Here is a 144,179-nt window from a genome sequence, read left to right on the forward strand (position 1 = left end):
ATCTGGTTGGATGAAAGAAATAGAAGCTTTGGCTGAGATGTGGGAGGAATTCAGAATTCAAGTACAGAGGGGCAAACAGTTTCAGAAGAGAAAACCACTCTTCCCCCAGCCAGGGTGACCTGTGCCTCTGTGTGTGTTGGGGTGGTGGGGGCAAATTCTGAAGCAGGGAATGTCAGGAGATGACGGAAGAAGGAAAGAGCTGGTAGGTCGGGTCATAGAAAAATGGCCCGTGAGAGCTTGGCATTAGATGACAATGGGAGCAGACTATGTCCAGACAACTCAGAATTATCATGTGATTGAACATTACCTCAGTGGCCCAAACCTCTCCTTATACTTGCTAATAACCTGGCATGAGAACTCTAACTGGAAACATCTGTTAGAATGGAAGAGCATCACCCCAGTGTGTTTTTGTTGTTTTGCTGATAACACAGTTCCAAAAGGGGCTGTGATTGCTCTCCAAGTCCATGCACATGGGGGCTACGTCGAATGGAGGTATGCCTTGCTTTGCCTGGGGTCGACAGGCCACACTCTGCCAGGTCCTGGCTGCCAGCTCTGCTTTCTTTCTTTCCTCCTAAGGAGATACAGGCAGGCTGTGTCTTTCTCAGGCCTGGCTGGTTGGTCCACGACCAGGCCCCCCTGGAACTCAGTAATAGGGGCGACTGACACATGGGTAAGGGAATCCCACTGAGTGTATGGAACTTTGCTCAAACACCCAAGGTACTGAAGCTCGGTGAGAGTATTTAACCATGGCAGGAAGATGATGAAGTGTCGAAGAACCTGTGAAGCAGCTATGCAAAATGGGCAGCTCAGACACCCACACAGGCTCAGAAGCAGCTCGCAGTTGCCCCTTCTCACTGGGAACTCATGTCATGGCTCTTCAATCACGTCACCAGGGCCAGGGTGGGTGGCTGTGGGTCTCAGCCATCATGTGTTCATGGACAGCTCAGGTCTCTGGGTTCAGGGCTGGGGACTCCGAGACCAGGCTTCCCCAATTATTCTGGTCTAGGAAGATGGCTGGCCGGGTCTCAGAAAAAAGGAGATGGGTGGCATGCTTGATGCTCTCTGATGAGAAATGACAGCTGTCCCTGGTGATTTATCTACCAATAAAAATAATACCGCTTGTATTAAAAGCCAGGGTTGGCTTCCCCACTCATCAAATGTTTTATGATCTTGGAAAGAATAGAGGTGATTTGTGACTGGGGCAGACATAGAATTTCTCAGTTAAAAGCCCAGCTTTGGAGGTCTCTTTCCCTTCTAGGAATAAATCGAGAGACTCCAAGGTGAATCTGTTGGTCTTCCAGATAGAGAAGGGACTAGAAGACAGAAAGGGCTAAAGGGATGGAAGACGCCAGTACTGAGGGTCCAGCATTCTATTTGTGTGGTTCTCCTTGCATACGTTCTTGGATAAAGTAAGATTGTAACACCAAAAATTCACACCTCGAGGCACAGTTTTCTACACAGCAGATTTGTTCCTTAGGAAGTGCAAATGCAGACTCATGTCAATCTGAAAACGCCATGCGAGGCCAAGCTTATTTTATTACATACATTCTGCATTCTAAGAACTAGTAACTTCATATTGTAAACATTAAGCATTACAGAGTTAAAATTCAAGGCCACATTACATCATGGATTGTCTCTTTTTGTGTGGTATGTCTTTGGCTGGCCGAGATCAACTCGTAGTGTATAAATGCATAAGTTATATAATAATTATATAAAAAAGAAAACAAAAACAAAAAACCCCATTGACTTGTATACTTCATTCTGACAAACGCACAGCGTTTGCGACTCAAAGAGGAAAACTGGAGCCCGCCTACCCACAATGCCCGTGTAGATCCTTGATTATGGTGGCAACAGGGCCACCCCTTACCTGACCCTGTGGAGGGCGAAACCCCCGCTAGTGCTGAGGTCCTGAATGTTTCTTTTAAATATCAGACAATTCCAGTTACAAGGCTTCTTTGACAGTCAAAGAAAGAGATGTGTACTTTGGGCTCTGAATTCTACTCCTTTCCACTCTCCATGACACATGCTGCTTCTGCTCCCCCAGCTCTGGGCTGGGTTGAACCCGGACCTCATTAGACCTTCACACTCCGTGATTCATGTCTGGCCATTATGTGTCTGAAATCCAGACTTCACTGCCTGGGAAGTTTCTTTCCCACTCCTCACCTCCTTCTCTTCCTCTGCACCCTCTCTCTCCTCTTCTACCCCTTTATCAACAATCACACACTCACTCTGTCCACATCCCCAGTCCACCATTTGGCGTGTGGTTCTTGTAATACTGTCTAGGAGATGGACACTTCGGGCCATCTTCACAGTTTAAGACAGCTAGTAGTCCTCCATCAACTGCCAAGTATCTGACTGAACCAAAACATCAAACCAACAAGTTTCATGGCCCATACCTGTTACGGTGCCCTTGTTGGTCAGTCTGTCTGTGTCTCTCTCTCTCTCCTGCCCCCTCATCCTCTTTCCTTCCATCCCTTTCTCTCATCCTGTTGTTTGACTTTGGCTTTGATATGTTTCTATCATGAAGTACAGGTAGTTTTCCTTGGGTATATTAGGCCAAGACTGTGTTATGTCTATTGCTTTCATTTAAGCACAATTTGTAGGAGTAGGGTCCCAAACTCTACTGCTTATACACTACTTAAGGCTACTTTTTTTTTGGTACTTGTCCTTAGGACTTCATGCTTCTACATACAATGTCTTTGACAAGATTGGGCCACACATCATATGTCCATATAGATAATACTTTGAGAATCCTTTTTCTTTTCTGTAGTAATTCTTAAGTCACTGTCTCCTACAACTGTAAGTCTTTGGGTCTCTTCCTGGCTTCCATCCTCAGCCCCAGGCACACTTTTGTTCATGTCTCTTGAGGCACTTTTGATTCGTGTTCTCTGGCCGAGTTCGTGGCAATGTACGGGTGACTGCAGGTCGCTGGGTTCGGCCTCCACGGGGCCTTTAGTAGTAAGAGCCCAGATGAGAGGGCATATGGCTGGCGGGAAGCCTAGTGTTTGGGTAGATTCCACCAGTCGGTGAATTCCAGTACGGGTTTGGGGCAGCAAAGAAACTGGAAGAGGTGACGGGGAGAGCTGGAGGATGGGGAGCCACGAAGTTCATCTTCTGGGGGTGGGCGTGGTAGGAGCCCATGTACGGGAGGTCAGAGGGGTACTTGTACAGAGATGATTCTGGAGGATGGGGCTGGAGGGCCTGGGCGATCCCGTGGAAGTCAAACTTATAGGCGTAGCGTTTCCCGTGGACTTTGGTCATGATGTTCTTGTCGTAGTAGTAGCGCAGGGCACGGCTGAGTTTATCATAGTTCATGTTGGGCTTGCTCTTGCGTTCGCCCCAGCGCCGGGCCACCTCGTCGGGGTCGGTCATCTTGAATTCCCCATTGGTGCCTTCCCAGGTGATGCAGTTGGAGTTGGAGCTGTCCGACAGGAGTTCCAGGAGAAACTGCCACAGCTGGATCTGGCCGCTCCCTGGCAGGAAGGCAGGGGGCAGAAAGCACAGTGAGCAGGGGATCTGCGGCCAGGCCCTTCCATCCAAGGCAGAAGCGACTGCACCCATGTGCCCTGGGATTCCTGGGCCCGGGCTGCCCCTTGCCTCTCTGCTGCTGGGATACTACTGCTCCCGTCCCAAAGGGCAGACCGTGACTGGACAGGAGCTACCTTGTCACCCCCAGATATCCTGGAGCCCAAGCAGCACAAGGATCTTTGGCCAGCCCCAGGCTTCAGGGAGTAAGCATGTGTGTCTGTGGATGCTGCCCAGGGCTCGCCGTGGAGCTGCTGGAGAAAGAGCACCGTGTCGGTGGCATTGGGAAGGCCAGAAGCTTCCCTAATTTCCCCTGCCCTGGGTGGCTTCCTCATGCCTTCCTCCCCATGGTCACAAAGGAAGCACTGACTCCAGTCCTCTGGCTCAGCATCTGGGAGCTGGGACAGGAGGCAGTCAGTGGTTGAGGCCCAGGTACAACTAACAGATAGTGCTCCACGACAATGAGGCCACGGTCGGCTACTCCGGGTAGGACTTCATTCAAGGGACAGCCAGCTCAGTGGTGTTCGGGGGACAGAGGGCTCATTTTCCCTTCAGAATGACAGGCCGGAAAGACCATTATGGGGATGGCAACAGTGACTTAACACCATTTGTATTGGCTAGGATGAGTAAAATGACATGTGTGGTGGAGGAAATGAATATCTAAAAGTCTGTGGAAAGTAACAGAGGAAAGTCAACACGGTTCTTTCCAACATAACCTTTTGTTGGCACTCAGAGAACAATTCAGCCAAAACTTTTCCTAACAGAATCAACTCATTCAAAATGAGGAAGCTTAGAAAGAAGCAGGCTCCATTTCAAACCAAATCACCCATTTCCAGTCCTGAAGCAAAGATCTCCACAGAAGTCCCTTGTTCATCCCTGCACCTCCAGCCTGTTCTCAAGGGAGACCCCAACAACCAGCCATATCTAAGTCAGAATGGCCCTCGGTCCCACGGCTCAGAGATGACTTCTGTGCGTTCTCTCCCCCCTGCCTTTCTCTCCTTCTAGTCACTGTCACCTTGCTCTTGGTTGACTTAGGGCTCCCTGAAGAAGACAGTATGGAGAGATGAATGGTAATAATACTAAAAGTTAAGCTATGTGGTCCTAGTTTGGGGAAGTTTACAGGAGGAAAAAGGCAGGTCTGTCCTTAACTCCATGAAAGTACTGCCTTGGGCTTGATAGCAAAATCAATCACCTTTTATGACACATTAAGGAATATCAATCCATGTGAGCAGGATGATTAGAGTCATTTTCGGGGGAGCAGATGTAAGGTAAAATTCAATTACAAGTCTGTTCTCTGCCGATTGGTCCCACAAACTCCCTGTATAAATTTTCCAAGTCATAAACTCTTGTTTCCAGGATAGAAGGGGATGTTTGTGAATTCACCCATACCCCAGCCTCGTGAGAAAGGTCACCCTGGTCTGGGTATGTTCTGGAAATGGTTCATTTTCCATCTAGCAACACATTTGAAATGGATTAACAGCTTGTAGCTCATCATGATGGAAGCCTCAGCTTTGGGGGAACCCCGTATAGGAACTGTTCTCAATCAAGTCCTGTTGCTCCCACACTGCACTAATATATACTTAGGAATACGAAGAGTGACATGACAGCACCATATGGTTTTCGTAGATATGTTGTAACCAAAGAATTAAAACCTGAGGAAAAAAATTCCATGGATGACCTGGGAATAGGGAGAAACGTGGGTTTTTTTTTTCACTTCACAGTCTAACATCTGCTTCGCTGTAAACATGTACAGTTGTTTGAAAATAAATATTCAGTGTCAACTTCCTCCCATGCAGAGAGCAATTCCACAGATCTTGTGTGAATGCACAGACCCGCCTAAGCAGCCAGAATCAAGCCTGGAAATCTGCCCCAACATTGGCATTACTTCCTCGGAATCTGGCCCTCTAGCATCTCTCCTGTCAATGCATGGAGGGGATCAGCAGAGGAGAAAGTGCTTTTGTACCTCTTGTGCTTCAGCATGAAAGACTTAAATCCATGGCCCCAAACTTACAACTCACTGGAGAGATGAGCTGACTCTTCCCTATCCCTATAATCTCCATTAGCCAAGAAGAGCCAGGGTTTAGAGCTGGGCCCATTCCAGCAGTATGGAAGTGACGGACCTGTAAACAAGTTCATCAGCTCCCCAAACCGGGGCCAAGGCTGAGGCAACCAATGCAAACACTCAGCGACTGCCTGGCCAACCTGCTCTAAAAGGCAGTGGTCACTGTGATGGTCCTGACTGCATCTCCTGTGAAAGCAGTGCATGCAGCTGCCTTCTCACAGCACAGGGGCTCAGGGAGACACGAGCACGATGAGAAACCGTTATCCACAGCAAATGAAGCCAGTTATTCTTGGCCACAAAATTCAACAATGATTTACTGAGCTTTTGCTGTACTTCTCACACAGTAACATGTAATGTGCGGTGAGATACATTCTACGATATAGAATAGGATTCTAAAAAACAATCTAACCAGCCCAGAGAAACTCAATAAGCAAAGACAGCCTGAGCTGCCTTGTCACAGAGTGGACAGGAGTGGCTGTGCTTAGAACTGACCAATGCTATCAGAATAAGGGATAGGTTTTTCTCAGCGGGAGAAAAGGAGCCCCACATACCCGTCATGTGAGTGTTTGGGTAGGGATGTTGACGTGCTCACAGGCGGATAAACCTGGGACGTTCATATAATGGGACAAGAGCTTTCCATTAAGATGATGCAAGAGATGTCTCTGGATGAAGAATAAACAGCAATTTGTAAGAGAGGCAGCACTGACAGAACAGAGAGTACAAGAAAGAAATCTGATGGAAAAGCACCTTCCCTCCTGAAGGAAAAGGTTGCTTAGTGGAAGTGCAGGCATAGGGGTCTCTTTCCTTGTAATCTTTCCCTTACAGCCACTGGACCAAAGGTTCAGTCTGCCAGCTGCCCAGGTCCCCTGTGAATGGTCCCAGTGGTATGGCATGTCCTCTGCTCAGGATGCAGGGGTGGCAGCCCTGCTGTGCTCTGACACGGTTGTGAGCCTCCCTATCCCTCCAGGGAGCACCAGGAGGCCTGCTGTGCCCGCCTGGCTGACGGCCAGTGGCTCCCTCTGGCCCCACATCTCCACACCAGCCACATAGGAACTCTGTGTTTGAACCACCATGGCCCCACCAGCATGGCAGCCCCACGTCATGTGGAAGACAGTGTGTGTGAGCTAAAAGGCCCATGTGGTCTTGTGTAGCACAGCTTGGCTTTTCTTTCCTCTTCTCTTTGAACTCCAAAAGTTGTTTATTTAAATGGAATCCATCCCCCACTTTTTTTTTGTCTTGTCGGTCATGGGTAGCTCAAGGCTACCACACCCTACCCCTTGAGCCACAGCCCCACTTCTGGTTTATTAATGGTTCATTGGAGATAAGACTCTATGGACTTTAGTGTCTGGGCTGGCTTTGAACCACGATCGTCGGACCTCAGCCTCCTGAGTAGCTAGGATTACAGGCATGAGCTACCATGCCTGGCTTCCCCTTCCCCCCCAAATTTTTTCCTCAGGTACCCCATTTCCCAAAGCGTCCCTTCAAACTTAGCTGGTGCATTCTGGAGTCAGGTTTCCAACTGGCTCTCCCTAATTTGGAGCCATGTGACTCACAGGAAAGTTATTTGACTTCTCTGGGCCTCTGATTCCTTTTCTAGGTGATGGAGATCTCATGTAGAGGGGACCGCAGGTGTGGGAACACATTTTATAGGGGAAGAGTGCATGGGAGAGAGTTGTCAGATTATTACTCCCTATCACGGTATTACTAGTCTAATCACTGAGGCTTCAGGCTTCTCTTCCTTCCAAGTTATCCCCATCCAGTGGGTCAGTCTTACTGAGGGAGGGCTGATTATAATAATCACAAAACATTATCATTCTACTTATCAGAATGGTGATGAGACAGCTGGGCACTGGTGGCTCACGCCTGTAACTAACTACTGAGGAGGCTGAGATCTGAGGATTGAGGTTCGAAGCCTCCTGGGCAGGGAAGCCCATGAGACTCTTATCTGCAACGAACTACCTGAAAATTGGAAGTGGAGCTGTAGCTTAAAATAATAGAGCATTAGTCATGGATGAAAAAGTTCAGGGATAGCACCCAGGGCCTGAGTTCAAGCCCCGTGACTAACAACAATAACAAGAATGGCTGTGAGACAATTGGCAAATGGTAGCTCCTGGAGGCTTGGCCACCAATCAGATGCCACCCAACAGGCAAAAGCCTGGGGCTCTGTAGATTGACAGTGTTCAACTACCGGAGAAGGTGATTATACCTCAGGCCCCTGCCCTTCCCCGGTGAATAAATGCCATGCACCTATATTCTGCCCTGGGTTAATGGAATGTAAGGGAAAACAATTCTCTCTCCTTATTCTGCAGCTTTCAAAACTATTCCTTGAATTACCACATCAACTTTTCATGTCAAAGACAAAGTCACTCCGCAATGATTTTTTGTGTTCTCGAGGTATGGTTCCTTTTGTGGGATGTCTGCCGACTGTATCTGATGTTTTTTTCTCTTGGTTTCCCACCCCTGATTTGGCCTGGTGTGAGGGAAGCACACATTCCAGCTTGTACTCGCAATGCAGCTGCAACATTTTGGCCCTGGATGTGCAGTCCAGAGCGTGTAGCATAGACTCGAGGTTTCTGCAGGCCGTGCCAGCACAGCTGCTTCTGATTTGAATACAAATAGGACAGTGTGGCTGGCACAGCCACGTGAGGACAGGTGATGGATGGTCCTTGGCCAGGAACTGGTTACAAATGGAGTAATTAAGACCTGCACTTTCTTCCAGCATCTCAGGCCAAACACAGACCATCAAAGATGAGCCTAACATGAAGTCTTAAGATTTCTAAGATTTTTCCTTTCCAAAAGAATGTTTATTTTACCTGTGTGCGTGTCCCCCTGGGTTCATGCACTGAAGGTCTAACCTGGATCAGGTTCTTTGCAGGAGTAAAGAGCTAAAGCTGGAAGCCGGTGGCTCATGCCTGTCATCCGAAGCTGGACTGTGATTCTGAGGATCACAGTTCAAAGCCAGCCCAGGAAAGAAAAACCTCTTCTCTTCAATTTATCACTAAAACAGCTAGAAGCAGAGCTGTGGTTCAAATGGGAGAGCACTAGCCTTGAGCAAAAGAGCTCAAGGACAGTGCATAGGCCCCAAGTTCAAGCGTCAGGACGAGAGGGGGAACAAAAAACTAAGAAGCTGAAGTGATGTCACTGGGCCAGGGACTTACTGGACTCTATTCTGATGCGACTGGCGTCTGTGCAGAGAGAAGGTATTTGGATACAGACACCTGTACATACAGAGACCAGAGATGGAAAGAGACCCAAGGAAATGCTGGTGATCTGGAAGTCAGAGAGAGTGCGAGAGAAGTGGGGGGCCTGAGACGGGACCCATCCCTCACCTGTCAGGTCCGCTGCCCTTCCGTCTTCACTTTGGACTTCTGGCTGTGAGGCATGGGTATCTGTCCCACAGGTACCCAGACAGAATCCCTGGAAACCCATTTAGGAACACTGTCCCCTGAAGATAAAATCTTAATGGATCATCTGATCCTCTCCTTTGTTGTTTTTAGCTTTTTTGACTATGACAACCCAGTGAGACCTAAAACTAACTTAAATGGTTCCCTTGAAGGATGTGTAGACCAAGACAAATTGACCTTTCCAAAAGCCACTAGCGCTGCCTTACCTGGATTAGCAAGGCGGCTACTGGTGGGTCCCAGAATCTGGTAAGGATCTACAAGCAGAAAGAAAAGAAGTTAGCCGCTGAAGACAGAGGTGGGGGCTCAGCATGAGGTGACTTCAGATTTCTTAGCTGGAGTCCCCCGCACTGGACAACCTCCACCTTCCCATAGTCTCTCAGGGCAGTTCTTGCTCAGAGTCTCCCATCAGAGGCGAGGCTTTGATTTCCCCCAATTGCTGGCACCTAGGCCAGAGCTCCTTCTAAGCCAGGACATCAGCAGGGCAGCCATATGCCTAGTCTGCAGGTGGCCCCAGGACCACGCCGGATACATTGTCCAGAATATGGCAGCATCACCCATCCATTACATAGAGTCCTCAGGACTCTGCAGCAGCTGGCACAGGAATACATAGCATAGGAGACATGGCCAGGACTACATGGCATGAAAGCCTCATGGAACGATTGCATAGGTCATGAAGGCACAGCCTCCACGTGGAAATGCTCCCCACCCCGCTTCAGTCATTTCTGTGAGATTCAAGTCGGCCTCGCCGAGTGGACTAACATGCATTGTCACAGAGAAGAAAACGTAACGCTCAGTTCATCTGACAAATCCCCCACCCAGCCTGTCTTCTCTCACGGCTGTCCACGCTGCTTACAGAAACCCACCTAGCTGGGGACGCTGGTCTTCTGTTTTGGGCACTGTGGAAGGAGATGGCTGAGCAGCTGAAAACCCAAACATAATAAGACAATTAGCTGTGACTTCCATCTGCTCACTGGCTTTCGCTCTTGTTGACGATATACTCTAATCATTCCAGAAGTGATTTTAATTGCTCATGTAAGAGTCTTATGCTAACAACAGAGGCACTCGAGGGTAGGGAAAAGTGTTCTCTTCCAATGAATTTAGATCTAAATATCATAGCAAAAAGGAGAATGTGTTCTGCTATTTTTTAAGAAAATATTTTTAAGAAAATATTTATACTCTACAACTTCTAAAAATAATTTTTAAGAGAAGAAATTGAGATGGCTTATGAAACAGAATAAAAATGAACCATAGCATAAAAATAAATTAAGAGAAACCACCAGGAAAATAAAATGTAACCAAATAAAAGAAAGCAAAGTCCAAATTAAGGGACTCATGAATCATTCATTCTGTACTCAAGTAACCCATGAAACATGTTCAGCTGTGGTGAACCTCACATATTCATCCCTTAGGGGATTTGAACTCAGGGCCCTGTACTTCCCTGGGGACACTCTACTGCTTGAGCCACAGCTCCTACTCACTTTCAAGGCAAGGTCTTACTTACTTTATGCCTGGCCTGGGTGGTATTCCTCCTACTTACCATTGCCTGTGTCATTGGGGATGGTAGGCATTTGCGTTTGGACCCAGCATGCCATATGCATGCAACCCTGCCCAGCCATTTGGTTGATCTGAGATGGAGTCTCAAAACTATTTTTTTTTGGCCTGGGTTGGCCTCTAACCCCAGTACCCCAATCTCTGCCTCTCATTTCATTCTTTTTGTTATGAAAGTGAGAACCATCAGTGGTGCTTTGCTGACGAGATCACAGATTAGCTACACAAACGGTTCACCACTCCGTCCCCCTCTGTGTGGCCCGGATCAGTGGGTCTGATTCCATACCTTTGGACTGAGGGTTGGGGTGGCAGTGGCTGGTCCAGGCTGATCTCCTGGGAGGCTCATAAGGTAAATCTGTAAAGACAAATGAATTGACCAAAAACAAACCGGTGACGGTAGTTCTTCTAGTAGATGTTTCAGTTTTGTTTTAACTTTGTGTTTGTTAGGATGAATATCTGACATGAGAGTCTAGCATTCCAAAGAAATATTCAAACACCAATTTGCTACCTTTGAATTCCAATTTATAGATGATCATTTGGCATATTCTGTTGGTGTAAAGTTCTCTCTTTCATTTCTCTAGAAATTTAGGTTTAGGTTACAAGATATGATTTGGTATATTTTGTTCTGATGGACTTCTTTCTTTCTGACAAAGGGTAGTATCTTAAGTGGTAGGAGATTTATTTAGCCAGCACAAGGACCTGAGTTCAAGCTGTAGTACCATGAAAACCAATGGATCAACCAGTTCTCTCTTCTATTACTCTAAAAACTCCATGAGCAGAATGTTCCAGAGTTTGCTCTTGTAACGCATTTCCCTGCATTTACATGTCAAAACCATATTAAAATATGATATACATATTTTACAATTGAGACAGACCTAAACCTACCCTTTTATCATTGTCATGAATCAGAAAACAAAAACCTCCAAAACAGAGTCCCCAACTTAGACACGTCAGCCAATTTCTGCTTAAGGTCAGTTCCATACCCACCCTGTCACCAGACTCCTGTCCTCTTCTTTCTCCCTTAGAAATGAACACTGCCTCCTTCTCCTGTCCGTGGGCTCCCGCTCTTATCTTCCCTTCATTTCCCTTTATAAGCTCATCCACTTCTGCTGTCAGTCTTGAATGCCCCACTTATGTGTTCTAGGCAAACATTTACTCTTTCTCCTTTTGTAAATGTAATCAGAATTTCTCTGAAATGAATTGCATGGAACAAATCCCAGGACTGCACTCAGGAACAATGACCTTCAAGGATGAAGTAAGCACCCAGGGTTACTTCTGGATCTATTACCTGATATTGCTTATCCTGCAAATCTCCATCGCACTTTGTATATGAAAAATCTACTAAACATGTGAAGTCTGAGTCCCATTCATGATGACCATGGCTGTGTTCTGGATTCTTTCAAAATCATAAACCAGGAATATTACTATGCCAGTTCTTACCATGCACATGTAAATCTGGGTCTACATGCAAGCTTAATACATTTCAAAACAATCTTTTCTTGAATGGAGGGGTCTCAGTTCAATGTCAGTGTCATTCTGGGCCAAGAAAGCCAGCATCAGGTAGTTTGCAGGTGGCCAGATGCCAGATAGCAAGAAATGCACACACACAAAATCTCACGTGAAGAGCAGGGCAAAGTAATTTAAAAAAGCCTGTCTTTGAGGAAGTCATCTGACATAGCGACTTGGTGGGACAGTTTGCAGAGATCCTGACTATGTTCTAGGACATGCGTCTCTTCCTATGCTCATATCCCAAGGAGAATAGAAATGATACGCAATGTGAAATTCAACACAGGATGGCCTTAATTTATTTGGTCTGTTTGGCTGTGAGCACAGCGACTCGGGTGGTCTTTGAAATCCCACCCTCCCTGGCCTCGAAAGGTTTAGAGAATTCTAGAGAATTCCAGTTCCGATAGAGCTCTTTCTTCCTCTCTGCTGCCTCTCCACACCCAGCCTCTCAGAGTTCTGCTTTTCTGCGGTTGAGATCCCACGTGGGAATTAAATCTGCCATTACTATCCATTTACAATTAAATTTCTACTCAAGTCTCTGGGAGAACGTTACACATGAATTCTTCGCCAGTTGTTCCTACCCACCCACTCCCCCTTCCTGGCTAAGGGGAAAAATTGTTAAGCAGAATTTCAATATGAAGATTGTCTTAGAAATAAGAATCTACTGGCAAGGCTCTTCTAACAACATCTACCCTAATTCAGGAGCAGACAGACACACTGACAGAGGCTTCGCCTCATCCCCTGGGAAAGCAGAATGCTGCAGAAAGATGTTACCAGGCATCCTCATTAACATTTAGGAGTCTGCTAGAAATGTGAATTTTTATCCTGTACCTGGAGAGTTAGTCAGTTAAAAGAATAAATCTGAGGTGTTGGGTCTTCTCTGAAGTTTGGGAAACCCGGCTCTGACAATCATTCTTCTTACAGGCTACATTCTTTTTTTTTTTTTTTTTTTGCCAGTCCTGGGCTTGAGCTCGAGGCTTGAGCACTGTCCTTGGACTTTCTCAAGGCTAGAGCACTACCACTTGAGCCTCAGCACCACTTCTGGCTTTTTCTATGTATATGGGGTACCGAGGAATCAAACCCGGGTCTTCATGCATGCTAGGCAAGCACTCTACCACTAGGCCAAACTCCCAGCCCCCACAATCTACATTCTTATGGATAATGATTTCAGATGTGCCATCTAGACTGTGCCCATACAAATTTTCAACATGCCTAAGCATTCTAGAGTATTCCTACCTGAGATCTCAGGACACAAATGGAACTACCATAGATTTGCTAGAGTCTGTCTTGAAGAGGAACACCTATCATGAGGTAAATAGGACTGGGGAAAAAAATATCCAACACCCAAATCAGGCCACTAAAATATTTTAAGACTATTCAGAAAATCTGTCCTAGGATGAATAACCATGTTCATTCTCCTTCGGAAATGTCAGGACCTAAGCAACCCCAAATAGGAGTCTTGCAGCCAAGTATTGGAGATGTTGCGTGAACAATGACGGTCGTGTTCATAAACACACTGCCGTGGAAGATAAGCAGGCTTTTGTTTTCCTTTATGGCATTCTCTGCCAATGTTTCTTTATCAGCTACTGATCCTGTGCAGGGGGCACCCAGCCCCTCCTGCAGGACGTGACCTTGGGAAGTGCTGCTGACCTTGGAGTTGAGGGCTGGACAAACATCCAGGGCAACCCTGGAAGCAGCCAGGCCACCTTCTAACCAGCCAGGTCTGAGCCGTTCTACTCCCAGCTGTTGGAAAAATGACTCCCCTCCAGTCTCTCCTACTGCCTCTTTATTGAGACGGAGCACAGTGCTTCAAATAAGAAGGCATTTTACAGCGAGTTTTGACCATCCTTTCCACACACTCTTCAAGGGTATTCACTCGTACACTCAGCAGAATTTCAGGTGCCTGGAAGGGCTGCTTTTTGGAATGCTCTCAACTGTTTGCTCTGCAGAAACCCAACTTCTAAAACTGAACTTTAGAAAGCCAATTTCTCCGGCAGCAATCAGGTGGCAGACGTGTGTGGTACATGCCACCAGGCAGACCAGAAGCTGCCGTGGAGACGGATTGTGGGGAAGGGGGCCTGGCTGGTACTGCGGCCACCCCCGCCCCTCTGTGGGCTCCTGTGGAGCTGGGACTGGGTGGGTTTCTGCTCTGGGTAAAGCTCCTTCCACCACTCCCACCAACCAGACTCAGAATAATGTCCTGCCTGTCTGTCCCAGGAGGAGGACGTTCCACCAAGCTTTACGTTCTTTCCTGGCCTCCCTAGAGCTGGGGCTATGCTAGCACAGAACAGGGTAGATTTGCTCAGGTGAGCATTGAGGGGGCACGGGGTGTTAAGAACCTCAGCAGAGAAAAAGGAAAAGGTAGTTAGGGTGTCAACCCAGCAAGGGACGATCAAGGCAGGGTGTACTGAGGAGAGCAGGAGGCCCTGGGAAGGGGTGCTGGAACCTTCAGTGAGCTCTCATGTGGCAGAGGGGAGCAGGGTCTTGGGCGAGGCCCATTCATAGGCCTCTCGGGTGCACAGAAGCCAGTCTTCCCACCTTGGCTTAGAGAAAAGAAAAGTGGCAGCTAGAAGTCAGGGCAGGAGCGATAGTGGGGGAGGAAGGAAGGTCCCTGAGGAAACTTATGATCCCCGTTATCAACTCTGGGCTCCCAACTTCCTCAGGGCTAAGAAGCAGCTGCAAAGCCTGGAGTCCTGGACTAGCTCATTTGCGACTCATGTGGCCCAGACAGGTGACAGAGTTCAAGGAGGGTCAAGCAGGGGAAGACTCAGGCAGTGGTCAGAGAAGCCGTCTTCCTACCCAGCTAAGAGCCTGGCATGTGGAGACCTGGTCCGTGGTGGTCGTCAGTGAGACGCAGGGTCTGAAATGTCCTCCGTGAGACACCGTACCTCTGGCAGCTGTCCACTTCTCCTCTGAGATACAGTCTCACTTGGGGAAGCTCCCAGTTCCCTTCCTTGGGCTGAGTTCCCTCCCCTCCTGCATCCTATGGCCTCTAGGCGGCCCTTGACTCCAGCCATTTGGCTTCATGTTCGCCTCTGGCCCTGGGCAGCTCCACTGCATTGTCCAGAACCTGAGGTGATTATGGCTTCCTCAGCATGGCCAGACCAGAGGGGTCACAGAGCTAAGGTACCTGCTGAGCAGCACAAAGGAACACCCAGCTTCCTAAAGCCAAGTCCTCGGAGACTGGTGTATTTGTCTTTATATCTCCAGAGCCTAACAGGGGTGGTGTTTGGTACTTCCGGGCACAGCATGAACACTTACTTGTGCATGAATGACATGTCTAAAGCATGACTCAAAACTAATTCTATGAGACGCTGGTGCTCTGAAACCTTGCCTTCTTGTGACAAACTAGGAACTGGTCATGACTGGTTCTTTTGCTTTGGGTCATTGTTGGGAGAAACGACTGACTGGACCTTAGCCTTGCCAAGAGCTTAGAAGGGGATGGGTTTCCTATCTCAGGCCTCCCTTTCCCATCTGTCCACCGGAGTGGCTAGTGACGGCTAACGCACTTTGCATTCACAAGCTTGGACTCTTTGTGTGGTCTCTGAATGAAGCACTTGGGCTGAATTTGCTTTCTGAGCCAACAGAGACAGCAAGAACACTGGGACCCAATGTGGAGCTGGGGCCCGCTCTTTCGTATCACAGGACTTAGGTCCCGGATCGGTCCCCAGGTGAAGGTTCACGCAGGGGTCTCGCATACCTGGCCTAGTTGTAACTCTTTGCGTAGCTTCAGGATATACTGAAGTATTGGGGAAAATAAAGGCTGCACCCCCTGCAGACAAAAGGAAAGACAAAACAGGTGAGGGTCTTCTGGTTTTTTGGTTTTTTGTGTGGTTGTCAATCTCAGTATCTGTGCCATATCTACCCTACCCTAGAGCATGCCTGACCTTCACAAAGCCACTTGGGACCTCAGGGAAAACCCACAAACACCCTACTCACAGACAGCGGACAGGCAAACACTCCCCGTGCATTTGTTACAAAATATTTTGCATTGTTAATCTTACAGCTTCTTGCTAAAGTTCCATTGTATCTTCCCAGGGATCTTACTTTATTAAAATTTTTCTATGCTGTTTTTTTTTGCAATTGCCATAAAACAGTTTAAAGAACTCTTGGAAAGCAGTACCAAATAATTACAAATATTTTGCCGAGGATTATATGGATTTTATTAAAAAATTAATCCACATCTCTATTCAAATGCCTGGTTGCTTTCTCTCTTTTAACACTCGTGGTGGGAGAATCCCCTTTTGGCTGTCCCTTTGGACTTTGTTGTCCTGCTCTTTGGTATCTATATTGTGACGATAGTAAAGTTAATGCACTTTGACCCTTCTTGAAATAACCATGCATGTTAAATAATTTCTAATTCAGGGGGAAATTATCAGAAAATAGTGTCGCTCAAAGGTGTTTCCTTAGAGGTAGAAATTAAATTATCTGTTATTTCTGGCTATAAGATTGTTAATAAGGTGCAAGGAAAAGTTGAAAAGAGTAGCTACTGGCTCAAAGCAGTTTTTTTCATTACACAAAAGCACTGTGCTTTTTCATATAAGAGACCAAGGTAAATCAGCCATTTCATTGTAGTTTTCACCATGAAATTCAGTCCTATTGCACATTTAAGAAGAAGAAGTCAATGTCTAGAACACAGCTATCTCTGAGGCCACCCCATGGTTTGGCTTCGCTTGCTTGCAAGGATTGCAGTGGCAGAGCGGCTCTGGCTGGGTGCTCCTGGGGCCCCTGCAGGCTCCTGCAGAGGTGTCTGTGGCTCTGTGTCTTCCCCACTCCATCAGAAGTCCAGGGGAAGAGAATACGGATGCAAACCAAGAACATAGCCATCCACAGAGCACCCACCGCCACCAGAACCACAGAGAAAAGGGGGGGGGCTCAGGCATGAAACAGACAAAAATAAAGACGGGCAATCACAGATCAGAAGGTGGGCACTGGGTTAGAAACAAATTTCATAGTCTCCAAAATTAGAGAAGAATTTCTCTAAGGAGAAAAGCTCACGAAAGCAGTCACCCCCTTCCAGCACCCGAGGCGGTACTCCAAGTTTGTGCCAGATTAAATGAAATCCCAGGGCCTAAAATAGCATCCAAAAAGAAAAAAAAATTCGATCTAGCTTGTTCTAGTCAACATTCCTTTAGGAATAAAAATGGAAATAAAAACAAACAAAAATGGAGGTTGCCCAGGCCCCTTTCTTTATTCTAGACTTGTTTTAAGTTTCTAAAGCCATTGTATTGGGATTAACAGTAATAGCAAGAGATTGAAATCCAGCCAAGGTGAGCAGAAGTGGTCTTCTGGTTAAAGGAAATCCTTTGATGGAGGGGGGAGGACGCGGGGTGGGAGCTGTATACGTGTGACAGGAAATGCTCAGATATGAAAGGGCTTCACTTCCTTGAGTCTAAACGACCCATCAGCTTCCTTTTCACCTCTGCCTTCAGCTGCACAACTTGTCCCGAGTTTTGCCTTAAAACATGCACCTGTAGACAGAACCCTACACTGGTCCCAGGGCAGGGCGGGCTGGCATTACCTGTGTTTCTAGCATGCATTAACCGTGGAGAGTTTTGTAAGGCTTTGTCGACATCATCAGAAGTCAGATGTGGAAGAGGAGCTACAAAACAAAACAAAAGGCAACATTAAAATGAAAAGGAGAGGATTACCTTGCTTAAAAATAAGAAACGGGGAGAAAGGAAAATACCCCAACCCAACCTAACATCACAGGCTCCTGATAAAACCCACACTACCGCCCTGGGTGCTGCCACGTTAAAACCCTAAGGACATCGATCACCTTCCTCCATGGAGCACCAGCTGGGGTGCTAGGTATAGTGATGGAGGGGATATACCCCACCCCACTGGCATGTGTCCTGTCCCATGGCTGTGTGGATTCAGGTCAGAATCAGAGCATGCAGTATATTCTCTGGTTTATGCCTCCAATCACCAGAATGCCATTCCTATCCTGCCAGGTTAGAAACTCTTCTGGAGGTGAAGCGAAAATCCTCCCTCTTTTCAAGCTCAGTTGGCCATGAGAGGGGGTGCAGGGGCTGGTTCAGCTCGAGGGATGATTGAAGCCAGTGAGTCTCATCGGGTGGGTAGGAATCTCCTGTTCTATTTTTGTGTGGACCAGACAAAGCTTCCTTTCTCTACACCTTCCTCCCCCGCCCCCATCCTAGAGGCACTGCGGGAGTCCTCCCCCGCCCTGCCCCACCCAGCACGCCCATGTCTGGGCAAGGTTGCATGGTTGTCCCGTGACATCCCAGCGTGGCATTGTCCCTCAGGTCCTCGCAGACACTGGGCAAGGGTGGGATGATGAGGAAGACCACGTGGTCTGAAGCCATGACAACCAGAACCCTAGCAACCAGCAGAGCTGGGTGTGGGAGGGCAGCTTACTCTCTCTGAGGTAGTGGAGATGGGAGAGAAGGATGTCAGCGTTGTAGCTGGGCGTGAGCCTCTGGAAGTCGTCTTTGGTCATCTTGCACAGCTCCTTGCCGTCGATGTTCTGGAACAGTAAGACATCCACGTCTGGAAGGCCATACTCTTTCACGGCCCACTCCAGCCACTGCCGGACGTGGTCTGTGCTCCACAGGGTAGGATCTGAAAGGGAGGGAAAACACTGAGCCAAGGCTCCCTGAGCCTCCCCGCTCACCTTCTCCAAGCGCATACCAGGGGGCCTAAGACGCTGCATTCAATGTGACTTTATCCTGGGGTGGTGCAGAAAAGAGCTCCACCCCCAGGCCAGACCCTGCTTCCCAGCCACCCAGGCTATCCCTGTAAGGGTCCACGCCCTCCCCGGGGTCTTGCTTTGCTTCTGACAACACAGGAAGGCTATGTAGGATTCTTTTTATGGTTGTTTTGGCTTGTTTTATGTGTGGAATTTTAAATCTGTAAAACTATTTCATAGGACTTTTTTTTCTTAGGGTCAAAAGTCTCTCTCTCTCTCTCTCTCTCTCTCTCTCTCTCTCTCTCTCTCTCTCTCTCTCTCTCTATCTCTCTCTCTCTCTTTCTCGCACTCGCTCGCTCTCTCTCAGGCTGAGTCTCTCCCTTTTACTCAGTGTGGCTTCGAATCTCCACTCACCCACCTCTACTTCCTGCATATAGGAATTTTCTTCTCTTACGGGTGGAACAAGATAATCTCATAATTAGCAATAAACATCCTGCCTGAAAGTCACTAACTCCACGATAAATGGAGACACTGGGTTGGAAAGACTGCCTGAGAGAGAAGTGTGGTCTCTAGAATATCCCCCTTGGCCGTGTGACTCACTGACCTTTCCTTTAAGCAGGGTCCCAGTGACCCGTTCCCTGCAGTTCTCACCTATGGCTGCTCAGAGTATTCATCAGTACAACCTCAGCCAAACATCTCAGACACTCAGAAAGTGTGCACAGTTAGCTGGGAGTGATGGTTGCAGCTACCAAGAAGGCAGAGGCAGAAGATCTAGTAACAGGAATTAGAGGTCAGTCCAGATAACGCGGTCACACTTAGACTCAAGCAACAGCAACAACAAACAATGCATGTTGGTGAAAATTCCACGTCTAAACTAGCTCAAGCCTGTGATCCTGGCTTCTTGAGAAGCTGAGACCAGAAGATCACAGTTTATAGGCAAAAAGAAAAAAAATATTATAAGGCTCCATCTCAACCAATGGCCAGATATGGTGTGACATACTGTCCTCTCTAGTGATATGGAGAAAGACAAAAAGGAGGGTCAGCCCAGACCAATCACAGCATAAAGTAAGAGCCTACCTTGAAAACAACCAACAACACAGAGGAACTGAAAGCCCAGCTCAGGTGGAACAGCCCCTGCCCATGAGCACAAGGCCCTGAGTTCAACCCCCAGACCACCAACATACAAAATAAATCAACCAATAATCCATACCTAGGCATTCTTCCTAAGGAACTACTACAGGATGTGCACTGTGATGTGTTTTCAAAAATGTTCTCTGCACTATTGTTTATAAAAGCAAGACACTGGAAACACCCTAAATAGCCAGCAAAAAGAAAGCCAGTGAAGTGTGGTACAAGTACTTAGTAATACTGTTACAGTTAGAAACTGTTGCATAGCCAAAATATATTTATTAGTATGAAAAGGGGTCTAATGTAGATTAAACTTAAAAGCTTCAAAGTATTCCTGCAATGTAATATATTATGCAGTATGTATAAATATCTACACAGAGAGAAGTTTGGGGGACAGGACACACACCAAAACCCCAATTGCTACCTCAGGAAATGTAGAAAAGAGCTTTTCTTTTAGTTTCTAAAGGACAAAATTTTATTTGTCACAGTTCTGCAGGCTAAGAAATGAAGATGAAGGCTCAGCCATTGGTCTGGTAAGAGCCTTCTTGCTGTGTGCTCTCATGGCAGAACACAGAAGCTTGCCAGCCAGCACAACCCGAAGCCACTTTTTTAAGAGCCTGGGCTAGAAGCAAGGATCATGCCCACTGTGGAGAAGCCTGGAGTTGAGTGATTACTCTCTCTTATGGAAGCTGTTACTGCCAGGGAGATTTTCTGCCAGTGAGGAATTTAAAGTGGTGGTGGCAGCGGAGGGTTTCCACAGAGGCCTAGTCACGAGGGGGTGGGGTGGGAGGAGGGAGAAGGGAGGAGGGAGGAGGATGACAGAGATGAGCGACATGAAAGCTGGTGTCAGGTCAAGGAGGGTCTTGAGTGCCTTGCTAAATATTAATAAAAAACAATGCCTTTGTGAAAGGGTATCAATGTATGTGAATTAATGCACCTTCTATCTGGCAAATATCATGTAACCCTTTTACTAATTACAATAAAAAAAAACAATGCCTTGCTGGGTGCCAATGGCTCATATCTATAATCCTGGCTACTCGGGAGGCTAAGGTCTGAATAGAAGTAAAATTCTAAGCTTGCTTGGGCAAATCAATGGAAGAGCTTCTTATTTTCATTTAACCAGGAAGAAGTCAGAAGTGGAGCTATGGCTCAAGTGGTAGAGCATCCACCTTGCATTAAAATGCTAAGGGAGAGTCCCAGGCCATGAGTTCAAGCCCCAGTACCTTCCTCACCCTCCAACACACAGACATATGTCTTAAACTAAGCACAGAAGACTCCATCCAAAAACTAGAAAGCCTTCTGAGGAGTTCGAATACACAGGGCCAGCTTCTGATTCTACCCTTTATTGGACCTAAAGACTCACTTCTTAAATTAGCTTTATTCGTTTTTCATGGGTAATTAGGGAGCTGTGGAGAATCACGGAGCCCGTGCGGGAATGTACACAGAAACCCTGACCAGCAACAACACTGCAGAAAACTAACCTGCCAGTGCTCTGGATGTTGTGCTGCAAACTCTGCTCTACTCGCCAACATCCCCTCCCTGTAAGCACAAAAGGGGGCTGCAGCACAGTTTTAGAGTCTCTTTCAGGAGCCTCTGTCAAACGAGTCACAGACTACCAAAGGGCAGCTGTGTGTTCAGCCCTCGGCCGAGACGTGGGAACAGCTGTGTCTTTACCTTCCACGTTTAGTGGACAGCACAATGGTGTTGCCCAGTGGTCCAGAAGGAAAGGAGGTCCTCTTACCAGTATGTTGGATTGATGTCCACAGCCTGGTTGATTGGTCTTTTTTAAAACAGAAATCAAAGCACCTCATCATCTAGAGTTCTAGAGTCACGCTTGTTCATTTATTTACATTATTTGGTAACACTGAGGTTTAAACTGAGGGCCTTGTGCTGTCTGGGCACTTAAGCCATGATCTCAGCCCCTTTTTTTCACTTTGTTTTTCAGACAGGGTCTCTCACTTTTGCTTAGGTTAGCATTGGACTTTGATCCACCTACCTATACCTTTCCATGCTAGAATTACAGGCATGAACCACCACACCCAGGCCCAAAGGTACACATTTTAACATCTGTGTGTGGGATGGGGAGAGGGTTCAAGCAGCAAGTGAGAAGGGGATTGAAAGATATTTTGTATTTCCATGAGTCAGGCTTGTGACATGACTGAGTTCCACTGCTGCCAGGAAAATATTAAGTAGATATTGAAATCCAGCAGGGTACAGCTCTGCCAGGCGCCCTGGGCCTTCCTGAACCACAGGCCTCACACAGGCCCCCTTCCAACCCCAAATCCCGATGAGAGAGAAGAACAAGAACAAGATAAAACAAGAGTCAAATGGGTGAGAAGACAAGCTCACTGTTCTTGAGTGGTATTAGCAGGAATAGCACTTTCCTGACAGAAAAACATCAAACATACAGTCAAACAACATAAAACCAAGGGCACTTCTCATTCACACCACTGAGGTCTTCCTAAAACACACTGGCTGCTCCGCACCAAGATTCTCTAGGCCTACTAAAGTAAGGCGTAACTTGAGTCCCCTAATGAGGACAGAATTCCTGTGTTTATAACAGGCCCCACAGAAAGAGCTGGCTAGGACTTTGCCAAAAGCTTTACCCTACAAATTAAAATTTAACTCCAAAGAAAATGCTGACTTCAAATCTGTTTCTGAACCTTTCAATGTTTCAATGGATGGGTGCTGCTGGTCTGCCACCTTGATTCTGTTTTATTGTTTAGTTTTGTTTTGTTTTGCCTTGCTTATTTTTTTTGTGGGTTTTTTTTTGTGTGTGTGTTGGTATGGTATGGGGGCTTAAACTCAGAGCCTGGGTATTGTCCCTTAGCCTTTTTACTCAAGGCTGGCATTGTACTACTGGAGCCACAGCTCCACTTTCAACTTTTTGGTGGCTAATTGCAGAGACTCTTATGCACTTTCCTGCCTGGGCTAGCTTTGAACTGCAGTCCTCAGATCTCAGTCTCATAAGTAGCTGGCATTACAAGTACTGTTTTGTTTTTGTCTTTTAATTTTTTGGCACTTAAAGAAAGGAACGAAGTTCGTAGGCATTGATCTTTTAAATTCTGGATTTGTTACTTTTGGAGGACATAGTCCATGATTAATTTTTGTAAATGTTCCTTGTGTGCTTAAAATAACTGAGTATTTCCTAATGGTTAGGTGCGGAGTTCTAGAAAATAATGATTGCATCAAAATCTGTACTATATTTGTAATTTTAATGTTGTTAATACACACCTTACTGACAAAAGGAAAGCAAAACTTTCCACAAAAAATGGATCTGTTTATGCCCCCTTGATGCTGTGGGTATTGTTCCAAGGCTATCTTATTAAGTGTACTTAAGTCTGTCATTATTATCTATTTTTTTCATGAGTTTTAGCCTTTGTCCTTATGCGGTGCCCTTGTTTTTCTCTGGTAATGTTTTCTGCATGAAAACTATTTTGCCTACTTATTTTCATTTTGTCAGCTTTATTTGGTTAGATTTTTAAAAATATGGTTCATTCCCACATTTGGTTGTCAGTCTCTTTCTGTGAGACTGTTTTATGAACAGTACATAAGTGATTTGGGTTGATTATTTTAGTCTGTCACTTACGCAGCAGATTTGCTCCATTCATGCCTATTGTCACTGGTCTGATGTCAAACTCCTGTGTATTTTCTGTTGCTGCCTTTTTCTTTTCTTTGTTATTTCTTTCCACTTGAATTGATTTTATTTCTTCTTCGTTCCCTCTTTTTCCCAATTAGTTACGATGTTTACCATCTTAGTCTCTTCCATCCTCCCATTTCTTCCTTCTTGTTGCTATTATCACTATTTACTCATTAATCTTTAAATGAAATCTAAATCAGTAAACTTTTCCTTTTCAAAGAAACACAAGGAGTTTATAAAACTTCAATTCTAATTATTCATCTTCACTCTTATATGATACAATGTCTAAAGCTTTCATACAGTGTTTTGGATTCTCCATTTAGGGGGGCTGTGCTGTCATTTTACAGCCATTTCTCTTTTGTGCTGTCCTTACTTTAACCAACTTCATTGTTCTAGCTTCCTTCTTACACCTCATTCCCTTCTTCTAGGGCATATTTCTTTTTGTTTAGTAAGTCTTGTGTTATTTCCAAAGTGAGGGTCAGTTAAGCAACAAACTTCTGCTTTGCTTGAACATATCATATTTTACCCACAGTTCACAGAATTAATTGAAATTATCACATAGTTTCTTTGTCTTCTGATGATCTTCTCTTATTCATTTGTAAGTATTGCTTTAAAGGACCTGCTAACTTCCAAGAATCACTGAAAGTTGTTGAATAATAGAGGGTGATGAGGAAAGCAAGAGTCAATGAGGGGTCACTCTGAAGAAAGTACATCATGAAGAGTCACAGTCCCCTTTATCCTGAGAATTGTTTCCTCTCATCAATAGGAAACCACAGCATTGAAGTAATGCACCAGTGCGTGCTCTGTCTGTCTATTCTCTAATGTAACTGTCTTACTCTTACACGTCATAAAAAGCAGGATGCTCCATTTGGAGTTAATTCTTGAAATTGGATAGGGAAGGGGGGAAAACAAGATGAGGGGTGGGGGTGGGGGGAGGGAAATGGGGACCAAGACAGGTGGAAGGATATCAATGTATGTGAATTAATACACCTTCTATCTGGAAAATATCATGTAACCCTTCTATTCATTACAATAAAAATATATGAAAAAAAAGCAGGATGCTGAAATCTAGGACTGTGATGTGGTAGGATCCTGGTCAGGTTTGTCCAGAAAGCCCAGGGGTCTTGCTGTTACAATTCTATTTTGAGAGCAACATCACCTTCCCTATAAAACTTGTTTTCTAATTATTTTCCCTGAACATTCTTTTCATCTTGGCTGGCAAGAAGCTTAAACCAGCACCATGGCTACACCTGTGGTCAGAATGACTTCATTCTTTCTTCACACGCCCTTGGTTTTCCATGTGTATTTTCAACTGCCTTCATGCTGATTCTAAATGTCTAGCTGATCTGCAGTTTGGGTTGCATGCATATCAGTAACTGAATTCACGGGCATCTTGAATTCTTTGGGAAATGAAATGGTGTATCTCTGCTTAATAAAACAGGTAAATGCTTTAGAAAACACAATCTGGAAATAAAGTATAAATAAAGAAATTGTAAGATGTCATGAGAAGTGATTACTTTGCCAGAGAATTAATTAAGCATGCTTTGTAGATCAGGTGCATCTTAAAGGTGTCTTGAAGAATGAGCAGAATTGTTGAGCAAGGAAGGAAGCAGGCACTTAGGCCTCAGGGACGCTATGATGAAGATGCCAGGCTGTGGACAGGCAGGACAGGAGCACAGCAAAGTGGTATGATGGGTCCGTAGGACAGGATACAACAGAGAAAACGAGGAGGGAGCCAAGAGACTTAGAAACCAGCTCGTGCCGGACATAAACAAAGCTCTCCATGAGCTCTCCTGTCTAGACTCATCACCTCCCTCAGATAGTCTCGAATATTTGTTTGAGTGTACAAGTGTCCAGTTTTCCTACTAATTTAGTCGGTCTTGTGGTGGATTTAATCTACCTCTGCTGGGTCTGGGATCTCCTAGGCGATGGACGTCCATAACTAGTATTCTGTGAACATTTCATGGATTGAGTAGATGGGACCCAGATTAGGGAAGCTGCGTAAGATCCAGTTCAAAAAGGTTCAGCCAGGAGAATTCGGAGGTAGAGAAAGCAAGTTTGCAGGTTAGAAGTGGTTTCATTTCTCATGATTGGGACATAGTATAAGAATTCAGCGAGTGATTAGAGCCAAAGCAAGTGGGGACAGGAATGGGGACCCTGTCAGTAGGACAATCACAAGGTGCTGTGTTCAGAGTGGGTTGTAGTAAAGATACAAAGTGTAGGCCAGGAGTGTGGTCTAGTGGTAGAGTGCTTGCCTAGCATACACGAAGCCCTGGGTTCAATTCCTCAGTACCACATATACAGAAATGACCAGAAGTGGTACTGTGGCTCAAGTGGCAGAGGGCCAGCCTTGAGCAAAAAGTGTCTAAGGACAGTGCCCAGGTGCAGAGTTCAAGCCCCAGGACTGGTAAAATAAATAAATAAATACATGTACAAAGAAAGAGCTATCTGAAAAGCTTGACACTTTCAGTATTCATTTTAAGGAATGAGACAGTAAAAAAGGAAGATCTTTCACAAAGGTACTTGCTAGCACCCAGGTCTGGTTACATTTGCTCAGCATTGTGTAACTTTTAAGAAAGGGAGATGGATTCTGCCTTCCTTTTTGTGAGCCTGCTTGGTGAACGTGAGCCCAGCACACTGGCAAGAGCTCAAAAGTAACAGGAGGTTCCAGAAGCTTCCAGAAAGCACAGAGGCACACCCATCACCAAGGACACTGTCGCGATGGCATATTTACGACACATTAAGGCCTTTAGGTCATTTAGAACATTCAACTACCATTGTGCAATGGGCTCCTGTTGTTTCTGCCCGCATTCCAGGCAGAGCTAGAAATGTAAAAGTTGGATTCCTGAGTGCCAAGGCAAAACGAGCTCTATACTTATTTATGTGTGTTGGTATAGACCCGTGAATACATACATACAGGTGAACACTGATACATTTATTCATTATATATAGTTCATGGGTCTCATATTGTTTTTAAATTTTATCTTTAAGAAGTTGTGCAAAGGAGTCACCATTCAACATGGCAGTTTATGAACGCAAGGCATCTTGAATCAAAGATGACAGTCCCAAAACCAAAGTTGAGGCAATCATGCTTTGAAACCAAAAGAGTTTCAAGAATTTCAACCCAGACAATGCCCTCCGTCCTCTGTTTCTTCCCTTCTTCATCTGTATACTCATCTTTACTGCATCTGGACCCTTCAAATGCCAATGGTATTATTAATGGATAGAGTACTAGAGCAACTGCTTAGGAATGCTTCATGGTTTGACTTAATTTCATTCAGCTGTTTTATGATCTGTGTCTAGTGAACAGGAGCTCTGGGAACACTCAGAGAATCGCGTAAGTGTGTGTGTGTACATGCACGTGTGCATGCATGAGTGTGCATGGTGGTCTACTCAAGTCTGCCTGGGTGAGGAGTGGGGAGGTTCATTCTAGAGCTGACGGGACGGACACAGCATCGGATGGCACCACCTGATTGTGTAATGAAGCCTCTGTGTGTGTGTGTGTGTGTGTGTGTGTGAACACACACCTGAAGCTTGGCCAATAACTGAAAAATGCACAACTTACAACATCAGCCACAACTAGCTCTCTTGGTGGCACCATCAACTGAATAACTGTCTGCCTGGCATGAAGCAACTGAAGCAGGACACAGAGAGACCTCGTGCCTGCCCAGCTGAGCCTTGTGCTAAGCCATCATCTGTCGGCCTTGCTACAGCCCGCGCAGGAGGCTCAGCCCCTGCCTGGACCCTGTGGGCTCTTTGCCTCATCCCTGGATAAATCTCAGTTTTTTTTTTTCTACGCACGTTATGTGGAAAGGCGCACACTTGGCCCTGTTGACAAAGGTCTCGGAAGACATCAAGTGTATGGACGGTACTACAGAAATAATCTCAGAGGAAGGGAAATTCCTCCAGAGAAAAGACACTGCTCATAGATAAATGTATGTATGTATAGTGTGTATGCATATGTGTACATGTGTGCACATGCATGACCATGCATGTAGGTGTTTACCTGAACATTTTCTGCCCCCCTCTCCATTTAATACTTATTTAATGTGTATTTATTCTGCTCCACCAAAATAGAGTTGACAGCCATACAGTGCTTTCCCAGATGTTCTGAAAATCCAGTGCACACATGTGTTCATTCTTGTTTTTCTCACTTCAGGGAGATGGGTGAATGCTCACTCCATACAGATGAACCTGTGGCCACCGCTCTGTCCCAGGGAGGGTAACCTGTTCTCAGGCAGGCTGAGCAGAGCTCGCTGGGGGCTTATGACCTGCGGCCACGCTCTGGGGACACTCTCTGGGACCTGGAGCAGAGCCCGCGCGCATCTGACCTGCTGGCACGATCACCCGGCGCTCGTTGGTGGTCATGTTGGGGGGTGCCATGTGCTTCTCCTCCAGGTAGCTGCCGTAGCTCATACCCACTGCGTCCGGGCTGCCCACCATCTTCCCGCCTTTGGCCACGCTGCATTCATCAGGGGAGTTCCTGGGGGGGACAACACCATTCCTCCATTACTGTGAGCATGGCCCCATGGTCTTGTGAGAACTAATGGAGGAGAGAGGGGAAGGAAGACGAGAGAGAGGGGCACAAGGGCATGGGTACAGCGCTTGTGGGATTTGTACATATGATTGAACTCCTAAGGGTAATGGGTGGTATTGGAAGGCACAGCTTTGAGAGGGAGACAGGGTTAGATGGTGAGGAGGGACTCCGTGATGGGGTTAGAACAGAGTTCTTGCTCCCCCCTCTCTTTCCCTCCCTCTACCCCCCCCATTTCATCTCATCTCTCAGCCATTTGTAATCTAAGTAGAGCCTCTCCCCAGACATCGATCTTGTTGGCTCCTTGATCTTAGACTTCCAGAGCCCCAAGAAATGAACCCCTGCTGCCCCCCCCCTGCCCCGCTCTCATCGACCTGTGCAGGCTCTGATGGTGCAGCCTGGAGCACTCAGATGCACCAAGCTCATACAGGAAGTTGGGGCTGAGGCGTTTGGGGGCTCAACTGTCAACATCTGGATTCTCTGTCATCACTGGTCAACCCATGGAGCCCCAGAGCTAGACTTGATCTTCAAGTCTGAGGAGGTTGAAGCCCCCGTGAGACAAGAAGACACTCTGAGCGAGACAGAGCTGAAGTGAGATGGAGGGGGCCAGGCAGAAGAGTCTGGTGGCCCGGAAAGGTCACTTGAGGACTTTGAAACACCAGCTCCTTCTCTGTATCATGTGCCAGTGGTCTGAGATGTGTGGAAGAAGCCGAATGCTGCACAGAACTGAGGCCCTGCTATGGGCCTGAGGACACAGAGCCCTAGCTGGTACACGCAGTGCCAGGATGAAGGACTTTTAGAAATAATAACTTCCCATGGAGTGGACCTTGTCTGTTTCCATTGCTGCCTGCCTGCACATGCATGTTTTCCTCCTAAAACTTTTTTTTCCTGGCTGCAAACACTTATCTCTAACAGGCCCATCCTTATATCAAAACACAGAATATCTTCACTTGAGACTTAGTTTCCAGTTCCTCTGGAAAATTCCACCAAGTAAATGGAAGTGTGAACCTTCTGGTGTTTTTGTGGCTTCCTAGGGGAGAGACTTGGGCTGGGTTCTTTAGGAAAGGATCTTAGAAGGATTAAGGGTACCCAAGTACTGGGAATAACATCTAATGATTAAATAACGTTCAATCACTCACCCAGCCAGGAAGTGCCCGCTGTCTACCAGGCAGGCGCCATTAGCTCTCTTCTCAAACAAGGCAATTCATCATCTGAACGTTAAAAGTCAGAGAGAATGCAGCCTGATGGAAGCTACAGATACTGGAGGTTCAGGAACCTTAGGGCAACTTTTTGTTTCATTTTTCTTTTTTCTTCTCATTGTTCTGAATCTTGAACTCAGGGCTTTGTGCTTCTTCTATGGCAGGTACTCTACCACTTAAGCTGGATCTATAGCCTTTGCACTTACATACTTTTTCAAATAGAGTCACCCATTATAGCTAGCCTGTCCTGGTCTGAGATCTTCTTATTTATACCCTGTACATAGCTGAGATGTGGTGTACACTACCTGCTTTTATTGATTGAGATGGGGAGTATCACAAACTTTTGCCCAAGCTGACCTCAAGTAGTGATCTTCCAAACCTCTATCTCCTAAACGGCTGGGATTACAGAGATGAGCTACTGGGCATGTGTGGGGACTTTAACATAGTTCATTCTCTGCTCCTCTCAAATGATGGGACATCCGAAATGGATTATGAAGTGCACATATAAAAATGATACCATGCATAACAGACTATAAATGCATGGAAAAAAGAGCAAGTACAAGGAAGGGATTAAAAAGTAGTCCACTAACTGGTCATTTCCATTCTCTAGACACGGATTTATGTGTGAGTGCCCACAGACTGATGTGAAGCGGGAAGCGATCTCTGTCACAATGTCAAAATGTTGCAAGGTTCAAGTCCACTTGTGCCAACAAAGTAAACACAAAGGAGCTTAGAGTCTGATACCAACTCTCGGTGGCTGAGACCTAACACATTTCATGGGGACAACTGGCGGGCACACTGAGTAAAATCCTCCACAGAACCGCCTCACAAATCTAGAAGATTCTGCTTGGTGACCAAGCTGGGAGGCTCTCTGCTGCCCTGTGTGTAGAAACCTGGCATGGGCACGTGTCAGCCCACCTTCCACACAGCTGCTTGTCAGCACTGCTTCTGGAAAAGAACTGACCGGTCACAGAAGTGAGACAAAATACATTTTTAAGGAAAGATTTAAAACACGAAAAAAAAAAGACCTAGAGGGATATAATATGAAATACTTCTCTAGCTTCCACAGTTCCCTAATTCTTAGATGATTACACTGAGATCTCCCCACATTAAATAATCCAATTTTACGTCTCTTCAGTATCTCAGGCATTAATTGGTGTTAGAAATGAGTGCTTGTTTTCATAGCCTACGGTGGACTCCAAACTCTCTTCAGATATTTATATTACAATAAATGCAAAGCCGTTAAAAGTGCCAAGCAATTTGGTAAATATGAACTGCTGTTATCATTTGGACTGGGCCACACAGCTCCAGGAAGGAAACAGAGTCACGCACTCCAACAGGACGCCTCTGACCGAGGCAGAGCCTCTCCAGTGGTGGCCCTGGAGTCCGTCATGTCACGAGACAGACAGACTGGACCTTAGAAGGACTGCACTGTGTTCACACATTCCTCGGCACTCAGCCTGCCGTGAAGTGAGCTGGCGCTACCCAAAGCCTCCCAGTGCTTTGGAGGAAGCTGAGCCATATCTCGCTGACTTGCCCATGGCTAGCAGCATGAGACTGAGGACTGGCAGTTGAGGCCTTCAACCTCCATCCTCTGTGACCTCACGTGGTGAAGACACAAGAGCAGTGTCGTCCACCTGAAACATGGCTGGTTGACCCTTCAATTACTATTAGGGATTTTCCATAAGATAAGGTCCCAAGCTCTGTGGCGAATCTGGGGACTGCTGCCACGGTGGGCAGCGCATCCCCACAGGCAGAGCTCTAGGAAAACTCTGAAGGTTGCAGTGTTGATCTGGACACAGGAATGAGTTGTGATGCTTGGTTAAAAAAAAAAAATCAATCACCTGGTGAGGTGCTGGTGGCTCATGTCTGAAATCTTAGCTACTGAAGAGGCTGAGATCTGAGGATCTTGGCTCAAAGCTAGCCCAGGAAGTGAAGTCAGTGACCTTCTCATCTCTAATTAAACACCAAAAAGTCAGAAGTGGAGGTATAATTCAAGTGATAAAGCAGCAGTAACTCTGAGCAAAAAAAAAAAAAAAAAGCTCAAAGGACAATACCCAGGATTGGCACAAAAACAAACAAGTCAGTCACCTGAATCTGCAGTTAAATGTTATGTTCTTCTTCCAACTCCCCAGAGGGCGCCTCAGTAAGGCATCTGTTCTAGATGGCTGCCCACTCAGGGTCTGGCAGGAAATCAGACAGGAAGCACTGGGCCTTGGGCTCCCAAAGAGAGAACCCGGAACCAGGATGAAAGACAGAACACAGCTCAAGACAGAAGGCTTATTTAGCTGTTTGCTTTTTTATCTCTTAAAAAAAAGCCTGTAGGGGCCGGGAGTTTGGCCTAGTGGTAGAATGTTTGCCTAGCATGCACGAAGACCCTGGATCGATTCCTCGGTACTACATGCATAGAAAAAAGCTGGAAGTGGTGCTGAGGCTCAAGTGGTAGAGCTCTAGCCTTGAGAAAATCCAAGGACAGTGCTCAGGCCCTGAATCCAAGCCCAGAACAGGCAAAGAAAAACCACAAAAACCTGTAATATGCCTATGAAACTACACTAAGAAATATGCAGTGATAATTTAGGTCATTATAAAAGGACATAAACTTGGCCTCTTCTACCCGTTTTCTCCATGGGAGTCGGCTTGTGAGAGGTGAAGTCTGAGATGGAAAGAGCCATCAGTGAAACCAAGACCCACGGACAGGAGCTTGACCCCTGTGGGCCTGCAGCCTGCACCTAGCCTCACCTACCCTACCCTCTGGGCATCCAGGGTCTTCGTTTACTCACAAATGCCACCTTGTGCTGTCTGGCTACGTTTACCCGGCATTTACCCTCTCTTCAGAACAGTGAGCAAAATCAGGCCCTAGAGAAAGTTCAAAGTGAGTCAAGAATCAATATGGCTGCTGTGTGGGACAGAAGGCCAGCTGATGGGTCCTATCCAATGCCTGCCTGCTCTTCACCATCCAGCCTCCTCCCTCTGTGCCTGGAGATAGACCCCACCGCTGACCTTGGTTGACCTAGGCATCTCTCAAAGCGCACCTGCTTCATAAATCACAGTATAAAAATTAACAGAGTTGTCTTTGGGTGAGCTCTACTTGTGGGTTGTGTGCTTCATGGCCTGGTCTGTGGGAAGCAGTAGACAATCGGATTCCAGGGGCACTGACAGCTGCCGAGGTGTGGTGTGGGTGTGGTGTGGTGTGGAAGCTTCCTTGAGGGGTTTCATTTTTGTTCTCCTTTTCATTAAGACTGGAATCAAGCGTGCATGTAAACTATTGGCAATTTAAGTTTCCTTTTGTGTCATTCAGTGTAAAACTGTCTAATTTGGAAAAAATGTAGGTTATGAAAAATAAAGATTTAGGCACTATTCAAAAAAAAATTAACAGAGTAGTATGTTACATGTGTATGTGTGTGAACACATGTAATCACCCATGTGTGAGCATGCATGTGGGCAGGTGAGCATGGACATGGGTGGTCACAAACACATATGTAAGCTCGTGTGAGTGTGTGTGTGTATGTTCACAATTGCTCCACAGTAAACTTTTAGATAGAAGAACTCAAATGCTCACACCATCCGCATTCAGTTTATTTCTGTTTATTAGAATACTCTTGTTTTCTTGAACATTCATTGAAGCTGAATAGGTTATTTCAAGTAGAAGCACTTGGTCATGAGTTTGCCTGGAAAGTACAGAAAGGTTCCTCTTGGTAGCTCTGCTCTAAGAGGCAAGGGTCAGATGGGCTAGAAAACCAGGGGTGGGCCAGGAGTGTGGCCTCGTGGTAGAGTGCTTGCTGAGCATGCACAAAGTCCTGGGTTCCATTTCTCGGTTGCCACATACACAGAAAAAGCCAGAAATGGTGCTGTGGCTCAAGTGGTAGAGCTCTAGCCATAAGAAAGCTCAAAGACAGTACCCCATCCCTGAGTTCAAGCCCCAGGACTGGGAGAAACAAAACAAAACAGGCCTGGATGGGGACCTACATCCTCAGCTCAGCTCCATCCCAACTGCAAACCATCCGTCCTCAGGATTTTTTATTCATGGGACCCGAAAAGCCTGTACTTAGGCCTAATCTCCTAAAGCAGCTCCTAATCAAGCTTCACAGTTTGAACGCAGTCAGTCAGGACAAAGAGTATTTTTAGGACCCTAGACAAGTGGGGGATTGCTGGAGAGCTTCGGGGTAATGTGTGGGTCTGTTTTATTTCTGAATCAGTCAGTAGAAAAGCTGCTTCAGGCCCCACGGGTAGGCGGGGCCGAGCAGTGATTCGTGCAGAACACCAGGCTGAAAGCAACCCTGTGCATGCTTATCTTCACAGCTGTGGGTTATTTTTACCCTTACTAAATATTCTCCTTTACACCTGGAATTTCTGCCTCTTCCCAACTGCCCAGTCCCTTCCTTCCCCCTTCTCCGAAGTAGTTAAAAACAAAACGAATTAAACAGGTTCCACCAACACCCCTCCAGTTAATCCTCTGTCCCTGAAAGAGGCTTTCATGTTGCCCAGAGAATGTTTTCTGTATAGTTTTCTGTACAGCTAAAAATGGGTATCAACGAATTCATGTTGCATTCACATTTTGAAAACTGGAGGTAGGAAGACATAATAGGTTATGTAAATCCTGGCTAGGTGAGATCATTTCCCTTTTAAGATGAAAAATGGCAAAGCAGGGGTCTTCTTCCCCACTGACAGCACCCACAGCCACCCCACAGAATTCATCTGCGTTAAAACAAGGAGTGCCATCATTCTCTTCTTCGTCAAAATGGCACCCTGCTCTCCTCGTCTACAAAAATGGCATCCATGGGGGCCAGGAGTTTGGCCTAGTGGTAGACTGGGGTTTGATTTCTCAATACCACATACATAGAAAAAGCCATAAGTGGTGCTGTGGCTCAAGTGGTACAACTCTAACCTTGAGAAAGCCCAAGGACAGTGCTCAGGCCCTGAGCTCAAGCCCAGGACTGGCCAAAAAAACCCACCATACGTGCATTGACCTAAGTGAGTAAAGACAGTAGAGTGCTAAGCAGGAATTAGGAAAAGCCTCTTTGGCCTCTTAGGGAGAGAGAAGCAAAGCCTTCATGTCCCTTCCCACTCTTCCCCTCCCCACATCGATGTCTCAAGTGTACAATACATTGAACTGACCTCCTATACAACCTCCAACTGCCAAGAGATTTGAGCCATTAGAGTATCTGCCCTCCAGGATTCACATTGGAACCCTAGTTCTACCAGGACAGCAGCTAGCAGTGGGCCTTTGGGAACTGCTGGGCCAGGAGAGTAGCGTCTTCATGATGGAATAAACACCTATATAAAGGAGAGTACCAGGTCCCTCCCTCCATGTGAGGACAGCAGGCCGGCACCCTCTTCAAGCCAGGAATCAGATCAAAACCATGATGCTGTCATCCAGCCTCTAGAATCAGGAGACACAAAGTTCTGCTCTGGAAGCAGCTCAGTCTATAGGATTTTTGTGAAAGCAGCCTGAGCTGGCTAGGAAAAATCCACCACTTCAAAATCTCCAGTGCTGTGCCCCCCCCACAGCCTGGAAGGTAACCAGAGTTGATTAGGAGGCATTTTCATGCCAATCTAAGTAAGAGTCCTGAGGCAGAATGGAGCAAATACAATTCATGCTGTGTCATAGGCCCAAAATAATGCATAAATATCCACAGAGAAGGTAAAGAGATGTATGTGATGTCAAACACCAGTGAGTCAAAATAAACTGGCATGGGGAGGCCAGAGCCTGGGGACACCTTCAGATATTGAATAGTGAGTTATACATAACCTGACGTGGACTCTGATTACACACAAGATCAGAGTGGCCGGGCAAGGGTCCACTACCAGGGCAGACGGGCAGAGACAGTGAGCACCCAAAACCCATCTGGGCTTTTCTTTTAGCTTGAGTATTTACTGAAGGATGCTGAAATAGTTAGATTTCAGGTAAGAATAGTGACTGCTAGCCTCTCATTGGGCCTCTCCTGGTCACCTCCTTCCTGCCTTCCTTGAGTACAAACTGCCACACATGAGCAGTGACTGAGGCCACGTTGTTGAATGGCTGTGTCTCTCCCCACACAACCACTCTGCAGAAGGAAGAGTGAATGCACAGCCACTGTGTGGAGCCCTTTTTTCTGTCACCCTCTCATCCTGAACAAACATGCTTTCAGAGAGTTCATCCTGGTTTCTCATTTCCTCACGTGAGGAACCTCACCCAGACACCACAAATGGGCAAGGCCTAGGTGACATTATTTCGCCCCCAAGGCCCAGTCTGTAAAACACCCTGGTGGTGACACGAGGCAGGAGCTAGACCCCCAGCGGGCCCCTTGAGAAGGTACAGGACAACCACTAGCTTGAGGTTAGCCGGCCACTGCCAGCTCCCCGTCCCGTGAGCCCTTGGTGGTCTCTTGTGTGTGAGGCCAGACAGGGTCATGAGAGCCACCGTCATTCTGTGTCAACACGCCATGCATTTAGATCCCCATCTGCAAGAACCCTGCTGTCCAGTACAGCTGGGTCCAGCCGGACCCGAGGAGAGTGATTCTTGCAGGCTCACAGAGTGAAGGCTCCCTTCTCCCGTGCTTCACCCTTCGTATGTTTTGGTAGGCTCTATTGTAATGGCAACAGATCTCGTTTCCCCGCTTGTATTTCTTCTCAGGGGCTTGCAAGCACATCCAGTCTAAGGTGTTGCAGCCTTCCACAATGTGGGTGGAAGCTAGGTCCTTTCCTCCTCGCACCTGGCCTCCCTCTCTGGGTGGGCACTGGGTGGAGGTAGACAGAGGCCAGGACCTAGAGCCCGGTGCCATGTGGGAACAGGTGGGAGCCCCAGTGTGTAGGGAATGGACTTCTGTCACAGAAGAGCAGTGAGGTCGCGGTCCACACATGCCAGCCCATGGCTGATGGCTGCCTTAGGGAGAGAACTGCCCTTGGGCTGAGCTTCAAGAGATGCAGGGCTGTGCCAAGGCCCACTCTCCATGCACAATCAGGACAGGGGCAAGGAGAAGGAGCCGCTGGACTAAAGGCCAGAACATGGAACACATGTCCTTGGCACTCCTGAAAACCCAGGGAAACAGCACAATGCATAGCTGCTCCAGGCTGATATTCTCATGCATAGGAAGAAGGTCTGAGGACACCTCAGGACACCTCAGTATCTCTGGGGTCTGAGAGCTCTCCATAGTGGGCCAGAATCCTCATGACCCCTGCCTGCCCCTTGTGTTCACTGGGCTGGGCCCTGACACACAGGTCTAATGTGAGGTAGGCCTTCACCCACCACTTACCCCAGTCTGTGTGTCTTGCAGGTGAGGTGAGTCTAAGCCTCACTGAGGAAATTGGCATGTCTCTTTCCCCATTCTCCCAGTACTGTACCAGACTCTGCTCTGGAGGGAGATTCTCACTTTCAACCCACCTAATCGAAGGCTCTGTGAGGATTCAGAGCCCAGAAGGTCTCTGATCAGCTGATCATTTGATCCTGGTGCCCCTGCCACTTTCTGTTCAGCCCCAGTAAAATGAAAGAAAGTTCCCTTTGCATGCTGAGTTAAAGGCCTGAGACTTGAGACACTTCTGGCCACCACCGACTAGCACAGAGGCCCTGGAAGCTTTGGGCACGGTGGCCAGGTGAAGTTAGAGCGGCATAATCAAAAGCTAAGTGAGCCACAAAGAGATTCTGTGGCTGATTCAACTAAAATTTTTCATTCTCTTGCATAATGCCAGCTTCCGCAACAGCAGGTGCCAATTGCTTTAAATCACGCAGTTAAAATAGTATTCAAATATCCTCTAAGTCTGGCTGGAGAAAGCAGCTGCCATACTAGGTTTTCCTCCTGCTCCCAGACCCTCCTCAAGGCCAGAAGATGCCCCACGCTCTGGGAAAGTCAGGGCTGAGTTTTTCCCTCATAGATCTTTGTTGCCCAACACTCTCGGGGGCAGGGAATGGTGACATTTGGTGGCCTCTGTCTCATCCCTGGATGGGCACTAATACACGTTTCCAATTTACCTCTAATGAAATGTTTCTGGGTGCTGGTGACAGTTATGCATTTAATGATGCATTGATACATGTCAAGCAGTTGCTATATTTTCTGGAAGAAACCACACCTGTGGGAGATCCCAGAGCCTCAGTTTTGACAGGAAAGTCACTTGCACAGCAAGGAAGTGGATCCCAGGGGCAGCAGAGTAGGGTGCAGGCCAGGACATACAAATGCATCTCTTAGCAAAGCCAAATGGGGTGGATATCTGCTTTGCCCACGGGCCGCAAGCTGACTCTCTCCCTCCATTACAAACACAAGACAGCATTGTGTTCCAGGCAATAAAGCTCAGAGATGAAGCCTGATGCATGTGGGCAGAGCTCCTATCGGGCCCTCATGCCTAAGAGACGCAACTGTTTCCTCTGTCTTCAAAGAGAGTTCTCAGCACCTATGCTAAAGGGTTTTACAACTTCTCCCTCAGCACCAAGCACTGCAGAACACATTTCTTAGCTTCGCTCAATGTTCCTGCACATTTTCTGAAGTGTGTGTGTGCAGGGGGGCTGGGGGGAGGGGGGGAGGACAACTAACTCCCATTTTGCCTTCTCAAAGGATGACAAAGCAGAGGTCAGGGAGAGGAAAGCTGGAGTCTCCTTACCTGGAGCCGTTCACCTGGCTGGGGTTGCATTCCATCTTAATGGTGACCCTGGCTGGGGGTTGTGACAACCAGTCCTGCTGAGGGACACGTGGGCTCATCTTGGAGGTCTGGCCATAATCACTACAGGAGGAGGCGGTCATCTCAGCCTTGGCCAAGTGTGGCGTTCCGTAGGCACACTCAAACAACGACTGGTCCTCACTCACAACGGATAGAGCTTCCTGGATGCGAAAGGAGACGCAGATTCAGGACACTTCAAGGCTGGGCTGACGATATACTTACTTTCATCTCCACTCAAGGAAGCTGAATTTCAAAGGCCTCCGAAGACAGCCTACTGCAAATGCAATCTGTAATTCAGGCAGACAGGGTGCAGTATGGTTTTTGAAGATTTTAAAAAGAAAAAGTGAAGGAGTCAAGGGCAGATGGCTCACGCCTGTAATCCCAGCTACTCAGGCGGTTGAGATTAGAAGATCACTGTTGGAAGCCAGCCAAGGCAGTAAATTACATCAGACTCTTGAATCTCCTACTAAGCACCAAAAAAGCTTCAAGTACAGGTGTGGCTCAAGTGGTAGAGCAATAGCCTCAAAAATAAAATAGAAACAAAGAAGCTCAGGGACAGTGCCCAGTTCCTCAGTTCATGTCCCAGGACCAGGTGACACACACACACACACACACACACACACACACACACACGTTGTGAAGGTTGGCATATTCATATGCAAACCCCTGGCATGCATAAAGAACCACAGAGGAAGAAGAGTGAACAGACACAGAATGCTGAAGGACAAATACCCAAAGATTTTCCTTCTCTACATTATAAGTTGAAACTGAGTTTGAAGTGGTACTTCCATGATGCTGAACATCTGGATGATAAACTGATATATGAACCCATTGCCCAAAAAAGCTGTGAAGTTTCCAGATGTCCCCAAATACCAAATGTTTAAAATATCCCCATCAGTGAAGAGCTTTTTTTTCCTCCTCTCCTTTTTTTCTCTTGACTTTCTATTAATATCTTCACTCTTAGCCATGATATTGTGAGAAGAAATAGAAATTTGTCATGGTTGGATCATTGTTGTGCAGTTTGAAATCAAACAAGTAGTTAGCCGATGGCTATGTTTATATATTACAGAGAAAGCAGCAAAGGCAAATTTGATTTGGAAATTTCAACAGCTCAGATGATGCATTGTGCAACACTCTATGGAGAAAGGACACAGCCTAGTTTGGGATTTCAAGAACAGAAAACAAAATTAAAAAGCAATCCTGGGGCTGGGAGTTTGGCCTAGCGGTGGAGTGCTTGCCTAGCATGCATGAAGACCCGGGTTCGATTCCTCGGTACCACATCATAGAAAAAAGCCAGAAGTGGTGCTATGGCTCAAGTGGTAGAGCTCTAACCTTGAGAAAGCCCAAGGACAGTACCCAGACCCTGAGTTCAAGATCCAGGACTGATGTGGGAGGACAAAGGAAGTTTGGAAGCAGTAGAGGACGGGAGCAAAAATCACTGAGATTCATCTCTCAGGGTCCAGAAACTGCACTAAATCTTAATTTTGCATGTCCTGGCCAAGACCAGTTGGGGAGTGAGTGGGTGAAGGAAAAGGCAGCGTGCTTTCATTAGCCCCTTCCCCCAGCTGCCCTCCCCCCAGGCCCTCTCACATTCTTTGGCCTGGGAAACATGTTTCCATCACACTCCCTTGTTCTTTAAGGAAGCAAGTGAGACCCAGGTCAGCAGTGGAGGTCCCACTGCAGTGAGTCCGAGAGAGAGAGCTCCTTCCTTCCTGTCCTCCTACCCCACGTGTTCTCCGTGCATGGGACCCAGGGACCACGCATTCCCGTGCTTCCCAGGAGCACGGTCTTTCTGAGTGGCCACTGCACTGGAAGCCTTGAGGGGACATGCAGAAGGACTGAACTTGTGCTTGGCTCTCTGTGTGGTGGCCAGGTGTCTGTGCACAGATAAACCACCACCCTGAAGGGCCTTAAAATCCCACAGTGTGGGCGCAGGTCTGAGGCTCAGCAGTAACGCATGCTGCACCACGGGTCCAGTTGTACCAGCTGGCCAGCTGGTACAAGTGGGGAAAAGTGTCTCATATAAACACCAGAATGCCGTTCTAAATGCATGACAGTGCAGCCTCGAAGTCAAGTGTGGTGATGGGGTACCCTAAATGTTGGGGAGCCAGCATTACACAGCTCTCTCTTCTGGTCACAGTGAGTGTTATGGTGGGCTCTGAACTCAAAATAGTGGGTTAAAAAATCCAATCAGCATCAGAAACTGAGTGACGCCAACAACCGAGTGAAGAACAAAGGCAAAGACTGTGGCTTCTTAAAGAACGTACACTGTGGCTGCCACTGGTGGCTCATGCCTGCAATCCCAGCTAACTACCCCAGAGCTGAGATCTGGTGGCTACAGGTCAAAGCCAGCCCCCGGCAGGAAAATCCAATTCACCATCAGAAAGTCAGAAGCAGAGCTGGGGCTCGAGGGCTAGAGTAGTAAAACACAAAATAAAGGATTGTACCTAGGCCCTGAGTCCATGCCTCAGTGCCAGCACAAAAACAAATAAAAATGAAGACTCTGTGCTGAGCAGATGCCCTTCTCAGTTGAGGAGACAGCATGTTACATTCAGGTGGGCGGCTGTCCCCACCCCGGTCCCCCCTATAGATCTGAATTCAAGTGGGGCTTGGTGGGAAATCACACACTATGTAATGTTGTCTTTGGCTCCCCAATGACAAGAAAGAGAAATAAATGTGTGATTTGTGTCAGCAATTGGCACAAACAAGTTATGTATAAGAGCCAGGCAGAATTTTAAATTACAAATTAAAAAGAAGAGACCTCCAATAGTCACAGAAAAGCAATAACTTGAAACAACTAATATAGGCCTCCCAAGATAAAGCAGGATATTCTTGCAAATAAAGCCACTGGGCAAATAAATAAAAGTAGAAGATGACTGCAAGGAAAAGAATTTTTTAAAGAACAAAAATATTCAACTAAAATGAGGCTGAAGTGTGTGTTTGCTGAGGAAGAATTGGTTGAAATGGGATCTCACATCTGGCAAAGCATTATTTCAACACATGGTTTTTGAAGGAAAGAAATCAAAGCTAATTGAGATCAATGTAGGAAAAGAAAAAAAAAACTCACAAATGCTAGAGATAAGAAGGGCCCAGGTCTTTCTTTTCTCTAACCGTTCTTCTCAAAGTTATTAAAGCATACAAATGAATATCAAAAACAACTAAACCCTGGCTTTGATTCCTTAAAGGAGAAAGAAAAGTGGAGCGGCATCAGGACAAACATTTCAAAATGGGAGGAATACAGTCCAGATCATGAACGGTGAAGTGGAAAATGAGGCCCCAATACTCAATAATGGCTTCAAACACTCTAGCTCTCTTTCTCCATCTCGTTCTCTCTCCTTACTTCTGTGTCTTTCTCTCTTTCTGTCTCTGTCTCTTTATCTGTCTCTCTCTGTGTCTCTCTCTGACCCTCTCCACACACACACACTCACGCACCCATGCATGTACTCACACACACACACAGTGTTTTCTAGGAGTGATGCAAGGAAAGCACACACACACACACACACACACACACACAGTGTTTTCTAGGAGTGATGCAAGGAAAGCAGAGAACTCCAGAGACAAACATGTAAAGGGTAGATGCTGTACCTCTGGCCTTGGTGGGCTTCTTAGCCTTGACTCAATATCCTTGCTCCCCTCCCTGGTTATTTATCTACCTTCTTGACCCTCCTGCCTCCCTGCCCAGGTGTCAGCAACTGCCTTTAGTTAACAAGGACAGATTCTTCTTCCTGAACCCTCCAGGCAACTGCCAGGCTTGGGAACTCTTCTTGCTTTAGAAACATGGAATTCAAAAACAGTCAAAACCTGGCAAAAACGTGGCATAATAATTTAATAGGCCTGTCTCTCTATTACTATAAAAAGATTTGAGGTTTATAGTAGTGTGTGCCAGTATGAGGCGGATTTTCCCCTTTTTCTGTAGCTCCAGCAAAGTTGGGTAGAAATACAGGGGGACCCTCCCCAAAGTCCATGTTTTATGATCCTGTGAGAAGCACATCCCTCTAAGCACATTCCCCAAACAAAAGGCACTTCTGTACTAGCCTGGGCATTTGTGGCTTCCTTTGAGGAGGTGAGAGGGGGCAGTTCTCTGCAGACCGGGCTAGGAATGCCACTAACTGATGGTTCCTGAGAGGGCAGTCTCCACAGCATTACCACTGACCCCATGGAACCAAAACGAACCTCACCTGCTTTCAACACACTAGTCCTGGGCATAAGAAAGCATCCAAAAGTAAATTTTAAAAAGGACTAAAACAGAAGAATAAAAGAAGTCAGCACATTTTGTACACATACTGACATTTGCAATGAAAGATGCAAGAACCTGGGGCCTTTCTGGAACGGCTTAATTGGAATGTTTTGTTGGGCTATTTCTTGGATTTTGAGCGAAAGCTAGGAAATCAGGACCTCTGCCCAAATTTGTTTCTAATTTGTGAGTCCCAAGGTACAGATGAATGCTGCATTGTTAATGCGGAGAATCCATCGTTGAGTTGCTTGAATCTCCAGGAGGGGAAGTGTTGAAAAATCCCATAGGATCTGCAGCTCTCCTTTCCACAGCAGTGAGTGAGCCATGCTAGAGAAATGCCACCCCCACCCGCCACACTTCCCCTAAACCAGGAAGACGGCCAGAAGTAGGACCCTCACCCACGCCTGCCCCCCCCCACTCCTAGAAACCAGGTTTCACGTCAGCCCTCAATTCCTTTGTCTTCCCTGCCATAGTGATTTGAGAATTACAAAAATCAAGGAATGTGGAAGAAGCCCTTTAAGATAGAGGGCTACACTTTCAAACACCAATTGTGCAGATGTCCTTCTGCCTTTCTGGTTGAAGACAGTCCACATCCAGAAGCTGGCATCCTCCTGCACCACCAGTGGCCTGCCTGTCTTGGCTGAGTTGCTGTCCTGTTAAACCAGCACAAAGCTTTCCTTATATTTCCCTCCTGTGGTACACTAGCTCCTTACACTGAAATCAACAGCTTCCATCTTCTAGTTGCCTTCAGGAAGGAAGCCAAGCGACAGCCCTGAGCCCTGCTTGAGTGACTTGAAGACCCTGTCACATGTGATCAGCTCTGCAGCCTGTGTCCCCTTGAGCGCGGCATGCCATAGGTATTGGCACCAGTAGCATCCTGGGCTTTGGAAGACCACATTCTCTCAATTGTCCCATCTGGTCATTTGTCATTGCAGCCGCTGGTAGAAAGCAGGCTGAGAACAGGGAAGATAGTATCTGGAAAGAGGGAGGCAGAAGCAGGGCCTGTGTCTGAATGGAACTACATCCCCCAGGGCTAACCACCAGCTACCACGTGGGGCTTAGGAGACGCAAAAAGGCAGAGAAGAGCTCACTCAGAAGAGCTCTTTGGTGCTATGTCTGTCTTTCATCAGATGGAAGATGGAACCATCTAGAATTAAGAGGTGGGTAGGGAGACGAGATAGCAGAAGGGATGGGAGAATAACCCTTAGCATCCCAGAATCCAGGCTGGAGGAAGGATGAGGAGAGCAAGCAGAGTCTCTTGAAACCAGTAAGAAAGGCACACACTCTTCCATGAGCCCAAGGGCTACACAACAATGGGTCTCAGATATATTCAATTATCTCTTCCAAAATGGCTTAGGCCAATAGACGTGTTCTTTTCTTCAGTGAGTCCAATTATTCAGAGCCAAAGAACTGGGGCACACATTGGGGTGTATTCACTGCAGATAGATATCAGACTTCTAATAAATCATACAACCAAAAACGGAGCAGGTAGCAACCCATTTATAAATATGTCGGCACCAGTGCTACTGTGGAGACCTTTAATGAATGTTTGCCCCTCTAATGATGTCAGAAGGCTATAGATTAGGCTGTTCTAAGCCCAATTGTTTCTAGTTTCTTGCTAAGACAAAGTCTATACAGTAGATACTTTCAGAAAGTCTAACTTCCTAAACACGTTTGGAGGAGGAAAAAAATCAGCATAAACTAAACAAGCAGACAACATACCTGAAGAAAGCCTCACAAAGCCATCCTTAACCCAATGGCAAGACAGTGGGCAATGGGCCTGCAGAATTATTATTCTCCATGCAACTCAGTGCTATCCAGACTTTTGCCTTCCTGTTGCGTCTTCTAACTCTAATGCACACAGACGCCAAACCCTGAGTGAAAGATGCCTTGTCTGGCTGAGTGGATCATTCTTGTCCTTTCCGAACATTCTTTCTTCTTCGTTCTTTAGGAGGAAACATTGGTGTCATGTGTTGAATGCCGTGTCTCGCTCTGCATTCACGTTTTTCTCATTTAACACATTGCTATTTTAGTTGTTCAAAAAAAAAATCTTGGATTGACCTCAAAGGAAAAAAAATGTATGTAGGCAAACGAAGTCCACCAAAAGGGCAAATTTCTCCAACATGCTATCATTTCAGTATCAAACAAGTTTACAATCTGTAGTCCTAGCACAGAGCTAAGAGAATGAAACCCAGGGCAGTGTATAGACACAAACACATGTGCACACATCTATGTAGGCTTATATACACATATACACATTCATACACATGTATTTACACCCACACACATGTATGTGTCTTCGTTTTTATTAAAAGATTGCTTTAGAGGGATTTCACTCTTTTATTTTTTACCTTTTTTGTCTTCACCAGGGAAAACATTGATGAAGTAATACAGAGAGTACATCTTCTTATTCCTTTCTCATTCTAGAAGAAACTTGCCCCTTCCTTCTGTATCTTCAGAATGAATGGAACTAGACATCCTCCTCTGAGCAAGCCAATGCAGCAATGAAACTCCCTGGACACTGTTGAAAATGCATTACCCAGGGAAGCTCAATGTGCTTCAACAAAACCCTCCATTTTTTGTTGAAAATAGCACTAAGCGAACACTCTCCAGACTCCGGAGAAGAGTCTTCGGGAATGCGTGATGCATGCTGCTTTTTAACTCCCTCTCGGATATTTCCACTGGGCTCAATAGCTCACCAAATGTGTGTGTGTGTGTGTGTGTGTGTGTGTGTGTGTGTGTGTGTGTGTGCATGCACATGCAATAACCTTACACGAGGAGGATCTCTGAAAAAGTTCATGCCCCTTCCCTGCCTTCTTGTCTTTGAAACTTGCAAAGCCAGGTGGATACTCAGTTAGCCCCGGTTGTCAGAGGCAGGGCCACTCAGAACAGCACCTTCCGATTCTGGGTGACAAAAGCAGTTCCACCTTCCCTATGGTGGAATGATCCTCTAACCCCCAGGGAGGGCTGGTACCCTCCCCATCAGAGTCTGCAGAGGGAGCCCTGGGACCCCAGGATAGCCCATGCCAGGCCACCTCAAAAAACACAGTGCTCAAAGCCCAGGACAGTACACATCTGGACTGGTCTCCACCATGGATCTCTGACACATGGATTCATTGTCTGCAATAAAATTCCAAGAATTTTATTCATGAGAAAGTTCTGGCACAATGGGAAGCCTTGGCAGGCACAAGATGGAAGCAGCAGATGTGCTGGCCCCACCCCAGGTCTGCACCCCTCTCGGCTGAGCCTCATCAGGTCTTTAGCTCATGCCTTCAAACGTCCAGCCCGAAATTTTCCATAAAAGGAAGGCATTCAAACAGCCTTGATTTCCAAAGAATACAGATGCAGTCCTTCTGGAGGACACTCTGGATTTGGCACCCAGGTATGAGAGGGAGACACTCAGCCATGCCAGCAACCTCCACCACTCAGCATGGCTCTGCCCCAGAGGGTTCCATCTTGTGACTTAGGACCTAAGGGACTGGTCTACGGGTGCTTTCTAAGATCCCTTTTTGGTGTGTGCCAGTACTAGGACTTGAACTTGGGACCTGTGCTTTGTCTTTTTGCTAGTTAATTAAAGACAATAGTCTCATAGACTTTTCTGCCCAGGCTGGCCTTGAACTTCAATCCTCAGCTCTCAGCTCCCTGAGTAGCTAAGATTATAGGCATGAGCCATTGGTGACTCACTTAAGGTCCTTTCTTGTACCAGTAAAAAAAAAATCTAGTTTATTTAACTAGCAAGTCTTTTCCTGCCTCAATGGGCCTACAAGTTCTCTCTTCTCCAAACATGTGGAAAAGATGGAAACTGGCCAGATAATGGAGCCATAAAAATGTTTCTGCATGGTGGGATAGACCCCAGATAACCTCAGGGCTCTTTGCAAATTTCAGTCTTCCATGTCCTCTTGGACAACATTCTGACTGATGGCAGGACGTCAGTGGGTGCCCTACAGCTGGCTTTGTGTCTCCAAGTGGTTAGGAGACAATCCACATGCAGGCCTGTGGATGCTCTGTACATAAAATCACCAGTGAGGATAAAACACGGTTCTTCCAATGGGAAGTCCTGCAGAAACCAGATCTCTGGCAGAAGAGGACCTTGTGATGTTCCTTCTGTTTGCATCGTGATGTTCTAGGTATCTTCTTTCTTCTCCTCCTCTTTCTTCCTCCTCTACCTTCTTCTTCCTTCCTCCTCCTCCATCTTTTTCTTCTTCTCCTCTCCACTCACCCCCCCCCTCCGCCAATAACTACTGGCCCAGGTCACACACTGTAAAAGGCAGACATGAATGTGGACATTTTCTTTTCCTTAGACACTGCCGCTCAGGGTGGAAAGCACCAGCGGTCGCCTACTGTGAGGATCTAATTCCCTGCCAAGCCCAGGCTGCTTTCAGCCCGGTGAGCTATGACGTCTCCCTCCCCAGGGTGGGTGGCTAAGCCTGTGCTTTGTGGAGATTTTCCAACACATAAATCTTCCCTGGCTTTGGCACTGGAAGAGCCCGTGCGTTCAGGGTTCCAATCCGACATGAATGCTCTGGGCTGAGCTCATGTCTTTTCCCAAGATGCCATGGGAGCATCAGTCTGTACCCCATCATGGTGTAACAGATTTTATGCCCTCACAAATGAGTTGCCAGTGAAGCATGACTTTTATGACACTGGGAGTGCCAACTTCACAGCCCGATGCATTTGAATTCTAGATGATCAGCTTGCCCAACATTCTAGACATTCACACATGCGTCACACCCCACAGGGACTCGCTGGGGACCTGACTTGAGTGCCTCTGTTAATTTATCTCCTTTAGAGGTTCCAAATGCTTCTTCAAAACCTGTAGATTCATTCATTCACATCCAGACCATTCTCTGGAACAAGATGGTAGATGGAACTCTTAAGGATACCTATGAGGTTCCTGGATGGCATCTCTGTTTATTACCTCCCATCTTGCTGGGGAAATAGAGACACATGTATTCATATCTAGCCGTAATTTACAAACTGCACAAGGCATTTCTAGCATATTAAGGTTTCTAAGGAAGCCAGTGCATTCACAAGTAAGAGACCGTGTGGCAGACTTAACCTCTTTGACCCCCTGACTCGGGATCACGCCCTGTCGTGTGGAGGGAGCAGTTTCTGAGATGGTCAAAAAGGCTATGTTGATACTTAAGTTAGAATTTCAGGTGATCAGAGTAGCAGAGACAAAGACATTTTGGTTGAGAGGATGTGCTATAAAGTTGTCCCCCAAAAGATACCATACTGATGAGCACACCCTCAGATTGTTCCAGAATATAAGAGCGGGGATCAGGCACCATTAAAAATGGTGATATAAAGAAGCCTATATTTGAAAACTGCACCTCCTCCGCCCTGGAACTTTCTCTCTTGTTCTCTGTCACTTACACCTAAGAGGCTTTGGGACACTGGAGAAAGAAACTGGATCAAACACAGAAAGTTATAAAACACCTGTGACATTAAACAGACTATGTGGGTGGTAGAGCTCAGGCCCCTAGAGGGGTCAGATGGGGCCAAGTGGTCTCCACTGAGATAAGTGGCCCAAGAGAGTGCCTGACAGAAAAATGACACATAGAAAAGGAAGTGACAAGAGGGCTGAGAAGCCAGTGGTTCATGCCTGTCCTCCTAGCTACTTGGGAGGCTGAAATATGAGGATCACAGTTCAGAGCCAGTCTGGGCAGGGCAGTCTATGAGACTCATCTCCAATTAACTATTCAGAAAACCCCAGGCAGACGCCAGGCTGTAGGACTGACTCCTCCTGCTCTTCACGACGGGTTCTGAACTTGAGTAGCCATGCGAATGGGCAGCTAACTCCTGATTAAAGAAAATGATCAAGTGGCTTGCGCTGGCCCATGGACGCTCCAGTTGTTGAAGCTCTAGGTAGAGAACAAATTTTCTTGCCTCATCAGTGAAGAAAAGCTGCGATTCTGCAGTGGGACTTTTCTCAAGTTGGCACCCTAGGCTTCACAGCTACGTCTAACCCACTGCCAATAGTCAGCAGAGCCTGTCTCTTAGTTGGTGCAGCTGCAAGAACAAAGTGCAAGCTCAAGCTGAGCGTCTTGCACAGCAAGTCCTTCTTTCACAGTTCTGGAGGCTGGAAGTTCAAGGCTAAGGGCCAGTTCTCCTGGAGACCACTCTCCTGGGCTCCTAGATGGACTGCTCCACTCCAGGGCCACCTCCTCCCTTCACCCCCAGCTCCTCCCTGTATCCTCACATCATCTTCCCTCTATGCCTGTCTATGTGTTTTATAAACACCTGTTACGTTAGGATCCATCTAATGATCTCATTTAATTAAACACTGCTACAAAGATTTATGCTTCCAAATAAGATCACACGCCAGACAGTGAGAGGGGCTACCACACAGGCATTTAGGAGGACATACTTCATGCCATGGGGGATGCAGACTGTAGCCCACTGCACACGGTTGTAGCTCTTGCCCTGAACAGTGCCAGGTCTGGCATTAAGCACCATGGCTCAGTGTAGGCCCGGGACCTGCTGGGGTCTCTAGCACCACCCCCAGCCCCACCAGGGAGTGCACTCCAACACAGTTGCCATCCTACACAGATAATTATGTGACCTTTCCCATGTGTGTACAGGGTGTTTTCCAGGACCACAGTTTGCTTAGACACCATCACAGGAGACCAGAAGACCTATGAGACCCAGCTTGCTTCCTGTTGTGTCCACAACAACAATAACAAAAAAAAACCAATAACAAAACCATTCTTTCCCCCAAGTATTAAAAAATCATGATTTTTTTCTTGCCAGTCCTGGGACTTGAGCTCAGGGCCTGAGCACTGTCCTTGGGCTTTCTCAAGGTGAACTACTAAAAGCAACGTTTCAAAATTTCTAGTTCAATATCTCAATTCCATAATTACTAATAGCACAATCCATGTAAACAATGGGGGTTTTGGAATCCTTCTTGAGTTCTAGAAGTAAAGGAATGCTGAGACAAAAGTTGGTAATCTATTGTTTAGGGGATTTCAACAGGGCCGGTCAGATTGTGCCCTGACTGACGTCACCCACAGTCCTAGAGCAATGAAACTCTATCAACAGCATATTTTTTTGTACCTAAATGCTACTGAGTGGGAAGCTTGTTGGTCATCCCTTAAGCTGGGTCAAAGTCTACTTAAGAAATTGGTTCCAGCTGGGTGTGGTAGCTCACACCTGTAATCCTAGCTACTCAGGAGGCTGAGATTTGAGGATCATGGTTCAAAGCCAGCCCAGGCATTAAAATCCATGAGACTCTTATCTCCAATTAACCACCTTGTGTAGGGCAGTAGCCTTGAGCTGAAGAGCTTAGGGACAAAGCCCAGGCCCAGAGTTCAAGTCCCAGGACCAACAAAGAAAAAATGCAAGAAAGAAAGAAATTAGTTCCAGAGGGACCCACTACATAACTCCATCACCCTCTCCACCTCCCATCAGTCTCACCTAGCACACCAGAACATGTCTAGACTGGCAAGGGGCAGGCCCCAGTTAACATTACGAACTAACAACCACATTGCTCTGATGTTTAATCCTGAATCCTGTACTTAGAAGAGTCTCTCTGCTTAGATGCTAACTGGATATTGAACTTAGATGCAGAAAAGGATTTTCTGAGATATGTAACACAAATTGACCATCAACTGTCCAGACAATGTGCAAAGCAATATGTGGATATCAGTGTTAGAGATATAGGAAAGTTTATCTTTAAATCTATGCCTCACCACTAACAGCAATTACTTTAGTCCACCAGAACGGGTGCTACCAATTCAGGAAGGCAAGGGATTCTCCTTTTGTATTTCAGTACAGAAAATGTCCTACGCAGCAAATATTTGTTGTACAAATTCTTAATATGCAAGTGATAAACTGGAGTCTTCATTTGCTGACCGGCTGTGGATGGAGCAGGAAGGGAGGCCTCTGTGTGCACTGACCTGACCCTTAGAAACACGGAGGGTCTGGGGATTTCCAGACAGAGATCCCTGGAGGAAAAGCACAGAAGTGGGGTCACAGTGCGCTGGGATCCACCCCCAGGGAGAACGCCAGTCGTGGGGCGGGATAGTCGTGGGAGCTCAGTTGTCTGTGTGAGCTGGTTCTGGTCTCCAAAGGCCTAAGGTGCCAACCTTAGTCCATCTTCAACCCTGCACCCAGCAGCCTCAATATTTCCATTTCTCCATGCCTTCCCACTTCTGGTCTTCATTTTCCCACATCCTTCCTACCTATGATGCTAATGAATCATGGTTTCATCATCTTCTCTCCTAACAAGCCAGTATGGATCTACGTCCAATTGTCTCCATTTAATCTACAACAGCAGTGACTCAAATGGTGAGAAATCTGAATACCAGGACAAGACTTCTGGGAAGATATTGGGGGGTGGGGGGTAGCTAGTCCTAAGAACAACACTCTATGTCCTTCACTGTTTCCTGGAAAACTTGGATTGCCAAACTACAGGAGTGGTTAAGAGGACGAGCTAGACAATGTGCCCAGACCCCAGACAACTGGGCTCTGTGTAGGTAAGTTACACTAAGTGATAACTCACAGTCGTTCACCCAAGGTCACTTGACAAAGAGATGGGTAGAAAGACATTTTGACGAATGAAGAACTTTAAGTAGAAGAAACTAATCTAGAAGAAATCCCCACATACTATGGTCACAATTCTAGCATGTGAAGTTCTCCAAGTGTCTGGAGCTCTAGAGACTCTGAAAACTTCCCAGCTGCCCTGGGGTTAACGGAGAGGGGAGGAGGAGGAGTAGAGGGGATTTTTAGGAGGGAAACTGCTCTGATGACTCTGCTCAGTGCTATGATGGTGGGTGCACACGAGCAGACATTTCTCCAAATCCACAGAACCCCCTTAAGTCAGTAGGTGTGAACCTGAACATGGATCGTGGTGACAAGAATATGTCACTGCAGCTCCTCCACCATAACAGATGGCATCTTGATGGGGATGCTGACAGTCGGAGGGACAAAGTATGTGTCAGGGCAGGGGTACATGAGGAATCTTTGCATATCTGCTCAATTTTGTTGTGAACTTAAAACATGTATCTACAAAGCACAGACGAGGTGACACGTTGTACTTCCTGTAGTTTGGGATGCCAAGCCTAACCATTTTAATTTGGCAGACCATTACTCAGTCATAACTATGACCCCCACGCCTTGAATCATATCCCTCTCATAATAGAGGGGAGGTGAAGGAAGGAGGGGAGAGCCCTGCCTGAGCGCCCTGTGCCTCTCAGAGAGAATGGCAGGTGATCCTTGCCCAGCTCTGGGGACAGCTAGTCTAGATTAGAAGACAAGCTGTCCCAGACTCTGTGGCTCTAGGACACATGGCAAGTAATCATGATTACTTGAATATTTTGAATGCTACTCTTCAAATGTGTCCTTAAAGTTAGAGACATTAATACTATGCTAATGTCACACATTAATGAGGTTAAGTAGTTTAGCCGCTTTCTTGGCACTGCATGCATGTAGCTATACTCTGCTGTCTCTGGACCTGGGACCTGGAGGAGAATTCATCCTGATGGTTAGAGCTGGCTACACGCTGACATGTTCTAGGCTCTCGGGCGTGATGTACGTTCATCTCATCTTCAGCAGGACGACACCATGCTTGTGTCTGGAAAGCACGCTCTAATCTGACTTTAGGTACTTTAAAAGTACAAGCGGTTTGGTCTACATCAGAGAGAGTGGCCCAGTTTCAAAACCATATACTAAGATGGCCCTTTGGTGAGCTCTCAATCCTGGAAGAGACCATCCTGATAGGGATTCAAAGCAAAAGGAAAAATCAAGAATTCAAAGAACATCAGGCTCCAGGAATTCCTCTGGTGGCTGGCCATTTCTCCACACGATGGGACTGATAACCAAGAGGCAGAGTCAGGAGGAGAGAGAGTCAGCAGTGTGGCAGACACAAGCTGTGTGGCATTCAGCAAGCTGACACATCATATCTACCTCAAGCCATGAACCTGTAAAGCCCTGGAGGGCAGAAAGGTACTGCAGTCACTCTTACGCCTCAGCGACTATCTGTAGTCACAGATTCAGCTAGCTACCTCTCCTCCCTGAACTTCAGTTTCCTAATCCATTCACTTTCTATATCTCGCCTGACAAAATATGCTGTGCGGCACTGTCATGGTTATTTACTGTTGACGGAATGAAAGTTCTCAGAGGTGAGGAGCACGCACAGGGGCGTGAGATAGGTCATTGGTAGAAATAAAGGAATACCAGGGATCGACTCCAGATCCTAGCTTCCTAGCTTCACCATATAATAACAACAACAGGGGAAAGGAATAACTAGATGCTAGCATGGAAGAGTCCCATGCATGTGATAAGGCTGGGGAGGTCACTGCCTCCGCGCCACAGGACAACCTGCAGATGCTGGCCATGCTGGGTTTCTCCCATCTCTGTCTCCATGCTGCCCTCCCCTCTCTGGTTTGTACCTGTCTTACGGCTTAGCCCACCCGACAGACTGCCATAAAATGAATGGCACGCCCATAGCAGAAGTGGTATACAAATCTGTTCATTCATGGGAAGACTAAAATGAGATCACTGAAGTCACCAATGGAAGTGGATTTACGTATTTAAAATGTGGCTGCTGAATTTAACTATTAAAACGAGGACCTCTGGGTCTCAGTTCTGTGTAAAGGTCGCTTTCCTGCGCAGAAGGAGGGAGTGTGGGATCAGGAGGTGGGATTGGGGTATCTGGCGGGTGGGCAGGGCACTCCAACAATCAGAGTGCTTCGGAGGGTCCCCATGAAGAGAGTGCCTACAGGACAGACTGCACTTCCTGCAGAGAATGGCATTGCCTGCACAACTCACGGAGCACAGCAAAGAAGACCCCAGTCTCCTCCTTCATGAATAAATGTTTACTCCTGCCTCACTCCACCTTTCCAAGCAACTTTGTCACACATTCATAAAGAGCATAAAACCTAATCAAAGATCTTAATCAGATAATAAAATTTCTCAGTGACTATCCTATCATTACCTTTCTATAAGTAGCAGAATAAGTTAGACATCCCCATTTCATTTTCTGGGTTTAGTTTCCTCTTTTCTTTTTCTGCCAGTCCTGGGGCTTGAACTCAGAGCCTGGGCACTGTCCTTGAGCCCGAGTGTGCTTAAAGTTAGTGCTCTACCACTTGAGCCACCGTGCTACTTCAGATTTTTCTGAATAGTTTTATTGGAAATAAGAGTCTCTTGGACTTTCCTTCCTGGGCTGGCTTTGAACTGTGATCCTCAGACCTCAGCCAGTAACCGGGATTACAGGCGTGAGCCACCAGTGCCTCGAAGGTTACCTCTTATTAAGACCCAAAGTCTAAGAATTTGCAGGTCAAAAGAGTGAACAAAACTAAAGTTGGATCCTTCTTTGTCACCCTGCACTAGAATGAACTCCAAATGGATCAAAGACCTGGAGGTAAAAGCTGACACACTGAAAACTTTACAGGAAGGAATAGGACATACACTAGGCCTCCTTGGCACAGGTCGAAACTTTCTTAATAAGGACCAAGAATCACAACAAATCAGAGAAAGGCTGGATAAGTGGGACTGCATTAAACTGCAGAGCTTTTGTATGGCAAAGGACATAGCTAGTAAATTAATTAGGAAGCCTACAGAGTGGGAGAAGAGCTTCACCAACCAAACAACAGACAAAGGCCTCATATCTAAAATATAGCAACAACTCAAAAAATTGAATCACTCCAAAACTAATCTCCAAAGTAACAACCATCCCATTAAAAAATGGGCCAAAGACTTAAAGAGAGTCTTCTCTGAAGAAGAAACAAAAATGGCCTATAGACACATGAAGAAATGCTCAACATCTCTGGTCATAAAAGAAATGCAAATCAAAACAACTCTAAGATTCCACCTCACTCCAGTTAGAATGGCCAGGATCAGGAAAACGAATAATAACAGATGCTGGAGGGGATGTGGCCAGGAGGGATCACTACTACACTGTTGGTGGGAGTGCAAACTCGTTCAACCACTATGGAAAGCAGTGTGGCAGTGCCTCAAAAGGCTAAACATAGAGCTTCCCTATGACCCAGCAATTCCACTACTTGGCATTTACCCAACCATCCAGAATCTAGGGCATACTAAATCCACTAGCACAACAATGTTCATTGCAGCACTATTCACCATAGCAAAGATATGGAACCAACCTAGATGTCCCTCAGTTGATGAGTGGATCAACAAGTTGTGGTATTTGTACACAGTGGAATTCTATGCTGCTGTCAGAAAAAAAGACATCACCCCATTTGTTAGGAAATGGAAAGACTTAGAAAAAATCATATTAAGTGAAATAAGCCAGACTCAAAGGAACTTAGGCTCAATGGTTTCCCTCATTTGTCATAATCAGTAGAAACCTTGGGCTCTACTAGCAGAGATCTGCAATAGAGCAAAACCTTGATACATAGGCCAAATAGTATGAAGCTAATTAAAAGGACCTCCAGGATATTGAAACAAAAGCCATATAACGAATGATTGTTGTCCTTAATGTACTATGTTATCTTTCATCTCCTTTGCTGTCCCTTGGGTATCTCATATTGGTATAGTATCTCACTTTGTTATCTGATATATTGAATTTATTTGTATTTGGTTATTTGAAATTTGATAGGGAAGGGGGAAAACCAAGATGGGGGGTGGGTGGTAGGTGGGGGGGAGGGTAATGGGTACCAAGACATGTGAAAGGGTATCAATGTATGTGAATTAATGCACCTTCTATCTGGCAAATATCATGTAACTCTTTTATTAATTACAATAAAAAATATAATAAAAAAAGAGTGAACAAGATTCAAACCTATTTGTTAATGATGGAAGGTTTTCTTTTCTTAATTGCATGTGGAAACAAGAGTGTCCCATACCAAGAGCGCAGAGGAAATAGGGATTGGCTAGAAAGGGGGACTGCCTTCACATTTCTCAAGGTCCAAAATGTCCCCCAGTCCTTACAGATACAAAACAGATCACCCATCTTCCGTCCAACACCTGTCCCTCCCACCTCGCTCCACTCTGGAGCCCTGCATCATTTGTCGGCACAGCTCATGCATATGATTGTGTCACATGATGGCCCTAATTGGACATATATGGGCAATTCCGTACTTGGATCCTACCCATTAGAATCAGAATGTCACCGCTACCATGGCAGAGCTTATCCAACGACCTGACACACACCAGACAGGAAGCATTTGCAGAATATATGAATGGTGTGAAATTGTACACCATCTTACGATGCTTGTAAAAGGAGTACCCTTCAACACTATATGAGGTGGGCATTACGTTAACCACTGTGCAAATTCGGTGACTGCATGTCAGCACCTCATAGGTCAGTAAACACTTTGGAATGGGTAGCTCATGTAGCTAACCAACATATTATATGGTCACCAGTTCAGAGGCAAAGCCATGGGCGATGTCCCCAAGCTCTGTTCCCCTCTGCTATCCGTAACCCGTGATGTGCCAACATTCTTCCACAGTGGGGAGGCGATGGGACTTACAGAGGCTGCCAGCACTGGGCATTCTTCTGTCCCCAACCTCATGCACAGCTGCCAAGAACAGCCCCAGTTCTAGGAGTGGGAATCAGAGCCCTGAGGCTCAAGAGGGAAGGGAAAGAGAGGCAGTGTTCTGAAGAAAGCATCCCAAACTGAAATGAGAGGGGAGGAAGACATGACCTCCATAAAGCTAGGTTTTCTTTTCCAGTCTCCACAGGAGAAAATGGTTGCACTGGGGCCATCTGCGGACTGAGCCTCGACCGACTGACACCCTCAGGATGGCTGACATGTGTGGGTGGCCCTTTGTCTACCTGTGCTGTTTTACCCAGTATGGCTTGAAAGAAATGAGCCTGGCAGCAAAGGTTCAGCTAGCTTGGGCTCCTGTCTTGCAGCCATCTGCAACCTGATCTGTTCCTTCCTGTAACCCGCTGTGTGGGCGCAGAGAGGCTGGCACAGAGGGGCAGCATCGCCCAGCGCCTGCATACCTGCACTGTTTCCAGGACAAAAAGCAGCCAACAAAATGTTCAGGTGGTCTCCAGTTGCAGTTGTTCACTTGCACTCTTACTTTATGCTGTTGCAAAACTGGTGCATACTCAATAGAAGCCATACTTGGAACCTGGACTTCTGACTTTTTTTCCTGGAGTAGCAACATGCACTCATAGTCCGCCACATACAAGATCACCAGGGAAAACACTTGGCACACAGCACTGCGATGAACCACAGAGCCGCTGAGCCACTGGGCCGCTGAGCCAGGGGAGAAGGAGGCTGAGACCAGCCAATACTTTCTTTCCCTATGGATGTTTTTAAATTATGAGGGATTTATTGGAACATTGCCCTACTTCAGGACAAACAAATTCTCATAAATGAAGGGAAAAGGGATCAGAGATTTATCAAAAAGAAAAGAAGAAGTAAAAAGAGAAGGAGAAGGAGAAGAGGAGGAGGAGGAGGAGGAACAACAACAGAGGAGTCCCCCAAAAGCTAGAGATAGATAAAAAAAAATTGAGAGAGTCTGGGATAATTAACCAAAGACTAAAATAAATGTCCAAATGTTTGTTCTGATATAAATTAGTGAGGGAATAAAACAAAGAGATGATGAAGAAGAGGCAACAATTCTTTGGAGAAGAAACCCAAGTCGTAAGGTAATCAGAGGAAACAGAACCTGCTAGAACACCCCAGTCCTACTGACACATCCTAACGGTGATGGCAGAGGCATTGAGGAAATACAGGGCAGTTACAAACCTTTAAATGTCCTCAAATATTAATCACCGCTGGTGTGTGAGCTCGGTCCAGAGACTTGTTATATAGTTCACACCTCTAGGAGACGGAGCTCTTTCTCGCTCCTAAGGATATAAACACCCAAAGAGGGACAGACAAAATCTCACAGTGGGTCAAACTGGAAGCAGTCCAGGTGCGCACAACCAGGGATCACACAAAGCAACCTCACGTTGTCATCGCTGTGCAAAAGTGGCGAGACCAGAGAAGTGACGCTGCACAGGACATCTGTGAGTACAACCCAGTGTCAGGGTCATAGAGAAGGAGAGGATAGAGACCTGTCACATGGTGATAGGACAATTCACTCCTAAGGTGGTCCCTTGGATCAGAAACACGAACAGCAGTAAGAAGTTGGGGACATTTGGTTGATGACTGTAGCTGGAAGGACAGAAGCAGTCATGGGGCGGGGCCATCTTCCCGTAAGGCCTTCTGGTTTTATAGGAGTGGGCTGGATTTGGCGGAGAAGCCAAGTTTCCTGACTCCTGGTTAATAAGGTTGTGTGGGTGCTATTTCTTGGTTTGGCTCGTGGGGATATGGCTAAGAAGAGACGTCCACGTAAGGCGGAGCTGGGTGAGGGGTCACCGGACCTCAGCCTAAGCTTCACGACACTTCTCTGAATTTGACATGATTTCTACTCAGTGAGTAGAGAATGAAGGAGGAGTGAGCTGGTGTCTGCCTGGCACTGATCCCTGCTGAATTCCCTCTTCCTGCAAGTGACCAGCTCTGCTAAAGAAGTGGCTGTGCTTTCAGGCCAAACCCCCCAGTCACCACCACCTGCACAGAGCACATTCCATGCCCCTCTCCACCAGGCTAGCAGCGAGGCTCATGACCTGGCATAAACCCAAGAAGAGACAGCAGGCCAGGGTTCCCCGATGCTCCCTGTGGGGATGGGTAGAGATGTGTGCATCGGTAGCACGTTTTGGATTAGTGGTTCCACGCTGGGTCTTGACTCATAAACATGGCTGGAGAGATCCCGCTAGAACTTTGGTCTTGAACCCCCACTTTCAGGAACCCCGGGAAAAGCACCACCAACTCTATATGTTCCTCACCTGCTACTCCAAAGCTCTTATCAGCAGGATAACTACTCTGTCATGGTCGATAACTAGAACGAACCAAGCCTAGAACTGTCTTTGAAAATTCATTCTTCAGTGACAATGGGACTGAAGCCATCTAAAGCAGAGGACTCTGCCTCCAGATGCCTTTCCAAGCAGGGGTTGTATATGTAAAACAAGCCACCTGACAGTGCAGGGTTATTGAGGAAGGGGCCCCATCTCAGGGGCAAGTAGGCTTTGGTGACACCTGTGGACCAGATGCTGGAATTACCCTGAGGGTTGGAGAAGCTTAAATGTGGCAGACAGTGTTACAGGCAGTGTTGCAGACGGCAACACTAAGCAGTATACAGGCAATGACAGGACCAGCAGATGACAACAGGGAAGGAAAGGTCAACCAGCTGATGGGAGGACGAGAGGGAAGAGGAAGACCAGGCAGATGCTGTGCCTGAGGCCTCCGACCGGGGCTTCCCTGTAGACGGATCTCAGACACACACTCGGGAGCAGAGGGCAGGGCTAGAAGGAGCTGAACCCAACTGGTGGGGAAGCCGCATCCACACACCACGTCTTTGGATGAAGCCTGGCACCACATCGCCCCTCCGGTTATTCTGCCTGCTTAGCAACAACAGGACAATGGCCACTCATGTTTTCCAGAGCGGGACAAGCACGAGCTGGCTGAACTGTGTGGAGCCCCAGGGAAGAACTCCAGTTGCTGGCGGGCACACAGGCTGTCTTCCTCCGCTTCACTCTGCCAGGCCCCCCCTCTGTTTTGCTTTGCTTTCTGGTACAAGGATTAGAACTCAGGACCTTGCTAGCTTGCTGCAGATCTGGGGACTCTGCTGGTTATTTTGGAAAAGGAGTCCCTCTGGTTTTTCTTCCTGGGCTGGCTTTGAACTGTGATCTTCCAGGTTTCCGCCTCCAGAGTAGCTAGGATCACAGACACGAGCCATCAGTGTTCTTACAGTGTTACCCTCTATTGCCAGGGTCCCACTCAATCCCTTAATAAAGCTGTTTCCTTATTCCAGTGATGAGATGGCGCCGGTCCAACCTTCACCCCACCTGGATGTATAGGAAATTGACTCAGATCAGGAGCCGCCAGGCCCTCTGCAACATTCACACACGTACGGAGAGATGGCCTCAGTGGTCACAGAAAATGAATCACGAGACAGAAAATTGGTTGTGGAAGACAGAGTTCATTTTGTAAAGTAAGATTTTATTTAAGTGTAGAACTTAGATATCTCTTTAAATTCACTGAAGTTCTACTTACCTCAAACAAGCAAGTATGTAACTAAAGAGACATATATATATATATATATATATATACACACACACATTTATTTATTTATATTTGATATCTACTATCTTTCTGTCATCTATCCTCTAGCAATCATCTATTATCTATTTACTATTTATCTATCAACTATCTCTATGTACCATCTAGCAATCATCTATCAACTATGGATACCTATCATCAATCATTTATCTGTCTACCCTCCATGTCTATCTATCCAATCAAAAGAAAGACATGGAAGGAATGAGACAAGGGATATTTTCCTCACAAAGAGCATAGGAGAGACTTGCAGAAGATGGTCTAAAACTTTCTTCACAATTAAAGCTGTCTTTTAAGGCGCATTTACTTCCCAGAAACAGTACTAAAATCCGGAAGGGGCAATTCTTACCAATGTATGAGTCACGCACAGAGTCACTGAAAGGGAAAAGGCCCATTGTTGATCCTTGACTCCACTGACAAAAATGGTCACGTCCAAGGACTTAGCGCCTGGCGGGCCCCACCCTGACCAAAGCACTCTGCTGCGTGTCTCTAGGAGACCTCTCTACAGAAAAAGGCAAGATGGGAGAACAATGCCATTGACAACTCCCCAAGGTCTTTTCACCACCACCTGGGTAGCAGAGTCTCAGGGAGTCTCCCCAGGAGGTCCCACCTCCCTCTCTGCCTTCGGCTTGTGTCAGGCTACAGAACAGACCAAATGGCTTCTCTGAAAAAGTCACTGGAAAATAATGAGATTCCCACCTGTGGGCAGGCAGTATCCTTTGTTTTCAGTATAAAAGAAACATGGTGCAGTATGGTACTGGTCTTTTGAAAAAAGAAAAGCACACTGGGCTAAGAAGTTCCTGGCCAACCCAAGTGTCTCTAGGTTTAGCAACAACCAGTCTCAGAGCAATGGACAGATCTCAGCGAAGGAAGCTTTTGCCTTGGCGACCAAGTCAATGAACACACATCTGCAGCACGCACAGAACACAGGACTAACTGTGAGTCCACCTTAAAAGCAGGGCTACTGGATAACCAGGGGAGTCGGAATAGGCATGAGGAGAGGCCAAGTGTCAGAGACGAAACAGAAGACCAGAGAAGGTAGCCTAAGTTCTCCCTGCCCCTTTATTCTCTTGGGAAAGGCAGAGCCATTGCATTGGTACTTCGTAGACAGAAGCCTTTCCACACCCTTTTACACTGAATGGAGTGGGGCCACATCTAAGCCCCACCCTTGTCAGGAGGACATGCTATTCCCAGAAACCCCTGACGGTCCTCCCTAGGGTTTTGTCAGGCCAGTGGTCACGCAGGGAAAACTCATCACACATGAACTCCTCACTGCTCTGGGCAGCCCTCAGGTCTGCAACTGGCTTCAGAACAGCTGCGGAAACATCAAGAGCTGCCTGGCACCTTTGGCTCATGCCTGCAATCCTAGGAGGCTGAGATCTGAGGACTGAAGTTCAAAGTCAGCCCAGTCAAGCAAATCTGAGAGACTCTTACCTTGAGCTGTGGCTCAAGTGGTCAAGCACCAGCTAAACAAGAGTACCCAGGCCCTGAGTTCAAGTTCTACTGCTGGAACAACAACAAACACCTTCAAGAGCCAAGCATGGCTCTGCTTTCCAGAATACCTTCCCACCAGAGGGAGGATGGTGGCCGCTGTGGCTCAAACACTGCAACTGCTCCAGCTGTTTATGAGCCTTGGCCTTCACAACATCACTGAAACGTCCTAAAGATGTTCCCTGAGATAGGACACAGCTTTGCATTGTTTCTCCGCATGCCAGGGCTCATATCCCAGCACAATCCACCCTCCATTAACGGCTGATGACAGCTCCATTGGCTGCGCAGAAATCAGTTGAAGGAAAGGGAAGTCTTGTCGGAAGTGAGATTAATCTTGTAACGAGTGTCCTGCCCTGATAACCCATCTGGGCAAAGAACTGCACAAACTGGAGAGCAATTAACCTTTCCCCCACCAGCTCTGTCCAACCGTTATAAACATTAAAGAGACAGAATCCTTCCTCCTCCCTTGTAGACTAAACAACCAGATTTGAATTCCACGTAAATGGCCTTATTCTATAGACACGCACCAACCACCAAGTTCAGGGGAAAGGTGGTCAGTGGGTCTGTTCCACACACAGGTGAATTCCAGGCCTGGGGTGAATGAGCTGAGGTTACGCTCAGGGACAGCAAGGGAGCAAAAAGCTCTGTTTGTCTTTTTTAAATAAAACCTAAGGAACAGCTACTCTCCCGCAGAACCCCACCCACGTGCACTAGAAGGGTGTTGCTTTTCTTCCATCTGTCAAAGGATTTCCGGGGATTCAGTGCTCCAGTCACTCTTCTGACCAAGCAGGCATTTACATGGTAGAAGGGTGCTTTCTACACACATAGAGAGGGAGAGAGAGAGAGAGAGAGAGAGAGAGAGAGAGAGAGAGAGAGAGAGAGAGAGAGAGAGAGAGAGAGAGAGAGAGAGAGGCCCCCATGGCTTAGAGGTGCCTATGAGCTCGTACAGAATGTACAATATATCTAGGACTGAAGCCAGCAAAACAACAAAACATGCATGCACATCCACACTGGGACAGATGCTCCAGAAAACTAGCTTAGGACATGTGATTGCATCTCACATGGTTAAAAAAAATGGGAAAAGAAAAATGAAAGCATTCATTCAGCATGTCCTAAGCAAATTTATCTCTCTCCACCCAAGGTTTTAATCTAGTCATCACCATAACCAAGAACAGCTCTCAAAATAGCCCTTGTGAATACTAGCTCTTATCTCTCCCCCTTGAACCAGAGAATAAGGCCTGGACCTAAGGCCTGGAAATGTGTTTATACACAGCCAGGTGTTATTTCATCTGGTCTAGCAGACCAGCCCAACAAAAGAACAAGCATGTGGGTCGCCTGGAGAAGTTCGCTTAGCCTAAGACCCTGGCAACAGAGCCTAGTGTTTGTGGTTGTATTTCTAGGCTTACCAATGCCTTCCTGCTTTTTGGAAAAAGGATAAGAAATCCTGACCATTGAGACCAAGATCTCTGAAAGCACAGTGTGTGAGACTTGAACCCACACCCCCACAATCTGCAGCATCTCCATGTTGGCCTACTTAGATACTCACTAGGGATGCAAAGATGTGTTTTTAGCAAGATGGGCTATGCACAAGATGGGCTCTGATCTTGTCAATTCATCATCCTGAAATGACCTGTTGCCTGCAGTTGAGGTAGATCAGCGTTCACCTGACCAGAGCCCCAAGCTGCTTCTTAATTTAAAGTTGTATTTCCTAACCAAGGTGAACTTGAGAGTTCAAGATCAAGTTTCATTTTCATTTGGAATCCCGGTTCCTTTCAGCTTGACTATTTCAGAGTGGTTCGTTTTTCTGGATCCCAGTCCTCTGTGGGTTCATAACCATCACATAGTAAAGAAAGAGGACAGGAGTCCTAAGCTAGTCCTGCTCCAGAGTAGCAGGACTTGATCACCGTCAGATGTTAACATAAACACACTCATCCGTCTGTGTAGGTGGGCAAACAGAAGGAAGGCGCTGGTCCTTGCAGCAAGTTCCTCGTGAGCCTCTGATGAGCCTCCCTGAGCTCCATGACAAAGATGAGATTAGGGAAACCGCAGCATCACGCTCAGTATCTGGTGAAACTGAGAGGGCTGTGGGATGCACACTCTGGCTTACAGTGATTTCATTCCGATTATCACACGGTTGTTCACAATATAATGTGGGATGCTATCAAGTTTCAATAAAAAAAAATTTTAAATCCATTTCTGTTTGTTCCTAACTAATTTACATGGAATCTTTAAAGTGAGACTCCTTCAATGATCACCTCATTTGTCTGGGACTATCAAGGACTGGCATCTTGCTTTTATGATGGGCAAGCAAAGGAACGGCTGAGCCCTTGAGACCTCTGTCTGACCTTTTCCTACTCGCAGTGGGGGAACAGTGTTCCCCTAAATTCATGTCCACCTGAAACCCATGAAGATGCCCTAACTTAGAAGTAACGCATTAGCCAGAAGTAATTAATAGCTGCCGTGAGATCACAGTGGGAGGGGAAGGAGTCCTGGATTCTGTGAGAGCATCCTTATGAGAGGCGAGCTATTTCCCACTGTGAAGACAAAGACTGTAGCTGTACATCTGCCAGCCAAGGATCCCGAGGTCCAGGAACACCTGCAGAGGTGAGGAAAGGGGTGCAGGGTATCCTCTCCCTCAGAACCCCCAGAAGGAACCAGACCAGCCTGTGCCTTGATCCTGGAGTTCTGGCCTCCAGAACTGTCAGGAATCAATTTTTGCACTGGAACTACCTGGTTGTGGAAATTTATTACTGTGACCCAGGGAGTTTAGTCCACACTTCCTGGGGGTTCTGGTTTGGGGATTTTTAAAAATCATTTTTCCTATGTTAGGCCATTGTATGACCCCAGTAGATACTTTATAGAATGAAGACAACTTCCAAAAAAATGTTGGGGCTTATGCCAAGATTAAGTTACTCCCTGGTTTTAGCAATCTGATAGGCTGGATGTTGCAAAGACATTATTAACTTCACAAACTTCCATGTGAATGCCTATACCTGCCCATTGCCCTGATTTTTCTGGCTAGGAAACTCTGGCCACTGTACTACTAGGGGAAAGGGCCCAGTGTACGTCCTAATGGAATTGTGACTCAGTGAGGCAGAGTTGGAACAAACTTCTCTAGACATCTCATAGTTTTATTGGTTTGAAAATAGTGTTAGAGACATTAAAAACAATCAGCTAAAGGAAATTAAAACCTGATTTCCTTAGTTTGTTTTCCAACCAACAACTGTGAACAAACTGGTCAATGGTGATTGTTTTGTGTGTACTCACTAACTCCAACAAAATCCTAATTTTCTTATAATTATCCTAAAACAATTAAGAGTTCACTGATCCAAAGCACAATTAAGTTCAAACACAATGGAATCTCCAACAACCAGTCAAGTTTCTCCCAACATTCTCATTCCCAAATAAACATCATTTCCTTTTCTTTGGTGCCTTAAAAGCTAACTGAGAGATTTTGCTCAGAGAGGACCAGCACAGATACACTACAAAGTGCATGTTCTGCACCAGGAAAAGTTTTCATATACATTTCATAATTTATACATGCATGAATTCATACATTCAGCAAATATTTGTGGTATTTATGGATAGCCACTGAGGTGACAATGAAGACATAATTCTTTTTTTTTTTTTTTTTTGGTTGCTCATGGGGCTTAAACTTTGGGCCTGTGCATTGTCCATGAGCTCTTCAGCTCAAGACTACCTCCCTAACCCTTTAGCCACAGCACCACTTCCAGTTTTCTGGTGGTTAATTGGGGATAAGAGTCTCTTGGTCTTTAGTGCCCAGGCTGGCTTTGAACTTTAATCATCAGATCTGAGCCTCCTGAGTAGCTAGGATTACAGGTGTGAGCCACCATACCTAGCTCCAAGACATGTTCTTTAAAGGATTCAATTAAAATAGATTCCACTAACCAAGATAAATGAATACTTTGGGATTAGTGAAAGACAACATGGTCATTCTTTTTTGCAACACTGTTTTCATTATTTTTTACACTATTTCTTTTTTTTTCATTTAAAAAAATTTTATTGTCAGGGTAAGGTATAGAGGGGTTACAGTTACATTCGCCAGGTAGTAGGTACATTACTTTTCACACATTGATAGTCCTTGTTATGTTCTTATCCCTAATTCCCTCCCCCCAACTCCCTCCCAATCATCTTGTTTTTCCCCTTCCCTTTCCTATTTCAAATAAACAAATAAACATATAAACAATGTACCAGGTAATAAAGTCAGATGCAGTAACAATATGAGATTAACCGAAGGGCAAAAAAAGAGAAGAGAAATAACAATCACAAAAGATAAAGATCTTATTTCCATATCCTTGAGATCTTCTCATTTAGCAGAGAACAAAGACTTTGTCTATTTCTTGCATTCAGGTCCTTTGCAGAGGGGACAAAGTTCAATATTTTATTTTTAAATTGGATTCAATAAAAATGTATCAATATTAATGACTTTCCTCTGAGATATTGTCAGAATGGCAACCTTTAAATCTTTTCTACAATATTTCTATTTCATTATTTTCTACAATATTTTAATCAGTAAAACTAATATGCTTGCAAATTTTAAATTTGCAAGAGTCCAATTATATAATCTATCTTAAATAAATTAGATTAATTGCTACTGAAATTAATATTTAGTACAAAGCAAAACGCTTTGCAACCCAATCCTAGGGGGTATTATTCTACATCATATAATTGAAGATGTCATTTCTTTTGGTTTTATTCTTCTTCTTTGTTTTTTTGTGTCAGTCCTGAGTCTTGAACTCAGAGTCTGGGTGCTGTCCCTGAGTTTTTTGCTCACTTGAGTCACACTCCACTTACAGTCTCACAGACTTTTCCTGCCCCAGCTGGCTTTGGACCGTGATCCTCAGATCTCAGCTTCTGAGTATCATGGATTACAGACATGAGCCAGCCTCCGGTGCCCAGTAGAATATGCCATTTTTATAACAAGTAAAAACCTGTAACCAGCCAGATTCCTGTGCATATGGACATCTTTAGAGTGGGCCAGTCCACGGAGATTAGGAGATGTGCTTAAGGGATTAGATGACAGTTTCATTAAAATTTTAGAGGAGTGACTAGAGTAACAAAAGAAGAAAAATAAACAGTCTCCATCATCGCCCACTAACTACAGCTCTTTGCTAGTTCATGCTCAGAAAGACTTTGTATAATGGATTATCACACCAAGTGACCAGCACAAAGCCTGGGGAAATGTTGTAAGTTGCTAGTGACATGCTGCTTGGGTTTGCTTCAGCAGGACAAGACTCGGGGAACAAAATGCAGACCCCAAATGGCCTGAGAACTGCACTTCTGCTCCCAATTGGCAAGGAAAAACATTCCTATTCATGGCAGGCATTCATCAAGCTTGTGCCCAACGATGTCCAAAACCCAGTTCAATTCTGGGCAGCCCCAAATTCATGCCCCCATCCATCCCAAGCCTGGGCAAAGGACCCGAAGAGAGATTTTGTTTTCCCAAAAAAGATATAAAAATGGCCAACACATCAAGTACAGAAAAAAGGCATTCAATTCCAGGAGTCATCAAGTAACTGCTAATCACAAATCACCTTACAGCTGCCAGCACCCAGAAGACAGGAGGTCAGTACTGCCCAAAGGAGCCCCTTTTCATGCCAAGTGGGGTGCCAGACATGGGGGAAACAGTGTGGAGATTCCTAAGGAAATTAGAATAGATTTATCCCATCACTCTCAGCTGGGCAAAGACCCCAAAAAGGGCAATCAGCACACTGGAAAGATCTCTGCAGGTCCCTATCTACTGCAACACCAGTTACCTTAGCCAAGGTACAGAATCAACATCAGTGGACAGGTGGATAAACAGATGGATGTACACAGAGACAGAGACAAGATGTAGATTCATGTGTGTGTGCCTGAAGGTGTGTGTACATGGTAGGAAATTGTTCAAAAGAGAAAGGAGTTTCTAGCATTTGCCAAAATGTACGTAACTCTTGAGGACATTATCCTAGGAGAAATAGGTTGGATGCAAAAGGGAAAACACTGGATGATCTCAGTTAAATGCATGATCTTAAAAAAAAGGCTAGATATATCATATCAAAACAGAAATTAAGATGGTGGTCACAGATGGAAAAGGAAATGGTGCCATACAGGTCAGGCAGGTAGGGTGAACAAATCGAGAGTTCTTGTGTGCAAGGTGGGGCTGTACACTGTTCTGTACCTGGGGAATTTGCTCCAAGAGTATATCTGGGGTGCTCTTGCTCCATTCCCCCACAATGATAGGTATGTTTACCTGCTTGAGTGGAATCACTCCATCGCTGTCTATAGACGTATTTCAAAACACATGTCATAAATCTTAAATGTATGCAATAAAATTTTTTAAAGAAATGGCAAAAGTCACAGTTAAAACTACGTTGGAAGAAAGTATGCTTTTGTAAATTAAAAAGTGCAATACAGTTGTATATCCATCTAGGAAAAAAAATACCCCATTCTTTAATGCAAGAAACAAATTCTTTGTGATCTCTCACAGAAACAATGGTACCAATCTCCTCGACTCACACATTTATCACACAGATTAGCATCATTCATTCATTTAGCAGACTTATATTGAGGAGCCAATTCTTACCAAACACAAACAAAGGATTACAGTCAGTGCTAGGAGTATAGCTCAGGTGGTAGAATCCCTGTTTAACAAGAACAGGGCCCCAAGTTCAAGTCCCAGTAAAGCAGAGAATAAGAAGAAGAGAGAAGTTAGTACACAAAGCCTTGATTTCTAAAGGAAATGATTTCTTTTATTTAATAACTTAAGAAAAAGGAAGTGAGTATGAAATCAGTGCTGAAAATGAGTTTCATTTCTCAAATTTTATTATTCCCTTCCAAAGAATATATATCTGCATACAAAGAGAAAGAAAAAGTAAAAAACAAAATAATAAAGAATGAAGTACTAACAGATCCTTGATGGTCTTCATATTAATTATTTGGGTTCCTCTATCTACATCATTATTTTCTTGACTTCCAGACTAATTGCTTTTGAGAGCAAGATAGGTGGTTCAGCAGTGCATTATTTGAAAGATCTAAGGCCAAAAAAAAACAAGCACACAATGTATCACATTCATAAATGGTTTTGTCAAATGGCATCTCCTTTGTGCAACTTCTTAAAGATAAAAAAATAAATAAATACATAAATAAATGCCAAATAGAGTTTTGAAAGGCAGCTACAGGTCTGGTCTTCAAAGAGGAAGTCTCAGGACTGAGGATTCAGAGAGGGGTCCAGAGAACAGGATTCAAAGAGAAGGCACAGGACCGAGGATTCAGAGAGGAGGCCACAGGACTGAGGATTCAGAAAGGAGGCCCCAGGACTTCCTTGAGCTATGAGACAAGAGCCTGCACATGGTCTGACCTGCGATGGCATCACACAGGATCTGAGACGGGATCTGGTACAGGGAAGGAGGGAGAGGGGATCATGGAGACTCAGGCACTGGCCTTTCACTGGTGAATCTAGGATGTACCAACACCAAGATATGCAGCAGTTCTGCTTCGCCTGTGTCCCTCTCCTCCCGTGTGCTCACATTCCAAACCTGGCGTCTTCCTTCGGGTAAGCACGCTTGAGAAAGCAAGTCAATCTGTCAGCAGGGTGCTGGCGGCTCACACCTCTAAGCCTGGCTATTCAGGAGGCTGAGATCTGAGGTTCACGGTTCGAAGGAAAGTCCAAGGGACTCTTATCTCCAAATAACTGTCAAAAAGTCAGAAGTGAAGCTGTGGCTGAATCTGTAGAGTTCGAGCCTTGAGTGAAAATGCTCAGTGACAACTCCCAGGCCCTGAGTTCAAGCCTCAGTTACTGGAACAAAACCACCACCACGACAAAAGCAGGGGGCAGGGAGATCTCTAAAAGAAACCTGTCTGAGCAATTTTCTTTCAATTCTTTCTTTACCTCAAGTACAAAATAAGTATTAAGAAGATGTGGATACAATCTGAGGGGAATATTTATATCCTAGCAACCTCCTGAGACCTCCACTACCTCCTCCCCAGTTATGACCAACTCTAGTCTCTGCTCCCTCTGGTCAAGCACCATGTCTTGGAAACCATGCTTGCTGGGCAGAGATTCCCTCCCACTGCACTGCTCTGCATCAGTGCATGGGTGCTTTGCTCAAGGTCATTTTCTGCTCAGCAAGGACCAGCTTTCTCAGGTCTGGACCCTGCAGTGAGTGGCTATAAGCAAACCAGGCCACCCTACAGGACACCTAGGTGGAGCTCAAGCTTGTACCTCCACAGCTGGCTAACAAACAGCATTTCCTGAGCCTTTGCCAGAGCTGGGGTGAGGGGATCTCAGGGAACTATTTATTTGGTTTACTTTGCTGTTCCCTGTTTTTGTTTGTTGACTTGATATTGTTTTTTTCTTCCCCCATACAAAGGGACTCATCCGGTGGATGGGTAATTGATGGTTCTCCATTGTTCTGGGCCTTGTGCCTTGTGCTTGGTTTGCCCGGGTTCAAAGGGCCTAAACAATGCATTCCCTGGGATTTAATAACTGCTGTAAACTCAGCAAAGAGAACAAACTGTGAGCTGAAATTGTTGTATCCAAATCCTGGAATCTTGGCAAAAAAAAAAAAAAGCCCAATCTACAATAATCCAAATCACAGAGAAAAACATTATAGATCATGCATCACTTTTCCTGACTCACAAGAACCCTAGATATGGCTTAGGGCTGGTCCACACCCAAGGGAACCCTGCGAACCAGAGACTAAAATCATTGCTTCACAACTTCACTTCTTCACCTGCTTCAAGACAGAGACCTGTCCTTGGAGAATCTGGAGCTAAGCCTACTGGACAGGATAGGCTAACAAAGAGAGAGACCCCTCTACCCCCCTTGCATGGACAGAGGAAGGGCCATGCAGAGTACTTCCTGGCCTTCCTGGCCCCGTTGCCCCTCTGGCTGGGCTGCTATCTGGGTAGGAAGTGCAGGCAGGAAGTATCTGTCTACAAATGCTTTATACTCAAGGTAACTGCTGGAGCAGCATTTAACTGTTTACCAAATCAGTAAACATGAGATCCAGAGAGAAAAGAGAGAAAGAGGAGGGGAGGGAGACAGAGAAAAATTTTCCATTTCCAAACATCAAGACTTGAAAAAAAAATACTGTGTGTTTGGGCCACCAGTTTGGCCTGGAGATAGAGAAGCCCTGGGTACCACAGACACAAAAAAAGCTGGAAGTGGTGCTGTAGCCAAAATGAGAGAGTGCTAGACTTGAAGAAAAAAGCCCAAGGACAGTGCCCAGGTCCTGAGTTCAAGCTCCAGGACCGGCAAAAAAAATGGTGTGCTCACTTATTTCACGATGAGCTTCTTTATCAAAACTAAGCACCATGGCTTGCGGCCGGAAGAGAATTTCCAGAGGAATGGCTCCTAGGGCAAGTCTAGTCGTCCCCTCTTGGGGATGGGCAGGGCTACCAAGCTAAGGAAATTTTTTTCTTGGCTGAGTACTCTTTTCAGCTCCATTCTTTGACTTTAAAAAAGTAGGAAAGCCAAGGGAACAATTCAGATGAACTCTATCAGGTGGAATGAACAAATCAGAAAGTCGGGTAACTCAGAATGTCACTTGTGTTTAGCCCTTGATAATCCTTTCTTTTCTTTTCTTTTTTAAGTTGTCAGGTGATATACATGCTTCCAGCTGTGGGAGCCGACACAGAATTAAGTGAGATGAAAGGTAAGAGTGCAGATGGCTTACTTGGGACTGGCTAACCCTCCTCAGCAATTGTCTCTTTACTCCTCTTTTCTTAATAAAAAAACATTCGTGAACCTGCACTGTCCCGGATGCCCTGGGACATGTCTGAGGGCTGCATGGTGGGGGGTGAACAAACCAGACCCCACGGGGGCTTTAGTTGTTCAGATGCCCAGGAAGAGAAGGCCCTCTTCCCCATTGCTGGTGATTTGTGTGGCTTATCGTGGGATGTTAGCAACTGCAAAGAATAAGAAGAGAGTGAGAAGTACAAAGAGCCAGGCACTGGCAGCTCACACCTGTAATCCTAGCTTCTTAGGAGGCTGAGATCTGAGAAGCAAAGTTCCAAACCAGTGAGTAGAAAAATCTGAGAAACTCTTCTTTCCAACTACCCAACATAAAGCCAGAAGCGGAGCTGTGGCTCAAGTGGCAGAATGCTAGCCTTGAGCCAAAAAGTGAAGGAAGAACATGAGACACTGAGTTGGAGTCCCAGGAGAGGCACACACACAAAACACAGGGAGCATCTGTTCAAGCCAGATTTCCCCAAGCCCTATGCAGCAGCAAGGCCTAGTGGAGGTAAATTTTCCACCGAAGTCCTACAGCCTCAGTTGCTGCCCCTCAGGCTGCCTTTTCCCCTAGCTCTTGTCAGGTGCCTTCTGTGCCCCTCACCCCTGCCGCCCATGCTATTTTTAAGGATGCCACGGAAGAAATGGCTTATCAAGTGCCTCTCTGTGCAAAGATAAACATTTCTTCCTGGAGTCTGCATAGTTTGATGCTCCCTGCAAGTTCAGGTGACACAAAAAGCATCCATCCAAAGTGCACTGTGCAATGAGAAACCACAGACTAAAAAAACAAAAAAAAATCTTAGAGCAATGTATTGAGAAATCGACCTCAAATTGAGACATGAGCTAATTTTGTTGACAGACTGTGAAAAAGTATTATTTCAACAGACTTTTCATCAAAGGTGAGCCTTGTGTGTACACTATCATTTTTTTTAATCACTCACTGGGACCCAGGGCTATGCAAGATCATCAATAAGTTGCTGTTGGAAGGTGATCTGAAGTCCCAGGAGGGAGGATTTTCATATGGGGTGGGCAGCTCCTCTCTTTAGAGCTGATCTTGTGCCCAATCCTTATTAACAGACCAACAAAGGAGCAGACAAGCCACAACTCCATGCCTACTTGGCTGTGCTGCAATGTCACTCAGCCAGAGAGTGAGTGGGAGCCATTTGTGTTAGCGATGTGGAGTGAATGACAAATGCATTGTTAAATCCAAGAGTGTGGGATATTTGCATGATGGTCTTTATCATACTCTCCAGAACTTTCCATGCATTGTTTTCAGTAAGTGTTTGAAGGAACAGCCCTAATGTTAATGTTATGCTTGGATTTTCACGTGGCACTTGAACGAATAAATAATTTTGCTTGGCCTTCTTTACATTTCTTCTTGAAATGTCTGAGCACTTATCTGCCCACACCAGCCAACCACACGGATCCTCCCTGAGCTGAACTCTGTGAAGACTCTGTGGAAGCTCTGTGGAAAACTCTGACCTGTGCATTCATGACCTGTGTGTTCGTCCGTGACACTGTGACAGAGCGAGGAAGTCAGTACACACTGGGGAGGGAGGGAAACACCGAAATGGGCAGCTGACCTGGGACTAGAAACCAGTGCCCCTGACAACTGTGACACATGAGAAGAATCCTTATCCCTGAGAAAATGCTGAGCTGACTGTTAAATCTTTTTATTTGGTGGGGGGGGGTAAGGCCAAGCAGGGGTGGGGGAGAACAAATGGAGAGAGGAAGGAGAATGTGACTAGTAATATTAAATGTACATAGGAAAATGGAAGGAATAGGTGGATTTGGGAGAGATTGGGAGAATGATGGAAGAGGGAAGGAATCTCCTTTGTGCAGTATTTACACACAATACAACAATCACTTAAAGGCTTTCCATTTGGAAAGTACTTCATTTTGTCACTAGAAGAAAATAAATATGACTTGATTGATTTTTCACCCAAAACTAGATAATGCAAAGTAGCCACATAGAAGTACGTTTAACCAGTAACACAGTATATGCAGCAGCATTCAATGAGGCAAGTTAGTCTGTGGAGTAACTTACCATTTGAGGCTGGCAGAAATGGCAGGAAGAAAAGAGGTCACCTGATGTGAAAGAGTGGAGACTAGTAGGTTGGTAAGACGTGACTGGTTTCTGGGGCTCTACCATCCTCTGACCTGGTCTGTGGGGCAGCAGCTGTACTGAGAGCTGAGGTTAACACGGCCTCCTAACTAGCTTGTAGCCATTATGGTGGTGCAACCTGGGTTCTAATTTTAAAACACTCAAGCATTTTTTATCTTTTATTTTTTGGTACTGGGGAGTAAACCCAGGGCATCACATTTGCTGGGCAAGAGCTTTACCACTGATCTACGTTCTAGCCCTAGAGCTACATTTCAAAAGTATTCTATCATCTTCAAAACATAATTTAAATACATGCAATTCATTTCCTTTGAACAAGGGAAATTCCCATTTGGAATTGATGATTTATTATTCTTATCCTCTGGCTTTCGCTTTATGACAGCAAATTTTTTTATTAAAATTTATTTTTTCCAACCAAATTTTTTTGCATTCCTACGGGTTCAGAGGAGAGCAGTCTGTGTGGGAGAACTCACTCCCACACAAGGACACACATGGACAAAGGCAAGGACAAGGAAGAAACTGAAGACTGAGAGAATTGGGATGAACCTGAAGTTTCTGAAACAGCATCTCAGCAAAGTTCAAGAGGGAAAATATACAGAAACCAAGCTGGATCCTATAGAGAGTGAAAGTAAAATAAAACAATGTAATATACATATATGCAAAATAAAATATAAAAATTCCAGAGTTTCACATTCGAAAGTAATGAAGTGCTAAAAAACAAATGCAAATACAAATCAAAATGAACTGGTATTCTTTCTTTTCAGAAGAGCAAAAGCCATTCAGAATGAGTCTCTAGATCCTGTAACCACAGATAAGTACAGGTGGGAGGTGGGACAACCCTTACAGACAATTGACAAGATGTTTGTGACAGGGAAATAGTTAAATTTGGCAAAGACTTCAATGAGTATATACACTTACTGGCCCAACAGTTTTCTTCCCACACAACAATACCAACAAAATAAAATTTAAAAATTAGACAAAGGGTTAATTGCAATGTAATCAGAGAAAAAAAGAAGAGGAATTTTCTGTAAGAAAATACGTTATAGAAATGTTGGTATTTATTTTAGATAGATGCAGTGAAACACAAAGTCCCATTTATCATTTGTGTTATACCTAAGTAATAATTAAATCAAAGGGATGCAAAGAAAATTCTGCTTATTAGGAAAACAAGGGGAAAATGTGTGCAGCACAGAGGAATTAAAAATGGGGAAAAAAAAGCAAACCAGTGGGATATGTAGAAGAACAAACAGGTGCATATAACCAGAAGTCTCCACACTGAGCATCAGTAATCACTTTCTGTGACTTTCATGAGCCACATGGAAGGACAGGAATTGGGAATCATTTGCGTGACCATTTGTTTTCATTTTCTCTACAATGAGAAGGTTCTGTGTTTATAATTTATGCAAAGTAACGAGACACATTTTTCAAAAGTAATGAGAAAGCAGGGCCATGGAGGAATTCCAGAGCCCCTATGGCTGCATCAAGCAGGAGCACAGCTTGAAGACAGGCCTCTCGTAACCACGCTGTAACTGATGCCAGGCCTCTGAGCTAGAGGAGGTGAGCGGGCCAGCCCATCCATGCTGCATCTCTATGCCAGGACTGTGCCAGCTCTGCCTTCTGGCCTGCCAGGTGTGCCCTGCCCAGGTGTGAGGGCTCGTCCACTGCCTCGGGTGAACCAGCCCTGGGATGTGGGGACTCTGAGGCCACATAAAGTCAGAGGAGGCCTGGGGGTGGCCATGGCTTCTCGGGGCGGTGGTGCATGAGGCCTCCTCCGTCTTGCCCATGAGGACGGCCACATTCCCCGGCTCTAAGGACAAGGTGGGCCTGGAGTGCCACCACGCTGTCAGGGGACAGACAGCATCCCTAAGCAATCCCTCCACTGAGACTGCATTTCAGGAAGCCTCCATTAGCCACGCTCCTTCAAGGCCTCACATCCATGAGCCCCTCAGCCGCTATCTGCCAAGCTGCCAGGATGTCACTATGGCTCTGGGGTTCCACTCTGGCAGAGGGAAAGAGGTGACCCCAAGTTCTGAATGCATAAGAAATCGTTTCCTGGATCAGTCAGGGATGGCTATGTTTGAAGGTGCAATTGATTTGTGGGCTTTTAAAGATCTACTAAAAAATGTGTATTAGTACATGTGTGTGTGAGAGAGCGCATGCACGCAAGGGAGAGCTTTTTAAACTAAATTAAAAAAAAAACGGAATGAAACAATCACCTTTCAAGATCTCAGTTTCACCACAGATCATGGAGAAATGGTTGTGTTACTAAACATTCTCAGAATGTGGAGGTCCCACAGTGGAAGGAGGGGTGAAGCACAGATTCCTCCATTCCCGGAGCTCTTGGAGGCTGTCCAGTCATGGACAGGGGTGTACAGGTGTGCATGCGTGCAGAGTGAAGCCCGGGCTTAGCCTCTGTGTCCCTAAGAAACCATGCAAGTCAGAGGGTGGCCCAGGGCACAAGTGGCAAGTGATTTTAAGATAACGCCTTTCAGATCCATTTGAGACAAAGACAAAGCTCAGAGTCTGCTGGCTCACACAGTAGGGCAGCAGCACTTGAGCATTCCTCCCACTGTCACCATATCTCCCAAAGTAACCCCAGAAGGAAACCACAAACACTGCCCTAAATCCATAGGGCTGATTATATATATGTATATATTACATTATATTATCTATAACCCATATTATATATAATATACTATAAAACAATAGATTAATCTCCCTAATCATATCCTCTGACCAGAGGTTAACGTACCCCCCCTACCCCCCGCTGCCACCCTTAGAAAGATAGTTATGACTCCTCAGGTCTGCTGTGTGCTCCACAGGACACACAGAAAACAACAAGCTCATCAAACCCAACTCCCGCCACTTCATGCTTCAATTATCAAACTCCCCATTCAAAGAAAGTAACGTTGTTAAGCGAGGCACTGAAGCAGTCACATGGACTGTTTCCTTAGTCCCTTCCACGCAGCACCTCACTCCTGTCCTTCCCTGCAGTGTGTCCGTGGCAAGGGAAATCACTGCCGCAATCCAACCTAAGTAGACTTAGGTCTAGGCTGGAGGCTCCCTTGCCGGAGGGTCGGAGGACAGAAGCGTGTTGCCAGTGTACGTCCTTTCATGCATTTAAAAGCCATCTTCTGCAGAGATCCCAGGCTTCATTCTATTTCCAAATGGTGAACATGACAAATTGGGGCAGGAATTCCTGTGAGGGGCTGGATCAACTGAAGCCAAGGGAGACATGGGGGCAGGGGTCTGTAAGCTGGCTGTCCCCCCCGCAATGCTGTTCTGTGGGGAAGCTGAGGCAGGGGCGGGGGGGGGGGGGGCGGGATTCTCAGAGCCATCAGAGCACAGAGCACAGAGCAGTTGCCAAAGCTCTGTGAGTGGCCTGCAGCCAAGGACCTGGGCCTGGGTCCTTCTAAGCTGTTATTTGAATTCTTCCTCAGATCCTAAAAATTCACCAATGTTTACAGATAAATCTAAAACTCCTCAAATTGCTTTTACTTGTTCAAAGTGAAAACACAGTGTTCCCAGTTTCACGTGAGCAAGGGTGAACGATGGTAGACATTACAAAGCCGGGATAGGAGGAGCTCACTTTTCAAAATGCCTCACAGGGTTTTATAAATACTGATACAAGAAAAGAATCAATCCTACTCAGAGATATAGAGAACCTATCTCACATCTCTAGAAGATCTGATGCCTAAGAAACTAATTGCTTTATTTAATGGAAAAGTTCAAAACACAGAGTGTATTTCAAACTTGAAATTGTTGGGGGGAGCTGCTCCCTAATTCCACTGGACAGCTGAAATTTTCCCTATGCTAATTTGGGCTTTTCATGAACATAATTAAAACTGTACTCAACAAATCCAAGCTCTCCTTTTTCCACTCTCTCAACAAGGCTGTAAAATCATCTCATTACTTTGCTCAGGAAGCCACACCGAAACATGTCTTCAAGGAAGTCGCATATAAAGAGAGGCTATTTTTACAGAAAGTTCTTAAAGAATTCACTTGAAGTCACTTAAATGTTCACTAGGGAGACGTGCCATCCACATGCAATGCACTGTAATAAACAATTAAATCAAGCCCAGCAGACTTCACAAGTGTAAACTATTTCTCCAAAACTGATTCGAAGAATCACAGCACACTCAAACTTCAAAAAAAACAACTCCATGTCTTCACAGATACATGTTTCAAATTAAACAAAGTAATGAACTGGTATATTTTACACACTGCTCCCTCCCTTCTAAAGGAACACTCTGTAATTTCAATGTCTTGCCACGCACTGATTCGTTTGGGGGACCCAGATGTGCTTTCCAGATTGACAAAGAATATTGGATCTAATTGTTATGAAATATGGGTAAACTAAGAACAAAGGGAGTGGCATTTGGGGTTATAAACTCAATCTCTACTCTTTTAGCTGAAAGTAGTGTCCAACAAATTAACAATGTTAAAGTCTCTTACTTTAATAATTGTATTTTTATTGGTAATAGCAGTTGTAACTAATCATTGTAGTTGTATAATAACTGTATTTTAATAAACTCCAATCCTTGAAGCCAATGAAAGATAAATCCTCACATGAATTTTTTAATAGATGCCCGAATACACATGGAACAGAACTTCTAAAACACAGCAAGTCTCTTCTAGTTTCTATTACAAACATTTCAAATAATAAAACTACCAACTCAAAGAAGAGCTTTTAAAACACAATGGCCCAAGTCTGGGTAAAGTTGAACTTTCATGAGCTTTTTAAGCTAACTAAATCCTTCATATGACCAAATAAATGCCTTACCTTGATGCAGCAAAACACAAAAAACTAAAGGCACACAACAAATAACCACCTTCCTTTTCTTCCTGAGGATCTGCTTGATTTTTTTCCTCATTTCTATAAATATTGCCAAAGCCCAGTGGCCTGAAAGACAAGGTGACAAAGCCACCACCTCACAATCTACACTGTTGGCTTGTTGTTACTGTGGCTTCATTTCCAACAATTAGCACTAGGCAGATTTACCTCTGTGCTAAACTCCCTGTGGTATCTACACCATCCCCGAGAAAACTCCCCACAAAGAACTGACCAAACTCCACAAACCCAGCATCTCCAGGAAGAAGATCTTACAGCTTAAAGAGGAGTAGGTATTTTTATTAACAGAGCAACAACAAGCCAACACACCAAGTTACCACCGTTTTGAGTTATGAGAAAGCTCCGTTCTCAGCATGGCGGTCTCACAAATCAAGCCAGCGTTTGCTATGTCCCAGTGGCCATGGCTATGAGCAGAGGGTCTCTTCATTTCCACGGGGACCGGCTGGCCTTCCCGCCCTAAGGATTCTCTGAAGAGCATCCGAACGTTCATCTTTTCCCATCTTTTCCTCGGCCCCTGCCTTCCAGCTTCTGAATGCTGTGGCCTTGGGTCACCACCGCGTCCCAGCTCCAGTAAAGAGGAGTAAAGAATCTGAAAACCCAGAAGCACTCCACCAAGCCTTTGAGAAATAATCCACAACCCTCAACCGTGAATTTAGAAACCCCCATTTTTTTCTGAGTTTGAAGTTTTTAAGCCTTGCGGATGGTTGGAGTAGGAAAAAGGAAATTTACTAGGCAGTGCAAAGGAAATCTTGTTGTCCTCTATTGTGGTAGGGGGGTGTTGCCCAACCCTGACTTATCTGCCTTGATAAAGGAAGCCAAAGAAAGCCCAAGAAGAACAGGATCTGGTCAGATGTAAAGAAACCCTTCTCTTACCTTAATAGTGCTGGCCATAATGTAAGGAATCAAGTTTATTGATCGCTAATAATCGTTAATAATAATTATCGCTTCTCTCTGACCAGAAAGTAGTTTTGATGAGGTTGTTTAGAGCGGATGAGATTGTGCTAAGTCTGGGAAATGAAGTCAGCCAATGGCAGGAAGAGGTTTCTATTGGTCCTGGCTGCCCAGCCCGAAGAAACAGGATATTTGGGAGTGGAGAGATAAGAGACCCTGAAAACAATGTTGTTTTTCTTGATGATATGTAGCCAAGAGATTTTTTTAAATTAAAAAAAAAAGGTACCAATTGCCAGGGACTGGAGCTGTCATAGCAGGTGTGACGGTTGTGTGTGTGTGTGTGTGTGTGTGTGTGTGTGTGTGACACGCTACAGCAGACATGGATCGGCAGGACACAGATGTGAGGGACTAAGCTCAGCACCACTGTGGCCAGGGTGCCAGCCCTCACAGCCCACTTCTCCCAGAAATTCTACCAGGATAGGACAGAAGCCTCCAGCTACTTTCCCCACAAGGGGCACTCAGCAGGATAGTGTCACTTCATGTCACTACATGGTGGTCGTGAGTAATAAGGGCCATTTGCTGGCTACTTTTGAGCAGTCTCTATCATTGGACTGTTCAACCAAACATTCCTTCCAAACACATGCTTACTCCAAGAATTTTTTTTCCAAATAGGTTGAGGACTCAGAATCTAGAAACAAAGTAACCTAAACAAAAGTTTAGTTAATAAACCTGTTAACACCTTGCTTTCAAATATTTCTCTATAAGACAAATAAGTGCACATATTTTATAGAAGGCCAGGGGTTGAGCAGATCCCACTCAGATAAAAGAGAGCTGCAGCCAATCCCAGAGCCCTGTGGAAGTTTGGGCCACATGAAGACAACAGTCAGTCAGTGTACCAGCTGCAAGCTCAGGACCATGGGGCTATGTCCTTCTTGAAGGAAGCAGAGCTGGTGCAGGCCCAAATAGTCCGCAGAGGATTGTGGGCCTTTAATTACTCATTGGCAGGAAATGACTTGTTCTCTGGAAGAAACAACCTTTGGATGCAGCTACAGGAGAGCTGGAACAGTAGAGGTGTCGTCTCTGTGGGGCATGGTGTTAGAGGTGGGTGTTTAGTGACTGCTCTTGAGTTCACTCAGACGTCGGGCCTGTGTCAGGGCTCCTTCTTGACCTTACTACCCCACGGAAGGCTTGTGCTGGGACAGAAGGAAGAGAAAAAGGGAGGAGGAAACAGTAGCAACAAGAAGAAAAGGAAGGGGAAAGCATCAAAAGAAGACAGCTGGAGATACGTCCCGGTGGGAAAGCCTTTTCCCCAGTATACACAAAACAATAAAGTAAAATTTAACTAAATAGACCTTTTAGCTTTGATTTAAAAAGAAGAGGGAAAACTACACTGTAAGAGCTCTCAATCTGTCTAAAGATGGGAACCTCATAAGTTCTCAGTGCCTACACGTGTTGACCTCTGCTCTTTTCATCTCTGAACAATGACTAGGGCTGCGGGTTGATTATGGCTGTGCTTCCCCTAGCATTTCAATGTCCTGGCTTGTTTTATCTGGGCAGCTTCCACCAGAACTCACCAGTGCTGAGAGGAAGAAACAAAACAATCGCTCAAAGACCTCCTGAGCTCCCCAACATTTCTGCCTTTTTGTTGTCCCCCTAAGGAGGACCAATGAGCAATAATAAGACAGAAGGTAAAATGAGCAATAAGACAGAAGGTAACTACTCCATCAAGCAGGAGCCCAGCAGTGTTCTGTTGCAACCCCTGGCTTTAACTGAGACAAGCCCTCTGGAAGCAACTGCCATGAAAAAAGCTGTGTGTGATCCTGCCACTCTGCCATGTGCTAGTTTCCAACCCAGTCCTGACCTGTCCCCATCACAAGGGCACTGGCATATTTAGAGGTCTAAGTATGCCATGACAATCTGCCCTTGACTTCCTGGTTCTTGCTCAATTCAAATCAAACAGTCAACGGCAACACATTTCAGTGCTTTATTTCAAAATAATTCCAAACTCAGTTACAAACTTACAAGGTAACAGAGCTTTTCAGCCTTTTGCTGGTTACTCTGTTAGCTAGCTAGCTAGCTATATAGATAGATAATGTTCTTTGCTTTATCTCTCAAAATCTAGGTGTATTTCTCTCTGCCATATTTTTATATCATATATGCATCTTTATCCTTCAACTAATAAACATTGTTTTATTAGACTCTGACTTCCGGGCTTGAGTATTCATATTTAATCTCTTTCTTAACAATTTTTTTTTGTGGGTCATGGGACTTGAACTTGGCCTGGGCACTGTCCCTGAGTTCTTTAGCTAAAGATTACCACCCTACCCTTGAGCCAAGCCCCACTTCCCTTTTCTAGAGGTTAAATGGAGATAAGGTCCTTTGGTGCCTGGGTTGGCTTTGAACCTTGATCGTCAGATCTCAGCCTCCTGAGTAACTAAGATTACAGGCATGAGCCACCACACTCTTTCTTAACAATTTTATCCACATACAATGCCTAATTTTGAAAATACACAGAACTTTAAAGTATGTTCAAACAGAATGGTAATGTTGGGATCATAATATAAACCATGTTAAATTTTTTTTTATTTTAACCATGTTAAAAACTTTAAAAACAGAAGCTTTCCTTGTTTGTTTCAGAATTCCCCTGATTTCTAAAGAAAAAACCCTTGAGTGACTTGTTCCATCTTCAAAGCATAATTCCTAATGTTGATACTAGCAAGACCGTGTTCAAGTTGGATAATCTCTGAATGTTTAATGCAAAAGTTTTGTTGTTGTTGTTGTTGTTTTTAAAGAACAGCAAAACCCTTGGCTCTTGTTGGCATGACATATAGCTGGGGAGCTCGCGTGAAAGGGGGTCACGCCATCCTTCTTAGACTGTCACCCAGACTCTATGTCCTTGAACAGCCTTAGTCCACGATACCCCAGGGTGTGGGGGGGGGGATGCTTGTCTACCCAGTACTACTCCCAGAGTGTGGGGGGGGGGCAGAAAGGATGCCTGCCCCATCGCCTCAGGGAAAGCCGCTCCTCAGGTCAGCAGGCAGGTCCAGCATGGCAGCAATTGAGCGGATGGCTCAACATGAGTCTAGCAGGACAGGTCTGGGTTTTGCTCCCCTTGACATACAGGGTGGTGAGCTGGACCACAGTGTCCCTCTTGGGGGTGCTGGATGGCACCACGAGTAGATTCCAGCTTGCAGGCATGGACCACAAGTTCATCCTTCATGAAATCACCGAAACCCCTCCAAAGTCTGTCCATCGTGTGCTCCAACCAGAAAGGGGACAGCCAGCCAGCACAGAGCCCAGAGACAAAGCAGCACTGCCATGGGTTTGCTTTCGTGTGTCCTGGCAGTGCTGGTGATGCAGCTCTAAGAAATGATGGGTGTGATCACAGCGTAATGAATGATGGGCGTCTCACCTGGGGAACCATGACCTAACTCCTCATCGCTCCGTTGTAGGCATGTGTGCAGTGGGTCAGTGGGTGCCTACAGCCAGGGACAGCACCGCGGAAGATGAATGCTTAGAGACATGGAAAACAGCTCTGCCTGCTGAGTCAAAAAAACAATGGGGGGGTGGGGGGCAGGCAGTGGTGGCTCACACCTGTAATCCTAACTACTCAGGAGACTGAGAGCTGAAGATCACAGTTCATAGCCAGCCGAGGCAAGAAGATCACGGGATTCTCTCCAATAAAATTCCAAAAAGTTAAAAGTGGAGCTGTGGCTCAAATGGAAAGTAACAGCCTTGAGCACAAAAGCAATGCCCAAGCCCTGAGTTCGAGCCCTAGGACTAGAGCAGGTACATGCACACACACACACACATACACACACACACACACACACACACACACACACACACACACACACACACACACACACACGCTTCCAATGGAAAAGTTTTCATGGACTTATCTAGCTACAAAGGTAAAGCAAAATAACACCAGCAGGTTCTACACCAGAATACCAAGGGTAGAGAACGTTTTCTTCCTTGCTTTTCCCTTCTCCTTTTATGTGTATGTTCAGAACACTTGCCATAAACATAAATTACATTATTAGGTAAATGATATACTCGTAAAAGTGGCATGTCTGATTTGTAGTGAGAATCTGAAGGACCCTCAGCCCAGCACACAGCACCATCCCCACCACAGCCTTCGAGTGCAAACTCAGAAACACACAGAACATGGACCTGTCAACCACAGGGCAGAATCGCTCAAGGCTGAGGGCAGCGCTGGCCAGGAGGCACTCCTAGGCTGTGGGGTGTGGGGTGGCCACCGGCCCATCCAACACCAATCCATCCCGTGGACGCTAGCCACCTGCCTTTCCTGTGCAGAACTCCATGCTCACTGAGGAAGAGGAGATGGCAGGCCTTCCCTCCCCTCCCCTCTCATCTCAGCCCTCCAGATGCCCACGTCAGTCCACTCAGATTCCACACTGTGAAACTCAGAGCCTGGAGCCGACTCATGACATAAATCCAGGCTTCTTCAGGGCAAAATCATAAGAGAAAAATGCTACACATTGTCCCCATGATGACACATGGATCTCACAAACGTGGAGTGTTTAGGTTATTCCTGACAACACAACAAGAAGGATGTCCCAGGGATTTCTGCCAGGGCCATGCCTGGCTCTGGAGATAAGAATCAAGTATCTGCAGCTGCCCCATAATGGAAAACTACAGCTCACTAACAGAGAAGCGCCATTCCGCCTCTGTGGATGGAGCAGCGCTCAAGGTCACCAGATCCACTCTGCCTTAGGATCAGTTTCACACCAATGGGTTAGAGAGAGAGCGTGTGTGGGGGGGTGGGGGGGTGACAACCTCCAGCTGCATATTAAGACACAATCCACTTACAATTAAAATGACAATTGTTTCAACACTTTCTCAAAGTGGCTCATTGGTTCTTTGGCTTTGAGGTTGATTTGAACTAATCTAACCCAAGGAAATTGTTATCATATTACTAAACACTCAACTTCTCAACACCCAGTTGCAATTTCCTTCATTTCAGCTCAGCTCTATGAACTGTAGTGAGGCAACGATTTCAATTGCACAAGTGCCCCCCACACTCTCACGTGCTGGCTAACCTGGCTCCTCTGGGCTCCGCCAATGCTTCAGAGTGGGGGAGACCAAAACCATTATCAGGATCTCTGAACACGTTGATATATTATTCATGGTTAAAAGAAAAAACCTGAGAGAGAGAGAGAGAGTCTTACTTTGGCACAAGAGTTTACCTTCCTACTTTAAAAGAACTTTTACATTCCCTGATTCAATTATCACGCCCGTGTATACAGTTTGTGAACATGTATGTGCATTTTAAAGGCATTATCAATGTCACTGGGCATGTGAGCACAGATGCTTTGTAAAGCCAACCTTCGATTTCTGGCTCTCTCAAGACCTGGTCTGCCTGAAGGACACAGAATTCCAGGGCGGCTGTGGTGGAGACTGCAGCAGCCAAGCCCAGTGTCTGCCACAGGCACTGTGCTGTCCCCCTCACGGTGCCCGGGAAGTTATCTGGGGCTGATGGAATTAACACCAATCTTCATCGCTGGTCAGAATTTTACGTGGCCTTTTGAAAATGTATTGATAAGGAGCACAATTGCCACTGTGGGGACTGTCAGGGGGATGATGCGGGAGTGAGAAGAGGGGAGGTAAGAGCACAGAAATGAGTGGCCTGGGCACAAAAATCTGTGAGACTCTTGAGCTCCAATTAACCACACACACACACACACACAAAAGCTAGAAGTGGAGCTATGGCTCAAGTCCCTGAAGAAAAAGCTCAGGGACAGCATTCCGATCCTAAGTTCAAGCCCCCAGACCCACACAAACAGAAGGGGTAGAATGGAGGAAAAGAGGGGGAGAGAGAAAGGAGAAAGAGGGAGGGAGGGAGAGGGAGAAGGAGAGAGGGAGAGAGGGAGAAGGAGAGGGAGAGAGGGAGAAGGAGAGGGAGAGAGAGAGAGAAGGAGAGGGAGAGAGGGAGAGGGAGAGAGAGAGAGTAGCCTGATTAAATTTACACATGTAAATTTAAAAATAAATGAATAACAGGAACACAAAGCAGGGGGCACCAGCCATAGCGGGGAAGAGGAGGGTAAATGAGAATGAGCAAGGTCTGAACACCAGTAAATGAGAGTGACTAAGTTTGGAACACTTTATATTCATAGAACAAGGAAACCTCTTGAATTTGTTTAAAGAAGAAAAGAGGAGCTCATGTATGCATATGCCACAATGAATCCCCCAAGTCCAAATAAAAGATGCTAATAAAAATGGTTTTTTGAAAGCCAGCATACATCAAAGTTATCTACACACCCACTCATGTTTGTGGTGACAATGGGCATAAATAGGCAAGTAATGGAATTAGCCTACGTGGTGCCAAGCAAAAGAGGAATTAATAAAGAAAATGGACTATTACTCAGCCATCAAAAAGGAGGAAATTACGTCAGGTGAAGGAAAAGGGATGCAACTGGAGATCAAATCACCATCTTAAGAAAAATAAGGCAGACTTAGAAAGTCAAGTATACATATTTTTTCCTCTTACCTTAAATCTAGATTTTAAGCAGGCATGACAGGATAATCAGTACTTTTTCTGAAGGAAGAAGGCATCTGGTGTAGGGGAGAGGACAAGAGAGGGTAATGAAGGGTAAACATGCCAAAACACTTTATATCCATGTATGAAAATGTCATAATGAAATCCATTATTGTGTGTGTATGTGTGTGCATGAATGTATACCAATGAGGAGGCTAAAATAAGAAAAAGCATGTCCTCCTTATCAGATGTCCATAATCCAAGCTATTTGGGACACTGAAATCAGGAGGACTGCAATTTGAGATCAACATGCACAAAAAGTTCATGAGACACCTACCCACACCCCATCTCAACAAGTAAACGGCACGGTGGCACACACCTGTGGTCTCAGCTACTTGAGAAGCCACAGACAGGAGGACCAGGGTCCAGGCCACCCCAAGACAAGACCTTATGTGACTTATAAGTAGAGCAATCACAGGATGGGTGTGGGTCAAGCTACAGAGCACCTGTCTAGCAAGTAGAGGCCTGAGTTTGAACCTGGGGACCACCAGGAGAAGAAAAATGAAGCCAAGTCAGAAAAAAAAAAGAAATTATTAGCCCCCTAAATGGTCAGGCTTGACCATGTGCTAGGCCCATGTATGAAGTCAGGCCCTCGAGAACCCTGCAGGAGCTCAGTGAACCCTCTCTCTCTGCCCTACAACAGCTCCCTCACAGGCAGAGCCCAGAGGACACCAGCGGCTGACATCCAGGGAGAACTGTCTTTGTCCAGTTCACCTGCATCAGCACCCTTCCATCCTGCTTGAAGAAAGGCCAGAGGTGGATGGAAGCTAAGTGAAGGGCTCCTGTGTCTTCTGACCTCACGTGGGTGTGGGCTGAGGGGCTGGTCTGGCTTGCAGAGGCTTCTTCCCCAGTCCTGCCAGCGATACTCTAAGGGACAAGTCATGGTTTTCCTGTTGTGCCTGGCTGATGCTATTCTTGTCCTCTATTTACAATGACAAAAATAACCCTGCCTGGAGAATTTTAGGAATCAACCACCTGCAGCCCAGATCTTTTATTTGCTAGCCAGAAGCCAGTGCTTTAGTGGGACTTCCTGCTGTGATGCTGGGAGCCTGGCCACTAGAGGGCACTAGAAGTCCCTCCTAGCAGCCACAGACAGCCTGGTGTCCAGGGCGGGACCCCAAAGGTATGCCATGGATGTTATGACCCCACAACAGACCCCCCAAAGGTCCTGGCAGTGAGGACATATTTGAAAAGTCCAAAGTGCACATTCTCACACGTAGAAAGGAAACTGGCACGTGTGGGGAGTAAAGACAAATCATACACATCTGCCCACAGACCCAACACTGGGGTGGCACTGGGCCAGGGGCATCTCAGTCTGGGAAGGCCAGTGTTGAACTGGAATCCAAAGTAGCTAGGATTACAGGAGGGAGCCACCAGCATCTGGTTACCTTCACTGTTTCTTTAAAGAGGTGGACTATATTGGATTATACTTATAGTAACTTACAAAGTACATATACATATATTTATCCCACATACATGTGTATAGATGTATTTCTGTGTATATATGTGTGTACATAAATACACGCATACCTACATACATGAATATATGAACATAAGGACGCTTTAATGATGGCTTCCTTGAAAGTAGCTTTATTGCCGGGCGTGGTAGCTCACGCCTATAATCCTAGCTACTCAAGAGGCTGAGATCTGAGGATCAAGGTTCAAAGCCAGCCCAGGCACAAAAGGACCTGTGACTCTTATCTCCAATTAACTACTTAGAAAAGGGAAGGGGGGCTTGGCTCCAGGGTAGGGCGGTAGCCTTGAGCTGAAGAGGTCAAGGACAGTGCCCAGACCCAAGTTCAAGCTCTATGACCCACCCCCCCAAAAAAGTAGCTTTATTATACAATTATGCTAACCTTTAGGCCACCAAAATGTGAAACACAGAAGCTGGAAACAATCCTTAGCAGTGTATGGAAAAATCCTGGACAACCGGTGCTAACTCTCCTGTTTCTCTCCTAGCCTGCCCTTGACAATGTGCACAGCGCTTCCTGTTCCCCAGTGTGGCCGCCGGGCCAGTGGGTGAGGACTTGTTTGTGTCAGGGCCATGTGCAGAGGATGGGGCAGGCACGCAGAGGCCGAGTGAGTTGTGAGCCAGTCACCCTGCATTTCCAGTGAATATGACAATGGGTCAGCGTCCTCACCCATCCCCTCAGTAGCTCTGTAAGTGCAACGTCCCGAGTGTGTGTCACATGGATGGCTGGTTGTGAGTTCATGTCACATGAATGAGTGGAAATAAATGAGACAATGAATGATTGAGTAAATGAACATGGGAACGGATGAATGAACCAAGAAATGGGTGAATGAATGAGGGAATGTGCATGGACATAGCCCAGGATGCCAGGGAAGGCTACATCTGTGGCAGGTCCAGGAGCCCCTCAGGGTCCTAGAGTTTGACAAGGACTGGGAGCTCCAAACAGACAGGGCCAGGCATGTCCCATCCCAGGCAGCTGTGTGTCAGCTGACGTGGAGGTCAGCCCCAGCCATAGACAAGCGACCGTACCCCCTGGCTTTCAGACAATGTGCTGGATGTCTGAAACATTTGCTTTTGAACCATAGACTCAGTAACCCTGGAGTGGACGGGGCCCCGCTCCCTCTGCAGCCTGCCACTAAGACTGCAAAATGAGATGACAACTGCTCTGAAGATGTGTGTCACTGATGCCACAGGTGTCTGTCTGTCTCTCTCTCTCTCTCCCTCTCCCTCTCTAGCTCTCTTTCTCTGCGCACACACACACAGATTCCTGACACACAGACATATATGACATGATAGATTTAAAAGAAAAACAAGTGAGAAAGAGAGAGGGAGGGAGGGAGGGTGGGTCCCGTTGTGAGCCCACCCCTTTCTCCCGGAAGCTCATGCACTCCTTGTCGGAGCCTCCACTGCAGACCCCAGGCCATATGACGCTGACGTTTCTGGAGTAGGGTGTCTTGCTTGTGTTGCCAGGCTGGCCTCCTGCTCAGGGCCTGATGACTGAGTTGACAGGTGTACTACCAGCCCTGGGCCCATGGTAAAGTCACAGGAAGCGAAGGGACCCACCCCTCACCCCTCCAACTGAGCTTGAGCTTGAGGTATTCCGTTCCATGTGACTTCAAGCCAGCTTCTCGTGGAAATCATTAATGTGCCCTATGAGTCACTCTTTTATAGAATTCCTGCACGGGGAGCACTTTATTTTATGATTTTTTTCCCTAATAGCCAGAAAATTGGCAAAATATTTCAACTATCTTTCATGACCCTTAACCTAAGAAGTGGGGCCTAATGCGTGAATCAAGGAAGCAGAGCGTGGGGCTACAGGAGACGCTGTGCCCTGTCAGCCCCCACCCACCCAAACCAGAGGGGACACACAGGTACCCTCTGCTGTGGCCCTCATAACACAAAACCACCACCCTCCAACCATCTCATTGTTTTCTCAATTAGGAAGGGGCGGGGGAAGAGGAATTGACAGCACACACTGGGGTCCATTTTCCTGTGGTCCCTTGAAGAGCCAGGAGTCAGAGCTCCTCCTTGTGCTGTGCTACTGGCCGGCACATGGCCATGACAATGGCTTTCCACCAACCAGAATTGGGAATGGAAGACACTCCTTATCACAAGCTCTTTCTCTAGCTAAGCAAGAACAGCAGTTCTTGCGGTACCAGGCTGCTAGCACCAAGTAATCAAAAAATGTTCCCTTACTCTGAAATCCTGTCTCTGTCTCTCTGTCTGTCTGTCTCTGCTTCTCCTGTACCAGAGTGTGAACTCAGAATCTTGAAGTTATCTCTCTGTCTCTGTCGCTCTCCCTTGTACCAGGCTTTGAACTCTGTCTCTGCCTCGCCCGTACCAGGGTTTGAACTTAAAACTTTGTAGTTACTTAATCTGCTTTCCTGGCAGGCTCCACCACTTGATCCACACTTCTAGCCACTTTTTTTTTTGCTTTTTGCTGACAAATGAGTGGTGGATTCTGTGAGACTCCACCATAGTGTATTGTTGCATAGACACGTGATCCAGAATCATAATCTCTGGATCTCCTGAGAAGCTAGGATTATAGGTGGGAGCCACCAGTGCCTGGCTGAAACCATTTTTATATATGATTATTTTCTCAATTTTCAATAGAGTGAATATAAGTAAAAGAGGAAAATCCCTTGATGCAGAAATGATTCTAGACTTGCAAAATGAAAAAATCATTCAACACCAAATTTAACATTATATATTTACAAAATTCAAGAGAACTACTTTAATATCAAATATAAGATTGCTTCATACACTCTATTTTTCCTTAGGTACAGGTAGACGAATGTAGGTGCAGAGATGAATTACTAGCTGGTTTTTAATATCCAGAAATACAGCATTTACACAGTGAGGCTGCCCGTGGGACTTGCTGATTCTAGGCCATAATTGAATGTCAATTCAGTTATGATTTATTTGCACTCACACCTCTGTATGGGGACAGATGGGACACAATCTTGCTGTTCTATATCATTAAATGTAAGCCTGTGCACGGCGTGTGTCTGTAGTATGACACAGTTAACAGAGCTCTTAGAAAGACCAGTGAATTCTGCCAGTCAAGTTACCAACGAGGTGTAAGGCCAGTCCCTGAGCGCCGACTGGCTGGAACTTCCTTCATTGTGGGTTAAGCATCACAGGCAGTGTGTGGTATCCTGTCTCCACCTCCTGTGGGCCAGGAGCAGCAACCACAACACTGAGTGCATACATCACCAGTCCCTAAGGGGAGGGCAAAATTGCTTCAGTGGAGAACTAATGAATGCAGCAGGGTCATATACAAAGGTGCACAATACATATATATATAAATTATACATATATATATAGATATTATGTAAGTAACATATAATATGTGCATTGTAAATGTATTATGTATTCTCAATATATCATAGGTAATAAAAGATTTAGTTGGGGGGCCAGGATTTTGGCCTAGTGGTAGAACGCTTGCCTAGCATTTACGAAGACCCAGGTTCAATTCTTCTGTACCATATACATAGAAAAATCCAGAAGTGGTGCTGTGGCTCAAGTGTTAGAACATTCGCCTTGAGAAAGCCCAAGGACAGTGCTTAAGCCCTGAGTTCAAACCCCAGGACTGGCAAAAAAAAAAGTACAAGATAAAATAGAGTTAGATATTATCTTATGAAATGAAAGACCATCTGTCATCGCAGAGTGTGCTGTCCTCTCATTTCACTGCCTCGTGTATGCGGCGTCATGTTTTGCTGCACAGTATATTACTGGATGAGGTGTGTCAAAGCACACATAAACAGGAAGGGAAAAACCTGGATGAGCACACTTCATCAGAGGTCATTATCTACACATCACCAATACATGCACATTTAAAGCAAGGGACTCAACATCAGGGGACTAGGCCTAGCCAGATAGCAAAAAGGAAGACGTTTCGTATTTTGCAGCATTGGTGGTAATATTCTTATTCTAGAAACTCATCTTTTCAACACACTCACAAGATGGGCACTGATGGCTCACACCCATCATCCTAGCTACCCCACAGGTCAAGATCTGAGGATCACTGTTCAAAGCCTGCCTGGGCAAACAAATCCCGAAAACTCCTATCTCAAATTAATCAGCATAAAGCCAGAAATGGACGTGTGGCTCAAACGGTGAAAAACACCAGCCTTGATCAGAAAAGGCCAAGGGAAAATGCAGGACCAGCACATATATACATTTGGTAAAATCTAGTTAATTAAAATAAAAGATATAAAATAAGGTTTGTGCTTTTCAAAAACATATGTGAGAATTTATTTCTGAAGTAATGGTCCTCACAAAATATGCATTTGGGGGTCTGTTTTCTTGCCATACTTATATATTTACTAACCGAAGGTTTTGTCTTGATTTATAAACAGTTGGGAAGATGAATTACATTGGCATTGTAAGATGAGAGTATCATAAATTAAATATCCACACATGACCATAGTCTCCTGTTTTGCAATATGACAAATGATTGTGTAAAATTATAATCAATTAAAGTTATTTGAAAGCTATAAAATGGATTTTTCTATAATTGCTGTACTGGCCAAGTTAAAATACTCCAATTATTTAAAGCGATCAGTTTACAGCATGAATCAGGCATATGAAAATATTTCATTTTAATTGAGCAATTACCTACCATGTAGCTTCCTATTACAATATGAGAGTTTGATTCCACATTTGGCCAACGTATTTCTCAAAGTCCAGTCAGAGGGTCTCATGATGTGATTCCAGATGAAGCCAAGGGGGAGAGCCAGTTCCCACTCCTTTCAGGATTTTTCAGTGCCAGCTTGAAGAGCAAGCTGTCCCCTCCATGTGACTCTTTGGTGAAAATCAGAGCCATTCGGATACACTCATAGTGGAAACTCAACTCGAGAGGAACAGGCATTCAGTCTATTACACGCGCCTCCTGGGCGTCCACTTGGTTGTTTTCAGCTGTTCCATACAAAGCTGGGCAGTTAGTCCTTGTGTGGGAGGGAGAAACGCTGGCTCCGAAGAAATGATTTATCAAAGGAGGCTCTGTGTCTGGGAAAGGCCCGTTTTCCACTCCAAAAAAATCATTTTATGAAGTGACATTGCATCACCCACCTCCAGGTTCCCTCTCCAAAGACTAAATTGTGCCTTTTTTTTGTCCTGAGGATTGAACCCAGGTCCTCACCCATACTAGGCAGGAACTTTATTACTAAGCCTCACTCTTGGCCCTATGGTTCTTAAAAACCACATTGAGGTGGCTGGGAGGGCAAGCTAGAAAACTGAAAACAAAAAACCCGTCCATGTTTTCTAAGCAGGTCCTGCCTGGGCATCAGGTATTTTAGGATGAATTACCCCCATAACTGATTACCTGTGGCAAACAACCAGCACACATGGACGTCCCCACAACGTCCAGCAGGATCCAGATGACCCCAAGTCTCTACTTCTAACAGACACCTTCTCCAGTGTCTGTGGCTAACCTCTCCCCAGAAATAGTCAGGAAAGAAATTCTGGGACCCGTTGCTTTCCATTTTACATAGCAGCAAGAGCCACTGGGTATCGTAAGAATGCTGTGGACATGCTCTACGAGTGAGGCCGCTGCAAATGCTGCTTGTCCATCAGTCGCCTCACCACCTTCCTTCCCATTTCCCAGATGAGGCCAGCCAGCTTATGCAGTCAGTGTCAGAGGGGGAGAGGCAGAGCTAAGGGGGACCAGGTTCCCTCGGACCAGGAAGACGGTGGACTTGAACCACTGCTCTAAGGTGCCATCCTGTGAAGAATGTTCTGGATGGGATTCTAGTCCCTTTCACCATTGTCATTTCAGCCCCATGCCTCAACTCCCACTCAGGCGCGTACCTTCATCTAGCCCATTTGCCATTGGGTTCCAGGGCTATTTCGTGTATAAACTATCAACAGAGGAAAGGACAGAAATCCATCCCTGGGGTTCCAGAAGCATCATGTGTGAGGAATCCAGTGGGCAACCTTGGAGAAGTGCAGGACTGCACACCAGGGCCTGGAAGGGCCTTGCAGACCCTCTCCTCCATCTCAAAACACAGGTCTGCCTCTCCTGCTCTTCCCCCACTCATTGCTCTGGTGTCCAAAGTCTAGGCTGGGCTTTAAAGGACATTTGGTTTATGTAGGTGTTCCAGGACTTGAAATCAAAGCAGCAGAATTAGAAAATGAATCCAATTTTCTTTCATTTATTTTTGTTAGTTCATACCTCTGAGAGTTATATTTTGGAAGGCAGCAGCCAACCCCATCATTTACCCATCAAAGCTCTCTCTGGAGTCTGGAGCCCTAAGCTGAGCTAGACAGTGAAGCTGCCAGCCCTGCCTGCCCCCAATTAGGAAGGAAGAAAGAATGCAATATTTGATCTCAACTCGAATTCAATCACAGTGTCAAAAACCAAACTTGTGTTGTTTAAATCGGCTGCCAACATCAGGAGTCTCTCGGACTCCTGACACAAAGTGATGGAGATCCCTGCACTCCCGGGCTGGCAGTAGTGAGGTGACCACCCTGGCTGGGAAAGGAGTGGCACTCTCCCTGCCCATGTGCCATCCTTTGACCCCACTGCAGACAACAGGGGTCCTCTACAGAAAGCATGGAACCCCAGACCTCCCCCGCTCCTCCTCCAACTCCAGCTGCTATGCAGTCACCACCTGCCACAGGTGGAGAATTGGGAGGCTCTGACTGAGGCTTGGTGGCTTCCAGAAGCCATCAAAGGTTAGGATTTCTTCCCTCAGAAAACATGGGGACCACTTCACGTTCAATAAAGAAAAACACACATTTCCACGGGCAGAAACATTTAAAGCTGTAGAAGAGAGTTCCTGACTTAACTTGCGCACGGGGGAGTGAAAGAGCTCTGGCATGCCCTGCTCAAGAATACAGGAACCTCCTGCCAGCAGTGTTTCATAAAGTTAGCACAGGATCAGCTGAGCACTCCTGGCTCAAGCCTATAATCCCAGCTACTCAGCAGGCTGAGATACAGAAGACTGTGGCCCAAAGCCAGGTTGGCCATAAAAGTTTTCCAGATTCCATTTCCAAAGTAGCTCACAAAGAGCAGAGTTAGACGCATGGTTCAAATGGCAGTAGTGGGGCCAGGCATAAAGTCAAATGTGTGCAGAGGTTTACAGCAGAGGGCAGTTAAGGGTGTCCTGTTGTGTGTGATGGTGGTGTAGGGGCATGCTCACAGAACAGGCTGCTGTGTCCCCTGGCAAACGATTGAAGGAGGAACCTGTATGAAGGAGCGAACACTCCATAATGAACAAAATCCCCTGGAAACAGGAATCCAGAGCTAGAGGTAATTATGGGAGGAAAATTCCATTCTGCATAACTCGGTCTCTCCCCACCTCCCTGCCCCCCCTCATGATCCCCAGAAAGTCTATCTCTAGAATTGTCTCTAGATATGTCTAGAAACAACCTAGAAGAATCAAATAGGCCTATGGGAACAGATAAGTAGATGAATATTTTCTGTGTCAGATGGTCACTGACTGTCATCAATATAAGCCCAAGATTGTATCAATAAATAAGATACTGAACAAAACAGAGGGCAAAATACTTACCATTTTTGGTAATCTGTGAATTTCATTTCAACCTTTCTATTCATTTTAAACACTTATATAATGCCCCTGATATAGCTAAATCAAACATATTTGCTAATATATTGACTATGTGCTACTTTGGTTACAAATGTTACTTTTAGAATAAGAAAAAAAAGAATGAAAAGCACAAGGTGTAAAATTTTCTTCGAACATAGGAGAATACAAAGTCAAAGTGCACAAGGTGGGGAAGGCAGCAGAGGAGTCGATATAACCAGAGGACACAACACATGTGTGTGGAATGGTCAAGCTGAAAACCCCACAACATGCGATTTAATATAAGCCAATGAAAAGAGATTTCAGCTGTGAGATGACGTGTATCCAATGACTGAAACTAAAATAGAAAGGTATGACTAGGTCAACAGGAACATGTTTATGGAAGAGGAGAAGAGTGGTCTCCAAAATAGATTTGAAAAAACAAAACAAAACAAAAAAGTATGCTAGGCATTTGGAACAAAGCCACGGCCACTGAGAAGACCCTAGCTCGGGCTGTTAACGGGAAGAGATGGCTCAGAGAATTCCCCCATCTGCTAGGAAGTCCAGCAATTACTTCTAGGAGGCTGAGCTCGTCCCCAGCCTGGATCTGAGAGGAACTTTCCAGGACAGACTGACATCCACCAGAAGTGAAGTTCAAGGCCTCCGCTTTAGGAGGGACACAGGTCTCCAGGGAATCCAAGGCCATGAGAATAACCAGCACCATAAGACAAACAGCCACCGTGGAAGAAGGTCTCGCAGGTCTCTGAGTGGCAGTAAATGGCCTCTTCCCCATCTCTCGGAAACAGCACTGCTGAGCTGCCCAGGGGCCCAGGGCCCAGGGGTTTACACGATGTCCAGCAGAGCTCTATGCTGCTGATGCGTAGTGTGTGTTGAAGGTGGCGTTGAGCATACAGAAGGAATTCCCAGCCCAGCCTCTGGCAGCCATGACCACGGTGATCAACAGCAGGGGAGGACGTTTGGCTCCCAGCTGGCTGAAATCCAATCCTCTGTGGAGCTGTGCCCACCACTGCTAGAGGACAGGACAGGTAGAGAGCTGGAATTTCCCACACAGGGTAGGGACAGTCAAAGACAGAAGGGTGACTCCAAAATCATCTGAGTGGGCCTCTTCCTAGGAGCTTTAATGTTACTGAACCACCGCCCCGGCCAGAGTTTTCGTGACATCAGCAGCCCACGTTGATGTTTGGTGGCCTGCCTGCAGTGCGCAGTGACTCAAGCCCAGCGGCAAACGTGCGCGGCCTCGCAGCTCAGGAGTGTGATGCCCAGGCCTCCCAAAGGCTCGGGGGAGGAGGAGCCAGGCCTCTCTGCTGGTACCTGGCCATCATGGGTGGTGCTGGCCGCCGAGGCACTGTCCGGCTCTCCCCGCCTTTGTGTCCAGCCTGTGTGCTTCTGTCTCCAAAAGCCCCTTTGTAGGAGAACCCCAATCAGATCAGATGAGCGCGCTTCCTTCCACATCTACAGCAAGGTCTTTCTAAACATGAAGATCTCGGCCTCAGAAAATCCTCGTAGCATTTAGTACTTAGCTCTAACAGACCCACGGAGGTCTACGCAGGCAGCTGCTGGACCCTGACTATATCAGCTCCTCAAATCTTTACATCAAGTCCACGTGCCAGTGGCTTAGCCAACCTGAGTGTGTCATGTGCTACTACTAGTATTGGCTACCACAGATGGGGTCATAGACAAGAAGGAGTGAATGAATGAATGAATGAATGGCAGTTCTAGGTCTCACTGCATAGCACTGGCTGGCCTTGAACTCACGACTGCAGCCTGCTTCAGGCCCCAGGTGCTGGCAGTACAGGCCCAGCCAACGCTTTCCTTTGTTGGGATGCAGGTCTAGAATGGGGAGCTTCAACTTTGGCCTCCCTCCAGGGAAGACAGGCATGGAGAGCATTTGAACACATGTAGCACCCAGGACTCCAGCCTCGGCAAGCCTGGAGCGCCAGCGTTCACACATCTGGCAACCAGTGGTGTGGATTCCCGGTGGATGGGATGTCAAGGCGTCATTATTCAAAGCAACTCCCCCCTCCATGGGGATAATCAGAAACAGTTTGTGAATAAAATAAGCCGCAAGATTCCTTGTTTTCTCTAGGTCTGTTCCCCCGTCGACGGACCACGCCAGTCCACATGTGGACACATGGTTTGTCCATGGCTGTTTTTTATTCCCAAGACTGGAATCCAGAGGAAGATTAAAATTACCACTTAAAAAAAGACTGGCCTTTCCCTGACACTCAGAGGAAGGGTCGGCGTAAACAGCTGCCCCACCTTCCAGTCTCACCCAAAGCAAGTCCTCACTTTGCTTTTGGCAGCACAAATCCATCCACAGCTGGAGAAAAGACTTCAGAAAGAACAAAAAAGTGCAATCCCTTTGGAGAAGCCATTTTTAATTGTTTTACAAATCTGGCTTCGATTGATGAAGGCCATGGCTATTTTCTATGTTGAACAGGGGCAAACAAATTACAAGAGATTAAAACTCATGTTCTTGTGGTTTTCCTTACAAAGCTGCAAATTTGAATTTGATTTTCAAAATCATGGCACAGAGACAAAACAAGAGTGAACTAAGATGGGGAAAATGTCTGTGCCTTTGCACAATGGAGCACTGCCACGGAGTTACATGTTTCCAATTACCCATCAGTGTTCCGAGAAGTCCAGAAGATGCACACAGCAACAGCAGTGCAGAGCTTTGCCCAGTCCAGCCAGAGTGCACAAAACCCTTATGGAAACAATGGTGCGGAGAAATCAGTTCGAGTCAAGCAAGAACTTCTTACAGGTCCTAAACAGAGAGTATGAGCCAAGGAGGGCTCGAGTCTCAGGAGTCACAGCAACCAAGAGCGGGAGACCCATTTCCCATCAGGCCTAGGGGCAGACAGACATGCCATGACAACTGGGCACAGGGAGGTTTCGTAAAGGGTCTCGGCTGCTAGTTTGTGGCTTCATTTGAGCTGCAAGAAAGCCACTCGCCAGACCTCCTCCCCATAAGAGTCGACAATTGCTAGACTCGGGAAGTGTAATTTGAGGAAGCATATTCTGGCTTCCATCTCTACCTTCAGAAAACAATTTCTGAAGTTGACGTGAAATGTTATTTCGTGAAACCCAAAGAGCCTTGTCACATAATTCTGGTTTGGAAACAGGTGGTTCTTTGTAGAGGATTGGAAAAGTGTGGCTGCACATAAGGGGAGGGTCCCAGCTGAGGGATCCCAGATGCGGGGGTTGGGGGCCTCTGGGGAACCGGAGTGAGGAAACAAGGGGAAGTGAAGGTGTCTGACTTCAACCCCATGACCAAATAGATGCATTCAAGGTGGGGACCTTGGCTTTCAGTACACCGAGCTGCTTCCTTCCTATCCCACGTGCCAGCCTTCAGTGACATGCATTCACATGTTTTCCTAGTGCTTTACATGTGAGCGAGATTAAAAGAAATAGAGAGGCCGGAAGGCAACATTGCATCCACTGGCCCAACCAGCAGACAGGACTGGCTCAGCTCTCAGGGGGTTGGAGAAACACTAGAGCAAAAATAAACAGATGACTTTCAGGACACCTGAGGACAGCAGCCCTTGTTTACTCGGTGTCCTCTGAACCTGGAAACCGAAGACCTTCTGCATTAAAAAGAAGTAGTACAAGCTGGGCACCAGTGACTCACACCTGTTATCCTAGCAACGCAGGAGGCTGAGATCTGAGGACCCCGGCTCAGATCATCCTGGGCAGGCAAGTCCATGAGGCTCTTATCTCTAATTAAGCACCAGAATGTCAAAAGTAGAGTGTAACTCAAGCAGTAGAGTGCCAGCCTTGAGTGGAAAAGCTAAGAAATAGCGTGAGGCCCTAAGTTCAAGCCCCAAACCAAAATTAAATAAGGCACTTTGAGATTTCTGATTTTTAAATTAAAGATTACACAGAATGTATTTATTAGATCTGCTTTACTAGAACCTGATGTTAATGCCTAAGGGAGTGGCAGGGTCACTGAGCCTCTTTTTCTATTAGCTTTTCTAGACAAGATGCGCAGAAATCAGTCTCTGGGATTTGAATAGATTTGAGGTGCAGCCAGCTAGGTTTTCCTGCTGGAGAACTCTAGAATGTGTGTCGTTTTGTAGAGCTGCCTTTCTGCAGGGAGAATGCAGAGGGCGGAGGCTGGAAAAGGCATCTCTTGCTATTTTACCTTCTTTGTGTCACATTTAAGGAATTCTCACATCTAATGATCAAAGACTTTTTTTAGTGGTTCAAACACTGCCGCCACCCCCCAAGTAACAATGGCTACATTCAATATTCTCCTGTGCATCCTCGAAGAAGGAGGGTTTTGAAGATGTTTGCCAATGGAACGTTGTGCCTTACGGCTATAATATTTTTAAAGGCATTCAGTTTAAATTAATATATTTGGCCAGACAACTGTATTAAAATCCTTGCTATTTTTTTTTCTGTTATAATGGTAGCCTGTGGTATGACTAGTCTTCTTCAAGAAAATCTGTGCCGTTATTGCTTCTCTCTTGCCTGGGGTATAGCATGTGTTTTCCATTTGAGTGGGTTATACAGCAATACCTCATTAAAACAAACACTTGGGCTCAACGAAAGTCTTCATATCATGCCACAAAGGGCGTATACCAACCGAGAGAGAGAGTCTCAGAGCCTCATAACCCACTGCAAACCGCTCTGAGACCAGCTGCATGACTGGTATTTAACTCGGTTGATGTCACAGTGTCCAAGCTCTTAAAATGGCCTGCCTTTGGAAATTATGTACGTTTTTCCCCTGCATTAAACCAGACAATTACTGTGTAAATAGTCATTTTTTTCCTACTCAAGAAATACTCCTCACCCCATAACACACATGTGCATTCATGCATACACACACACACACATACACACACACACACACACACACACACACACACACACAGAAGCACACACTGAATATTGGGATAGATGCCTTCTGCATCAAGAGACTACAGCATATGTGCACAAATCAAGCCCTCGGCACTTCCTTTCCTGCTGGACAGTTCCCGCTGGGCTATGGTGCTGTCCTCTCAGCTAGACGCCACCGGCCACTGGTCCGAGCATTATAAATCTGTCCATATTAACCCCTCCATGACCCAGGAAGTCCTGGGGGGCTCATGAGTGAATTGTGATTTTTTTTAAATTCTTCTATTATTCTTTCAATATTAGAAGTTTGCTTCATATTTCCAAAAGAACATGTGATTCAAAGAGTTTCTGAAGCCTCCTTTGAGCAGTGATTTCATGACTGGAACAGAAGGGCTGCGATTAGCACTCAAGAGCGTCACTTGCTGATCTGACAAGAGAGATTTCACACCACACATCCACAAGGGCGAATAATATTTTGTTAAAAGTCAACAAGTACTGGGTACTGGTGACTCACCCCATAATGCCAGCTGCACAGGAGGCTGAGATCTGAAGATCACTTGAAGCCAGCCTGTACACACAAATCCAATGAGTCTCTAATCTCCAGTTCACAATCAAAAGACCAGAAGCAGAGTTGTGCCTCAAGTAGTAAAACACCATCCTTGGCCAAAAAAGCCAAGCAAGAGAGAAAGGTGAATGCACATGTATGCATGATGCACACGCGCGCGCACACACACACACACACACACACACACACACACACACACACACACACACACACACACACACACACCAGAACAGGACAGCAGCTCCTCAAAACATTAAAAATAAAATGACCTGGAATGATCCATCAATTCCACTGGAGGAATAAATTCCATGGAATTAAAAGCAGGTTCTCAAAGAGATATTTACACAATCAAGCTCACAAATGTGTGGTCCCTAGAATAGACAGATTTGGAATGGCAGGTTCCTGGAGTTCCCGAGTTGGGAGACTGGGACTGCAGAGTGTCAGGACGGATGGGGTCGCAGGGTGGGATGTACTCAACACTGCTGAGGCACAAGGAGCTCGGATGATGTAGTTTGTGTTAGATGTACCTGTAATTAATGCTACTGAGCTAAAAATGATTAAATCGTTAAACCTTATCTCATGTAATATATAGAATGCATATAATGCATAAATATAATACATAATGTATACAATATATAATGCATACATAGTGATAGAGAGAGAGAGAGAGAGAGAGAGAGAGAGAGAGAGAGAGAGAGAGAGAGAGAGAGACTGTCTTTTGCTTTTGCTATAGTTCTTTTGTAGAGTGGCTCTCACACCCTTCCTGTGGCCGGCCTTTGCTGTGCCTCTCCTGAAGCCACCTCCCACACAGCTAGATCACAGCTGTGAGTCACTATGCTCAGCCCTTCATTTTTGTCAGGGCAGTGGAGTGGGGATCCCTGGGGCTTGAACTAGGGCCTGGGTGACTGTCCCTGAGTTTTCGTGCTCATAGCTCCACATCCAGCTTTTTGGTGGTTAAAGAGCCTCATAGACTTTTCCTGCCGGCTGGCTTCATGTCATGATCCTCAGATCTCAGTTCCCTGAGTAGCTAGAGTTACAGGCATGAGTCACTGGTACCTGACTACCCTATGTTTTTAATCAAGGTAAAATTCATATAAAAAGGAAGTGCCATCCCAGCTGTACAGGCAGGGCAGGTAAGAGGATCTGGGTTCAGGCTGACCTCAGACAAAATCTGGAGACCTTGATAGGAAAATGGACTAAAGCCAAAAGAGTTGGGCATGTGGCTTCCGTGGTAGAGTGCCTTGCCTAGCAATCACTGCTCCCTAAATTCAAACCCAAATACTAAGATAGGAAGGGAAGGGAAGAAGAGGGGAGGGGAGGGGAAAGGAAGGGAGGAGAATGGAGGCGAGGAGGAAGGAAAGGGTAAAGAAGGAAGGAAGAAAGCAAGCAAAAGCAACAATACTTACAAACCATGACTGTCCCCTTGATAGGTTCTTTCCTAAGTACTGACCCGGCCCCATTCCTCATCCTGTGACCCACAGAGGCCCCACACACTCTTTCTTTGCTTTTGCTAAGGCGTGGCGTGCTAGCCACCGACTGCAGCAGGAGCTTTCCCAGGACCCCCAGCACAGCCGCCCAGCAGCAACATCAGGAGTGCAGCGTGGGTGCATGGTCTCACACTGGGAGGACGCACACACTCCAGCTCCTGCAGGACTCCAGGTCTGACGGTGCGATACTGCCTCAGTCACCCATGGATGATGGCTCTTAGCAACGCCACCTTTGTCTTCTATGGGCATGCTTTCCTTAAGGTGACATTCTTATAGGACGATGTTAACCATTTTCTATTCAGAGTGTCTGTTTCTATGGATATCTATTGCCACTGGAGGTGATTACAGGCATGCAGCTGGCAGTGGGACTCTTCATGCATGTGCAGTGGAGGTGATTACGGGCATGCAGCTGGCAGTGGGACTCTTCATGCGTGTGCAGTGGAGGTGATCACGGGCATGCAGCTGGCAGTGGGGCTCTTCATGCGTGTGCAGTGGAGGTGATTACGGGCATGCAGCTGGCAGTGGGGCTCTTCATGCGTGTGCAGTGGAGGTGATTACGGGCGTGTAGCTGGTACGAGCATGCAGCTGGCAGTGGGGCTCTTCATGCATGTGCAGTGAAGGTGATTACGGGCATGCAGCTGGCAGTGGGGCTCTTCATGCGTGTGCAGTGGAGGTGATTACGGGCATGCAGCTGGCAGTGGGGCTCTTCATGCGTGTGCAGTGGTGGTGATTACAGGTGTGTAGCTGGCAGTGGGGCTCTTCCATGCACGTGTAGTGTGTAATGATCAGATCTGGGCTGTGCCATCATCTCAGCCATCCATCATTTCTTGGTGATGGATCCTTTTTTATGTGAACATAATTTGGTGGTATTAAGCCCATCTCCATATTGTATGACCATCCATCTGCCTGGTCCCAAGCATCCCTTCACTCCTACAGGAACCCCATCTGGCACACAGCTGACACTCCTCCTTCCACTCCTGTGTGTCATGCACCAATCCCAAAGCTATCCACTAAAATTTAAATAAAATTACTAACAAAGCACCCATTTCTGGTCAATTATTTAATATCTGTCAAAATCGTGAGAGACTGAGATTGAGGGGCTCCAAGTTTAAGGTCAGCCTGGATAGAAAAGTCCACACAATTCCATCTCTGCAGAAAGAGCTGGATAACATCAGCACAGCTAAGAAGATGCACTCGAAGAGATGGAGGGACCAAGTGGGGACAGAATGCAGCAAGGGTCCTCACCAGACACTGGAAAACAAACTATACCCCTGAGGGACAGCAAGAGAAGTGGTGGCACTGTCCCCAAAGAAATGTACTCTTTACCTGACTCGTGAAACAGTTCATCACCTTTATGATGGCAATAGAAAAATAAAAACTACATTAAAAAGAAGGTGCACCGGCTACAGTAGTAAGTCCAATGAAGAAGGGAAAGCTATAGGAGGTGGATGGCAGCTCTGTGCAAGAAAGGAAAAGGAGTGGGAAGCGAGACCTTATCCTAAAAATAACCCATGAAAAACAGAGCTGGAGGCATGGCTCAACGGTATGGTACCGGCCTAGAAAGCATGAGGCTCTGAGTTCAGAGCCGGGGGGGGGGGGGGGGGAGGAGGGGGAATGGCCTGTCTCCAGCTCTGCACTGCTGAGATGGAGCAGAGGCTCCTCCCCAGCTGCGGGGCTCAGCCACCTCAACAGGCTCGTGTCAGACATGAATCCATATGCAGGTGAGGCCCTGCCTGCCCGAGCTTTCTCTCATCCCTGGTCATCTCCATTGGCTCTTTGCTAGGAATTAGTCCCTACTTTGGTCTGTAAGCTTTCCAGCCAGCCTCAGAAAATGTCGGTTGGCTGCAGGCCTGGGACAGAGAGAGATCTGGAAGGCCACAGAGGAAATCTACACCGACCTGGGCTAAGAGGAGCCCGAGGGGATCTAAGGGGAAGCCACATGGCCCCCGCCACGCATCAGGACCCCCTGGGAATCTACCTGAGCTCTTTACATTGTGGAAAGAGACTCTTGTTAGCTCTGCCTCCCACTGATGGCTGTGAAAGTGCCGGAGGGGCAGGCAGAGAGAAGTGGGGTACAAACACCCCACAAACATCACATGGACGCAGCACCCTGCACTGGAGTCCTGCCTCTCTCCACAGGACTTCTCAGAGCTGCCAACCCCATCTGCAGGAAAGATGCCGGCCAATTATGAATGCTTGTTACTCTTTTACAGACCTTTGAGCGTCCTGTGCGCAGTTACCTGCCATGTGTTTCTGTTTAAGACGCCTCATTCAAATCAAATTTGAGGAAAAATCCAGATTATCTGACCACAATTACTTGAGTAAAAATCCTCTTGAAATGACCTTGGTAATTCAAATCAATCTCGGGCACTGGATTGCACTGGCTAAAAATCACTTTGTCCCCCGCTATCTTATCCTTCCTTATTATAAACACCACATTACCTTTTTATCTAGAACAAGGAGGCCTGTTTTATGGCCTATCTTGCTACTTGCTAGAGTAAGAAAGTCTTACATCTGATTGACTAAATTTATCTAGAAATGCTAGGATAGTGGGAGTTTTAAAGACAGTATATGTCAGACTTAAATAGAATCTTCATTTAAAATAGACTTATAATTGAAATTAAAATGCTATGCTATTTATTCCAAAAATAAAGTTACACTTCCAACAGACTTAAAAATAAAGATGGGAATTAAAGAAACTGTAACATACTTAAACAGCAGAATCTGTGCAATTCAAATTGTTCATGTGACTCTTCTTAAAAACAGACACTGAAAATAGGGAGAGCTTCAAAGTGAAGGCACGACACGCGGTTAATTCCATGGCTTCATTTTATAAAGCACCGAGATGCCCTGCGATCACTCAACGTAATTTACTCAAATTACAGACGTTTCCCTGTGTGTATTTTCCGATGGCTTGTTTATGATTTCTGCTGCTACGTCTGCTACGATTTCTCCAAAGATTAAAAGTTGTTTATGGGACAAATGACATCATGACCATGACAGGCCTGGCTGTGTTTACATCAATTGACTTGAGAGCGGCTTGAAGACATAGCTTTAACATCTCAGTTATTACATAGCTTAATGCCTTCCTGATGTACCTGGGGTAGCACTGTTCTAAAAATGAACACACAGACCGGTGAGCAGAGAGCAAATTGTTTGATCCTCCCTGGGGGATGGCCAATGAAATGCACTTTCACACCCCTCCAAGAGAATGACACTTTAATTGTGAGTATGAATGGAAAAAAGAAGAAATGTGTTCCGTGCAAGTCAAGACTCAAGAACTGGAGGATATTTTGTAGTAGGGGGGAAAAAATCCACAGGAGTGGAAGAAATTTCCTATTACAGTTAGAAAAATGTGACTAAACCCGCTCCGTGTCTGGAGATGCTACTCTGAAATCAGTGGGTGAAAGACCTCAAATAGAACATTCCTCCCCTGGGCCACAGCGTTTCTATTTGAACCTCTGGGATCTGATCGCCAAAATTTAGCCTCACTGGTAGGGGTTTCCAAGGAGTCCGAGACCAACTTCTGTAGCTTCTCTGCAAGCGTGGGTTCTACCCCCTCCGTGCCTGTGTGGAATGTTTTATGTGCCTCAATTCCACAATTCTTTTAAAATATGTTGCCCTACCTCTTGAGCCACGGCCCCACTTCCCACCACAATTCTTTAAACATCTAAAATACCATGTTTCCCTCAAGCCTCATCTCCAGGCCAAATACCTTCCAAACGACCCTCAGACCAGGTTTTCCTCAGCCGCCCTCATCCAGGCCATGTGCTCAGAGTCACCTTCCAATGACCAATAGTTCCTCTTGATGTGTCAACTCAATGTGCATGTTCTAGGATTAGAGATGGTTCTTTCCCTCTTCACACTGTGTCAGTATCCATTCATTTGGTACATGCAAAAAAGAGCCACTGGGTGCCGGGACTCAGAGGATGGACACACAAACAAGCAAATAAGTCTCCTGTCCTTCTGGATCTACCTTGTGGACAGGATGTGCACGAGCAAAGAGCACAAAGGCAATGTAAACCCAGGGAAGGGAGAGGGTGATGAGGACAAAGTATTATTGAGTGGCTGGACAGTCAAGGAAGGTCTTATTTTGGAGGTGAGATAAACCTCAGGAAGGAAGGGAATAAGCTACCGAAATATGGGGCAGAAAAGTCTACCCTGAGTGGTCAGAGAGCTCAAACTGCGCAGAACACTTCTACAGGCCAAATGGAGAACGGAGAATGGGGGACGGGGGTGGGGGGCTGATCCACAGGTGACAGGAAGCCAATAGTCACCTGATCATGGCCCCTGCAAAGATTGAACTGGTCTGACTCACTGCTAGAAATGAAGAGAGGGGAGACAGGCTGGCAGAGTAAACCCTGGATCTACATGGCGGGGGGGGGGGAGGAGCACGTTGGGGACCAGGGAGGGCAGTCACAAAGATAGAAGGACTGTCTGGGTTTTACATTTCCAAGCAAGCTGGTGGGATTTGCGGAGGACTCATAGTTACAAGAAATGCCTGGAACCCAACCTGGCCCTGCTCCTTACTGTGGCAGACAAGAGACACGATTTTACATTTCCTTTCCCAGGGTATCTAATTCTAACAAACACAGCAAAGCCCTAAACTCGAGACTGCCAACGTGATGAAAATAATTAAGATACAGAGGCGGGGCAGGAAGAAAATCGGCGAGGCTACAACATTAAATTCCTCTGGCTAACCACAGCCTCCTCTCCCTCCCACCACTCCCTGCTTCTCAAGTCTGCTGGGATGCAGGTCTCTTCTCCTCAGGCCTTTACCACTGCGTTTACCTCGTCATGGTCAGCCATGGACTCTTTCTACTAACCCTACCGCTAATCAGGAGTTTGCCACCCTCGCGTGGTCCCCTTTCTTACCCTAGGAACAGAGCGTTGCCAGAGGCACGACGCCATTTCTGGGTCTTCTGGCCCTTGCTTGGTGTTTTCTGGTGCTCTCCAATGCACACCCCTAGAGCACATTTGTATTCACAAGGAGAAAGTTCTAAAGAGGCCCTTGACGCCATGGGTTCCAGTCTTCAGACCGACAGGAGTGTTCAAACCCCTCCGTTACTCACACGTGCACTCCTGGAAGCCTGACATAAAGCCAAAGGGGAGTCTTGCCATATTGCATTTCAGTAGTGCAACAGGCTGATCCATGATGAAATGCAGCACCCTGGTACATAAAGGAGCTGGAAAGTCAGCTCGTGATCTAGGTGTGTGGTGAGAGTTACCTAGCCATCCAGGAACTGGCTTCACACAACGGCTGCTCTTCTAGAAGTGGGCTATGGGCGGGTCCTCTGACCCATGTCACCTGTGATCAGGAAATGTTCTGCTGGTTCTCGGGAATGTAAAATGGGGCTTGGGAATTGTAGAAGGAACAACAGCCAAACATGCTTAGTTTGGGAAAAATATACTTGTTTTGCTTTCTTAAAAAAAAAAAGCCTCTATAGTGAGTAATTTAGAAGTTTTTTGCTCTATGTCTAAGGAAAAGTTTAATTGATGAGAACGGGAGAGTAACCATTCTGGTGAAAAACCTCCCACGGGTACAGTTCAGCCTCTGAGCATATGCTGTGCTCACCAACACCTGGGTTCCGTAGGAGAGCCTACAACTTTCTGGCTGTCCCTCCGGTGGGGACCTGTTCCACAAGTGTCCATGTCCCAGTTCCACCTTGTGTCTCTGCCTCTGAAGATATAGACTTAGCTGAGGGTGGAGAGATGTCGCATCAGCAAGTAGATGAGAGTGAAAAGTTATGCAGATTTGAAATGATTTCATGGTTTTACATAAGTTAATGGCATTTTAGAGCTAATTAGACCATTTTCATTCTTCTTTTATCAGCAGCAGGTTGTTGTGTCCCTATTAGCAGAGGTCCTAATTCAAAAGAGAAGCAGCAGAGGATGGAGACAGAATGTGTGCAAGGATGCCCACACCTGAGCTTCTAGAACAGCTCATCACTGCTCCCGGGTCTGGAGGAAGCAAGGGGATGTCAGTAGAAATGCTTAAGAAAGATGAGAAAAGGAATGACCACGACCTTCTTCTACACTACGACTTCTCATCCAGAATCAGGCCAGAACCAGGAGAAGTAAGAAATTTGACAAAGATCAGGAGACCTCCATCAAGAATGAACTTCACCCTACAATGCCTGAAAATCAAATACACCTTTAAAGCTACAGGTGATGAAGAAAACCACAAGATGGGCAAACCTGAGTTATTACTTTAGAATAAAAGAGAGAATATTTTCTGGAAGCAGGCAAAGAAAGGACACAGTGGGCAAAAAGTAAATAAGACTTGATACGTACCTTTCTGAATATGACTGATGCACTAAATTGGTTACATTATGCATCTTGACACTCTAATAAACACTGAGATTCATATCACTATGAATAAAATGCATATTCATTATGGCGTCAAGCTTCATCCTTCAAGAAGGGGTAAATCATAATCCTTACTCCAATTGACTCTTCTGTTTTACCAAGGGCATGTGAAAGCTTCAAAGTCAAATAGTATAGAGTGTGTGTTTCAAGAATTAAGTTGTAAGTGAGAAGAAACAGGCACTTAGCACACATGGAGTGTATTAGGGAGAAAGAGATGAGGAAGGGGAGAAGGGGGGAGGGGAAGGGAAAAAGAGAAGGGAAAGGGAGGATAGTACAAGGTCAGGTGAGCACCGGGGATTCAGACCTCCCTCCAAAACAGAATCACAGAACTGGGGGAGGGAGGACCCTGTGAGCTGCACCTTCCCTTTGCTTTGCTTCTCAGAGCCCTTACCACAGGGGCAGAGTGCGGAGGTGGGGGGAGGGTCTTGGAGCTGGGGGGGAGGGGTGCTGGATCCAGCCCTTTCTGCCCACAGTGGCCCCTCCAAAGACAAGCTCTGCCTCTGAGTACCAGGCTTGGCAGATAGAGGTATCTGATCCACATCACCCTGCCCCAGCTCCTGCCGTCCTCACCAAGTCCTTCCTAACGATCCTTCCCTGTGGTGATCTCCTCAAATTCCTGATGCTGTCTGTGTCGGCTCCAGATCCCTAGGGCCTCCAGGGACCTCGGTGAGTACAGGGCGGGCTCCAGAAACCACTGCTGGTGAGGAAGGCAACTCCGCAAGGTCCACTCTCGAGAAAATAAAATCGGGCCGCTCCAGATACTCCTGGAGTCACATGGACATTTCAAAGGAGTGATGAGCACCTCTGACTTTGTTCCCCAGGGAGGGAGTGATGACAGAGTCACTGCCATGGTCACAGCAGCTCCTCATCAAGGGTGTGGAATCTTTTAGATGGCCTTTGATGAATGACAAAAATAATCACGGATGCTCCACCCTTCCAGTGATCTGCATTAATATAAGTTAAAAGGTTTTCCAGAACATACGTTTCAACACTGCAAAACGTTCTCATTCAAGACTGCGTTCCTTCCCCAAAGCACCTGTTGGTTTGCTTACTTTTAATGACATATTTGGGGATTTAAGTTATTTTTTTGGATATATACAAAATGATCATTTCCTTGGAAGACTAAAGAGAAAGGACGCAGCGTATTTGAAAAGAATTATTCATAGAATAATGCCTTCTCTCTTCGGCTGCCCTTTCTTTCCTAATGTCTTTGCTCCTTGCTAGTATGGACTGAGCACTGCCTAATCCAAAGTCTGAAATCCAAACTGCTTCAAAATCACAAACATTTTGATTGGAGACATGACTGCACAAGTGGTAAATTCTTTCCCTGACCTCTTGCGATGGGTCGCTGAAAACATTTATGTGCATTAAGAATCCAGCATTGATTTGTCCTCAGACTGTGTACCCAGATGCCTGGGATACGTGAACAAAATTGCAAGTTTAATGTCTGGTCCTGGCCCCAAGACAGTTCATTTAGTGCGTGCAAATATTCCAGAATAAAAAACGTTTCTCATATTTGAAATGTTTCTGGTACTAAGCATTTTGGATGAAAACTATGCTTCCTGATTTGTCTATTTTATACAGAATTTTTCGAGGCCATCCTCCTTTGTTGGCCAGTAGATCAATCTTGTTTCACCTGGAACTCTAGAACAGTTTTGCAACATGTAACAAAACAGACAGAATTTACACCATTCCTTTTCATGCCATGATAGAAAAGTAGGGTTGAATCAAGTGCTTTTCAAACAGCCCAAGTCATAAAAAACATAGGCTTGTTTTTGACTGTTCCTTTACGCATATACTTTCAATTAGTGATGAAATATAACATATATTTTCAGCTTGGGATGCAAACAAACCATGTAAGAATCGCCTGGTTAAAGTTACATGTTATGCTGGTTTCAAACTTAGCTCAACAGTACCGTTACCATAAAATTTTATGAGGCTAATTTTAAAGGTCCACATAAACTGGTGCCATTGTTTATGTTGGGATATTGCTAACAGCAGTGCAATGATAGGGTAGAGTTAATGTTTAATACAAATAAACCGCACTTTCCAGAAAAATCCACAAAGAATCACTAAAAACTTAATAGCCATATTTCTGTTACGTGGATTTACTTTTTAAAATACCACCTCAGAAATAACATGTACTTTCAATTAGGTAAGACACAACCAGAATTTGCAGGTAACCCTGGGATTTGATCTTTATAATTAAAAGAAAGAGTCAGAAAGAGAGGGAGAAGGAAAAAAGGAAGGAAAAAGGATAGGAAGGGAGAAGAAAAGAAAGGAATGTATGCAGGCTAAGAAAAGGAGGAAAGGAAAAGAAAGGAGGGAAGAAAGGAAGGAGAGAGAGAGAGATTCTCTACTTGGTACAGATCCTGTCTGGGGATAGATCTCAGCATCGGGATGCCAGAATCCAAGCAGCCAACCCTAGAGACATGTGTATAACTGGATGTCGGGAAACTCTCTGTTGAAGGGAAGCACTGTGGTGTCTCTACCCGCTGCTCCTTCACCACGAAAACCTCAGAGGGCTTCCCCAAATATACCCAGAGTAAGACATAAAATCTATCACAGCCTGCTATAAAAATCATCAACATGGGAAGCACCTTTGGCCCTGCTGAGTATCAAGCCCAGCCTCACATCTGCTGGACGGGGTGTGTGCCTTACCCAGGCCCTACACCTGGAGGTCTTGGCAACCTCTGGAGCCCACCTGATGAATGACCTGGTCATCTGACCTGAATTCCAGTCGAGAAGGTGTGTGGAACCATCTCTGGTTTCAAGGGACTTCTGTCATTCTGTTGAATTTGAGAGACAAAACTCATCGTGGCAGACAGGTACAGAAGAAAATATTTACCTCATGGAGTAAAAAGCAACATCATAAGAATGAAGAAGTCTGGGCCAGGAGTTTGGCCTAGTGGTTAAAGTGCTTGCCTAGCATGCATGAAGACCCGGGTTCGATTCCTTGGTACCACATACATAGAAAAAAGCCAGAAGTGGTGCTGAGCTCAAGTGGTAGAGTGTTAGCCTTGAGAAAGTCCAAGGACAGTACTCAGGCCCTGAGCTCAAGCCCAGGACTGGCAAAAAAAAAAAAAAAAAGAATGAAGAAGTCAGGAGAAATATCAAGAATAATTGGACAAAGTGAGCACTGGTAGCTGATACATGTAATCCTAGCTATGCAAGAAGCTTAGATCTGAGGATTGCAGTTCAAAGCCAGCCTATGCAGGATGGCCCAGGAGAGTCTTATCGCCAATTAACCAGCAAATAAACAGAAATGGGTCTAGGGCTCAAGTGGTATACTGCCAGCTTTGAGTGAAAAAGCTTAAGGACAACACTCAGGCCTTGAGTTCAAGTCCCAATATCAACGTGTGCGCATGTGCGCACACACGCACGTGTGCGAGCACACACGCACACACACACATATACACAGAATACCAAAACCAATTTGTACATTTGTACTATAAATACAACCTCATGGAGAACTAATACCATGAACACATAATTTACATGGTTAGGCTACAGTTACTCGTCCTAATCCTGTGATGAGAGCCCAGCCCTTTCTGCCCAAACTCATTTGATGTAACCCTTATCCACCACATTTAGTCCATGTGGCCATGACAGTCCTCCACTTTCCTGACCTGGAGCTCTCCCATTCTCTTCTTACCCCTCCACCACACACGCAAACGCACATGCGTGCACACACACACACACACACACACACACACACACACACGCCCAAGGCTACCCCATGGTGCTTCCTCCTCTCCCTGCCTCTGGCTGTAAGAGGGACACTGAGTTCAATCCAAGGCTCGGCCATGTCTTCATCTCCATTGAGTCGCTCAGCCTCTAGCACAGCTTACCGACACAGATTCTCACTACACCTGAGGGTCTAGCACAAGTTCTAGAGCAGTGTCCACCTCCAATATTACAACCTGCATATGCAACCAGCATTGGCCACTTACCATGGCCAAAGCCAACCCTGGATCGCTGCCCTCAAGGCCCTTCTCAGTTATAAACACCTTTAGAGTCCCCCCGGAGCTACTGCACTTCCAGGAGAACTCAAAGCACATCCCCACCAGTCACGGCCTCCTAATCTGGCCTCCCTGTTGCATTCCCCAACCTGTCACAGCCTCCTGCTCCAGCTTCCTGCGCCACTTCTGCCTCTGCCCCACATAACCCCCAACCAGGTTCTTTTAACATTTCAACCAGCAATACTTCAAGTAAACTATTAAAAAAGCAAACTTCAAGCAAATAATACTTCAGGTTTCCTGCCTTTTGTTTTTAAAGATACCAGGTTTGAACTCAAAACCTTGCACTTACTAGACACTTGAATCACATCTTGGTCTTATTTGAGACTCTGCGGGATGTGTCACACATATCAAGATGTATCACGCATATCAGGATGTGTCACAAGTGTCAGGATGCATCTTCTGTATAATTCAAAGATGCAGAAGCAAGCACCCCTGCCTGCTCTTGTCAGTCCCCTGTATCCAATACCAGGAACTTGGAACCCTGTACCCTCTCTCCCTCACCAGGTAACACTACCTGGCATTGCCTATTGAACGTGTCCATTTTCCCAGACATCACTGTGTATATTTCACAAAGCAGGATGTTTGATGTGTTTGATTTTTTTCATCTTCATATATGAAATGATACTATACATATTCTCCTGAATTTTTTCCATTCAGCATTTCATAAAAGCCAATGCTTGAAGTTTATTTTCTTCTCTGCATAATAATGCATTAGAAAGACAAGAGCAAATGTCTTTCTCCATTCTCCTGTTGGGGGCATTTGGGTTCACTTACAGTTTTATTATTATACATAGGCCAGAGAACATACACCTGGGGTGGTCCTGCAGGGTCACAGGTCGACACCAAACTGATACCAAAGTGCTAATCTGTGTTCCCACCAGCCTGGAGGACCCACTGTGCCACATGAAGGCAGACAGAGGCTAAAATCACCGAGCTTTCTGTCTGTAAATGGCTGCCTTGGTAAATCAGGAACATTTTATTTCCCACACTCATTGACCATTCTTCCCTTTTCTGATTATTTCCCGATCCTTGGACATACAAAAGGTAAAAGTCATTTGTCTTGGCACAAAAGAGCTACGGTGAATTAGGCAGCATGAATTCTCTAGGATGAAGACACAGTCCTCTCCTTTGGGGTAGTGGGTGGCCATGGAGACTTAAGACAGCAAAGCCATTCCCCATCAGCCACAGGTGAGACCTCTCTGTGGACTACTCATGTCCTTTACAGAGGCCATTCCTTACATTAACCACCAGTGCCATCTACACAGACTTCCTGTCTCAACCCTGCACTTCCACCCAGAGCCAGGAACCTCTCGGCACACACAACGCACTGAATAAACTCCCTATTCAGACATTCTAAAGAAGCTACGGGAGGAAACTGGCCCTCCTAACTTTATTGTCAAGAGCAACGATTTCAACTAGAGACATGAATACCTAAATAAGAAGGCCAGGAACAATGACTGGCATTCCAGAAGGCCCACGGACAGCGGTGGAGCCCACGGACAATGTTCCCACGTCACCGTGGCCTGTCCCAGCAGCGGCAACCCCTCCTTCACCCCAGGCCCATCTCTCCAGACACACCAACAATCTGGATTGAGATTTATTTCCAAAGGTCTCTCTGTTAGCATCCCTCACAATGATCCTTCACATTCAATTTAAGCCAATAATGTAATACTTAAGATGAATCAAAATTTAGAATATAACTCACGCTTGAAAACAAAGGTTCTGATCCTGGGGCTTGTGGCAAACTGAGCTGACTGCATGGACTCTCAAACCTCTGCGGTGATTTCCTGCTGACCTCATCTCTTCCTTCCTTGGGTAGGAAGTTCATGCCAGTAAAATGAATGTCAGTTGAGCCTCATATTCTGAATGATAGAGGATGCTTCTTCTCCATGTCTCCTCATGAGCATGTAAGCATGCGTGTGCATTCTACAACAGACACCAAAGAGGAAACAACCCTCCTCTACCGGTGGACAAACTGCCCTAATACATTCCAGAATATTCTTGAAACACTTTTCACCTCCCTAAATCAGTTCCCAGGGGCTTCTGCAGATGTAACTATCAGATATTAATCCACATCACAAAGAAATTCAATTATCAAGTGATATCTCATAGCAATCTGCTCCTTTATCCCTAGGAAAAATTGTGTGTCCTCACTGCCCTTGGAGTCACCTTGGCTTCTGAAAATTCAGGAGCACCCACAAAGTTCAAAGGAAACATTTCACGTCTAGTACCTGTAATTCCATTTTTAAATGTTAACTTACTTTTAATATATTTTACCAAAGAATGGTTTTCATTATGACATTCCCACACATGCACATATGTGCTTTGATCTTATTCACAGCCCCATCATTCTCCCTGTGCCCCAACTGCACTTTATGGAAAATAAATTTATGTAGAAAAGGTAAATCACTGGCTTTGAAGTGTGTTATCTTTGTGGCTGAACTAAATAGTAGCAGATGGTGGAACTGCTCAGTGGTAGAATAAGTAGTTAGAACACTTGAGACCCTGGGTTCAACCCCCTCCCTGGAAAATAAAAAAGTAGATAGGTAGATGAATGGATAGGTAGACATATAGATAGACAGACAGACAGACAGACAGACAGATGATGGATACATATACAAATGCATAAATGGATATATAGACATAGATGGACACATCAACTGATGGATATATACATACACAGATACATGGATAATGGAGGTCTGGAGATAAGAAATAAGTAATAAATTGTACAGGTGCAATCTGCCTGAGACCCCACCTTTCCTGCGGCCTTTATTTGTGTATTAAGACCACTGCTTCATCCCCTGCTCCCCCCATGGCTACAGGAGAATGAATGTCTACTGAAACAGACAAACTCCTGAGGCTCTCTTCCTTCCCTCCCCTGCAAGCCTGTGGGAGTATGGCAGCCACCACGCAGGGTGAGGTTGTGAGGTCTTAAAGTGTCGCCCTCTAGGTGTTCAACATTTGAACACCACAAATCCACCCACTCACCTTCAGTTCTTCTTAGCCAGCCCAGGTAAGGCAGAGGAGACAACATTCTACAGGGGTAGAACTTGGGTGGGATTTTCTCTGTTAATCCAGTGAAGGTTAAGACGGCCAATAGTCTCAGCTTTCAGACCGCATGATCCTAGTGCAATCACGGGACAAAGTTTCCCATTATGGAATGGGCACATCCCTAGGTAACAGTTAAACCACTCAGCAGGGCTGGGCTTAATGCACACCGATGGGTGGATTTCATACAATGTATATGTGTCAGGGCATATTCTCCTTTTGATTTTTTTAGCCATGTGAAACTGTAGAAACCACATGGATCACAAACAGTGGAGAGTCAGGCCAGGCCAGGTCAGGAAGAAGGCAGAGCTACTCCGGCCACCTCCATGGAGCTTACCTTGATATGAGCTGCTGGATCTGGGACCGTCTGAACCATGTCCTTCAACCGGCCAGCTCACTCACCAGCCATGCTGAACCAGAGGCACCTGGCAGACAGAAGGATAGCAAATGGTAAGAACGGCCATGTTTCTGGCTTGCTCCTTATGGATAAGACTGAAAATGATCCACCAGTTGTTAGAGAATCTTCACTTTGCCTTCAGTCCGGGTCTGTGGTGCAGGAGGGGACCAGAGGATTCACTTCCCTTGCAGTGGAAAAATCACATATTTGGGGCCCCACAATGACCCCCCCGTGTGACAGGCTGCCATCTGGAGAAACCCCATATCACTGCACAGGAGGAAATCCTCTAACGTTCTGTGTGCAACCATTAACTAAACATTGGGGAAGAGCTAGAAGAGATAAGTCCAAATGTTCTCATACAAAGAGATAACAAAGGTCCTGATCCAGTCATCATTGTAGCCATACTGAAATGCCACCTTGAATCCCACACCTAACCACAGATCAGCTTAAAACAAATAATCTACAAGGAACTCAAGAAACTAATCCCCCCAAACCCAACAAACCAATCACTGAATGGGCAAGGGAACTAAAGAGAGACTTATTAAAAGAAGAGGTTAAAATGGCAGAAAGGCATATGAGAAAATGCTCAGCATCCATGCTCATAAAGGAAATGCAAACAAAAACAACCCTAAGATACCACCTTACCCCAATCAGAATGGCAGATATTCTGAACCCAGACAACAGCAAATGCTGGCGGGGTGGTGGAGAAAACGGAACCCTATTACACTGCTGGTGGGAATGCAAACAAGTTCAGCCACTCTGGAAAGCAGTTTGGAGGTTTCTTTAAAAATTGAAAATAGAGCTTCTCTATGATCCCGCCATACCACTTCTGGGCATCTATCCTGAACATCATAACCTAAGATATGATAAGGACACCTGCTCAGCCATGTTCACAACAGCCAAGCCATGGAAACAATCCAGATGCCCCACTACAGATGAATACAAAAAAATGTGGTGTATATACACACACACACACACACACACACACACACACACACACACACACACACACACACACAATGGAATTCTACATAGCCAACAGACAAGATAAAATAATGGCATTTGCAGGGAAGTGGATGAATCTAGAGCGAATCATGTTGAGTGAGACAAGTCAAGACCAAAGGAACAAAAGGCGCATGGTATCCTTAATATGTGGCTATTGGATCCAAACAGTACAAGAGCGAGGACTCAATATTTGCCTACCCAATGCTATGGACATGGTATTGGAAATATAAACGCAACTACATGGCCACATACATGAGACTCTACAAGAAGGGTGATATTGTAGACATCAAGGGAATGGGTACAGTTCAAAAGGGAATGCCCCATAAATGTTATCATGGCAAAACTGGAAGGGTCTACAATGTTACCCAGCATGCTGTTGGCACTGTTGTGAACAAACAAGTTAAGGGCAAGATCCTTGCCAAGAGTATTAATGTGCGTATTGAGCATATTAAGTACTCTAAGAGCCGAGATGGTTTCCTGAAACGGGTGAAGGAAAATGACCAGAAAAAGAAGGAAGCCAAAGAGAAAGGAACCTGGGTTCAGCTGAAGCGCCAGCCCGCTCCACCCAGCGGAGAACACTTTGTGAGAACCAACGGGAAGGAACCTGAGCTATTGGAACCTATCCCCTATGAATTCATGGCCTAAGAGATGTAAAAATAAATAAAGACCTCTGGACTATAAAAACAAATCGATGTTAATAAATTCTTTAATAATAAATAAATATACATTTTTGGAAGGATGATTCGTAATACTTGTACTTCAGGTATATTCTTTTATGTAAGCAGAGTCCATGGGTGAGCCTTTGAAAGAAGAGATAAGACTAAAATCATCTCAAGTGAGGGCTCATGCCTGTAATCCTAGCTATTCAGGAGGCTGAGATCTGAGGACGAGATTTAAAGCCAGGCCAGACAGAAAAGTATGTGAGACTCTTATCTCCAATTAAGCACTAAAAAAGCCCAAAGTAGACCCGTGGCTTAAGTGGAGGTTTGTATCCGGAGAAAACGAAGCCTTGATTGGTGCTTTGGAGCTGTGGATGTCAGCCCCAGCTCTGGGGAAGGGGGGGGGGCTGGTCAGTCACCAATGTCAGTGACTGCGCCATGCCTCCAGAGGGAAACCTGCGTGGAACTTTCCAGTTGAGCGTCTGCAGAGACACTGGATCTGCGATCACTGAGAGGAGACCCTGTCAGTAGCAGCCCCAAATACACAGAGGCAGGGACCTCGCCCTCAGAACCCACGCACATCTCCCCACCGGTCCTGTGGATTCCCTACCATCTTCTGCACTTCTGAGGGTCTTTTGTGAGGCACTGCAGAAAATCATTGAACTTGAAGGGGAAGATGCAGGACCCCAAGTCAGATGCCACTGGACACACACCACTGGACACACACCACTGGACATACACCACTGGACACACACCACTGGACACACAGCACTGGACACACAGCACTGGACACACAGCACTGGACACACGCCACTGGACACACGCCACTGGACACACACCACTGGACACACACCACTGGATACATACCACTGGATACATACCACTGGACACACACCACTGGACACACACCACTGGACACACACCACTGGACACACACCACTGGACACACACCACTGGACACACACCACTGGACACACACCACTGGACATACACCACTAGACTCACACCACTGAACACACACCACTGGACACACAGCACTGGATATACACCACTGGACACACATCACTGGACACACACCACTGGACACACACCACTGGACACACACCACTGGACACACAGCACTGGACACACAGCACTGGACACACACCACTGGACACACAGCACTGGACACACACCACTGGACACACAGCACTGGACACACACCACTGGACACACACCACTGGACACACAGCACTGGACACATACCACTGGACACACAGCACTGGACACACACCACTGGACACACAGCACTGGACACACACCACTGGACATACAGCACTGGACACACACCACTGGACACACACCACTGGACATACAGCACTGGACACACACCACTGGACATACAGCACTGGACACACACCACTGGACACACACCACTGGACATACAGCACTGGACACACACCACTGGACATACACCACTGGACACACACCACTGGACACACAGCACTGGACACACACCACTGGACACACAGCACTGGACACACACCACTGGACACACAGCACTGGACACACATCACTGGACATACAGCACTGGACACACACCACTGGACATACAGCACTGGACACACACCACTGGACATACAGTACTGGACACACACCACTGGACACACACCACTGGACCTACACCACTGGACACACACCACTGGACACACAGCACTGGACATACACCACTGGACATACAGCACTGGACACACACCACTGGCCCCGGAGAGAAGGATACTCCTGTGGACTTGCGTGCTGACACAGGTAGAATCGGACAGAATTTGAGCGGGGCATCAAGTGTGGGCTGCTTGGATGGTGTTTGACACAAGTATCATGTATTTAGCGTCACGGCAGAAACAAAAAGCAAAACAAGCTTCGGTGGTTCCCACAGCTATGACTGGGGGGGACCTAGCTGGTTGGCCCCTGGCTGGCCACAGTCTGGCTCTCTTCTCTGTACTTCATCAGGTTCTCCAATGAATCACAACACCTCTGTGATGCTAAGCTCAGAGTAAGCACCAACCGACTGGTATTCTTTACATGAGGAGGCTACACTCCTCCACTGCAAGCTCTTAACACGGTCTGAAATGTTGCCACTTGGAGAAAATAATTCTCAGCAAATAAATTGCTACGTCTCCTAAAGGCCCTTTGTCAACTGACTAAAAATATCCTACCTTAAAATAAAACTACGTTTTTTTCACCTTCAGCTAATGAATCATTAAGTGAAACATTTTAGACAAAATAATGGTGCTGGCCAGCCTCTAGACAATGGAATCCATTCACTGAACAAGCTCTCAGCCTCGGGCGCTCATTCCTGGTGAGTAGTTAGCAGGCATGGCAGTCTCTGACCAGCAAAGGCACCACCATAAAAAATATACAGCCCTGATTCCAGCCCAACCATGAGGCAGCATCTCCCAAGTGGAGAGGAAGGGGCTGAGGGGGGAGACCCCTGAGGTCTCCAGTCAAGGAGACATTCCCTCTCAGGCCCATGCAAATGCAGGACCAGCCCTAGAGAGGGAGCATCCCCTTAAATCTTGTGCCTTGCTTCCTTACCCCCATCCCAGCCTGGCCCCTGGAGAGCAGGACCTGGTGACTCCCTTTTAAAAGCCCACTTGTTGACAGCCTGGCCCCAGCCTCTGGCACTGTCAGGAGGTAGTGAACACTTAGGCGGTGGGGCCTAGGAGAAGGGAGTTAGGCCTCTGTGGGCATGTTCCCAGCCCCTCACGCTGCTGCGGGTGTCCTCCTGTCTCCTTCATAATGGAGGAAGTCTCCTCTGCCACTCAGCTGGTGTACTGTGCTTCCACAGGCCCAGAGAGTCACAGACTGGACCCCAAAGCCAAAAGTTAGGGGAAAATCTTTCTTCCTTTTATGTGTTTCGGACATTGTGTCCTAGTGACGGAACGACAACAGACACAGGAGGAAAGTGGGAGACAGGAGAAAGTTTGAGAATGATGGCCCCTCACGTTTCTCTAAGAGCAGGAAACCAGGCTATACAGCTCACCCTGGCAGGCTGGGGTGTGTCACTCCTTTCCTCCCTTGACCCTAACATTGAGCTCTCAGTGTATAACTGCATTTGGAGATGTGGCTTTCTAAAGATAATTCGCTAAAAGTAAGGCTCCTCATCCAGAATGACCGTTGTCTTTATAAAAAGAGAAAAGTTGGAGATGGGCCCACCCAGCGGGAAGATGATTCAAAGGTGGAGAAAAAAACCTGAAACACTCCAGAACAAACTAACCCTGACTACATCCCTACCTTGATCTTCCAGCCTTTATAACTGGGAGAAAAATGCATTTCTGCTATTTAAGCTTCCCAGACTCTGATACTATGTTACAACAGCAGTAAGAGATTTATACTGCTTCATCCAGTGACTTGGTGAAGTATTTTAATACATGAAGGACTAGACGCCCTGATAGGGACATTACCACTGCATTACCACTGGTCTCTTCCTGGACACCAACTCCATTCAAGGCCTAGCCCAGGGCTCCTGACTGATATACGCTGACTGCCCTGACTTAATTTTGGTGAAGGAGAGACTCGTCAACTCTTCAAGAATGTTGTGGGGATGCTTTCCCAAGGGAAATGAGATCAGGTACTCTGAGATAGTATGCTGACACTCTCCCATACGGGTTTTCCTTGCTGCTGTTCTTGTTTTAGTTTCAAGGGTGTGGTTAATGAATGCACAGACTCTTTCATTGAGTGTGCCTCTGGAAATGAGGTCACAATTGCACTTGTATAAAATGACAAGAAGAAAATGCTTACAAGCCACATTTAGTAGTAGCATGGAAACACTGCAAAAGTCTGGATCTGTGGCCATTTCCCTTCTCTCGGTCTCTTCTGGAGGGGGTCAGAGAGAGGAAAAGGCAGCTGAGAAGGCTGCAATACAGGAGAGCAACTCTGATCCCCAGAGTGGGAGGCTGGAACGGTGCTGGGGAGACAGGCTCTGATTTGGGGAACAGATTTAGTCAAGGATATTTCATACAGCCAACTTCATTCCTCAACACAAGCAAAGGTTGGACTTATGGAATCATAAATACCACCATTTAGAGATGCAAGATATTTATTCATACATACTTTTTTAAGTCTTAAAGATAGAGATATATGATTAGTCAATTTTGCATTTCTATAATGCAATACCTGAAGCAGGCTAGTTAATAAAGAAAAGAGGTTTCTCTTGGGTTACAGTTTTGGAGGCTGGGAATCTTGACAGCCTATTTGTGGGTCTAGCCACCCATTTCTGGCTAGGTGTACCACACTGAAATGGGAGCTGGTCTGTACTTCTGTCTGATCTTCTCTTCCTGTCCTTATCAAGCCACCAAGACTTAGTTTGGGGCTCTACTGTGATGATAAGATTGAATCTAATCACTTGCAGAGACCATTGTCAGGTTGGCTACTTTCTCTTAAGTTCATTATCAAGAGGCTTTGGGGATTAAGTATTCAAAGGAAATAACTGTCTTCAAACCAGGGCAGAGGGCTGGATCTGAGTTCCTTACATCTGTACCTTGAACTCCTCTTGGTTCTGCCATCTTTCTTCTCTGGGTCATTGGTCCTGCTTTATATCAGCACAGCTTTTCTTAGTTCACCAAAGATCTTGGAATGATCTGAAAAACAATTGAAACTTGCTAAACCTTAATTCTCTTTCCAAAGATAGATAATAACTGCTCTGGGGGCTTGTGTACACGATCCTAGCTACTCAAGAGGATCAAGGTTTGAAGTCAGCCTGGACAGAAAAGTCCACAAGACTCCATCTTCAAGATAACTGACAAAAAAATGGGCTGGAGGTGGAGCATCAGCTGAACAAACTGTAAGCATGAACCCTTAGTTGAAATCCCAGTATGTGCAAAAAATAATAATTATAATAAAAGAAGGAAAAAAAGAACAGAAAAGGCTTGACTGGATATTCATAGATAAAATCTATTTCTTTCTTTTCTTTTTTTTTTCTTTTTTGGTCAGTTGTGGGACTTGAACTCTGGGCCTGGATGTTGTCCCTGAGCTCTTCAGCTCAAGGCAACCGCCTTACCCCTTGAGCCACAGCACTACTTCTGATAAAAATCTATTTCTTAAGAACATTATTTTTAAATACTCAATGGGGAGAAAGAACTTGGAATCATGCCCGTTCTTTAAAAAAGAGAAAACATTCCACCCTTGTGGGTGCTATAATACAAAATTAGGAATGGAGCAAAGGCCAATTCTGAACTAGCACTTGCAAAGGAAGCACTGAAGAACACCCCACCCTCAGCCCCGAGACCCCCTCCCTCGTTTCAGTGACAGCAGTTTGAGTCCCCCAGACTGCTCAACGAGCACTCACCACTGCTCACAACAGTCCTGTTTACCAAGTCATCCTGAAGACTGAAACTAAGCGAGTGCTGTGTTGGTCCCAGAAAAGAAATAACTAACTTTAGAAACAGTGAGAACATGAGTACATTTTTAAAGTTAGAACCCAACCAAGCCAAAAAGACAGGTAAGAATCTTTCTTAGAAAGTTTCTATGTGCAAATATAAAATTTATTCATTCCTCTTTTTTCTTTCTTCCTTTCTTTTTCTTCCCACTCTCTCTTGTCTTCTCTCTTTCTTCAATCTCTTTCTCTCCTCTCCTTCTTGCTCTCTTTCAAAAATGAAATTTCTGTAGTGACTACAACTTTCCAAGTAAAATATCCAATCCCCAAATGCAATTATTTAGAAGAATCCTCAAACATGAAAAATCACAAATAATATCTATTTCAGTGGAAAATATATTCAAATTGGAAAATGACTCAGGCATTGTATCAAAATCAATATTTGTAATGGGCAAAATTATTTATAAATGGTTTCTTCCGTGACAGCAGGGAGGACCCCAGCCAACTCCATTTGTGTTCCTCCTGACCTCTGTGTGGCCACAACTGATCTAAACAGCTGTGTCACAGTCCAGCACTTGCTGTAGCCCAGAACACATAACTTGGCGTCCTTACAGAAAGACCAGGATGCACAAGGCTTCTGGCATGATCTAGTGGTCCAAAAAGCAAAAGACAGGTAGAGGGATAAAAGAAAGAGGGACAGAAGAAAGAATGACTTGAAGAAGCATGAAACACACACACACACACACACACACACACACACACACACACACACACACACAACTTTGCTTTCCAAGGTGAATGGCAAGTTGTTTTCTTCTTTATTCAAATGTTTTTTTGCCAGATGTAGAGGCTCATACCAAAATCCTAGCTATTCAGGAGGCTGAGATCTAGGATCAAAGTTCAAAGCCTGTCTGGACAGGAAAGTCTGTGAAATTTTATTGCCCGTTAACTAGCAAAAAGATTACTAGAGGCATGGCTCAAGTGGTAGAGTGCCAGCGGTGAGTGAAAAAGCCAAGGGAGAGAATGAGGTCCTGAGTTCAAGCCCTGGTACCGAGTATCAAAAATAAGATATTTAAATTTTTTTACTTATTTTAATTGAAAAATAAAAACAATACCTATGCATCACCTGTCACATGATGGTTTGCAGCATGTGTCCGTATGTTAATGAACAGGTGATTACCTCGGCTTCAGATCTACTGCGAGTGCTCTGATACCACAAGCACAACAAAGCTCTCCAGCTTGCTCCTTCCACCCACCTGGAACTTCATGTCTTTGACCAAGGTTTCCCCACACTCAGCATCTCATACCTCCAACCCTACATACTCATGAGGCTGGGGCTAAGCAGGAAAGTCTGTGAGACTCTAATCTCCAATTAACTCCAAAATAATTTAAAAAATAACTGGAAGGGAAGCCCCATAACCAGAAAATCAAAAAGACTGGAAGTGGAGCTGTGGCTAGTCTTGAATTAGAAAGCTCGGGGGCAGCACCCAGGACCTGAGTTCAAGCCTCCGTGTTAGCACAAAACAGTAATTATTGTCAAGGAAGTATAAGTTAAAATGACAATGACATATTACCTCATATCTTTGAGAATGGCCACTCTCCAAGAGGCAAAATAAGAAAGTGTGGAGAGCCCTGCTGCTGGGGCAGCCATTACGGAAGACATGACATGAAGCCAGTGTGGGCTCACGAGTGGGGCCCACACACGCGGGCATGTATCAGAAGGGGTCAGCGTGTGGAAGAGGTGTCCATTCCACACCAGGCCTTGCCATGCCTTCTCTGCACCACCGTCCATGACGGCCCTGATACAGACAGAAATTCTGTTCTTCCCCTGGATGAAGAAGCAGGGCGAGCGTGGCCTGACAGCGCAGTGAATCCCTGGTGCTTGGAAACAAGACGTGCTGTTGTTTCCAACAACAGGTGACACAGAAGCCATCCTGCTAAGTGAAGGAAGCCGGCACAGGAAGACACACACTCCAGCTCTCCCGCACAGGCGAACTCTAAACAAGGTCAGCTCCTACTTGTTTACAGTCTTCATCCTTTTCTAAAATTCTCAAAAGCAAGAATATTTGCCCTGGGCATCCAGAGAAAGCTAAGGGGGAGCCACAAACATATTTTTAGAGCATTCCTTCCCTTCACGGCCATCTTCTCTTTTTCTAACATCAGCTCCACGGAGAAGCTGGGCGTCCCGTCCAGCTGACACCCCACGGAGAGGGGCTGACAACAGTGGACTCCACGGTGCTGGGTGAGGCCACAGCCACCCCTAGTCCTTGAATGTGCTTCCTAATCTCTTTTTCTCTAAATCCAAAGGCCAACATTGATGGCAACTTTGTTAACTGAATTCTGTGGAGTGCAGTAGTTAAATTAGGTACTTACTTGCCAATGGGTGGTAACTTTTCCAATAAAGTTTGAAAACACCAGCTAAGATTTCCTACACGCTGCCTTTCTATGGTACATTTTCATGCCAAAATCTCTCCTGGGCTGAAATGACTTGCTTTATAACTAAGACATTGTTGGCCTAGAGTAGAGCCCAGGGAGTATTCTATTGAATATGTGCAATGGGTATTTTTAAATTAGCATTATAGCACTATTAATACTTCATCTACCCCGAGGGCATTTATCTGACAACATAAATTATCCAGAACATAACTGAGAAGCCCACAAAGGATCCAAACAATGTCACAAAATCCAAGGTAAGGGGCTGTGCCAGAGACAGACACACTCTCAGCCACGGGGGTAACAGCTGGTCTAATCAGAAGGGGGGAAAAGGAGAGAATTATGCAAGCCAGACTCGAGAAGCCAAAAAAAAAAAATCCAGCCATCAGGGAACTATGGATTGGCTCCAAATTCTCAGTCCAGCTCAGTTATACCTCAATGCACACATGCAGAGCCAAGGTGAGCAGAGACCCGGCTGGGACCTCGGCCCTCCCATCCCAGCCCTGAGCTCCTCTAAGCTCTGCTTCTGCATAGTGAGAAATCAGGGAAAGGATGGGATGCAGGGAGCTCCACTGGGAATGGCAAGCGCCAAGCATGGCGGAGCATGGGAGGGCCCGCTCCGCAACATACAGAGACACATGAGCTTGGAGCTACAGACGTGTGTGCAGATTCGCCAGCGGCCAACAGAAGCTGCTCTGGCCCAGGCCCAACACACTGGTGCAGGCCTGCAGTCCCAGATACCTGTGATGCAACAGTAAGGGAATCAAGGGCTAAGACAGGCATGGGAAAAAATAGTGCAAACTATAAGCAAAAAGCTGGGGAAGTGACTCAAGTGTCCAAGCACTGGCCTGGGCAGTGGGAGGCCCTGTGTTCAGTGGTTGTGTGTGGGGTGTAGGGGACCCTCCTTTTGTCTCACTATGGAGACAGGACTTGACCTGCAGACGTGTTGCACACTTGCCAGCGGTGTGCACACCATGGTGACACTGTGAGAGGAGGGATGGGTGATCTCTGGATTCCTCAAACATGTTGACCAAAACAAAGCCACTCTCTATGCAGACTTCTCTGCACCCCTTATCGGTACCAGCGGACATTTCAAAAGTGCAAGTCAATCTAGGTGCTGCAATCCTCCTCCTCTCGGGAGGCTGAGACCTGAGGATCACGGTTCAAAGCCAGGCAGGCAGGAAAGTCTGTGAGACTCTGACTGCCAATTTACTACCAAAGAGTCGGAAATGGAGCTGTGGCTCAAGGCTACAGGTTAGCTTTAAGCTAAAAAGCTTAGGGATAATACTCCCTGTGTTCAAGCCCCAGGACCAGCATTAAAACAAAACAGAAGTCAGCTATTGGAAGAAAGAAAATTAGATACCCAGAGGCAACACCCATTGACTCCAAGCCAGAAGATGTACTGTGCATGCCGCAGGTAAGCGACATTATCCCATCCTGAAGGCTCCAGGGCGCCATGCCCAGACAGAGTGACCAAGGGCAACCCAAGCTCACATAATGAACACATCATGAGCACATAATGGCAAAGCCAGCTTTTTTTCTCATGTATGGCTTGAATGGGTGGCAAAGATATCACCCACCGCCCCTCCTTCCTTACAGACGGAACTCCAGGGCTGAGGGTGTGGGTCAAGGGGTAGAGTGCCTGCCTAGCAAGCACAAGGCCCCATGTTCTATCCCAAGACTAACTACAAAACATGCAAACCCAAGGAGCCCCAACACGCCCTGGGGTGATGTCCACCCACAAGCCAGGCGGATGAGCTGTCTTCTCCCTGCTGCTGGCCACGTCAACACTGAGGATGAGGATGGAGCATCTGGATCCAGTCTAGATTAACGAGGAAAAGATAAATGCAGTCAAGCGTTACGTGTGATGCCCAGAGCTGTCACAGCTGCCTGAGGACAGTGAGGAGGGCAACCTGGGGGGAAAATGAAGATATTGCAGACATAGAGTAGGGGCAGAAGGAGTGAAAGAATCCCTTAGGTTTCTGTCAAGGAGGATGAAGGGCACAGGTGTGAGGGCTTCTGCCCACCACAGCACGTGCTGCCCTCTCAGGTACAGCGTCCTTGCTGACTGCACCATCTTGAACTGAGGCGTCATCTAGTGGCGCAGATATCAGCCATACGACAGGACCCAGCTTCCAAGAGTCACCTTCCGCCCCGTCCTCACCATGATAAAGGAGGTAACAGGCTGAATCTGCTCGTGGGTTCTACTGTAAAACTCAAATGTGCTATTGGACATAGGTCAGCCCGAAGTCTTCCCCCCAACAACTCTGTGTTTAAGATGAGGGTAACAGCTAATTGTAAGTGCCCGACTCAGCCTATTCCAGCCCCCAGTGTCCAGTTCTGCAGACTACACGGAGGTGCCCACAACCAACAAAGGCCAACGCCGCAGGGGGTACCGTTAGCTGAAGACCTGCCTGGAGGCAGAGTGTGGGAGGTCCAGAAATGGAGAAGAAAAGCTACAGCCATCCCTTGTGGTGCAGGGGAAGGCAAAGCGTCACAGGGCAGCCATGTGGTGGTACAGGAGTCTCACTGCACAGGGAGGGGGACAGGGCACGAAAACGAAAGAAGCAGGTGAGCAAAGATCCATGGCCACTGTCTGGGTAACAGTCACCTGTTTCCAAAATCCAGACGGGCAAGAAGACCGTTCTCAGGAGAAGCATGTGGGGGGAAGAGAGTTCCATCTTTATGCACATATGAGGCAGGAGTATGAGCTCAGAAATGTTGGTTTGTCTCCAGAGTTATGGACCGGTTCCCCTGGTATGGTCGCCCTCCTTCTGTGATCTAAACCTAAACTTCCCTTCAAACTCATTCATTCAATGTCTAGCCATTCATCTACCCTTCTACCCATCCATCCATCCTTCCACCATCCATCTTACCCTCATCTATCCTCCCATCTTCCCTCCTTCCCTCCTCACCCTTCCTCCCTTCCTGCCTGTCTCTTTCTCTCCCTTCCTCCTCCCTCCCTTTCTTCCTTCCATCTGTCTTTACTCTCCTCAGTCTCACACAGTGACTGAATTGCCTTCACGTTCCAGTCTCTAAGCTGAGCATTAGGAAGGGATTTGCTTATATATCCCAGGTTGTCTAGTGGAAGAAGTGGCATAGTAAAGACATCCATCACATCGGGGTGTTGGATGTTACAGGATACCTCATCTAACCTGTGACATGGCCCCAGGGACTCCTCACTGCCTGAGTGACCCAGAAGCCACTGTGCACAAAACTGACAGCCAAGTACAGAGCTTTATGAAAATATAGACCTCCAAGCCCCATTTCTTCCTCCTCTGTTGGAAACTCTAGAGGTGAGGAACCCAGAATTCTATGTCCCAGGAGCCGAGAAAGGACACTGCATAAGACGAGGATGGATCCCAGTGCCTCATCTGCAGAGATCCAAACATAGGATACAGTCATTGAATCAACCACACGGACTGAAAACAGGAAGTAGATTTGGTGAGACGAAATCTTTTGATGGCCTCTAGAAACGCAGCATCAGCGTGCTGGGATGGATAAACAGGCTCTTGATAGATCCACAGTGCTAGTGAAGATAGAGACAATGAGAACACACCGAGATCTGGCACGCACCAAATCCAGGGCACACGTTACCTAATATTCTGCTCCACCACTGAGAAGACCTTTCACAAGACCCGCTTTCGTAGACCCCTTCTCAGCTGTGTGTGGTGGCACATGCCTGGCACCCTAGCAGGATCAGAAGCTGAAAATAGGTGGATAGTAGTCCAGACATGCACCTAGGAGGAAAAGGAGACCCTATCTCAAAATAACCCACAAAACATGGATGGAGACGAGGCTCAGCAGCACAACACCTGTCTAGCAAACACAAGTTCAATTCCCAGTACTGTCCAAAGAATAAAATCACAAGCGTCCTGATGAATGATGTCTGCGCTGGGCCACGGCCCTGCCTGTTCACTTACTGTTCATCAATTTGGGTTGGCTGTGCTGTTTCTGAGAGCTGTTTCACTTCATTTCAATTTCTCAGGGTCACCCTGGGTGGTATTCACAATCAAGCTCCTGCTCAGTCTGTTTTGGTTAAGGGTTCAGCCAGAGCAGCGGCATTCGCCAGCCTGCATACACCAAGTGAGAGCTGCAACTCAGGACTCGCATGAGCTCTCTGGCTCTGCCTCTCCTCTTCAGCACCGTCATTTGTGCATGTCAAGTCATTCTTGCTGATCTTGGGGTCCAAGAGATGTCTAACAGCGTCTCAGCATGGAGATAGCCCAGGCAAACAGGCTGGAAGGTCAGGAGACAGTGGGGGACTGGAAGAGAAGGGTGGACTAGAAGGGAAAGTAGGTTTGGCATGAAGTTGGAGCGCTTTGTTTCAGCCCAAGGATGAGAAACTCCTCCATTCTTCCCTGAGCCATGGAGGAACAGAGGCTCGTGGTAAACAGAAGCTGTGAAGCTTTGTTGAGTGTCTTCGGCTGTGGGCTTATGCTGGGATCCCAGACTTAGCCCTGTGGGCACTGGCCCTGAACTCAAGACCACGAAGTTTCCAGAGACAACTCTGGGTGTGGGAAGGGGCTAGAAAAGAGACGGCAGAGAGGGAAAGGAGCCGCTCAGAAAAAGACAGCCCCTGATGGGCAGACAGGAAGAGTCGTGGACACACTCCACTGTGGACCGTCCCCCAGGGTCCTGTGACACTTACTCAGGGTTCATGCCCGGGAAGACAGGGGAGACAGTCCTTTGTGAGTCACACACCACACACCTTGTTGTCACACCCGGTGTTTTGTGCCACAGAACATCTCATGTGACCTGGGACACCAAACCCCTACATGTGTACCGTCCCAGCCATCATTCCAAGGGCCCCCCCAGGGCCCTGCTGGTCAACTGGGCATGTTCAAAATACTACCTGTGTCCCTTGAGAAACTTCAGAGATGCTGCTGGCCTTGGGCAGCGTGACCGCTGCACTCCAGAAGGTTCTCCCACTGCTTGGGATGAGGTGTGGGTGGGTCTCACCACCGGAACCCACAATGCACACCCGCACTTCATCAAATTAGCACCAGGAGGTTGGCTTGCCTGCTCGCGGTGGCTGCGCCACTCTGTCTCCAGCGGAGCTTTCTGCTGGCTGGCTGAAGATAGAGACTTATGGACCCTTTTCCCTTCGTGCTGGTTTCAAATCATGATTCTCCAGATCTTGGCCTCCTGAGTCGCTAGGATTCCAGGTTCCAATCACCAGAACACAGTCCTGCCTTTGTTTTCTGATTCTTTTTTTTTATTATTCACTTTTCTAGTTATATGTCTTTATAGTAAGTCCCCATTCAAGAACTGCTAGAAAATTACAATTTCATGAGATGCAAGAAGACAATTATAAGATGAACAGAGAAAAATAAGAATATTATACACAGGCTGAGTACAGCCAGGAAAGCTAATGCATAAATGAAAACAAACAGCTACATAATGTGAGGATACTCCAGCTATTCTAAAATTTCTACTTAGTATTCCTATATCAAAAGAAGTCTTATGTAAATATCTTATTATAACATGTAGGTCAAAATGCAAAAATGTTCTGGCAAAGCATACCTCGTCTCTCTATAGGCATCACAGTGTATCTTTCCAACAATATTAAAAGACATGCCAATGCTTTACCGCTATTAAAAGCCGACCACTGTGAGGATCGTATATTACAGCCTAGCTAAGCACTAAACCAGTCCACAGACCCAGGGAAGTCCTGGAGGAAGGAGGGCCCCACCACACCCCCGACCCTTCCCACAGACTGGCAGGGCTGCAGCAACTTGCTAATCACCATCTGGTTTCCATTACCTCATCCTCTGCAAGATTTATGACCGGTCTGTCCCCACAGTGAGGGTCTAAATGCTCACCGAGAGGGTTCTTATTATAAGAACCCTTGTGTCCCGCCTATCTGACGGTCTGCCCAGGCTTCCCTTACAAACAACCTCCTGTGCCTATGAGGTAAAAGCTTTCCTCCACCTCTCCTCTCCTCCACCTTCCACACACGCGGGATACACTCCTGGTTTTATTTTCTCCCTTGCCTCATCTATGCTCTTCACCTTCCACTGAGACAGGATGTGGAGGTTCGCACCCCTAATCCCAGGATTTAAGAGGCTGAGGCAGGAGGATCAAAAGGGTAAGGCTGTCTTTGGCTACAAAGAGATTCTGCCTCAAACTTAAAAAAAAAAAAAACAGAATAAATGTCCAAAAATGAATGTATTCATTACCTGACTGATGAAACTATAACCCTTCTATACATCTCCTTTATGCTAATACCTTTTTGAAACTATAAACAGAAATGAACCCACCTAGCAAGGAAATTGGTAGAGTGTCTGTGGCCACTGGCAATGAAAGACAGAGTCATAACAGCAAAAGCCAAATCATCTTCTTTTCAAATCTGTATAAGGCAAAACAGTACAGACAGATAAGAGGCAGGTAAGTAGATAGATGGATAGAGACATACATGGATAGATAGACAGACAGACAGACAGGCAGGCAGACAGACAATAGATGCATAATGGATAGATAGCTGACAGGTAAACAGACAGGTAAGTAGACAGGTAGGTAGACAGATGGACAGACAAATCAACAGATAAAAGATTAATTTGACTCATGACAAACCCCCATGACACTAGCCAGAGCTACCTTTCAGACTCATTTTAACACCTCAGATTATACTAAGTTTAAAAAGGAGAAAACAATTCCCACTGGAGACAACCTTTCAGGAAAATAGCACCCAAACACAATGACTAAAAGACCAAACCAAAATCATCTATAAAAGAATTTTAATGACATTTTTGAAAAATTAAATAAAGGCTGGAGAATGGCATATGTGTTAGAGCATCCACTTAACAACACCAAGGCCCTGAGTTTACTGCCCAGTATGTCACAAAAAAAGCTAATTAATTAACTAAAATCAAAATAATAATGGAAAGTGACATAGAACAAGGCACACAGAACTGAGATGAAGACAAGCTCTGAAACAAAAGGCTTGATGAACAAAGCAAGTATTCAATAAAGATGAGAATAAAGAGTGCAATTTCTAGAAAGGAAGAAGGTGGGACATGAGAAAGCAGACTGACATATGAAGTTCACTACTTAGTAATATTCCTTATCGAGCATCGATTGTGAAAGTAAAAGGTAAGAGATATCCAAAAATTGTACTAGGGTAAAAGTGGTCGCTGGATTTAGGAGGAGGAGTAAATGGGAACAGAATGAAAAAAGAAACAGATATAATGAAATCCACATCAAGACATATCACAATAAAACATCAAAGACAAAGCGAAAGTATTAGAGGTGGCTCAAGAGGAGAAAAGAGATTATCTACAAAAGAAACAACCTGATGGATACAAGATTTCTCTCCAGCAACAGTAGATGCCAGAAGGCAATAAAATAATGCCTTCAAAGTGCTCAGGGAAAATCACTGGTTCCCTAAACATCTGTCAGCCAACACTGTCACGTAAGGACAGAGTCAACGCTGAATCTAAGCCTGGGAGACTTTACTACCAAAGATATTTAATTAAAGGACTACCAGAATATATCTTCAATAAGGAGGAAATTAAACCCAGAAGGCAAAATAAAAAAAGAAAAGAAAAAGAAAGAAAGACAGAAAGAAAGAAGCAAAGACTAAACAAAGAAAATCAGTAGGCAAGCTAACTCATGTAAATAAGCACTGACACAATTTAAAATATAACAGCCCGGCACTGGTAGCTCACACCTGTAATCCTCAAGAGGACTGAGATCTGAGAACTGCAGTTCAAAGCCAGCCCAGGCAAGGAAGTCCAGGAGACTCTTATCTCCAATTAACTACCAGAAAACCAGAAATGGTTCTGTGGCTCAAAGTGGTGGAGCACTAGCTTTGAGTGAAAAAGCTCAGGGACAGTCTAGGCCCTGGGTTCAAGCCTGATGACCAACCCCCACCCCCAAAAAAATACACACATATGATAATAATGATCACATGCATGAAGAAAGGTTTTAAAACAAAGCAGAACTCAAGAATTCAGCAACAGTACAAGGAGGGATGGGAGGAGGTGATCAGAACCAGGGCATGGTATGTTTGTGAAGTGGGTAGAAGTTGTACTTAGATATTATGAAGTATTACAACAGTTGTAGGAAAGGCCCAAGCAGACTATACAATTACAGTGCATGCAGGCCCCAAATAGCAAGCTGAAATAAAAAACATAAATAATCTTGATACAGTCAGGAAAGGAACAAAGATAAAAAACACCCATCTGTAATTATAACTATGTGAGAAATTCTGTAGTTATAAATGTCATGTAAACATCACTTAGCAAGCGATGGATCTACTCCATCTGGGTGATTTTTTATAGGTCTATTTTCATCCTACTTATGCGAGATATACCTAAACCATAGATAAAAAGAAATTTTTAATATAGACTTATTGAAAAAGATCTACTAATAAACCAAAAAAGTAGGCCAGTAAATTATAAACAGAAAGCTGGAATCATGGAAAAGTCAAATCAGTTAAGAGGGATAAAGAAAGTGATACTTAATGGTAAAAATCAACAATTCACCTAAAAGATGCAAACATCCAGAACCAAAGTGCACCAAGTAACAGACCCTCAAAATATGTACACAAAAATTCACAGTTATAAACAGAAACTGGCAAAGTTTCATGAAGTTCAACACAAGGTACGTAGAGCTGAGGGTCTGAAGCTGGAACTGCCAGGGGGAGTGAGAGACTTACAGACATAAGACAGACTTAAAATCAAAATGAATGAAAAACTATGAAATAATTAGAACTGAACCCCACAGATCAGTGTATTACTAGACGGAAAATGTCACAACATGGAAAAGGCAATGGTCAGTGGACAAGCATGTGTAGATGGACATCATTTGTGGAAAAATATGTACACATGTAGAATACACAGGTGTAAACGTGTGCATGCGTGTGTGTGGCTTGTGGCACATCCAGACAGAAGGAGAGAAGGCGCTGGGAGCAGAAAGAAGTCACTCCTTCCTCCTCACCGACTGGAGGAGGGGACCTGTGCACTGCACTTCTTTCCCAGGAATCAGAAGAAAACGGAGCACGGTGTTAGTGCACGTTAAATGTGGTTGGCGAGCATATCCGTTTTGTGATCATTTTGTTTGACAGGGATTTTGTGTATTTTAAATAAACAAAATGGAAGAAAAGTCCACTCAAACCATTTCCAACATCGCTTTTGCTTCTCTGAGCCCTGCTGCGGTGGGAACCGGGAGGAAGAGAGAGGACCTGCATTTGAGTGAGTGTTCTGGAACCTCTCGTGCAGCTCGCGTGCCAGGATTTGAGCCCACCTCACCAATAAAGGCCAGGTCCCCATGGAGAATTTGGAATTCTAGCAGTAAGAGCCACGTACCAGCCACATGGGGTTAAAGGGCAGTGAGCAGGCCACATCTTTTAAATCACTGATGGTTCCTTGTCACCCGTGCACGAATGCAGAGGGCCACATGCGTGACCAAGAAAGCAGTGAGCTGTCACCTCATCCTCATCTCCAATCCACAACTCAGCCCATGTCCACCCAGCTCTGTGCAGGTCAGCTTGGGATCAGCTGTGTGTGTGTGTGTGTGTGTGTGTGCGTGTGTACATAGGCCAGGGATTGCATTGCCCCTTGAGGACAATGAACTTTTGACCTGAGCTTCACTGTGCTCTGCAATGTGAGGAGAGAAAAGCCCCTCAGAAATCATCTGAGCACCTAGACTCCAGTGTGCATGCTGGCAGACTTGGTAACACAGCCCGCACGGCTGCCGCCCTGTCCAGGGCAGCTCTGATCTCAGCACAGTGGCCCAGGAGAAAAGGGTCCAGGCAAAACCAGAAATAGAAGGTGAGCACTAGACAGGGCAGAGACACACAGATGACGACGGTGAGTAAGAGACTCACCCTGGTCCCCAAATGTGCCCCCTAGAGAGGCAGGAGGAGCCTCAGCACAGCTTCTTCTCGGGCCAGAAAGGTAGGATTGAGGCTAAGGTTTGCTCCCATTCCCTCCTTCCCTCACCACTTCCCAATCTGGTAGTTGCTAATACATTCTCTGACTGACAAGGATAATTTTTTATTTGATTTAAAAATACATTCAGGTCCAGGAATGTGGCCTAGTGGTAGAGTGCTCGCCTAGCATGCACAAAGACCTGGGCTAGATTCCTCCCTACCACATACACAGAAAAAGCTGGAAATGGTTCTGTGGCTCAAGTGGTACAGCTCTAGCCTTGTGAAAGCCCAAGGACAGTTAGTTCTCAGGCCCTGAGTTCAAGCCCCAGAACTGGCAAAATAAAAAGTAAAAATACATTGTTTCTATCCTTACTCTTTAGTGTTGTGTTTATTTTTTGAAACCCTGATATCACACAGGACAGACAGAATTCTATTGAAGAGAGAGGATCTGCCAGGCCAAACCCTATCTTTGTCTTCCACCATTTTCCTGTCATTGAAAAATTGTAAAAGTGTTCACAAATGAAGAAAAACAACACACAGCTACCAGGAGCCACAGAGTTATTTTCTTCGCCATTACTGAGCAGACAATGCTATCTGCACACCCAGGTACTGAACCTGTTTCCATAGGAGTCTTCCTCACAGTGAGGACACAGCGGAGTGCTGTTGTCTTCCTTTGTCAGCTAGCTCTCCTCATCTTAAATGAGATGTGTGTAGTAAGCCACTGACAAAGTGAGACCTCAGAATGAAGGTATCCGAAGTAACAGATGCTGATAAATGTATGAGTGCTATTTAAAAGGGGAGCTGAGGTTTGGTTTGGTGCAAGAGCACTTGCCTAGCATGCATGAGGCTCTAGGTTCAATACTGAGCACTACAGACAGACAGACAGACAGACAGACAGACAGACACACACACACACACACACACACACACACACACACACACACACACACACACACACAGCTTTGAATACAATCCCAAATAAGCCCAGGCAGTTTAATTGCCATGAATTAAAAAAAAAAAAAACCCAGACTGTTCATGAATTAAAACCTCCCCAAAACTGCTACTTCTCAGATATGGGTGGCATATGTCTTTTCAGAACTGATTAGAACATGAAGCATAGTGGCTCACACTCAGCACAGCTGCTGGATTAATACAGAGAAAATCACCGAAATACACAGGTAACCACACTTCAAGGAAAATGAAAAAAAGGCCAAATAGGAAACATGCCCTCCCTCCTTCCCTTCCTCCCTCCATTCCTTCCCTCTCTCCCTCCCTCCCTTCTTGTTTTCATGAAAGGAACAGCACCCTTTCCCAAACACTGCTCCCAAAGGTGGCCAACAGCAATCAGCAGGGAGCTGCACAGCCACAGACTGGCAGGAGAGCTCATTGGCCCAATCAGCAGCCTTGCTGATCTTCCATCTCCCTCCTTCTCCACTAAGACATTTCACACAGCTAGGACAACTTGGTCAGGGTGGTAGATGGCCTACAGCTGCTACATCCATTGCATGTCAATGAGCAAAGAAGGAACCTCAGGCCCACATGCAGCTAATTTCCAAAAGACAGGAGCGCCCTACCCGATAGCTTACCCTCTCCACCCCACCAGCCAGGGCCAGCCCCCTCCACCAGTCCTCCAGAGTAGGCTTCCTTGAACCCAATGTCAGTGTGGGACAGAGCTTCACTGCTTGCCCCTGGCTCTTGGGGTTACAATGTATTTCCATGGACTTTCAGAGACCCCTCGCAACACAGAACCTAGAAGTACAGCCCAGTCCTCTCAGTGGACCACAGATAAAGGGAGGCTTCATCACAGAGAGAATTTTTCCCTTAGGATTCTATAGCAATCAAAAAGCATCAGCTGGGAAAGAAGTATTTTGACTCAGAGTCCAAAGCCCTGGGATTTTCCCAGCATCTTCTCCATAATAGAAATCCGTAACATAAAGGCAGGAAGAACTAGTTCCATGAGGGAGAAGGGTGTCCATCAACACACACATAACCCACCTCGTCCTTCCCAAAGCCCCAGTGTAGTTTTGCCCAGCAGCATCTGCATGTAATAACTCCACGGTCCACGCTCCCTTTAAGTGTGTATGGCCAGGAGAGGGAGTTGGGTAAGCGATGTGAGCAGGCATCTACTCAGATTTCTGGAGCAAGTTTTACTTTCCTAACACCAGCCGTGCCCTTCTTCACATCAAAAATGGACACAGGGCTGTGTGGGTGATTTGGCCTAAAAGGTCAAGCAGCAGTGGCAGGGGTCCAGGCCTGGCACGATGGCTTCCTTGAGCACTGGATCATTCCAGATTGCTTCTGATCAGGTCCTCTCTATGAAAACCAACACGGGGCAGAAGGCAGGTCCACTGGGCAGACTGGTGGGGGAGGAAGGTACAAGTGCGCCCAGCTGAGCCAGCCTGCGGTCCCTTCATTGGGAGCACCAGCCTGTGACCAGACCAAGGAGGTTTTCTAGTCTGTCATGCGCTAAAACTCCTGCCATGTCGTTGTGCAGGTGACACATAGCTGAGTGTGCTCAGAGAGAAAGCAGCTGCAGTGTCATTCACTTCGTTATCAGGCTAGAATTCCTCACAGCCACCCTGAAAGACCCCAAATCCACGCCATGTGCTAGCTCTACAACCTTTCTTCCGCCAAAAGGGAAAAGCAAATTGCTTTCTAGAAACAGGAATACCCTTTGCTACCAGAAGTCCTCGTTAAACCAGGATATCCATTAGGACCTTACCTTACAAAGGCCACTCAACCACCGACATCACAGCAGCATGGCCACTGCCACCTCACCAAGAGATAAGAGCGAGCACACAAAATGGCTATCTGGTCTGTTATCCACACTGCCTGCCCTACTGCCCAAATCTCCTGAGCTCCTGCTCTCTTAGCTAGGGCCTGGAACGTCTGGAGGGCACCTAGGAGAGGAAAGGGGGCTTCCTGAAGGTCTTTGCAAGGAAGTGAGTGAACCCCAAAGAAGAGGATCGTGGATTCCGCATCTTAAATTGGTTCACCTGCGGAGGTGAGTGACATCCACCATGCTGCTTTCCTGCTCAGCAGATGCTATCCCCGAGGTGATGAAGACGGGCCGTACAGCTTCTGCCATGTATGGAGCATGTATTCAAGGGGAGTCTAGCATGATTACAGTGGTTATGACGATGGCTCCAGTGCCAATTAAAGGAGTTTGATTGCATGTTTAATTTGAGGGAAAAACAGCTCTAGTTGGTCACCAGTTTCCCTGGTTGTAAATAGTCGGTGTGGACAACTGCAAGCTACCAAGCACGACAAGAGTCACCACAGGCAGGTGGGAAGAGCACAGCAGGTCTCACAAGCTGAGAGCCAGCCCTGCACCCCACAGTCACACCTGTGTCATCTCCACGGCTTCCTCAGTGTGGAGCAGCGCCTGGCACAGTGAGCCTCCGCGTTAAAAACGGTGAGTGATTTGTTATTACAATTAGGATACTGAGCTGTTCTCACAACTTTGAAATGAGACACAGGAGAACAAATAATTAATGTAAAAGATGTGATGAATATTAGCAAAAGAAAAGGAAACATTAGGGCCCAGATTGCTGCCCAAGCTTAACCATAAGTACATAGCACCTCCTCAAAACCTAGCACTATGCTGAGGACACAGGCCATTCGAGTTCAGGAGTTACTGGGGAGGGGGAGCTGGGGTGATGGGGTGGGACAGAGGCGGAAGGGCAGGTAAGGAAGGCTAGGAAGAGGTGGAGGAGGACAGGCTTGGCGGATGGGAGTGGGATGAGAGGGTGGGAGGGGGTAGGATGGAGAGGGTAGGAGGGGCAATGGTGGAGGGTGGGAGGGGTGGGATTTGGGTGGAGCTAAAGAGAGAGGATGGGGTAGGGTGGAGTGAGGTCAGTGGGGTAAGGTGAAATAATGGAATGGAGTGGAGAAAGACAGGTTTGAACAATAGTTCAGAGTCAGAACACGAGCACAAATAAATCTGCTCAGAAAACACCTGGACTCCCAGAAGCAGAGATGTTAGCCCCTGCTCCTGCATTTCATTGTGAGCAAGGCCCATGGGGACTGGAGGCCCCTCGGAACTCCAGGGAGGGTGCAGGCTCCGTGCCCTTCTTTTCACTGCTCTTCATTGTGCATACACTTTTCTAGGAACCAGAAGTCTCCAACAGTGCCACTGCTCAGAGGGTCCCAGTTTTCCCTTTCTCCAAAGGAGACACCCTTTTCTGCAAAGGTGGATCTATGGGCCAGAATGCACGGAAGGATGAGTGTCACATAATACCACAGGTCTGGATTTCCATCAAAGCCACCTAAGGCATCGCAGTGCATGTACTTCCTGGACTCGCCTGAGTGCCCACTGGGGTGTGTGACAACCACCTTCCCAGCAAATTCCCACCTTCCCTTGGGAAACCTAGCGAAACTGAAATCAGTGATCTTCCAGCTCCAAAATCAGATACTATCCTAAACAGGACTTGCATAAAGCGACTCAGTGAAAGATGCTCCAGGACAAAGCTGCTCGTGAGAAGTACCGCTAAACATTGCGCACATCTTCCTTTCCAGCTCTTCCTCCAACCACAACAGAGTGGACGTGTGGAAAGATCTCGTGGCCAGCTGTGTTCTCCTCCACCAGACAACCGCCCAGGGTGGAGAATGCTCACAGGCAATGCTCAAGCTGACATTTAGAAGAACGTTTCATTCGAGCAAGTCAGAGTTGTCTTTAAACAACAACTCCATGCCTTCGTCCCACAGGGCCTTCATAATTTCTTTGAAGCATGAAGGGAGCAGGCCTACTGTTTGATGGCCTTCGTTCCTCACCTTTTTGCCTCCTAATGAATGTCACTGAGCACAATCCAGTCCACATCTAGAGACAGTTTCTACGCTAAGAACCCACTCAAGCCACTGAGTCACTGAGGAAGCTGATAACTCACGGAAGCAGCGGGGAACGGGGGACTTTCTGCCGTCCCTCCACAGCACGGATGATTTGACGTGCTCTATTCCAGCCCATGGTCTTTGTCTCCCAGGCAGCATAATTAGAATCCACAGCAGGGATGCCAACATGGACAGCAGGCTCAGGGGATGACCCCCTTTGGTGCTGGGCAGGAATCATGCTCAGTAAAATGAAGAGGTGGGTGGAGTAGGGCCCTGAGGAAACAGGTGCCACTGGCAATGTCCACTCCCGTGTCAGCAGAGCTGGCTGGACAGATCTTCCTGCTGATGAGCAGTGGCATCACAAAACCCAAGCTTCCAGGAAAGCAAAGTCTTAAATAGGAAACAGAGAAGCTAAACTGCTATAAGCCAGCCTTATAAGAAGCAGGAAGCCAAGATGAAGAAGGAGCCCGCATCTGTGAGGAGCTCTGAGTTGGAAATCTGCACCCCGGCAGCTCACAGGTGACAATGCCCTCCGACTGGTCAGGTCCACTCAGAAGAGTCAAGGAGACAGAAACGTCAGGACCCTCTGTGAGCTGAACAAGCCATACCCCTTCTGATGAAGTAACAATGTTAGACATAAAGCAGGGACACTCTTTGGACCTGGTACAAGGGGTTAGATTGGTGACATTTTAATGTGCCCTAGCTAAAGTCCTTGAGTAGGTTAAGCTTCCTTGAAGGAAACTTGTTTGGAAAAATAAAAACTTTAAAAATAAACCTTAATAAACTGGGTCCTCCAGAGTCCCTCAGAAGATACATATATACCCAGGGTATCTGAGACAAGCAGGTCACTACAGGATTAAGGGCAGAGCCCAACCACTTCACACACCGAAGTCAGTATCTGAAGAAGGAACCAAAGAGGGCCTCAAAATGTTAAGCAGATGCAACTCAGCCAGGGGCCTACAAGGCTGGATTGACAGTTCATCCATATTCATAGTCTTTATGATCCATTCCTTGACTTTTCCCAGATGGTGTCAATGGCTGCACCTGTTTCTGCTCTTTCCTCCTTATAACCCGGCCTGTCCAGACACTGAGGTGAAAGCCGTTCAAGATGTTCAGCTTCACAAGCCAAAGGGCAAAGGAACCTAGAACTGTAGCCCGCACACCTGGTATCCAGAGACCCTTGGCCCCATGTGGACAGCCTTCCCCAGCTGTGGCATGTCCTCTTCCTCCCCCTCCCTCTCTCTCTTCTTGCTTGTCCTCTTCTTTATCCCTCCTCCTCCCTTATTCATTCTCACTGCCTCCCCAGTCTTCTTCACTCCTGGACTCACAGATCATTAAAATTGTGGCCTTCAGTCTTCATATAAAAAAAAACACACAATGGCACAAGGAATCTTCTAACACAACTGAGAGCATTCAGCTTCTGAAATTCTCCTAATGGGGATAGCTCAGGAAACCCATACAATAAACTAAATGAGTCTATTATATTTCAATCTACCATGCCTGACATCATTTATGGGGCCAGAATTTATGACCAGCCTTATGGTTTCATAAATTAGCTGGTAGAGCTTTTGCCCCATCTGCAGGTGTTGTCATACTGGTGAATTGATAGTGTTCTGCCTTAAGGCAGTACAGGAGCATTAATTTCATACTGAGAGATAATTCATCACAGGTATGAGAATACCAACAAAAACAAAAGAGGAAGAAGCACATGTAGCTATGGTCCGTTTTCCTGAGTCAATCTCAGATGCAAAGAGCAGGCCTGATCTCGTCTGTCGGCCTTGGATGAGCTTCAGTGGGCTCTGTATTATTCCAGCTCAAGTTCTGCATGTTGGGATGGGAATGGATCACAAAATTATCCTAGAACTCCACAGCAGGACGCGTAGGTACTAGTATCTGCTGGAATCTCCAGGCTACGTGTCTTTTGGGGTTCGTACTGTAAGTCTTCTCGCATACAGAGCCCACAGCTCACTAATGCATTTCATAATGGAAGAGCATCTTTCGGACATGCCCTTGGCTGTATCTGCTTTTGTGTGGCCTGCCCTGGGCCAGGTTGGGTTGGGTAGAAAGGTTATACTGTAGAAAAGCCCTGACTCATTCTTTTATTCTTGTTCATTATTCCAGGGACAAGACACAAACTCCAGTTCGCTACCTCCACACGATGGCCAGAAGTGACTTTCGCTCTCAGCGGTGAAATCTCCATGCGTTCTGTGGTGAGCCTGTCTACGTAGGAAAGAACAGCAAGTTGGGAAATGACGATTGAAAGAAGTATTTATTTAGTTTTAAGATATGGGTGGTATCATCTCCCAGGTAACGAACTGGGCTTTTAAGAGAAAAAATAGAAAAGAAAGATTCCAAACCAATAAAACGCTCTCATCCTTAACATCTTAAGGCTCTTCTGCATAGCTGGCAATATCCGTGGCCGCCAACACAGGAAAGGGCGTGGACTGCTGGACATAGATAGGGGTTTGGCTGCGTACCCTACTTCTCATTTGTTTCACAGGACAGGCTTCCTGCTCACCCAGTTTCCTGTCACTTCTGGTGAGTTTGGGTGCTGGCTGCTAGGTATCCAGAGACGCTGCCTTGTGGCCGGTGGGGTAAGGAGCCTGGGTGTGGAAGGAAGCTCAGTGGAGGAAGCGTGGCAGGGAGGGAAAGCCACGGACTGGGTGACGTCACTAGCAAGCCCAGGCCAGCTGACACAAGGAATAACGGAGGCTGATTTAGGGTCACTGCTCCTCACTTTCATCTCTCCCATCGCCTCTTCACAGCAGGAAGAGGAAGCCCAGGAGCTGTCCTGTTCTTGCTTTTGCCTCTCCACAGGCAAGGATACTTTCCTTGTTGCCTGGGCAATGGGGAAGGCACCAGCCCTCAGGAGATGCCAAAAGAAAAATTGCTTGCCACTGCACGCTACTCAGACTCCCGACTGCTGCCGTGGGCACAGCACACCCCCCAACTAAGCTAACTTGGTTTAGCAGCTGAGCCCAGTGAAGTCCCAGTGAGCAGAGTGCGAATACCCAGGTTCAAAGGCCCTGATTCAGGGGCTGTTGGTTTCCTGTAGCCAAAGCTGACCGGCACACAGAAAAAGCCCACCACTGTCCAGGGGAAACTCTGCAAATGCAAGGACCTTCAAAGATGCCAAGTCACCAAGCTAAGAGTCAAAGGGGCTGTGGGGTGAGCCTGAGTCTGTCTTAGGATGGTCCAAGTTGGTGAGTTTACAGCCAAATGGCCAACCCCACTGAGGAGGCTCCATCCACTCCCCCTGAGTCCTTTCCTGTGACAGAAAATCGCTCTGCAGACACGTGCAGGTAGGGGCCTCTGGGATGGCTCTGGTCGACAAACCTACCAGAGCCACCAGCCAGCAGGCTGCGGCACTCAGAAGGAGTGAACACAGGGCAGGCTGTGTGTTTATTAAAGCATTCCAGTTTTCCAAACCCTCGGGCTGCAGTAGGATTCCAGAGATGAGCTCTCAGGGAAGCTGGCCTTGTGATCTGGTCCACTCCCGCCCTCCAGACTGATGCTGGTCACTTCCTGCTGTCCACTGGAGGGCCCAGCCGCGCTGCCCCTCTGCCTGTTGCCAGGGTGAATTGTGGCTCTGCTCCTCCTTCAGGCACAACTCCTGCTTCACCCCACCAGGAAGCTGTCTCTGGTCCCCAGGGTATCTCGATAAGAGACCCCCCCATGCAGCCCCTGGCCCCTCCACTGCAGTGCTGAGGCTGGAGAACGATGACCTAAGTTAAGGGGCTTCACACCCCCAAGAAAACTCTGCAACCAGCTGCTTCCAGTGTTGAGAACATCTAGCTGTGAGGAAAAACACCAACCTGTCACGAGCCACATCCCACGTGGCTCAGTTATGCTCCACGTTTCTCTCTATTGTTCCATGTCACAGAAGATGGGGCTAAACAGCTGGTGATGCCCGGGAACGATGGAATTGGGGAGAAAGATTTGGGCAAGAATCTGTGCAATAAGGAATCCACTCTGTGTCTCACTGTGCAATCAGCCTTTCCTCACATTTTAAAGATGTGGATTAGACGGGCAGACCTGCCCACGTTCTGACCACGTGAGGCCACAGACTACTCGGCACAGAAGGCAGGAACACGATGCGTCCTCCCGTGTAAATCTGAATACCGTTATGCACAGCGCCGTCTCCGCACATGGACATGTGGGCCATGAGCGAGCACTTTCTTCCTTGATGAGCTCGCTGTGCAAGGCTGGAGAAATCCAGCCCGCACGGGACATGCAGTAAGTAGATACTTCTCACCACAGACCTGAGGAGGTGAGGGGGGAATGAAGACAGAAGACCACCCACTCTCTCCGTGCTCCCCCACTCTCCTGCAGGTGGTGAAACTCCTGGACTATGTGCATGCCTAAAGTGCTTGCACCCTGGACTGTGTCTGTATATAGTGGCACCCTCTGGGAGGTCCCAGGTGTGAGGTGATCCCACAGCCACGGCCACCTTCCTCAAGCCTGCTCCCCAGACATAAAGATCTAGCACCTGCCTCTCCCTTCTCTTTAAGCCTGACTCTGGTCAAAAGCCTTCACAGGCCAACAGCATGCACCTTTGCCATGCTGGGAGAAAGATGGCGAGCCACGGAAAATTCATGAAAAAAAGAAAAAATGGAATTGGAATAACCATAGCCTTCCACCCCCATGGGCCCTGGCTCTTCAAAGCGCTGAGGAGACTTGGAGTGCTCCTTCAGCTCTGTGGAAGCGGTGTACCTGGGACGACGTTCACGGCCTGCCCTGTAGACGACTCTAGGCGACCACTTCTGACTTCCCTTTTCTACTTCTCTTTCCTTTGGACCAAATCTGTCATCCTCAGAAGTGCTAGAAGAGCCCAGGGTGGCTGCAGCCCTAATGCCCAGGCTACGCCTGGCCCTGATCTTCTCAGAGCTTCTGTACCTGGAGACAAAGGCCACCAGCAGCCACAGCTCTCATCCCAGTCCGGCCCCCTGCATCTGCTGTCCACAGCGAGGTTCACAGCCTTGAGGAAGGTTCTGGAGGCGGCCTTGACTGTGGACACCAGCTAAGCTGCTTTGTCTAGGGGGTGGGGGCATGCTGCTGTCGCATCGTGTTGGAAGATAAAGTTTATGAATGGGAGATTGCCCCGTCAGGAGACCGAGTTTATGAATGAGATTTCCCCCATCCCTACAAATATGCAGAGCAGGGAACTAGGCGCATTAATGTACTGAAGAGATTTGCACACTAGGTTCTAAGTCATGGAGGAGAGAACAGGAAAGGGAATGAGCAGGTGGCATGCAGGGGCTCAGAGCAGTATACACTGAGTAAGGACATGAAACATCATACATTGATGAAGACCACAAAGCATGCAACCTCCACCGTGAACTGTGGGCTTTTGTTAGTAACAGTGCATGTGCCAAGTGTGGCAGTACACACACATCTCTATTCCCTGTTGCGAGGGTAAAGCAAGAGGATGGATGACACTGCAAGACAAACAAATAAATCCTGTTATGATCACTGTTACCACACTAAAGAA

The 144,179-nt window shown here is 46.3% G+C and overlaps 1 protein-coding gene and 1 pseudogene across 4 annotated transcripts; one reads left to right on the plus strand and one right to left on the minus strand.

The window, feature by feature from the left end:
- Nucleotides 1-1,516: 1,516 nt before the first annotated feature.
- On the minus strand, nucleotides 1,517-120,797 carry Erg (ETS transcription factor ERG). Of its 4 annotated transcripts, none has more exons than XM_090349309.1 (11): nucleotides 120,718-120,797; nucleotides 114,478-114,565; nucleotides 37,764-37,981; nucleotides 27,794-27,945; nucleotides 18,424-18,627; nucleotides 17,567-17,647; nucleotides 15,746-15,817; nucleotides 10,826-10,894; nucleotides 9,855-9,911; nucleotides 9,198-9,245; nucleotides 1,517-3,473 (listed from the first exon to the last, which is right to left on the minus strand). In XM_090349309.1, the coding sequence occupies exons 2-11, from the start codon at nucleotides 114,514-114,516 to the stop codon at nucleotides 2,953-2,955; spliced, it is 1,461 nt and encodes a 486-aa protein (XP_090205435.1). In that variant the 5' UTR covers nucleotides 114,517-114,565; nucleotides 120,718-120,797; the 3' UTR covers nucleotides 1,517-2,952. The 4 variants fall into 4 exon arrangements, with proteins under 4 accessions (XP_090205435.1, XP_090205439.1, XP_090205437.1 ...); XM_090349313.1 differs by lacking the exon at nucleotides 120,718-120,797 and adding an exon at nucleotides 114,081-114,216 and having other exon boundaries at nucleotides 114,478-114,514; XM_090349311.1 differs by lacking the exon at nucleotides 15,746-15,817.
- LOC150069704 (large ribosomal subunit protein eL21 pseudogene) lies at nucleotides 115,783-116,187 on the plus strand (annotated as a pseudogene).
- Nucleotides 120,798-144,179: the final 23,382 nt, after the last annotated feature.

The sequence above is a fragment of the Megascapheus bottae genome, chromosome 1, assembly GCF_031878675.1.
Source record: "Megascapheus bottae isolate mThoBot1 chromosome 1, mThoBot2.hap1, whole genome shotgun sequence".
Lineage (NCBI taxonomy): Eukaryota > Metazoa > Chordata > Mammalia > Rodentia > Geomyidae > Megascapheus > Megascapheus bottae.

Coding starts and splice junctions, on each gene's coding strand:
- Erg (XM_090349309.1), bottom strand. CDS start 114,516: ATGGTTCAGACGGTCCCAGATCCAGCAGCTCATATCAAG. Junction 9,912..10,825: donor CCCCAACCCTCAGTCCAAAG/GTATGGAATCAG, acceptor TTGGGTTTTCAG/CTGCTCAGCCATCTCCTTCC. Junction 9,246..9,854: donor AGACCAGCGTCCCCAGCTAG/GTGGGTTTCTGT, acceptor TTCTGCTTGTAG/ATCCTTACCAGATTCTGGGA.